Here is a 124,314-nt window from a genome sequence, read left to right on the forward strand (position 1 = left end):
CTCAGAAAAAGCCACTTTAATTGCATTTTGGCTTTTTTTTTTTTCCTATGGGGGCAAGAGAATGGAGAAGTTGAGGAAAAGTAGGGGAGAGGAGGAGAATAAGAAGGGGCAAAGGATCTCAGGCACCCCATGTCTTCCTTGCTCCCAGGAATTGCCCTGTAATGGGTACAAGAGAAGTAGGGCCACTGGTGAGTAAGGGAAAGGCCCAGCAGGAATATGTGCCCCTTGCAAGGGGTGGTCAATGCCATGAAGCAGCAAAGCACCCTCAGACGACACCCAGGCACTCACCTCTCACAGTTACATAGCCAGAGCTGGGGCAAAGCTCTGTGTCCTGGCCACCTAGGGACAGGCTCACCTCACCTGGAAACTCTAATAATCTACTCCTGCCAAGCTGAGTGACTGGAATCAATAGAGTCCCATGCATGCAGTTTTACTATTGTAAAATTTGAAGAGTAGAGACTACTTTGTCAATATAGGGCACTAAATAAAATTGGAATTTTTGTTCTCTTTGCCAAGAAATATTTTATATTTTACTTCAGCATTTACTATCATTCAAACCCGATTCTGATAGTAAGAAGCTATGTAAATAACAAGATGATTGTAAAACTACAAATTAATTATAGGGCCAATGTTAACTAAACACATTACTAAGTTTGTGTGTGTGTGCATGTGCATGTGTGTGACAGAGAAAGAAGAAAAGAGAGAAAGAGAGAAAGAATCTTCTTTTGAAGTCAAAGTGACCTTTTATATTCTGTATGTTACCATTCCTTTTTCCAAAATCACTTCTCTGCCAGTTATTTGTACCCAATAAGAAAAAAAATTGTCAAATTAAAATACAGAATCTTCTGAATATAATATTATTTAAAATAAGTGTATCACTAGTCTGACTTAAAGCTATTAGATTTTCTTCCTAGTCATTTAAAATCAAAGACAAAACACTGGCAACATAAAAAAAATACACATTTTTGTTTACAAATTGAAAAAACCCTAACAATTTAAGGCTGTGTCAAAGCACCAATAAACCTTCTGAAGTCATATCATAGAAAAATCTCCACACAGTCTTCCTTTGAAAGTGAAAAGGAAGAAAAAGTATTCTCATAATCAAAAATACATCAATTGCATTATATCCATATACAACAAGTTCCCTTACAGTCTTAGGCTTCCCAATATGGATTCATAAAACATTATCTTAAATCAATCCAAAACAAGTCAATGAGAAGTGAATAAGCATCTGATCATTGCAGAGTCTGGCCCCTGTTTTTATGAGGAGGTTAGGTATATTGTGACATGGTTTATGCAAAGGGAATGATGGGAGTTGCCTATTAAAATGGGATAGAGGGCAGCCCCCGTGGCACAGCGGTTTAGCGCCGCCTGCAGCCCGGGGTTTGATCCTGGGGACCCTGCATCGAGTCCCACATCAGGCTCCCTGCATGGAGCCTGCTTCTCCCTCTGCCTGTGCCTCTGCCTCTCTCTCTCTCTCTCTCTGTGTGTGTCTCTATGAATAAATAAATAAAATCATTTAAAAAATAAATAAATAAAATAAAATGGGATAGAGACTAGGGAAACTTCTATTAAATGTTTCCTAATTTGACAATGTCTACACAAGCAAAATTACAGTATTGGGCAAAGCAAGTCCCATTATGTCTGTATCTTGGACATTGGCATAAATACATAGCAACTTAGCAACTCAGTTAAAATAAAAGTAATGTCGGGTTCAGTCTGTACAGGGACTTGGTATCAGCATGACTTAAATCATAAAATGCTTCAGACAATGCCCAGAGCCAAAAAGTTGGGTTGAAGAAGCTTTTCTTGTACCATCAGCCTTTAAGACTTCTAATTCAGAAAGAAGCAAATAGTTCCACTCATTTGCACTTCCCTGCCTCGAAAAGATCCAAATCCCTAAGTGTGAGGAGAAAAACCGTCCATGACTACTTTAGTCTTGGGTACAGCCACCCTCTCCGTGAAGGCTGCTGAGCTACCAACACAGCAGAGCCTGTTAAAACCTGCAGAGTTGTGCTAGAAACAGCTGGACCAGGACTCCCACAATAATTGTCTGGATGGTGGGTACATAGTTAATTATTAGATTTTTCTTCACCCTTTTGGAATTCATAAACTCTACCTCAAGGTCAGGCATGGTTTTTCTGTGCTTTTAACAGGTCACTTATTCCTTTTCTTTTTTCTTTTTTTTTTTTTTCCAGAAGGAAAGAGGGAGAATAGCTATGTAGTTCAAGGAAAAAACCAACAGCCTGGTTTGAAGATCTGGTAAATGGCAAAAAAACGCTTGTTTTTCTTAAATATTTCATTCTTTTTTTAAAAGCTGCATGTCTGAGATTATTATAATATGCCAGGTATTCTACTAAACCTTAAATATGTTATTTTCTTTAATGTTTACAATAACCATATGAAAAAACATTTCATTACCATTCTCATTTGACATACTCGAAGTCAGAAAATTTCAAAACTTTTGCAGGGGTCATGTAACTATTGAGACACTGAGCTGAGATTTGAATTCAGGTCTGTCTTAACACCAGATGTCTTTATCTAAATTATTGTGTAATTTTGCACCTGAATGGTATTTTTGAGGTGGATTGACTCAGATAAAATCGAGATTTGCACTTCCTTCCCTACTATCATGTTCAGTCAAAGGATGATTTTTAAAACACTCTATCACCTTACATCTGTCAGAATGGTGATTATCAAAAAGACAAAAATAATAGGCATTGGCAAGGATGGGGAGAAAAGGGAACTTTTGTGCACTATTAGTAGGAATGTAAATTCAGGCAGTCACTATGGAAAATGGTATGGAGCATCTTCAAAAAATTAAAAGTAGAACTACCATACAAATCTGGCAATTCCACTTCTAGGTATTTATCTGAAGAAAATAAAAACACTAATTCAAAAAGACATATGCACTTCTATGTTTATTGCGGCATTATTTATAACAGCCAAGATATGGAAGCAATTTAACTGTCCATCAACAGATGAATGAATAAAGAAGATGTGGTGTGTATGTCTGTCTGTGTGTGTGTGAATATTATTCAGTCATAAAAAAGGATGAGATCTTGCCATTTGCAACAACATGGAGAGAACTAAAGGGTAAGCTAAGTAAAATAACTCAGAGAAAGACAAATGCCATATGATTTCACTTATAGGTAGAATTTTTAAAAACCAAACAAATACACAAACGAACAGAAACAGATTCATAAATATAGATAATAAACTGGTGCTTTGTAGTTGCCAGCATGGATAGGGAATGGGGGATGAAGGCGATTAAGAGGTACGATCTTTCAGTTATAAAATAAGTAACACAGGAATGTAATATACAGCATATGGAATATAGTCAATAATACTACACCTACCCTGTATGGTTAACTAGACTTAGTATGGGTAACCAGACTTATTGTGGTAACCATTTCCTAACATAAAAATATCATATCACTACATTGTACTCCTGAAACTAAAAATAAATAAATATTTCTAAATAAATAAATAAGTCAATAACAATACTATACTAGGTATTTATTGCCTTTTCATTTTCTTTGCTTTTGCCAACAGTCTCACAAAATTAGAAGTTATATTTCAAAAGACAAAACCAAAACCTCAAATGACTATTTCTATCCCCATTCTATTTCACCTCAAGGGAATCCTGCACAATTAAGAAAGAAAGTGTCGGGATCCCTGGGTGGCGCAGCGGTTTAGCGCCTGCCTTTGGCCCAGGGCGCGATCCTGGAGACCCGGGATCGAATCCCACATCAGGCTCCTGGTGCATGGAGCCTGCATGGAGCCTGATTCTCCTTCTGCCTATGTTTCTGCCTCTCTCTCTCTCTGTGTGACTATCATAAATAAATAAAAAATTAAAAAAAAAAAAAAAGAAAGAAAGTGTCAACCCCCATTTTCACCCAAAGCACTTCTAAACCACTAGAGCTTTGTAGTGACATATTGATATTATGATGCCTTTCTGCTTATGCTGATGTGGTACTAACATTTTTAAGTATAAAATTCACACGATTAATGTAGAAACACCGTAGAATAAGTAAATTCAATCCTTTAGGCACTGTACGTGTTCAACTGTCTACATCTTTGTAAATGAGGCCTTATGTCTTCTCTTCCCCACTCCTCCAAAAAACTGTACCAATATCCTTACCGTCCTGCTTCCACCATACAAACATACAAATGCACACACAACTATCTCATTCTTAGAGGGAGACATAATGAATAGGGTATTTGAATAAGCAGCTAATTAAATGCACTTAGCCTACATTGCTATCAGCTTTCTATTCAACTTAATGTATATTCCTTTACATATGTAATCAGGAAGTACACCTCAGGCTCAAAACACCTCAGTCCAAATAACCAAAGCAGCTCCTGGTTAATAAAGAAACAATATGCAAAGTATATCTATATTCTTATGAATTTATGTATACATAGAAGTTCTCAGATATTCTTTCGTGGATTTCTGATTCAGTCATCATTCCCTCCACAAAAAATTAAAATATGCATGAATAGTTTCTTATACCAGATTATGCCATTTACTTAGAATCTAAACACTTACATTAATAAATCTTTTATGTAATTTTTTAAAAAATATTCCTAAGAAAATGAAACAAAGCAGCATATATAAAAGGATAAAAAAGTTCTCTTTTTAAGAGGAAATCTTTGGGGATCCCTGGGTGGCTCAGCGGTTTGGTGCCTGCCTTCGGCCCAGGGTGTGATCCCACATCGGGCTTCCTACATGGAGCCTGCTTCTCCCTCTGCCTGTGTCTCCACCTCTCTCTCTCTCTCTCTCTCTCTGTCTCTCATGAATAAATAAAATCTTTTTTAAAATAAATAAATAAATAAAAGGGAATCTTTAAAAAGTTCAAATATCACTATTAGAATGGCTGTTGCAGCCATCTGAATGTTTTCACAAGGCAAAAGTAAATCCCTATTTGTTTTACAGATTTATTTCACATTGATTACCAGATCACTATCAGTCTGGAAACAATTATTGTTTTATCAACTTTCAATAAATATGAAATTATCCTTGAGGAATAAATGCATAATAAAAATCAAATTGGAGTTGCCTTATTTCCAAAATGCAAACTTGTTAACCTGTAACCCATTTATATCAGCACAATCTGAAGGGGAGCACTAGGTCATGAATGGATGTGGCTGAGAGAAGGAGAAAAAGGATATGACATTTCTCAACTAAGCCCAAGGTATTATAAAAATACATAATGCTGTGTGAGTTCTTTGCTAGTAAACCAGTGACCAGTACAATCGAAATATATACACCAGCATCGGTATTAGAGGCCAGGCAAAACAGACATGGAGAAAATACCTTCTTAGGTAAACAACACTTCGCAGATTTATATTTATGTATTTTCATTGGAGTTGATAATAAGCTAAGGTACATTGCAAACATTCAGAGTGCCCATAAAACCTTTTAACATGGCATGCTATGTGCCGAGGAAGTAATAATGATGTGAAAATCAAACTAAGGAAAAGATACTGATTTTTTTTAAAGATTGATTGATTAATTTTAGGGGTGAGGGATAGGGCAGAGGAAGAAGGAGAGAATCCCAGGTAGACTCCATGCTGAGCATGGAGCTCTACATGGGGCTCCATCTCACAACTCTGAGATCAAGACCTGAGCCAAAACCAAGAGTCGGATGTTAACCGACTGAGTCACACAGGCGCCCCAGGAAAAAGTATTGATTTTGAAAAAAAGCTTAAAAGTTCATAAACTTACAGGGTGCTTGGGTGGCTCAGTTGGTTGAATGTCTGCGTTTGGCTCAGGTCTTGATCCCAGAGTACTGGGAGTTGGGCCCCCTCCTTGGTGGGGAGTCTGCTTCTCCCCCTCTCTCTGCCCTCCCCTCTACTCACTGTCTCTCTCTCTCTCTCATGAACTCTTACTCTCCCTCTCTCTCTCAAATAAATAAAGTCTTTTCTAGAAAGTTCATAATTTTTTTATGTTATACCAGTGTAGCACTAATATAACTAAAAAATTGAAATTATCAATGTAGATATGCTGTAGTATAACAAAATCATCCCTTGCAGTTTCAAAGTGATCCAATACTTCTCTTAGCAACACAGCATTTTAAAAGTGCCAAGATTTATTGCTTTGGGACAAATATAACAGACTATAAATCAAGCTACCATAACAACTATAAAAACTTCTCTCAAATTTCTCCACCTCTAGGCTCACCTCTGCACAAGGAAGATCTGGAAAGCTTTCTATTCAACAGACTATGTTTTGAAACATTTATCACACTTTGTGATAAGGTGGCTTAACCATCACAGTACAGTGCCTGGCTACTCGATTTGTCTTAACGTATAGTTATGAGAACAAAGGAAACTTCGATTCACTGGGTTGGGATGAAATGTATCCATATCATAGCAATATCAGGATCTTTTAATTGTGTCTCCATAAGAAAAGATTAAAATGCCTTAGTTACATGAGATTAAATGCTCATTCAGTAATTGCAGTGGACAGTATGCTTCCAGAGTGGGTGAATTAAATTAAAAGAAAGACAACTCTGGAAAATGTACTAGTGGTAGAATTAGAGAATGTTTCATCAGATTCCGGTGTCTCCACAGTAATGAATCTGCCAAAAGATAATAATATTTTAGTGAAAGGTGTGATTGGATAAGTCACATTATTTATTAACTGTTACCCTAAAATATCACTTTTGTCTTATTATTAAGAATGGTTAGAGGGCAGCAGGGATGCCTGACACAAGGCATTAAGAATGGATTGTGTCTATCACGGACGCCGGAGCAGTGGGAGCTTGCTGGTGGCATTCGCTAACACCTGATAGCTGGGCACTCAAAGCAGAACGAATGTTCTCAGTCAGGTCCCTGAGATAAGCCAGTCATTCACCTAGTCCTTTCCAATGGCTCTGAATAAGAGCTGATCTTTAATTTCTAAACTTGCTTTTCAGAAAATTTCAAACAGATCCACATATTTGAAAAGACCCCTGGTGACCAGGAAGGTTAAGATTATAAAAAGCCATCTCTGAAGGTTGTTGGCATTCTCTTGGGAAGCAAACCCTTCCTATTCAGCTTAGTTAATTAAACAACTTGGATTCCCAAAGAGCATGTGCAGTGAAGACTATGATGGTGAAAACAGAAGAGCAAAAGAGCCAAAGAGCAAAAGACTATGCAGTAGGCTGTTTGGAGCAAAACCGGTCTGGAAGCTGAGAAACAACAGGCTATTGGCAGCTCAGGCTTCTGAGGGCCTCGAATTAATGCCCTGAACATGGATATTAATATAAAGTATAAACCATGCTGGCAAATAAACGGGCATTTAGATGGTCATCCAAAAAAAGGATGAGGAGAAGCAGAAGAAAGAGAAGCAAAAAGAGGAAGAGGAAGGAGAAAGAAAAGCGTGGCAGAGAGTAGAAAAGAAAACTGACCACCCCAGAATTCCCTTTCTTGAAACATTGGGTAGGTAATCCTCCATCCAGGGGGACTTCTGTCTCCAAGTCTCAGCAAGGATGATGCTGGTCGGGGTAGAGATAGGTCCTTATGCATGCGAAAATGATCCAAAGTCTCAGGACATTTTGGTTTGTAATCTTTATGAATCATGAAATCTCAGAAGTGAAGGAGCTAGTAAGGGTCACCAGGCTTAACTGCAGGTACTTGCAAATAAGGACGGCTTCTCGAGGTGCACTGCTCAGAAGCAGAGCCAGAGCTACCTTCCCCTGCCTGTGTGTACGATGGGCACAGACCACCCACACTAGAAAACCCCTGGTACTGCCATGCACCGCACAACTCCCAGAAATCTGGTCTGCTTTTATCTTCACTCAAGGTTTCCTCACTTTTCATCCAAAGACCTTGCAATGCAGCTCCAGCCCTTTTGGATGAATCAACTATATTTAATAGTATCTCATCATTTGGGTTTTATTTTCATTCCTACAGTCTATAATTTACAAGATTGTCCCATAGTTCTGGTCACTAGAACCCTGCATGTAGAAAACGCCAAATTCTCTTGTGTAGAACTTTAATTTAATCAGTGTGTTTATAGGATGTCCAGTATTTGGACATGTCCAAATGTCCAATGGACATTTCGCAATGTTCAACATAGTGAAAATTTTAGTAGACTAACTGGTTATGTCACATAAAACAAATCAAAATATAGTTACCCCTCCTCCCTAATACGTACACAATGACTTGGCTTTTTGTTGAGTTGCTTGATTGAGTTGTTTTGGAACACATCCTGAGTCAATATCAGGGATTCCTAATATTTTCTACATCAAAGACCTCATTTGTTACATTAGCCATGTAATGAAATATATCTGACTCAACACATTACCCATATATCATATCTTTTCTTAGAATTAGTCTACCAGACTGCCTTTACTAAGAAAGAATTTTTCCTCCAAATTTGGTTTTTTAAAAGAGCAGCAATTTCAAGTGCTACAAAACAGTTAAAAGCAATTGGAACAAAAACAGCTATAATCAGCTACATAATTTGGAGGGCCCAGTACCAAATGAAACTGTTGGGACCCTGATTCCAAATCAGGAAACCAGCTTCTCTTTTCTTCCACCATGTCGCTGTTGAGCTGTCATGGTATTTTGTTTTGTTTTGTTTTTGATTGTTAATTAATGTTGTGATGCCTCCAGTATGATTATACTCACCAGGTGAGTGTGGGCAGCTGTGTGTGAAGCTGGTGCATGTAGCCTGGAGTAGCTGGAAGGCAAACTGTCACCTCCTGGCAAGGCAGGTGGCAAGTTGCAGGAACATGTCTCATATTTCCACCAGATTTCTCTTACAAAACACAGACTCGAAGATAACATTTTAAGAAATTCAAGGCAGTGATCACAGAGCATTAAACCCCTTCTCAAGTCAAACCAGCCTTGACTATTAACCTTACTCATTTATTCACATGATTGCCATTGCAGTTAGTTTGATAGGCCTCCTTTTGGATAAATGGATACTACTAAACAGACTTGAAATATTGAAAGTAGTTAGTAGGAAATTCTATTTTACATTTCTTTGTTATTCTAGAGCAATACTGTTCAACATGGTAGCCACTAGCCAAATGAGGCTATTTTGAGTCCTTGAAATGTGGCTAATCTGAATTGAGATGTTCTATAAATATAGAATACACACAGATTGTAAAAAAAAAATGCAAAATATCTCTTAAATCAGTTTTTAAATATTGATCAAATATTGAAATGACTTTGAGATATGGGTTAAATGAAATATATTATTAAAATTAATTCCTTCTGTTTCTACATTTTAAGTGGTTGCTAGAAAATGTAAAATCATATATATATATATATATATATAGCTTATGTTGTATTTATTTATTTATTGCAGAGCAGACACACATCCTGGCATCATTGTCCCAAATTCACATCCCCAAGAATAGGACAATCTGTCCTCTTCTTTGTCACTCTCTTATCTTCCTGTGATTGTCTAAGATTTTGCTCTTTGTTCCTGAAGGACTAAGTGAACGTGTTTTGGAAATAGTAGAAAGAAAATTAGACAGAAATCAGGGACTCTAAAATATGGTTCTTACGACTGTACTGAGATGAAGAGATGAACTTGGCTCCTCTTCTGTTAAAAAAAAAGAAGAGGAAGAAGAAAGAAGAAAGAAAGAAAGAAAGAAAGAAAGAAAGAAAGAAAGAAAGAAAGAAAGAAAGAAAGAAAGAAAGAAAAAGAAAGAAAGATGGAATCGAACCAGATCATTCCCTGGGTCCCTTTCCATTCTAACTCCTCAGTGTATTATCCACAGGTGGCAAAAGGCACTTCTGTAATTGGGAAAGTTATATACAATTTTTACTAGAAGAATCTCCCCTATACGTCACTCCCCAAGAATGACTCAGAGTTTTAAAAACTATGAGCTAATATCACCTCTTCAATGGCTACTAATTAGAAAGGAGGAAGTGTGTATGTACATTGGAGAGATGGAGCAATCTGGACAAGAAGTCAAGCCTGGTGGGCATGGTCAATCCTGAGGCAGCCTGATGTCATGAGGTCATGAGCTTCCTGCATCCATACTGATGTGGTGCCGTAAGTGCTTCCCAAAAGCACATGTATGGTGGTCTCTAATAATGAGGAAAGAGTTAGATGGATCCAAAATGTGGGATGATCTACATGAGATTTTAAAGCTTCCCATGTATTGAAGAACACAGGGTGTGGGGTGGGAATATGTTCTGGATGAGGAAGAGTAAAAAAGAAAATCTAACTGTCAAATGTTAATGGGCGAGTTTGGAGTAGATTCTGAATCAAAAAACAATGCAAATAAAAGTTATAGACATTTGAAGACAATTAAGATATTTGAGGAGAGACTGCATGTTAGATCATGTTTTTATGTGAATATTTTCTTGGGTGTGGTCATGGTGAAGAGGTTGCATAGGGAGGGGAATTCTGATATACTGGGATGATGTTTGCAAGCCACTTTTGGAAAATTTGGCAAAAGGAAGAAAAGAGAGAGTGGTGGAGAGAGCAAGTGAAACAAGATGGTAAGACTTGGAGAATCTAGCTGAGGGGCATAAAGGTGTTCATTGTAATTACCCTTCTGACTCTTCTCTGGGTCTAAATAATTTCAAAAAAAATTATACTTCAATAAATAGTTACTTCAAGAAAGTAAATTGAACTGAAACTAGCATAGAATTAATATGTACTATGTTAACCTTAGGAAAACATTTCATAATTATGAAATTATTATTTTAAAAACCAGACCTTCCTTAATTATACTTGCATTTGCTCTTCTCGGTTTTTACTTCGGTCTTGAACAAGCTCTCTGTGGCTTGGTCTATGCTGACAACTTCATTTGTGAACCCAATAGTGATTGCTTCTGCATCAGGAAAAAAACACTTTGTTTTATTAAGCCTAAAGTGGTTGGGACGCCTGGGTGGCTCAGCAGTTGAGCACCTGCCCCTGGCTCAGGGCGTGATCTGTGGTCTCAGGATCGAGTCCCACATCAGGCTCTCTGCCTGGAGTCTGTTTCTCCCTCTGCCTATGTCTCTGCCTTTCTCTCTCTGTGTCTTTCATGAATAAAAAATCTTAAAAAAAAAAAAAAGACTAAAGTGGTTGTTTCTTAAACTCATATTTATTTTAAATAGAAAACATTCTTCTTAGTCACATTTGCCAAATGTCTGTCTTCAGAAATTTGTCAAATATATCCTCTAGTGGTCAATTTGCCATGGGCATTTATTTTTTATTTTTGGCTTTCAATTTATTAACACAAGCCCCTTGTTCCTGGCCTTTTGTGTTCAACTTACACTATTTCTCCATCAAAAGAAGGCCTCTCTACTCCCTCCTGCAACACCTTCTTATCCTGTGAGTCCAGTTCAAATGATATATTCTCCATGAATTTCCTTATTTTCCAAATGGGTTGGTTTTTGTCTCCTTTTTTTCCACACACTATTAAGCTGGGTGCTGTCTTTTCTTAGTAGTCATCACATCTGCTTTGCTCTTCATATTTTCTCACTTACATAAAGTCAGATACCAAAATTTATCCATCTTCCTAAGCACACATAAAATTCTATATATAGTAGTTGCCATTAACTATTTGTACCAAAATGTATAAGATGTTTATAGTATTATTAACTCTTCCTCAAAAAGAATTTTTTTAAGCTTTTGCAAAAATAAAAAATCAAAGCTCCCCAACACCCATAAGAAAGGAAGCTTCTGGGGAACCTGGGTGGCTCAGTAAGTTAATCATCTGACTTCAGCTCAAGTCATGATCCTAGGGTCCTGGGATTAAGCCCCACATCAGCCTTCCTGCTCAGTGGGGAATCTGCTTCTCCTTTTCCCTCTGTCCCTCCCTGCCTTGTGCTCTCTCTTTCTCTCAAATAAAAACTAAGAAAGAAAGAAAGAAAGAAAGAAAGAAAGAAAGAAAGAAAGAAAGAAAGAAAGAAAGAAGAAGAAAGAAAGAAAGAAGAAAGAAAGAAAGAAAGAAAGAAAGAAAGAAAGAAAAGAAAGAAAGAAAGAAAGAAAGAAAGAAAGAAAGAAAGAAAGAAAGAAAGAAAAAAGGAGGCTTCTGCTATATAGAAACAAACAATAAATGATTATTATCTATTTTAAAAATCCCATGAATTCACCAAACCTATGGTTCCAAGAAATTCCATCAGCACACTAGTTTATCAAATTGAGACGTCTTAAACTCAGTTCCCCATTTGTTGGGGCATCTGAGCTGGTCCTCATCAAAGCCTAAAAACTAACTGCCCTGTAAGAGTGCCCTCACACTTGGGACTCTATCATGAACATGGACTGAGGGTTTCTTCCTCTCTTCGGGCAGCTATAAAACAGGAGTCTCCAACACCTCATGCACACTGAATTCTTTGATATCGGACACCAAGATAGGGTTAGACTCACAAGGGGTGTGCTGAGGAGAAAAGACATGAGGTAAAAATGCAGAGGGAGCAGGAGGCTGGGATCACTGGCAGACCACATGTAAGTATGACCATGCAGTAGGGCAAAGTCAGGAAGACAGGGAGGGAGGGCTTAGACTGCAGTATGGCACAAGGAAGCGTCAGCTTGACCAGTGGGAATCCTTGAGCCAAAGTCAGTCTTCAGAGGAGGCCTGCATCTGGTAAGGAGTATTTTTGCCATGTGTGGTCACCGGCGGGAGTCATGGCTGGTGTGATTTGGCCGCTGAGCGTGTGCCCCTGGTGCTCCACTTGAGCTGGCCTACCTCAGGGAACAACCTTTTCCAAAGCCCTATGTTGTGGCATTCTTCTCCTGAGCCTCCATGAGTACTAGCATCAGGTCTGTGAGCTGAACAGCACCAAACCCTTGAGATTCTGAAAAATGGAAAACTCCCTTGGAGCTTGGTTGAACCCTCCTAAAGTTTATTACTGCTTTATGATTTTTTTAATGTTTGTATGTAGAACAGAAACTATCCTCTAAAGGGCTCAGAATAATATAAATTCCAAATTAGGAAGGCATAGGTCTCTGCTGCTCGTTCTAGCTCTCTCTATATCTCTGTATTAGAATCCAGAGAAACAGAACCAACGGTGTGCATATGTGTCCATCTGTCTGTCTGTCTCTCTCTCTCTCTCTCTTCCTCTCTGTCTGTCTCTCTCTCCATATATGTGTTTATATGTATATCTATCTGTATACATATATATTTATGTATGTATGTCTTTCCATATATATGTATGTGTGTGTGTGTGTGTGTGTGTGTATTTTTTTTCAGGAATTAGCTCACAGAATTGTGGACATTCAAGTCCAAAATCTGCAAGGTAGGTTATCAGGCTAAAACCCAGAGATACTTATAGTCCCAGTCCAAAGGCTGTCATCCGTCAGAATTCTTTCTTGCAAAAAGGAGGTCAGTCTTTGTCCTACTCAGACCCTCCCACATTATGGAGAGTGATCTGCTTTACTCAAAGTCTACCAATTTTTTTAAAGATTTCTTTATTTATTTTAGAAAGAGAGAGAGCAAGGGTTGGGGGGCTGGGCTGGAGGGAAAGGAAGAGAGAGAATCTTCAAGTAGACTTTCCACTGAGCAGAGGAGCCTGATGCTTGGCTCGATCTCACGACCCTGAGATCATGACCTGAGCCAAAATCAAGAGTTGGACCCTCAACCAACTAAGTCACCCAGGTGCCCCCCAAAGCCCACCAATTTAAATGTTAATATCATTTTTTTAAAAAAAAATACCATTTTCACAGAAACAACTAGAATATTTGACCAAATATTTGAGCATGGTGGCTTAGCCAAGTTGACACATAAAATCAGCCCTCACAGGGCACCTGGGTGGCTCAGGGGTTGAGTGTCTGCCTTCAGCTAAGGGCGTGATCCCGGGGTCCTTGGACCCCACATCCGGTTCCCCATAGGGAGCCTGCTTCTCCTTCTGCCTATGTCTCTGTCTCTCTCTCTCTGTGTATTTCTCATGAATAAATAAAATCTTTAAAAAAAATTAGCCCTCACAACCTCTAAATGTACTTATCACTTGAGACCCAGTTACTGAATACCTGGGCAAAGGGCAACAACATCATTTTCAGAGAAAAGATAAAAGAGATTAAATAAATCTACAAATAAAAATGTTCTTCAAAGCCCCTGGGCCTGAAGAAAAGAAAGAAGTTATGGGATCCGTTAGGAAGAATGATTTCTTCACATAATAAAATCATTTTAACATTTAAACTTTTCTCACATTGGGCCAGGTGGATGACTATATGAGAAAAACAAAAGTTTCATAAACAAAATATTAGATTGAGCCCATGTATAATTGTGTAATATTGTGTAATGGTTAACTTTATGTGTCAACTGAATTACACAATAGCATCCAACTGTTTGGTCAAACACCAGTCTAGAAGATCCTGCAAAGGTGTTTTTTAGATGTGATTAAAACTTCAATCAGTAGACTTTGAGTAGAATAGATCACCCTAAATAATGTGAGGTACCCTTCTTATGCAATCAGTTGAAGGCATTAAGGAAAAAGACTGAGGCCCCCTGAGGAATCAGGAATCTGCTTCCAGACCTCAAACTCCACACTGCAGCATTGACTCCTCTGGGATTTGTAGTCCATCGCCTGCCCTGCACATTTCAGACTTACCAGTTCTCACAATTGCCTGATTTGGGGGTTCTGTTTCTCTAAAGGACCCCAAAGCAGTGAGGGAGAGGCTTTTGACACAAATACATCCAGTATCTAAAATGCTGCTCTTCCAAAATAGTGTGCTGATCTTTCAATAATCCTTCTATGTATTTTTTTAATGTATACATTAATGCTGATTTAATTTTGTGTTTACCTAAGACATTAAACTCACAATTGGCCAGTACAAAAGTCTGGAAGGAAGAAGATGTAAGAATGCCATAGATTAGTTTACTGTCTGGCACACAGTAGGCACTTAGTGACAAAAGTTCACCAATTAATCATATATTCTGTGGCATCTCAAGGAGAATGTTTTGTTGCCTCTACAATAGAACCCTGTATATGAAGAGGTTTCTATGCTCTTCAATGCCTCCAACAGGATGTGAGCTCTGTTTAAACACAAAATGGTAGATGGACAATATTCCTCAGCTGATAACCAAAAAAAAAGGAGACATGTGAGTGGCTTTTACCAACCTCCAGCCACGCATGTCTCATACCCGGCAAGTCTTAAAGATTTTCAGAAAGCAAATTTTACTAACTTTCTTGGTAACTAATTCTGGAATACGTAATGAAGAAACCTACCTGCATACTAGAAATGATGTTCGTTTGATGGCACAGAATATTAAAGTGAGTTTCTAACTCGGCTAACAATATGGTAAAATCAAATATATGCACATGCAAAATTATTAAAGATTTGTTTACATGGGACTCTGATATTTGCCGTGAAAATTCCTACAATTAAAATTTGACTTAAAAAAAATAGGAGTTTTTTTCCCCCCTTTCAAAATCAGTTTCAAGAAACCCCTGATAGAATCAGCTAATTAATTCTTGGCCTCTTTAACTAACACCACAGTTGAAGTCACGTGCTATAAATCAGTTTCAGTTGAGATATTAAAATCAGATTATAACAGAAAAGCCTTGTAAATATTTGCCTCCAAATGAGTTTAAGAATAAATATATATTCAGTAATTCATCCATATTTAGCAGATATTAATAAGACAAAGCGTAGCTTTAAATTCACTTATCATTTAATACAAAGGAGGAAATAGGAAAAGGCCTGATTAGCTTGTTTATTCTTGGGCTTGGTAATACCTTATTAAAATTTGAAGTTCAAAATTGATATAATCAGTCAAATGTCAGCAGAAATATTTATTCTGTAAATGAAGCTTTAGTTAATAGAACTTTAATTTGAAGTATTTTACATTTTCTTCTCCACCATAAAGAAAAAGGAAAGCGGGGGTGGGGGAAGTCTTGATAGGAATGTGAAATGAACATGGAGGATTGAATTTTCCTTCCAGATCTGTGCTGACACTAGAGGTCAGCAACCTTCCAGAAATCATATATCAAATCTTCATTTACTCACTATAATTTACAATTTTGTGTGTGTGACAGAAGAACCACAAAATTTTAGGTTAGGAAGTGGTCTTATGATTGACCTAATTTGCTGTTTTTTCAGAGGTAATGGGAGTGAGGTCTGGTGGGGCCCAGAGACTTGGCTGGTCTCAAGTTACACCGAGGTAGGACTAGAACTCAGGACTCAAGACACTTTGAGTCAATCAATAATGCTTAGGGTTGGGGCTGCTGGCAGCCATCCATACCCTGTGTTCTATAATCGTGGCTCATTTTGTGCATTGATAATGTTGCAAGTCACAGAGGAAAGTGAGGATTAGTTGTAGGTTTAGAAGAACCACGATTCTTGGAGAAAAGACCAGGATGATAACCCAATAAGTGTACAGACAGCTTAGGATGCCAATTTCAAGGCTCAACTAGGTCTTTCTTGATTTAAGCTCCATATGGGTCTGGGGCTTGGACACTTGCTTCATTTCTTGCCAAATTTCAATGAATATTCTCACAGAGAAAGCTGCTCCACTTTCTAATTAATCCAGCTCTTTAATGGGTTCATAGCACTCAGAACTACCTCTTGAGATGCCCTTGGCATTGGGACCATCATGGCCTCAGGCCAAATAACTATGACCCTCCCTTCCCTTCCTTGTGGTGCAACCCATCAGAAATTAACCTGATGGGAGGAAGTGTGGAGGAGTGGCTAAATGCTGGACTTTGGGAAAGCACAGAGCCTTTTGGAATCCCCACCCTGGCAGTAGCTATGTAACTTTCGGCAAATTTCTTAGCTTCGCTAAATCTTAATTTTCTCATCTTGAAAATAGGAATTATGTTAGTACTGGCCTCACAGGTTTTTATATGCATTAAGTTCAATATGCATAAGGGCTTGTTTGTAAGTGAGGGATATTTGACCTATCTTATTAAAATAAAAGTAAATGGGACAATGATGGGGAGGAAATCTCTAAACATAGCTGCCAAGTCCAGGGTCTGCCCCTCTCACTAAAGTGGGCCAGTCTCACCATGTCCCCCTACTGAGCCTAGGAGAGGAAAGTGTCTGCTTCAACATCCCCGGGTCAAGTCGTGATGACTCCTTAAATCTGCCCTTCTTACTATGGGCTCCTTCTCCCAGACAGCAATGAAGGGAAGGGGTGAAAGTCCCAAATGTACATGTCTGTGGTTGGTACGTGCTTAAAAGTTCAATAAATGTCACCTATTCTTATTGTTGCTGTCATTACTACTGTAAGTCACATTCACCTTTACCTTGCTTATTCCCAACAACATTTGAGCTTTTTACTGACAAAGGATTGAAGGTTCACAGAAGTTAAGAAATCTGCCCCCATGATTTGGACTGAGCATTCATCCTTATACCATTCTCAATTTTCCCATTATCACCAGGTCTCATGTCCTGGTTTATCAATACATGGGACACATCAGGAATGGCTCAAAAGGCTCCCCTGTGCTGAGGAGGCAGGTGAACCCAGAGAAATTGAATTAGCTATGACATTGAGATTGGTGCTGAGTCAGCATAAAACCAAAATAATTGGTTGATAATTTGTTTTAGTATGGAAAGAAACATTTTTTTTTTCAAATGACTAGGTTGTCTATAAGACATTGAATAATCAATTTGGATCTTCTTGATAAATCCACATGATTCTGGACTTTCAGGACCACATCAGTCATGACTTTAGTATAACGATTTCGAAGAAAAATTAACCTCCAAATCTATTCCAATTCAGGTTCCTAAATATTTACTTACTCTAGAATAGGAAATGTTGGACCTCTGCCATAGGATGCTTTCAAAGCTTCCCCTCCATCAGGTTCGGCAGACATATTACATTAGTGAGACAAAGACCTCCTGATTTTGCTTAACTGGGAGAGGTTCAAACAGCCGTTCTGTTTGTTTTGCTTTATTTTCTCCCCCTCTGGACAACTGTATCTTTTGAAAACACAGAAGAAAAACTTAAGTTATGACTACTCAAAAGTCAATTAGAAAATCAGTTTAAGTGGATATCTAAAACAATCTAAATGCTATAGTATCAAAATTAAATATTCAGTAATGATAATTTTTAAAATGAAAAATAATTAATCACTGTCATAAGTAAATAAATACAAGTGAGGAAAACTAAGTACAAATTACTTTTGAATTTGAAAGGTGGATGAACTACATACTGGAAAACTCAAGTAATGAACTGCCACCCAAAATGATCCATTCACAATTCACACATTTCAGCATAGAAACTGACTTTCTAGGGGGCTCAGTCAGTTGGGTGTCTGCTGTTGGCTTAGGTCATGATCTCAGGGTCCTGGGATGGAGTCCCACATCAGGCCCCTCTCCCTCTGCCTCTTCCCCCTGTTTGTGTTCTCTCTCTCTCTCCCTTTCCCTCTTAAATAAATAAATAAAATCTTCAAAAGAAGAAGAAGAAGAAACTACTGTCTCTCTCTCTCTCTCTCTTTTTTTTTTTTAAGATCTATTTATTTGAGAGAGAGTGAGCAGTGGAAGAGGCAAAGGGAATGTAAGAGGGGATCCCTGGGTGGCTCAGTGATTTAGCATCGCTTTCAGCCTGGGGCATGATCCTGGAGTTCCAGATCAAGTCCCACATCCGGCTCCCTGCATGGAGCCTGCTTCTCCCTCTGCCTATGTCTCTGCTTCTGTGTGTGTGTGTGTGTGTGTGTCTCTCAAAAATAAATAAATAGATTTTTTTTTTTAAAAAAAGGGGGGTTGGAATGTAAGAGGAAGAATCCTCAAGCAGATTTCCCACTAAGTGCAGAGCTAGATGGGGGTCTCTATCCCAGTACCCTGAGATCATGACCTGAGCCAAAATCAAGAGTCGGATGCTTGACCAACTAAGCCACCCAAGCATGGCTGTCTCTTAAATATCTTTCCATTTTTTCCTGAGACACATACCAGACTACAAGAAGATAAGCTTGTTCAAATGAGATTGTTAGTCTTACCATGCATTCCTTCTTCTCAACCAAAAATGTACAAATTGACTTCCATTTTGCTAAATTAATATAATTTATCAAAGGTAACAAGCTTTTAAGTTTAAAGAAAAATTATGTTTCAATAAAAACAATGTATTTGTAGTATTATTAATGAGAAAAACAAGAATTATCATGAAGTAAATCTATGATATCTTACAAATAAAGATAACCAACTCTTAGATCCCATAATCCTACACATTATATTAACATTAGTACCAGGTATTATTCAACCTCTCTAGATCTATATCTTCACAAGTATGACAGTTATTAATACCCACCAGTTTTAATTTCCTTCATTTTGATTCAACAAACATTTTAAGAGTGCCTACACCACAAACAATATCCATTACCTAATTCCATTAAGTTGATGACAAAGAGAAGTTGGGGAGATTTTTGTTTTTAATATCTGTACTACTTTTTTGAAAATGTGCACATGCAAGTTCTTGGTAAGACATTACTATCACAGTGAGGATAATGGGATAAAACCCATTTCATATCACTTTGAAGACTGGTATTTGACCTATTAATAAGATTACAACCTCAGTTTTCAATACAGCTGTCTCTGATATTCACAAAACTTACCAAATTATTATGCTGAGTGATCCAACATGAAGCAAGTGAGATCACACAATGTCACAGTTGGGTAAAGTGGATTGAAGTAGAGCATTATGGTGATCTCAATGTGTGTCAGTGAGGAAGGTTCTCAGGGGATGGAACAGAGTCTAAGTGACACCTGTTGCTTGATGTCTCCTATATCACTAAATCCAACCAGTCATTTAAGATCTCACATTTGATATTTCTTGTATTACTCTTGCCCCAATCCACTTTCCTTCTCTAAATTCCAGTAACACTTTTTTTTTTCTTACCACTTGTCTTTAAATGTAATACAACATGGAGCTATATTTTCATTTGGTTCCAGGGTAGAAAGGTGAGACATTTGCCCTGTCCTGCCCTTGAACCGAGACTTACACCATCATTCTGCCTAGTTCTCTGCCTTTGAAGTTGGGCTAAAATTACACTACAGACTTTTAAAGATCTCCAGCTTGCAGAGGGCAGATCATAGAACTTCTCAACCTCTAAAACTGCATGAGTCAATTCCTCATAATAAATCTATCTATCTATTATCTATCTTCCCTAACTACCTCTCCCTAGCCATATATCTCCTATTGGTTCTGTTTCTCTAGGAAATCCTGACTAATCGACTGGTCATCTTTTTTTTCCAACCTAATAAAGATGTTAGGTAGATGTATTAGTTTGCTCAGGCTGCCATAACAAAATACCACAGGCTGGGTGGCTTAGCTAACAGATAATCATTTTCTCACTGTTCTAGAAGCTAACAGTTTATAATCAAAGAGCCAGCAAATTCAATGTGGTGAGGGCCCTCTTTCTGGCCTGCAGATGGCCCTCTTCTCATTGTGTCCTCACGTGGCCTTTCCTCTGTGTGCATGTAGAGGGAGAGAGCTCTGGTCTCTCTCTCTCTCTCTCTCTTTTTTTCCCCCTAAAGATTTTATTTATTTATTCATGAGAGACACAGAGAGAGAGGCAAAGACACAGGCAGAGGGAGAAGCAGGCTTCCTGCGGGGAGCCTGATGTGGGACCCAATCCCAGGACCCTGCGATCACAACCTGAGCTGAAGGCAGATGCTCAACCACTGAGCCACCCAGGCACCCCTCTCTTCTTTTTCTTATAAGGACACCAATCCTATTGGATTAAGGCCACCCTATTATGACCCCATTAAATCTTAATTACCTTTCTAAAGGCTTCACATACCATCACATTAGAGTTAGAGCTTCAACATATGAATTTGGAGACAGCGGAGACACAATCGAGTCCCTAACGATACATGCCTGTTTAGTATAAATACTACTTTTCCCAACCTCTTTTGAAACTAGGTTACTAAATTCTCATCAATGAGATGGAAGTGTCATAAGAAAACGTCTGAGAACCAACTTAAGAAACAGCCCTTTGTTCCTGCTTCTTCATCCCTTCCTCCATTTGGAGCATACAACAAAGACTATGGGAACAAGGGTCACACCCTGGGAATGACTGGAAAGAGCATGTGTCCCTGAGGGTGTTGGGGAGAGGAGTTGCTACCTTCTGCCTAGTGTATCCCCTGACTTTGGTGAGTGTGAGAAATAAATTTCATTGAAGTCATTACTCTTTGAGATTTTTCTGCTACTTGCAGCCAAATGTAATCCTAATTAATATACTATATTTACATAGCTAGAGTGAAGTAGAGATGTCAGATAACCATCAAATGCCTAGAATTTATACTTTAAAGGGGGAAAAACTTTAGTTTATTTAACATAGGGGTTTCCAAACTGTGGGTGCATTTGCTAAAACCAACATCACATTAACTATGAATTTTAACTCTCTTAAGAGCTCACATGTCTCCAGCTTGCCTCAGGCTCAAGCCCCCCATCATTAACACCAGGCTTGCTTTACACATTTCATTACCTGCCCAGCTTCTTACATATTTGAAATTGCAATGACTGATTTATTCTAATCCAAATCCTTTATTTTACATATGAAGAAGCAGAGACCAAGAAAAGCAAAGTAACCAGAGATTATAGAAAAAGAAATATTAGCATTCCAGGCTGCTGACTCCAGCCCAGGCATCTTTCCATTGTTTGGGCACAAATAATCAAACCTGTTTGAATCACCCTGGGAAGAAATGCCCATTGGGGGACCATTCTCTCTGCAACCCAGCGGCTTCTCCAATGGAGCTAATCCCTTCCCACCATAAATTCCAGCAGGCGGGTCAGGGACAGAACACTTGTCCCCACAGTAGGAGTCCAGGATAGATGAAGGTATCTCTACACCCAGCTACCTGCACCTTCCCTCCACATGCAGGCACTACTGAGAGGCTTCATGTCTATTTTTTTTGGCAGTTCTTTCAGCACTCAGTTTTTATCACACAGATTGAGGGGCCAGTGTATTACAGTCTCAACTCTCTGTCATCTCATATCACATTAATGTGATATCATTTTTGTCTATTAGAGTGCCATACCAAAAAAAAAGAGGTGTTAGAGCATGACAGCACCTGTCAGAGGGTTGCAAATTTTCATTTGAAATATTGGATTAAACCAGTTTCATGTGACATTAGTAGTGGCAACTTGTCCCTGTAGAGTAAGTTCATTTATTTGTACTATGTAAATGAAGGTGTCGCATGCAGACTATCATTAAAGAAAATGTCCCATTACAGTTATAGAATCAAACAATTGTAGCACTGAGCAGAGCTTACAGGCCATGATATAGCATTCCTCTGCTTGGGTGGCTTGCTAGCTCCTCATTTTTCGGTGTTGACTTCACCAGTCACCGTGTCCACCAACACTTGCTAAGCTTCTCCAGCCATATGGGTGAACATTGATAATACTTTGGTTACCTTCAAATAGGGCTTTAGAAATATTACAGTCTGCTCTGTCATCTAGCTGCATCTGTATTTATGTTTCTTGACTGTGGATTGAAAGAGTAGGGATGATCTTGCCTGCTTCCTCTTCATCATAGCATCCATGATCAAGCTTTCTTCTTACCAAAATCATAGTTTTTATTGACTGATGATCTAGCACAATCTTTTTTTTTTAACTGAGACAAGTCAATAAAAAAATTATTCAATGAGACAAATTATTTTGTCATATTCTTCAAAGCACATGCCCTTATTGTACAGAGTAACAGTCTCCCTCATGATTTATAAGGACATGATGCTGACCCTAAGTGAAAATTTTTAAATTAGGACTTCAAATCTAAAAGTAGGATGCAAAGTTATCAATCTAGAATTTGAAGACTTTAGTTTACCATCACATGATATTACCATTTGGTTGAATACATAATATTATTTTCTTATGAAAGTAATATGAGCACTCAGTGGAATTACAACCACCTTCTTTTTTTTTAAAGATTATTTATTTATTTATTCATGAGAGGGGGTGCAGAGACACAGGCAGAGGGAGAAGCAGACTCCATGCAGGGAGCCCGATGTGGGACTCGATCCCAGGTCTCCAGGATCAGGCCCTAGGCTGAAGGCGGCACTAAACCGCTGAGCCACCCAGGCTGCCCACAATCAGCTTATAATGTTGATAATTGTGCCAGCTTCTTTCCTCCTGGGTTCCATTTTCTCTAATATGGGATATGACAAGTGGAGTAGAAGGAACTTTGAGGTCAGCTCAATTCTCTGGGGTTCAATGAGCAAAAATGACAAATTTAATAAATTCAAATAAATGTCATGATAAAAAAAAGAGAAGTATAGCATTTCCTTAGAAGCCCCATTCTTTCCCCATTGAAGGAGGCCACTACCCCAACTTACATGGAAATCACATCTTTGTTTTTCTTTGTACTTATACCATATGAGCATGCATATTCCTAAATATTATGGTTCAGTTTCACCTACTTTGGAACTTCTTTTGCTCAGCATTATGTTTGTGAGGTTCATCCATGTTTTGTTTTCAGCTGCAAGTTTGTTCATTTTCAGGGATGTGTATTATGCCACTATGTAAGTACAGTTTATCCATTTTATTGATGGTGGCAATGTAGGTTATTTTACTGTTTGAGATAATGCTCAGTATTCATAATACTGTTAAAAAGAATCTTGTATATACATACATAAGAATAGCAATTATAAAATAAACAGTAAAGTTCCACAAAAAAGAAGTTGATTTTTATTGCAATTGCCTGACAGACAAAATCAGTTTGGAAATAGTGACATATTTATGAAATTGGGCCTTGCAATCCACAAGCTTGGTATAGCCCTTCATTCATTTAGGTCTTCTTTTATTGCTCTTCATAAGATTTTATAGTTTTTGGTGTAGAGGCCTTGGGCATCTTTCATCAGTTGTATTTTTAGGTATAATCATCATTCCAAATGGTATCTTTTTCATTTTAATTTTCTGATGATCTCTTGTTGACAAATAAAACTTCAATTTATTTATGAATATTTTGTATATTACATAAATACACTGTATATTTATATATTTGTTTGGGTTTTTTAAAGATTTTATTATTTAAGAGAAATAGAGTACGTGAGCACAAGTGACAGGTGGAGAACAGAGGGACCAGCAGACTCCCCTCTGAGTGCAGAGCCTGACACAGAGCTCAGTCCCTGATCTGGAGATCATGACTTAGGCCAAAATCAGATGCTTAACTGACTGAGCCACCCAGGTGCTCCTATTTGTATGTTTTATAGACTGAATGCTTGTGCTCCCCTCAAATTCATGTGCTGAAGCCCTAACCTCCAATGTGTTGGTATTCGGAGGTGAAAACTTTGGGAAGTAATTAGATTTAGATGAAGTCATGAGGATGGGACCTTCATGATGAGGTTAGTGACCTTATAAGAAAAGAACTAAAAGGACTAGATTTCTCTTTCTCCTCTTCCCTCCTTTCCACCCTCCTCTCTCCTTGTCTCATTCACTCTGTCTCTTTCTGTCTCCCCATCTCTGTCTCTCTCTGTCTCTGTTTCTATGTTTCTGTCTCTCTGTGATCTCTCTGCCTCTCTCTGTCTGTCTCTGTCTCTGTCTCTCTCTCTCTCTCTCTCTTGTTCTGTCTCTCTGAGCCCACACACCAAAGAAAGAAAGGCCATGTGAGCACACAGGCAGAAGGCACTGTATACAAGTCAGGAAGAGAGCTTTTGCCAAGAACCAAGTCTGCTGGCACTTTGATCTTGAACATCCCAGCCTCCAGAACTGTGAGAAATAAATGTCTGTTGTTTAATACTACCCTGTGGTATTTTGTTATAGCAGCCTTGGATTGACTCGGATACACTGGTCAGCCTTCTTGGTGAACTTATTAAGTCTAATTTATCTATGGATTCTTCTAAAATCCCTATATATGTAATCATACTTATATCATTTTGGCTTTTAAAAATGATTCCTTTTCCAATTATTAGGCTTATTTATTTTTCTTACCCAACTCCATTATTTGAGTACATCAAGTAAAAACTGAATGGAAATAGTGACAGCAAAACTCTTGTCATTTTCTGATCTCAAAGAGAAAGCTTTCACATTTCATCCTAAATATGGTGTTTGCTATAGGCTTTTTATAGATCCTTTTCAAGTTAAGAAAGTTTTATTCTATTGCCAGTTTGCTGAGTTTTCCTAAAATTATAAATGCATGTCAAATTTTATTTCAAAATGTCTGCATGTCTGCAGATGATCATCTGATTTTTCTCCTTTATGCTGTTAATATGGTGAATTACATTGATTGATTTCAAATGGTAAATCAACTTCACATTCCTGTAATATACCCAATTTGTCATAATGGATTATCTCTTTTATAATTTGCAGGATTAGATTTGATATTATTCTGTTTAGAAGTTTTACATCTCTGAGTAAGAAAGACCTGCAATTTTCCCTTCTCATGGTGTCCTTGCCAAGTTTGATATCAAGGTTACATTGGCATCTTGAAATTAATCCTGGAGTATTCTCTCTTTTTTCCTCTATTCTCTTTAAGAATCTGTGAAATAGGGATCCCTGGGTGGCGCAGCGGTTTAGCGCCTGTCTTTGGCCCAGGGCGCGATCCTGGAGACCCGGGATCGAATCCCACATCGGGCTCCCAGTGCATGGAGCCTGCTTCTCCCTCTGCCTATGTCTCTGCCTCTCTCTCTCTCTCTCTCTCTCTCTCTCTGTGACTATCATAAATAAATTAAAAAAATTAAAAAAAAAGAATCTGTGAAATATTGGTAATATTTATTTCTCAAATGCTTGGTAAAATGCACTTTTTTTAAGTGGGCCCCATGTTGGGTTCCATGCTAAGCAAGTGCTTAGCACGGAACATGGGACTTGAACTCATAACCCTGTGATCAAGACCTGAACTGATGAAGAGTCTGATGCTTAACCAACTGAGCCACCCAGGTGCTTCAGTAAAATGCACTCTTAAGCCATTTGGATCCAAAGTTTTAGTTATGGGAAGGTTTATAATTACTCTTCAAATTCTTTAAAAGTGAATTATATTTCTGCTTTATTTGTTTTGGCAACCTGTACTTGCCCACAAATTTAACCATTTCATAAAAACTTTCAAATGTATTGAGATAAATTTGTTTATGATATTCTGCTCTGATATTTTTAATAATGAAAGGATTTTTACTGGAGCATCCTTTGATGTTCCTGTATTTGCTAATTGTGATTTCCCACTTTGTTTATAGATCTGCTTCACTGGTGTCTTTAAAGTTCTAAACCCTTTTCAATTAGCTACCTATTATTATATATTACTACTTCAATTATTTATGAATTATCCTATTTTTGTTTTCTTCTTTATATTTTCAGCTTATTTCTTTCTCCCACTTTGAGTATTTTTTTTATTTTTTGTTTTTAAGATTTATTTATTTATTTAGTTAAGATAGAGAGTGAATTGGAAAGAGAGAATGAGCACAAGCAGGGTGGGGAGGGGCACAAGGAGAAAGAGAAGCAGACTCCCTTCCAAGTGGGGAGCCTGATGAGAGGCTCAATCCCAGGACCCTGGGATCATGACCTGAGCTGAAGGCAGACACTCAACCGACTGAGCCACCCAGGTGCCTCTCCTGCTTTGAGTTCCATTTGTTATTCTTTTTCAAATGTTTGGCTTCAAAGTTTAGTTCATGTATTTTTCAACTTTCTTCTTCTCTCACATAGGCTCTTACTGCTATAAAGCTCTAAGTGTGGCTTTACAGTATCCCACAAGTGTGATATATATAGTAAGTCTGTTACTCATTACCTAATTTTAATTGTTATTCCTTTGCTTTGATACATAGATTATTTTGGCTTTTTACTTCCAACTTATAAGAACTTTGTGAGGCATTGTGTTGTTGCTTTCTAGCTTAATGGTTGTGTGGTCAAAAATATAGGCTTCATGAATTTCAATCCCTTGAAATCTCTGCCCCTTGCTGTGGAAGACTGCATTGTTGCTTAGAACATGTACCGCCCCTTCCTCTGATGCTTCTCTCTGCAGTAGACTTACACATCTGCTACAACTGATGTCAGTGTAAAGCCATATAACCTGCTCTGTCCAACCATGTGTAAGTGGAAGTGGTGTAAGATACTTCTCAGATCTCTTTCCCCTCTGCCAAAAAATAGACAGAGACAGCTGTGCCAGCATGAGTCATATAACGGAGACATGGAGAAGAGCTAGAGGCATTCTCAATCATGTTTTGGGCCATTTATGACTATAGCATAATCTAGAGTGGTAGGCCAGGCAAGGATAGCTTCCCATGGCCTCTACCTCCTGGAATCCATGCCCTTCTGTAAAATTCACCCTGATAATTTAAGGACTTCTTTTCTTTAAACAGAATACAGCAAAGATGATGGGACAGCACTTCTGAGATTAAGTTACAAAAAGACAGTGGCTTCCACAATGGCTACCTTCTCCTAACCTCTGGTTCTCTCTCTCTCTTTCTTTGTCTCTCTCCTTTTTACTCTCCATCATTAGCAGCTGCCATGTCATGATGACACCCAGGCAGTCTATGCAGAGATCTGCATGGAAAGGAGATGCCAGCAACTCCATAAGTGAGTCTGGAAGCAGATCTGAGGTAGGCACACAAGTGAGCTAGGAAATGGATTATCTAGCCCCAGCTGAGACTTGAGATGATTGCAACTCCAGGAAACATCTTGACTACAGCTTCATGAGATTCTCTGAGCCAGAGCCATGCTGCCTAGCTATCCCTGGATCCCTGACCTACAGAAAATATGAAATAATAAATGTTGATTTGAGACACTAAGTTTTGGGGTAATTTGTTATGTAGCAATTGCTAAATAATACATATTTTGGTATCTGGAAATGGGATACTGCCATAAAAAAATACCTTAAGATATGGGAGTAGCTTTGGAACCAGACAGTTGGTAGATGCTGGAAGGATTTTTAGGAACATGTTAGAGAAGCATAAATTTCCTTGAACAGACTGTTGGTAGCACCCTAGATTTCGAGGACACCATGAGTGAGGACTTACAAGGAAATATGACAACATATTTTTAGAAACTGGAGGAAGGGAGATCCTAGTTATATAGTGATAGAAAGGTTTGCAACATTATCACCTGCAGTAACATGGAAAGTAGAACATATGTCAAATGAACTGAGGAGATTTCCAAGCAAGTTGTTGAAGGTACCAAATGGCTTCTTTTTGCTGCTTAAATGCAAAAGGAGAGAGATAAATTATGGGAAGGACTGTTAATCACAAAAGTGCCAAGATTTGAAAATTCTCAGACCTTCAAGATGACAAGTGATGCTAAAGCTAAGAAATGGCTTGTGAGTAAAGTTCAAATCCAGGGCACTGTCAGCAAAATATGGTCTAGGGATGAAGCAGAGTGTGTATCATAAAATTTTCTGGTGAGACCTCAGAAAGATCAAAGTTGATGCCTCAGCATACTATTTGGCCACACAAAAAGCCCTTCAAAAAGATTGAAAGGTTATCTCATAGATCCTCTCAACTGAACTTCTAAAAAGCTTGATCTTATCTGAAAGGGATTTGGAGTTGTGGCCTTTGTTTAATGGAGCAAATCACAAAAAGGCCCACAAAGTTGTTGAGAGATGTATGTTAGAAGAATTGTGATTGGCTTGTACTGTCATGTAGAGTCAGAGATAATAGAGAATAAAATGATATCACTCCCCATCCTTCAAATTCTATTGGCAGGAAGCAGGCTGAGAAACTACTCAGATGCAAACAAGTGCTACAGTTCATGAAAAAGGAGAATGATTTCAAGGATGGAATCAAGAGCCATGAAGAATTTTTTTCCAGGTTTGAGACCTAATCAAGAAGCTTCCAAAATATATACCAACTAGATTTCAAAACTGCTATGGACCAACGACTTCTTCACGGCCCCAATTTTCCCCACTTTTGAACAAGAATATCTGTAGCAATTATCCATTATCCTCTGCCTCTCCCACTACTGCATGTTGACTCTGTGGGAGGACACATGAATTTTATGCTTGGCTTCACAGATTTGCAAATAAAAAGAGCTCAACTTGAGGAGTTGTATTTAAAGAATTATTCTTAGGACTCCTGGGTGGCTCCATGGTTGTTGGCTCAGGTCATGATCCTAGGGTCTGGAGATCAAGTCCCGCATCGAGTTCCCCATAGGGAGTCTGCTTCTCCCTCTGCCTATGTCTCTGCCTCTCTCTGTGTCTCTCATGAATAAATACAATTATTTGAATCAGGTCTAGATATGACCATACCAGATATGGACCTGATTCAAATAATAGCATTCTGAATTTTAACCGAGGTTATAACAGGGTGAGAATTTTGTGGGCTTGAGAAGGTGGAGATGTATTTCATAGGTTAGAGGGCTAAGAATAATTGGGAGCCAGAGGGAAGATGTTCCTGTAAGGTCTCCTCTTGCTGGTAAGCATGCCCTTGGATAATCCTTCCCCTAGAGTGTGGACTGGATTTAGTGACTTGCTTCTATTGCATAGAATGTGACAGAGCTGATGAGATATCACTTCTGAAAGTACATTTCAGAAAAGATGGTGGCTTCCATCTCAAGCATGCTCTCTCATTCTCTTCATGGCTTGCTATGAGGACATGGGCTGCCATGCAGGATGTGTCCTATAGAGAGGCCCAATGGCAAAGTACTTATATTTGACCAAAAGCCAGAGAAAACCTGTGGTTCACCAATAGCTACATGAGTGACTTTGGAAGTGGATCCTTCCGTAGTAAAGTCTTGATATGACTGCAGTTCTGCCAATACCTTGATGGCAGCCTTGTAAGAGACTTTGAGCCAGAGGCCCCCAGCTAAGCTATTCCTTGATTCTTGACCCACAGAAACCCTACAGTAATGAATATTTGTTATTTATTTTAAAACTTAAGTTTTAGTGTGATTTCTTATAGGACAGTAGATAACTAATACACCTCATTCTAAATCAAGCTGAGTGATAATATTGTTTTATGATCAAGAGTATAGTAATTTTCATTAATGTTACATGCATGTTTAAAGCACAGACACACACACACACACACACACACACACATTTCAGTTATTGAATGGCTTTTGAACTAGTAAAAAAACCTCTCAGTCATCTCTTTAAATTTTGCTTCTGACCCATTTCCTCCTCCTTTTCCTATGGGATTCCAATTCCAACATTTACTAAAACTTCATAGTGTAAACTCTGTCTCTTACCCTCTAATTTTTCTAAATTTTTGTGTTTCTGTGGTTGAATCTGTGTGATTTCCTGTCAGATATCCCCCGGTTCATTCTTTCTCTCTTTAGCTGTGTCTAATCCCTTCATAAAACTATCCTTCAAGTTTTAAATTTCATTTATTTTTTTCTTTAAATTCCATGATTTCTATGGTCACTGACAACTCCAATATCCTGATCCCTGGGTAGTCTGTTTTTTTCTTTGTTTTCATGTTCAGGCTGTCTTATATCTCCAAGTGTCAATCAGATAAGTTAATCAAATTTTTACCATTTTCTGGGTATTGTAGCTGCAAAATTACACATAGAAAGAAGTCTAAGCTTTCATAGTTGTTTAATGTTTGTTTTTTCCAGATACTTGGGATTCAATCCAGTTTCAGTGGTTGGGATGCTGTCCTCATAAAGATATTTCTCCTCAGTTGTAACAATAGATTGTCCAAATCCACAGTGGAGGAGGTTCACTAGAGCGCTCCCTCTTCTAGCAGGTCCTGGATATCAATCTGTTGTCTTAGTCCCAAGAGGTTGTCAAAAGCAATGCTCCAGTCTCTCTTGATTTCAGCCTCCTCATTATTAATCTTTATTTGTCCTTTGGAATAAGGATGTCTAAAAGCCAATGTCAACCTTTAGACTTCTGTCCTTCCTTTAACCTTTAATCACAATGTAAATGATTACATCATTACCAAAACTAACAAGAAGCTCATTTGAATCACAGAGGCAAGGGGAAAGGAACTAACATTTGTGAGCAACTACTAGATGCCCCGTGTTTACTATATGACATCTCATTTATTCATTACTTTTAAAAGTGATCTGAAAGGTAATTATGTATCCTTATTTTTACATATGAAAAGCTGGGATTCATAGTGATTAATGACTGGCCTAGGATTTCAGTCAGCCAATGGCAGAAACATAATTTGCATTCGAAGTTTGTTTGACTTCAAAAATTTAGTTTCTACTATGCTGTGATATTGTGCATTATAAGAAATATATATTTGGTCTGGGGAGCCTGGGTGGCTTGGTCTATTAAATGTCTGCCTTTGGCTTGGGTCATGGTCCCAGAGTCCTAGGATCCAGCCTCGCATCAAACTCCCTATTCAGCAGGGAGTCTGCTTGTCCCACTCCCTCTGCTCTACCCCCCACCCACCTTGTGCTCTCTCTCTTAAATAAATAAACAAAATCTTTATTTAAAAAAAAAATCTACATTTGGTCTTTCAGATGACCAAAATATATATCATATATATTTGGTTTTTGTCCATGGTTCCTGGCTCACAGCATCCAAAACCCTTAGAATTTCCTGGGAGGTAAGAGTCCTAGGAGCATCTTTTGTTATAATAATTGGTCTCTTGTCTTCAGTTCCTGAAATTGTTTCAGAGTCATAAAGATGAAATGAGTGCCTTTTCCCCAATAACTGGGTTTATGCTAATAAAGTACTTTGGTAAGCATAGGAAGGATGGGGGCTGGTCATCAGGGGAACCAACCATGAGCAGGACTTTCAGTCCCATCCCTTGATTTCTGGGGAGGAGAGAGGGGCTGGAGGTTAATCGACCACCAGCAGCAAATGATTTAATCAATCATACTCATGTAATGAAATCTCCATAAAAACCTCAAAGGAGGGGTTTGAAGAGCTTCTGGCTTAGGGAGTCAGAAAACCTCCACTTGTCACCATTGCTGGGCCTCATACTTCCATGAGGACAAAAGCTCCTTTGTTTGGGGCCTCACCCTGTGCATCTCTTCATCTAGCTGTTGACTAGCATCCTTTAATATTCTTTGTAATGAACCAGTAATCTCGTGAGTAAACCTGTTTGCTGGGTTCTGTGAGCTGCTCTAGCAAATTAATCAAACCCAAGAAAGGGGTCTGATTTATAACCAGCTGGTCAGAGTACAGGGGTAGCAACCTGGACTTGACATTGGCATCTGAAGTGGAGGGTGGTCTTGTGAGACTGAACCCTTAGCCTGTGGAATCTGATGCTATCTCCAGGAAGATAGGGTTAGATTTAAGGTGAGCCGTAGGACACCCAGCTGATGTCCAGAGAATTGCTTGTTGGTGTGGAAACAACCACCTCCACATACATGTTGGAATTGGGTGCAGAACCTGTATATGTTCTTTATGCTGACCTCTCATTAGGCTTCCGTTAGTGTTAGAAAGGAGAAATATTCTTATTATTTCAGATGCAAAGAATGCAATAAGCAACAATCCATTCTGTGGGACATACACTACTTAACGTTTCAAGTTTAAAAATAATCATTTCTTTCATAGCTTAACATTATATACTGTTCCAGTAATACAGAGCCTCCAACAGACATTTCCATTTCTTCTGACATGTGATATTCATAACAATAAAGAGAAAGACAAAGCTATAATTGTGGAATATGGTCAAGAATAATCTATACCTGTGCTACTCAAAGACTGCTCTGTAGACAGCCTGGGCTGTCACCCTCTGCTTGAGCAGAGGGTTTACATTTTTCTGGGAGTTGCTGAGCTCCTGCACCGAGTCACAGGTGGCACAGCATGTGCTAGCCTGGCACAGTAGGACAGGAGTCCGTGAACCACTGGAAAGTTCTTAAAAGTATCTTTCACAGGGAAATAACTGGAAAAGCACTGATCATTTACTAGTGTCGGTATATGTGCTGTTCCAGGCTGGCGCCCCTGCTTTCCTCTCTCACTGGAGTCACCCTAGCAGTGCTGAATCCTGGACTGGTCACTCCTGCCACAAGCCTAGAGACCTAGGAGCTTGTGCGTGGTGCCACCGGCCACGCCTGCCCTTGGCCAGGATTGGATCCATGGAGGCTGGCCTCTCCAGCGGCTACCTGGATAAGAAGCTGATTTGACCAGAAGTAGGGGGAACATCCCCTGGAGTAGCAGGAATAAATTGCAGATGAGAGACTAGAGAGAGCTGGTAGAGAAATTTCTTTGCCTTCCAGTGAGCTGAGCTTGTTACATAGTGACAGCCAACTCATCAGCAAACAGCACACATCCTGCCGACTGTTTGCCCTCTTTTCCTTCTTCCTATTTCTTTTTTCCCCCTCACACCAGCTTCCCAGGGACTGCATAGCCCAATAAAGCATTAGCGTGTAAGTTTTTGTCTTAGGCTCTGTTTCTGCAGAAACAGAAACAGACCAGCGTCATCTGTGAAACTGCTAGAAATGCCAATTCTTGGGTCCCGCTCCAGAACTAATAAGTCAGAAGCTTTCGGGACGGGGCCCAGCGATCTGTTTTCGCAAGTCTCAGAGATGATTCTCTTGCATGGGAGTTGAAGAACCACTGCTTCAAACTGGCAGTTAGAACTGGAAAAAGTTTCTTCCTGTTTCAAAGTATAACAGTATGCTAGAAGCTTACCTCAAGGCCAGACCATTTCTTAGGTGATAGTCATGATGCTAATTTGACAATATCATACGGGCATATAATCTAGTAACTAAAATGTAACATTTGTCATATCACCAGCTCAATGGAAAAAAGAAACGCTGCATATCAAGTTGGTCACGACTTCTGTTTTTGTTTTGGTTTTGTTTTAATCGCCACTTTGTTTGGTCTCTTCATAACACAGACCAGCACAAAGAAAACTCAGCCCTGTGGTCCACGCTCCAGCCTCTTTAGAACAAGACCTCCCTTCTGTTGTGCAATTTATTTATTGTCCCTCCCATCGCCGTCATTCCTTCTTGCTCTCCCTTCTGAGATAGCTATCTGCAATAAGAACAACTTCGTTTTAAACAAAGCATATTAAAACTAATTTTTAGACTTTTTCAACATTCCCGGAGATCCATAGAGCTCCCTGGGCTATTGACAACATGGAGAAACCCTGCTCTGGGAACAGGTTAGAATCACCTGGGGGGGGAAAAAAAGAATCACCTGGGGAGCTTACAAACCTCCTTGTGCATTGATCCCAGATCAAAGAAACTGATTTAGTTGGTCTAAGGGTGGGACCTAGGTATTGTCCATTTCAAAAGCCTGGAGGGGGGATTCTAATTTGTGGCCAGGGGTGAGGGGCAGGGAAGTTTTGAGGCCAGTTCTTCTAACTTACAGTGTGCTTGTTTTTTGCTTCTTGACCTCACAAGCCCTGAGGCAAACACACGATTTTGTGTTTCTTTCTGCCTTTCAGAGGCAATTTATAAGGACAGCCCCCACTGCCAATACCGCATAATCATCATGAGGAGTTCTAGTAAAATCACATTCTAGAAGTTGACATCAGGGGACAAATCAGAGTCCATTTAAAATTACTCTCTAATTGCACCTTCATCAGATAGAGAGTTTTGTTTAAAAAAAAAAAAAAAAAAACTTGTGGAATTATTAACTGCCCTGTTCTGCCTTGCTGTAGGAGGAAACCTGTTTTCAATAACCTCGGCCCAAAGCCCGAGGCCTAGTGCTCTCCAAGGTAGATAGGTGGCAGTGTGGGAAGGGTCTCCACGCTCACCCAGAACCGGATGCATCCAGAGCCATAAAGCTCCTGGGTTCAGTCCCAGAGGGCTGGGGGCTAGGTCCTGGGAAGGTTTTGCAGACACAGGCACCCCTGAGCCAACACCCCAGATTCCACACCATAGCCTTCAGCCTTCTCCTGCGCAGTTGGTTTGTGCTGAAATGTTTGTGTTTGATTCTCACCTTCTATTCCCTTAGTGAAAATCCCATTATCTCTAACATCTGTGTGTCAAGAAAAGACATGAATTTCGTGTAACAACAGAAGGATACCATACTTGTTTTTCCAGGTAGCCTTAGGCAAAACCATTTCATCTCACTTTCTTCGTTTATAATATAAAGACTTAAACTTGGTGCAGAAAGAGGGTAGATGCATTCGGGTGGGAAACTTTTGAAAGAAGGAATAAATCCCTATAGCACAGAAGGAAGTTTATAATGATATATTTAAAACAAAACAAAACAAGCAGCCTGGGCAAAAAAAAAAAAAAAAAGTACAAATTTGCCACTAAAATATTATTTGCAATTTATCATTTCTAGATAAATCCATAAAGTGAAAGAAAACTGGGAAGGTGACATACACTGCTTGTGTAAACCTTGAAATTGATTTCAGAGGCATCAGCGCTCACTACAAAAGAACTTCACAGTTTAATTAGGATGGCTCAAATCCAGCATCTATATTTAGGATAAGCTGGAAATTACAGTGTAGAAATGAGAATCATCCAGCAACAGTCTAAATGGGGGGCGGCGGGGGGGAATTTATGGAAAAAACACCAGCTTTTCTCAGTTAACTATAAATTTCTTAACTTTTGGTTTTTGTTGGACACAAATTGAATAATCTGTAAGGATTTTACCTGTTCGGCTGAGGAAAAAATTTTTACTCAAATTCTCTAAATATGAACTTTTAAATCTGCACCTGCAATCCATATTACCCAAATTCTCTTTAATACCTGTATGATCTGCTTAAGTACTGATAAATTTGGCATTTAACGTATAACATATCAAAGGCATCTCATTAAAATTCTGAATGTATATAAACATATTTCATACCATTAATATTTTGGCTTCTTTTTTAAAGTGGTTGGCAGAGTTCTCATGGCACTATATCATTAATTCCTTAAATATTCCTGTTTTCTTCTCATCATTGGTATATCAGCAAATAAATTAGTTCAAACTCAAAATGTGACAGAAAGAACCATATGATTGATTTTTTTTATTTTTTTATTTTTTTTACTTCAGGAAATGTTTTAACCAATTTAGTACAAATTATATTGGCTTAGCATCCAATAATTTATTAGAAGAGTACATGATTATTTATGACCATAATTATGGTTTTTGGATGTCTAACAGGATGTTTTTCTTCTTCTTCCTTCTCTTCTTTACAGTGACCTGGGCCTGGGTTTAAATATGCTTGTCAGTAATTTCACTAAAAGCAGTTTAAATGCTCTAAATAATATATTCAAAATTGTTAAGAAAATAAATCACTTTAGTGAGCTGACCTCATCAACAAGGATGCTCTAATGCACAATGACTATACAGCCAAAAAGATGCAGAAAGAAATTAGAATCACAGGAATCGAGTCTGAAATTCTTTCAAATTAAAGTTACTTGCCTTGGCTGAAGGTTTAATATGAAATTACAAGGAAGGAAATACTCCAGGTAAAATAGCTCTTACTCAATTGTAACTAACAAATAGATTGCAGATATCTGGGTTAGAGCTTGAGTGTGCACTAGTCACATAGTAGTGAATTACCTTCTCCTCATTTATTAATTTTGCAATAGTTCAAACACTGGCCTACTCTCCTTCCAATGTCAGGCGTTTTATTCAATGTGATCACTCAAATTTAAAAATGGCCTGAACTTCACCAAAATGTAATTCTGAAGACCTAATGAAGTTGAGTTTGCTTGTTTGTATGTTAATGTGAATTGACTGCAACTACTTGACAGGTACACCAATCAACTCATTTAATCCTCATAATGCCACTTAGGGATAGTTGTTCACATTCTCCAGATGAATAAACTGAGGTTAAATATGACTCAGCAATTTTGTGCCAAAACCTTCATGTTGAACTCACATCCAAGTCAACATTATTATTTACTGTCCTGTGCCTGTCACTGTTCTAGGAGTCTGATGAATCAATTCTGGAAAGATATAGCCAATTGATCTAAGAGTTACTTGCTATTAAGATGAAAAAATGGGCACTTCTTATTGCCCTGAAACCGTCTTAGTAATCGAAGGTGAAACCACCAAAGCTGATTGTTCTCATTTGTAGGAAAAGCAAAGCAGAAAGGGGAGCTGGGTAAGGGGTCATGGCTGAAATAAACATCTTGGGCTGCCATGATTTTCTATCCAATTAGTTGAAACATCCTGAATGTTTCATTGCTTATTTTAACTCAAACTGAGAACCTTCAGTCTCAAAAAAAAAAAAAAAAAAAAAAAAAAAAAAAAAAAAAAAAAAACACCTTTCTTAAATAGACTTGAACTAACTTCAGAGGAGAGATGGTGATTTCTATGACACGGCGGGCAAACCAGACTGGTCAGGTCTTACCGGCCATCCTGACTACAGGCAAGGAGCAGACCCCAGGGACAGGGGCTGAGGACAAGATGAGCAGCCAGCTGGCTTGAAGCTATTCATTTTCATGTGCAGGTGCTGCTGTGGCTGGCTGGCATCAGGAAAATGCAAAGAACTCAGGTAGAGGAGGGGCAAGGTCAGTTAAAACGCGGAGACTCACTGGAGAAGGCAATGTTACGCCTAACACTGCCACCAGGTGGTCTTTCCTGGGAGAGGTTTATTACAATAAAAACAAAAACCTCCTCTGAGGTTTTCTTGCTAATGATCAGCATCTAATCAGGTCTCAGATCTAACATCAGTTTTCATGTCAAATGGCACTGGGGGATTCAATCAGCCAAATCCAGAATGCATGAGTCTTTAGGACAAATAACCCATTTTCTTCAACAAATTAATGGGAAGGAAAAAAGAATGAAAGGGAGGTACTGGGAAGGCAGGAGGAGAGGGGAAATACTGCAAAAGATACTTAGGAGATATGTCAATAAAATGCACCCTGTGTGCATTTCATTTGGAGCTTGATTCAAACAAATCAACTGTAATTTTTTTTGAGCCCAGGGAAGATAAGTGGACAAAGCCTGGATACCAGATGATATTAAGGAATTATTGTTAACTTTGCTGATAAAAATATTGAGGTTTATTTTTCAAAGAGAGGTGCATTAGCCAATAGATAGATAGCATCCACTGGTGATATAATATAGTATCAGGGATTGTTTTAAAATATTTCCAAAAAAAAAGTGAGTGAGGCTGGGAAAAGATGAAAGGAGACTGGAGGAATGTTGATTATCTGTGGAATCCAGAGGTTTACCATACTGTTGTCTACACTTGTGTGTTTGAAATTATCTTTGATAAAAAGGTTTTTTCCCAAAATATGTTAATTTACAGAGAAAATTATTGATCATTCTAAATTCAATATAACGCCATATAAAAATGTATGCTGTTTTTCTTAATACATCCTGTGGCAAATATTCTTGAGCTTATCACCATTCTCTTCACACACAGATAAACATATTTCCTGTGTTAGTTTCTACTCCATGTCATATGTGTTGTTGTAAATACTACACATCAAATCCTACAAAAGAAAGTTAGTTTTTGAATCAACAACTTAATTAAGCAAAGTGTCTGCAATTCCACTTTAAAATTCGAACAATATTGGGAATCCATTTTGTCTTCTCTGGCTAAAGGCTTTTCTCAGTGAAACACTTGCAACTCCATAAGGTCTATATTCCCCCTCTTTATTCATTTCTATGACATGAAAAGAGAGAAAACAAGCGAAGGGCTGTCTTTTTTTAAAATTCTCATTCCTTAAAAAAAAAAAAAAATCTCATTCCTTGAACACATCTGCATATACTTCTGGAGGACTTGGGGAAAAGCAACCATCTTTGATAACAATATAAGAGGATCTGAACTCTGAAAGTGAAATTAACATTTTGTAATTCAAATTTTATTTTATATTCAACTTGTTACACCCTTACAATAAAACCCTCATTTACATGTCAGCAAATGAAACAAAACCAAAGCCTTCTCATAAGTTTGGGTACTAGTTCTGGTTTGAATTTCATAAGAACAAGAGCTACAACCATAGAGCAGTCACTGATTTACAAAAGGTTGTAAACAAATAGAGGTAATAAAGAGATTTTTTTACACCGAATGTTAAAAATTCTACTAAAAACATACCTGCAAAAAAATATTCTCTCCGAAAAACATTTCTTTGTTTTTGCTGCTTTATTTCGGTTGGTGGTGGGCAGGGGTGGATCATAAGTAAACACAGGGAATGTGATCAGGGCAATAGTAAGCCTCCTCCTTAAGAAAGCTTTTACTGTTTCTAAACCAAAAAGACCACTTCAGGTAATTAAATGTGATAAAAAAAAATCACTGTGTATATTTCAGTTTTCCCCAAATTGCCATTATCCTCAACCCAAGAGAGGGACTGTTCCTGCATCACAGCAGTCAGGAAGTCTCCATCTCTGATCCCATACTTATGCAGAAGAATTTGCCAGCCCCTCTCTCTGGTCTCTTGCTGAACTGGGACTATCCTCACCCAGAAGACAGGGGCTCCACACCACAGCCTGGGTGCAAATCCCAAGTTGATCATCTACTAACTCGGTGAGCAGAGAAATTTCTGATCATCTACTAACTCGGTGAGCAGAGAAATTTCTTTTGTCTTCCATTTCCTGCTGCTCTAAAATGGATGTAAATCATACCACTGTTGTGAGGATCCAGGCAACTCTATACTATTTAAGTGCTCAGGGAAAACAAGAGCACAGAGCGCTCAGACTATCCACCCACCCAGGCTGGCCCGCCCAGGTGCACACGCAAGAAGGTGACGTCCCCCTCAATATCTGAAAATTCTTGAATTTTCAATATGTATTGATGGATGAGAACAGTTGATTGAAAATGAAACACCCTGCATGGTAGACTGTAAGTTTCAACAGGGAAGGAAACTGTCTGCCCAGTTTCACTGCCACACTAGCGTGCTTGGCACATAGTAGGTCCTGAATAAGTATGCACAATAGGAATGTGCAGTCTCTGGAGAACATATCCAGTTTTATAGAAGCCTACTGGAAGGATATCCAGTGATCCTGTGGGAAAGGTGCTGGGAGGGAGGTGGGTGTTAGGAGAGGTTCCCGGGAAGAAGTGCCTTCTTTTAAATTAGCAGCCAGTTATAGATACTCATAGAGATGCAGAAAGATAAGGACAATACTGACCAAAATGTATTGATTGCTAACGATGCATCTGGTCATCTTGTGCTGCTTTTTTTTCTAATCCTTAAAGAAATCCCAAAGAATTAGGAATTACAATTATTCCCAGTTTACAGATGAGACCACTGAAATACAGAGGAGTTAAATGGAGGTGCAAGGTCATGCTCTAGTGAGCAGTGGAGCCATTCTGGACAAACTTGGGCAAATCGGTGACAGCTCACCTTTACCATGATGCCTCACTGCCCAACCTAGCATCTCCACCTCCATCTAGAGACATAAATTACAAGACACTCATGGAGGAAAAGTTCACATCTCCAGAACTATAACATAAGCACTTACTTTGGGGGGTATTTCTTTTGGCTTGTAGAACAAGGCTACATATTAATAGGTCCTCGATAAAGAATTGTTAAATGACCAAATAGAAGACTCTTACCTAACATGCTGCTAAACTGGTTCCTGAAGTATCACTGCCAGATTTATATAACTACTAGCAAAGAGTTATTTGGTAGGCATACGTATAGGAGTACTCTTAAGAATTCTTATGATTCTTTCAAGAACACTTATAAAACTAGGAGCTGTGCAACTTTGGGCAGGTTACTTAACTTCTCTGTGCCTCAGTTTCTGTCACTGAGAAATGGGATCAATAAGACTACCTGCCTTGTGCGGTTTTGTGAAGGTTAAGTGAGAAAATCCAGTGAACACGTACGATCATCACTCACTTCTGTACGCTCGTGCACTGCTACACTAGAGCTCCCAAGGACTGGGACACTGCCTGCAAGGGGAGCAGAGGAAGAGCGTTAGAACACAACCCTCTAGCTCTCCAAGAAAGGTCAGTCTTTGAAGGTCAGCTTTCAAGGCCACACTTCCTCTGCCCTCAGGACACAGGGAACCTAACCACTTATGGCTGCTTTCCTCCTCAGGGAAGAGGGGCTGCTGCATTCCCTCCAGTGACCACACCAGTTGTAGCTGAGAAAAACTGGAGAGATCTATGAACAAGAGAAAGAAGGACACTCACAGCAGCAGCAGGCAGGATGTACCTGCTAGCCTGGAAAGTGACCAGAGGAGTGGGGACCCCCCTCACCCATTGGCCTCTGCGCAGCCTCCTTTCCCCCCACTCCCTTGCCAATGGTCAACTTTTTGTCCTGCAAGACCAAGACTGAGATGTCAGTCAGCAGAAGGCAAGGCCGACTCACACAGGAGACAGCCACAGGGAAGAAAAGATGTTTGGCCCCAGGCACCGGCCTGGCTCCAGCTTGGAGTGACTGTCCCATCTCCCAGTCAGGAGGGTCTGGTAAGCAAATCAGGCCTCCCGCCTGGATGCAATTAGCTATCGACAGGCTCCTGGAATCTGTATGCAAATGTACCCATAATGCCACCTTAGTTATTTTCCAAAGCCATAATTTTGTTTTTAAAAAAACCTCATGCAGGGATAGAAATATCTGAAACAAGGTGGCCTCTGCTGACCACCAGGTCACCACAGAGGTTCCTGGTCACAAACCACTATCCATTAATCACCCTGACAGGGGCAATTACAAAGCGGACGTTCTACAAAGGGAATGTCGCGTTTCCCTGCTACAAGTGAACTGATGAGGGAATGGATAATTGGAAGCATTTTTGGAAAAACAAATACTATAATCCCCTGTTCCCTTTAATTATAAATATAAGCAGGTATGTATTTCCTCCATTCCGTCAATAAATACTTGTAAGACGTGGTATAGTAGGGAGGAAACATTTAAACAATAAGCACTTAGGGATAAGAGTAGTAGAGAAACATTTCAGCATAAGCATTTAAGAGAAAAACATTAAAAAACAAATTCAAGACTTGTGTTCTGCTTCCAAGTGGCTTGCAGCTAATGGGGAAGATGCATTACTTGCAAGCAAAAAGATAAATGGCAATCCCAACCCATATGTGATAAATGTTCAGTGAAGGGTTTATACCAGCAGTGGTCTAAGAGCGGAGGAATGGGATGTCCCTGAAGACCAAAGGAGTTTCAGGAAGGGGCTGGAGCATCAGGGCTTTGCGAGACTTGGGTGACAGAGAGGAGAGGAAATTCCATGTAGAAAGGAGTGAAATTTATTAGGAGAGTCGCCTGGTTTTAGAGGAGAAATTTCTCAGGGAATTGTGAGACATAGCATGAATTAGGTAGGTTGGAACTCTATGGCGAACAGACTGAACCTCCAACGGTGTATCAGATTACGCTCTGCCATTTGCTAACAAGAGAGATTGATTCTGAGTGACTTGAATAAAAGGAAAAACAGACTCTTTCTTGGGGGACGTCGGGATTTCTTACGATGGGGTGGACATGCACAGTCAAGGCTCAGGATGGACAGAACCGGGCGCTGTCTGGCCACCTCAACGTGGAGACTTATTATTACCCTTCTTGGGACTCAGTTTCCATACATCTGACCTCAATGACATTTCAGATTTCATATTCCTTGGAAATAGGATCTGTCTGCACACATTGGATCAGAAGCCCACACTCTTGTGCCAACAGCTGTAACCAAGGGACAGTGCCTGTGGCCCTTCTATATATCAGGATAGTCTCTGAAGAAGGGAACCTGGTCCTGCTCCAGGCATTCACTGAGAGGAGCTGATGGTAAGTGAATGTGTACTAGGTACCGGGCACTTTGCTAGGTAAGGATGTCACCTGACTATGAAACTAAGTCCATTCTCTTTGACATGGGAACTCACGAAGATGTGCAACAGCGAAGAAAAAAAATTAAAATACGGTTTTAAGAAGAGCATTCTAGCAGTGAAGTGCACTTTGGATTTAAAGATAGAACCGACTCGAGGACCAAGATGTGCACAACAGTAAGCTGTCCCGAGTGCATGTCAAAGCCATGTCATCCTGAACCCTACACTCTGCACCTCTGATAGCAAGAACTGAGGATGGGGCTCTGGAAACAGTGTTTGGGGGAAGCTCATGAGTGTACTCAGGAGCCACTGAGGGAGTAATCCTGCCAACAAGCATTGTGAAAGCTGCAGGTGGAGAAGATGGGGCAGCAACCAGAAATGGCAGTGCCAGGTCAGGAATCTATCAGGATCTGGAAGATGGCAACCAAGGAGAAGTTGAGGTGAACCCAGCAATTCAAACCTGCATTCAAAAAAGGAGGAAAGGACAGTACCATCAAACAGAATTTAAAAAGCAGGAAGGGACGTTAGACCATATAGATAATGATTCTGTATTCATGTCCCAGCAGGACATCTGAGCAGAGACAGTCAAGAGGCAATGGGGCCCAAATGGGATAAGTTGGTTATCTTCCTGGAGGTTATAACTCATACATGGGTAATAATGTATGAACAGAATCTATTCAAAATGAAATTAAAATATTAAGATAATAATGAAATCTAAACAGCATTTCAATGATGCATCTGGATTCAGATTTAACTAACCGTACTAGGTGCTTTCATGAATGTTATTTTATTTAACCTTCACAATTACCCTGTCATGGAACTGAGCCTCAGAGCTCTAAATTATGTAAATTCTTTGAGGTAACATACCCATGGGGATGAAGAAGTGAGAATCTGGACCCAGATTTTGGGATCCCTGAGTTCTTTACGTGGCATCAAATTACCTCTCTCCCCAGTTAACAAACAAACCAGCAAAATTACCCATCCAGACAACCAGCAAATAGGACAAAAGTTGATGTTACTGGCACTGTGAACTGTAGATATCTATGTTTTTGATATCCATACGGGTAAATGCCCTGCTTCTTAAAACCTGAAAATCCACATGAACTACAAAGCTCAGAGACAAAAGTCAGGGCATTGGCGGGCCCTGCAGTCAGCGGAGGGAGTGTTTTTAATCCCTCCGTCATTGCTATGTGGCCTATGAGCGATTTCGGTTCAAAGTATTTTTTATTTTGAAGTCTTCTTTCTTTTAATGGAAGGATAACGGACATACAATCTGTTAGTTTCAGGTGTACAGCATGGTGATTCGACCAATACCTGGCGAAATGCTGACCACCATAAGCATGGTTAGCATCTGTCAGTTCAAGGTCTTTTATTTGGGGCTCAGCTCCCTAAAACACAGTTCCTTTCCTTTTTCTTATTTTAATAATTCCACAGTGACACCTGCTGGGGAGAAAGAACTGCTCAGCCCCGGGTCCCCCCAGAGAGACAGCTCGGTGGGGCCGAGGAGGGCCCTGTGCTTGCTGTACAACCAGCTGCTGGTTCTCCCTGTCCATCTGTCCTTTTCTGCAGAACTGGTTGTGTCCGGCCCTATGAGTGGAGGTCTTCTAGGATTAATAACCAGATTCTGGGGCAGCCTGGGTGGCCCAGTGGTTGAGCGTCTGCCTTCGACCCAGGGGGTGATCCTGGAGTCCCAGGATCGAGCCCCACATTGGGCTCCCTGCATGGGGCCTGTTTCTCCCTCTGCCTGTGTCTCTGCCTCTCTATGTGTCTCATGAATAAATAAATAAATCTTCAAAAAAAAATCATAAAAACCCACCCGGGTTCAGGTTGCCCTTAGGCTGAGCGGGAGCTCTCACCAGGCCCCCAACACCCAGGCTGCCGAGGGGCTGGCAAGTGGGGGGACATCCTTCGTTCCACTCTGGCTCCTTTTCCTGCCTCTGCTTGCAGCCCCGAGCTCCCCGCAGCACCGGGCCCTCGACACCACTGTCTGGCTCTCATGGCTCTCCATGATACTGTTACTTAATAACAAAGCAAAATTGAAAGAAAAAAAAAAAAGTCCCCTGGCATAACTGAGGAGACGCCTTCCCCAGAAAGTGCCAAAATGTTTTAGAAATAGAGGCAGACAACAGAATCGTCGCGTATTTCACTAGGCAGGATAGTAATTTATGTAATGTATTTTTAACTGTGAGAAGTGATGGGGGAAACCACTTAAATATAATGTGAATTGAAGATTTGTCAGTTATGTAGTTCATGCGGTGGCAGATCTGGAAAATGTTATAAAAATTGAAGGATTACCAACAGAGAATGCCTAAAATCGGAGCTCATATTTGAGTGTTGACTCCCCCTATCGCTGGGAATTTTCTGCTTTCTGGGAATATTTTGCTTTCTGTGAAAGGAATTGCAGTTATATGCTGTCTGTCAAATGTTCTTTTTTTAAATCGCCTTTCTCCATTCTTGTTTTATCTCTCTGCTCTCTGCCTCAGCCTCTCTGGGATGCTGAGATGGCCCAGTGCCCTGTTATCTCCGAGCCCGAATGTCACTGACCTGACCCGACCCATTTGCTTTGGGTCCTGCCCTGTTTTAGGTGGGTGGGCCCTTGGGAACACAATGGGGTATTTGCCCCAATCTGGATCCTCTGCACGGAAGGGTTCATTGAAATAGTCTTTCATTTCTCCTAGAAAACAGGTGCTCTATGTGTTGAGGCCACAACAATCAGCAAAACACAACATCTTAAGCTGCGGCGAGCTCACACTTAGGCACACCCCTCCTTCCAGAGCTATCCAAAGATACAACTCTATCTCAGGACACCTCCGCCCCTTGAGATGTGTTCAAAAAAGCCCTTTGGAAAGTTCTTGGCCTTTCCACGTAGACTTCTTTATAGATGAAATGAGCCCTCTAGTGGCGATTTTTCAAGTTACAGCCTCTCTTTTTCGGACTTGGAGGATGCTGAATCAGAACGTTTCTCCTTTCTTCTTAAGATGCACCCAGGGCCAGTTTCCATACATTATGAACTGATGTGCATCTTGCTCCTTGTTACTGCTATTCCCTCAGCACAATTCTACATTTCCTTTTCCCAGTGTGCACATCCCTGAGCATCTTTCCTTTGTCTATTACAGTCTGGGCCTCTCGCAGTCACTGGCCGGCTGCCAGAGGATTGGTGTCACTAGAGCTCACTGCACTGTGGCCACGAGGACCCTCGGTCCCCACCTGCTCCTGTCCTAGAACTGCTGGCCTTCTGACTTCAGAAGCTGCGTGCTGACAACGACAGCACCGCACTGGCAACCTGTCCTGGGGACTAATGAACAAAAACGTGCTCAGACATGGGCCTCCTCGCAGAGGATGTGAGTCACAGCTTGGCCACGAACTGTAGCTACATTACATTCGAGTTGCATGATGTTTCGATGTTTCAACAAGCCATATAGGCCTCCATGTCAGTCACATCTAACACCCACATTGCTGCCTGTATGGTGCTCCAAACAAGCTGAAAAGACACATTTTGACTGTTTAGGACAGGGTGCTAGCAAGTAGTGAAGACCTTCACGATGGTACGATGTGAAGTTGCTAAATGCAAAGAAATCAGAAATCAGCGCTAACTCAGATGTGCGCTGCAGTGGTTGTAAATTGCTCTGTCTCCTTCTAGTCTAAGTGTTTAAATCAACAGAGGAAAGCCACACAGCCTTTTAAACAGCTTTGATGTTCTCTTGAAATCCTAGTCAGTCAGAAAATGGTCCATATTTAGCACCGGCTGTTTATGCCCTATGAAACAAATACAGCTACAAGAGCAAAAAGAATATCCCAGTGACCCAAGTATTCATGATCAAGTGAGAAAAAGAGCAAAGCAAAGAGATGCACATTGATTGAGAACCTGTTTACCAGAAACATAAAAACATGAGCACAATTACTACTGGTCACCCGATGCTATTTGGGGTATTACTAACAGTGAATGCCTGTACTAGCTTCAAGAAAACAGTGGGTGCTTACCAGCTCTTGATTTTTCTCCTCCCTCCCTTGCTCATATCCACAATATCTCAAATTCATCTTCTGGCCTCCCTTCCCCTGCCAATGGTTGGTTGCGGTCTCAGGGCCCTTCCACCCGAACAGCTGCGAGACCTTCGTGGGTTGGGATCTCAGGTTGCTCAGGTGCGATCATCCATTCTCCACAAAGCCCTGGAACCAGTTTTAAAATGTGCATCTGTCTCATCCCTGCTGACTTCCCGGTGACCTCTACCACAGTTTCCAAAGTGTTTTCAGGATTTTGATTTCTTGAGATGTTGCTACTGGTCAAATGACTGACAAATGAGGAGGGGTTATCTCCTTGGGGAGTGGCAAATGTGCACTGTGTGTTACCAAGCTCGGCAGAGGGGACAGATGGGGACAGTACACAGGAGTTTCCACCCCGGAGTCCTCTGGAAAGCCTTCCCTTAATACATCTGCACATCCTGTACGTGTTAGACATACTTACCACATGGCATAACACTCGTGTAGTTATGCGCCTGTATGCCTCGTTCCAATAGGAGCCTTGAGAGAAAGAATCATGTCCAATTGTATTTGTCGTCCACTGCACCAGGCAGTGGAACTAAAAACAAAAACAAAAACCCCTTTCTTGAATCAAGCAAGTTAAACCCTAAGTTCACACGATAGCTGTCAAAAGTGATAACTGAGCTTCACTGTTTTCTGTTTTGACACTTAAAACTTTTAAAATCCAAATCAAACTGGGAAAATGTAAACACAATGCCACCTATGGAGGCAGAATTGGATAATTAGGTTTATTAAGTAAAAGAGACTAAAACTTGGTGAATTTGTAAAAGGTCACTTGAAAATATTAACCAGTATGTCTTATTAATACTAATTTCACAGTGAAATGTAGCCCACAGGCCCATGAAATTCTACCAAGAATTTCTTCCTACTAAAATATAAGGAGCTGGGACCATGTGTCTTGTTTATTTTCTCTTAATTTTATTTCTGATAAGATGGAGGTTTAGGTCAAGATAGAGGACTGTCTTTTACCTGCTACAGATTTGGTACGAAAGTGAGAGAAGACGCTCACACTGGGGACAGGGTCAGCTTGGCAGGTGAGTGACAGAAACAGTCACACATGGCCCCACACTGGGACGCGTGCTTGGATTAGTGCTCTGCTCTTGAAATTCGTAATAATTTTTCAACAAGGAGCTCCTAAGTTCACTTCTCACTGGGCCTGTAGACTGTGTAGCCCATCCAGAGTGGGGAGCGGTCAGAAGCCACTTGTTGCCTCCTTCACCTGGCAACCTCACTGGAAGTTCCCTGCCCAGAGAGGTAAAAATCAGCCTACATCCTTGGGTCTCTAGAAAGTACAAGAAAACAGCTAGAACCAAATCCACAGGAGGTACCCTCAGCCCATCAGCCTCTCTTCTGCTACGGAGTCAAGTGTGCAGCTAGCCCGGCTGCTCTGTCACAGCTCATCATGGGTCTTTTGCTCTGGCCTCCACTACTGCCTTAGAAAAAACATCCCACAGTGGGTACTGGTGGTCCATCAAGGTGGCATTGCAATGGCTCCAGAGCCCAACAAAGCCATCTCACAGTATGACTACAGGAAAAAAATTCTGCAGGGCCTGCACTGGCCGTCAATGGTTAAGAGTCCTCTCACATTTTCAAGAGTGGAATCTCCATCCTATTAACAGCAGCAAATCATTCGATATCTGTGGGAGTTAGCCAACACTTTACTATCTGCATTTTTCTGTTCTCTAATTCAAGTTAAGAACAAATCATTTCTCCTATTTGTCTTAATGAGCAACTTTATAATTCTTGACATTTTTGGAATTACAACCCTCTAATTTGGAGAGGAAAAAAAATCCACACACTTCACCTTCTTATGTCGAACATTTGTTTTTGAAACTGAATTGGGTTGGAACTAATGTTCTAAGAATTCTCTATTTCGTATGAAAAAATTAGAAACTCCACAGGGTATCATAGAACCGGGAATGGAAACTACCTACGAAGACAATTAACAGTGGAGGGAGGTACCGCAATAACCCAGAGCTCTCATCTGCGGCTGGCATTCATGCACGGGGTAGGTGACATATTTCAACTAGATAGCAAGGCGATGCTGGGTTTATGCGTTGCACTCAAGAGAGGTCCTCCATCTTTAATGTGAGCATGAAATTAAGTACATTTATAATAAGCACTGGATCTGAGAAGCTTGGAATAGCCATCATCCATCAGGATTCCTCAGTATGAAGCCAAGGACCGCACATCTTATATCAGAGGCCGATCCTGACATGATTGACAACTGAGTTGTGTGGTACAGAGGACAAGGCTGATAGGGAAGGGGTGTCTTCCTGTGTCTTACTCTAAATAGCCATAACTTCTAGAGAGTCCTTTTGCAGATCTCGAACCAACCTCCTCCTCCGTAAAAGGAGGAGGTGAACACGCAGACCAGCTCCATATAGGAGCACGGCTTCACATTGTGAAGGAGTGCCTCTGAACACTTGGCTTTGTCCTTGCTACTTATGGGACCTTAGGCAAGTTAGGTAACTTCTCTAAACTTTCCTTTACTTCTGTGTAAAACAGAAAGACAAAATCACAGCACTTTTCTCATCAGGTTTTTGTAAAGATTAAATGAGATCATTGTTTATAGTGCTTCGCCCTGTGTTTGGCGCATATTAAGCACAATAGCTTTTAGCATAAAGAGATACCACGACATACATATTAGAATGGCCAACACCCAGAAAACTGACAACACCAAATGGTGGAGGGGATTAGAGCAACAGGAACTCTCATTCATCGCTGGTGGTACAGCTATGCAGAAAACAGTACAGCCCCTGTGGAAGACAGTTTGGGCGATTTGGAAAAGTTTCTTACAAAACTGAACATACCTTTACCATATGATCCAGCAATCGTGCTCCTTGATATTTACCCAAAGGAGCTGAAAACTTACATCCACCTGAAAACCTGCACCCAGATGTTTATAGCAGCTTTATTCACGATTGCCAAAACTCGGATGCAACAAAGATGTCCTTCAGTAAGCGAATAGATAAAACAAACAAACAAATGGTGGTATGTCCACGCAATTAGAGTAATATTCAGTGCTAAAAAGAAATGAGCTATCAAGTCATGAGAAGGCGTAAAGGAACCTTAAGTGCATGTGGTTAACGGAAAACAGCCAATCTGAAAAGGCTACATGTTGTGTGATTCCCACGATATGACATTTTGCTTTATTTTTTTTAAGATTTATTTATTTATCTTAGTGAGAGAGTGTGCACACATGCATATGCACGAGGGACGGGGGTAGGTAGAGGCCAGGGGAGAGAATCCTCAAGCATCTTCCCCACTGAGCAGGGAGCCCAACACGGGGCTCGATTCCAGGACCCCAAAGACCAGGACATGAGCCGAAATCAAGAGTCAGAGGACACTTAACCAACTGAGCCACCCAGGCACCCCTTACAATATGACCTTCTGGGAAAGGCAAAACTGCAGAGGCAGAAAGAGATCAGTAGTTGCCAAGGATAAAGAAGGAAGGAGAACTGAATGGGCAAAGCCCAGAGGAATTTCAGGACAGTGAACTACCTTGTATGATATTGTAATGGTGGATACATGTCATATGTTTGCCCAAATCCACTGAATGTACGATAGTAAAAGTGAACCCCAATGTAAACCGCAGACTCTGGGTGATGATGACGGGTCAGTGGAGGTTCATCAGTACAGTTGCCACAAATGTACCATTCTGGTGGGGGGTGCTGATACGGGGAGGCTATCTGCATGTGCGCCTGTGTGTGGTGGGTGAGAAAACAAGGGGTGTGTGGGGCATCTTTGTATCTCCAGCTTAATACTGCTGTGAACTTAAACTGCTCTAAAAAAAATAAAATCCATTAAAACAATTTTTAGCTGTGGCTATTTTTATCAATGATCCTTTCTAACTTCAGATTCTGACGGTGTATGTAACCAACACGTATTTGTTGAATAAAGTTAATCTTCACCCAGCATTTGTGTTATCCTGGCCTCTGGTGGTGAATTTGCAGAGATGTCATAATCCTCGCTACTGCATTTAGCATTTCCATAGCATTTTTCCCGGATTTTGGTTTTCCCTGAGCTATTACAATTATTGAGCCTTTCCCATCCCCCACCCTACACACTTGCTTTGTGTGCAGCTGATTACTATTATTATCCTGAGTTTCCAAAGAAGGAAACAGGCACAATGGGTCCTTATCTAGGAGGTGTTATTTGGGCATAAATAACACCTCGGTGAAACAGGTGAGGCACAATTTGCATCTTGGCATTAAATTAGAAATAGACCCCAGGAATATTTTATTCCTGAAATAACAGCCACCAAGTGGAAAAGCCAGAGTGATTAACCAATGTTCCTTGGCTTTTATAATAAGTTGATAATACATTCAGAGTTCAAGGCACCTGCTCATAGATTGGACTGCTCTGGACCCACCAGGGCCGAGCCTCTTTCGCTGGGTGAACTGAGTGTCAAGGCAGCTCAGTGGACTAAGCATGGGAGAACCTGGATCCTCTAACTCTGCACTGCTGTAGCCGTATAAAGCAAGTCCTTGAGCTTTCATCGGTTTTCTGGTTTGTTTTGTTTTTTTAATTTGTGGAGTACTCTGATTTTTCTACCTCCCAGGGCTAAGGAGAAAAAAAAGATATGCGTGGCATATGCTGATAAAAAAGACAACTCCTAAGATGGTGCCTGGATGAGTGCTCCTTTCTTTAGGTGACTATTATTCATGAAGTTCATCAATGGACAATCCTTCAGCCTTAGAGCTAGGGCCTAGGCAAAGTGGGGTCAGGGGTTGAATCACAGATGGCTACAAATAGCCACAGTATTACCAGAAATGCATTTTTTTAAAGATCTTATTTATTTATTCATGAGAGACACAGAGAGAGGGTCAGAGACACAGGCAGAGGGAGAAGCAGGCTCCCCAGAAGGAGCCCAATGCAGGACTCGATCCAAGGACCCCAAGATCATGCCCAGAGCTGAAGGCAGGTGCTCAAACACTAAGCCATCCAGGTGTCCCAGAGATACATTGAGATCTATATACACCATGATGATCACAAATCACAGGGTAAGAAAATTAAGAATGTAAGCCCCATCAAGGATTTGAAGCTTCGAATTCTTGCTCAGTACACATACATACTGTTCAGATTTCATGTCTACTAAATTGTTAACATAGGGCTGGCTAAGTTCCTTTGCCATCTCAGGCCTTATTCACAAAAATGGAGAAGTTATATGTCAATGACTTAGCAAACCCCATTTTGATTAAGGTTACCCTTACCGATGATGGGATAGATTAATATCCTGTGCCTCATGATGCTCTGAGAAAGGTACATTGTCTCTGGGTATTCCTTCCCCAAATCCATAGCTCCAATCTGTCGAAACATCGGACCAAACCAAATTGAGAGACATCTGACAAGGTGCTTGACTGGTACTCTTCCAAAGTGCCAAGGTCATGAAAGACAAGGAAAAACTAAGGAAAGGTCACAGACTGGAGGAGGTTAAGGAGACAGAGCAGTCAAATGCAAAGAGGGGTCCTGGATCAGATCCTGGAACAGGAAAAGACTACCAGAGGGAAGACAGAGGGAAGACCAGCGAGATCCAGAAAAGGTGTGTAGTTTTAGTTAGTGGTATCAAGGTTGCCAAGGTGGATTTCTTAAAAGTTATACTGTGGTTTTATGAGATGTTAGCATTGGAGGAAGCAGGTGAAGATGTGTGGGGGAGTTCTCTATCTTCCCAACTGCAGCTACATTGTAAGTTTAAATTTATTTCAAATGAAAAAGTTTTTTTTTTTTTTTTTTTAATGTGTGGTGCTTGATTTTCCAGTCCCCATGCACACTTCCAGGGAGATGCCAGAGCCAGGACTGGATGTAGTGAGAGAGAGAAACGAGAGTTAAGCTGTTTAAATTGATGCAAGGGGTCAAAATTAACATGGCTGTTATTTCTACAAAGAGTAGGTCCATAATTGATTTATACTAGACTGTGAATGAATAGCAGAATTAGTTTGATGAGCTCCTACCAGCAACTCTCGTATCCCTAATCCACCACTCCTCCTCCAACCTTCTACCTGCCTGCGAAAGAGGAGCTCCTCTGTGAAATCATCCCATGTTTCAATTTTTGTGTCAACCACTCCAAAGGCACCAGCCCTTTTTTTCTTCATTGTTCTCGTGAAGTATGCCGTTAGGGGCTTAGAATAATAAAGACCGCTGTCATAATTAAGCTCTGGGATGTATTTCAAAGACTCACAGACATTAGAAACGAGAAGGACCCAGCAGGTCATCCAAGCCTATCTTCCTGCCAGTGCAGGATGGCTGTGTGCAATTTGGCAGATCTGTTATCAGGCTATAAAAATTCTAAACTATTCAAAAAATCACCACATCGTATAAATTATGATAAAAAGTTTACCTTATTCCTGGGTGATTCTTGAGGGTGGGAGGGGGGGAAAGTAAGTCATGAATAGCTCCCTAAAAACAATTGCTGTTCTATTTAGAAAATACTTTCCAAGGTGAAAACGTGGTTATTTTCTGTTCAATGTGACAGCCTATGCTTATTGTTATGCAAGAGTAGCCTCTCTGCATCTGATAATTCAGAATTTAGCACTGACCCCAGCTGTCCCTCAAATGATATTATAAATGTGGTTTGCAATAGTTCCAACTTCTTCTGGCTTATATTTAAGTGCTGTACTTGAACACAGTTGTATATGATTCTGTCTGTGGCTCCGACCTCCTCGTCCCAATGTCTACATTCCTTGAGAATGAATTCTAGAAAGAAACCCTCTAAAGACTCTCTGCAACCTCATCAAGTTAGGGGAGACCTTTCCCAATCAGAATCGTGAATCGACTGTGATGTACATTCTGAATTATAAACCAGTAGAAAAAAGGCAACAAAGCCTACAATAATAATGAAAGAAGGAAGTATTTTCAATGTACGAAACTTGGAAGATTGAGGAGAATCACTGAAATGGAAGTGTTAATTCATGGCCCAGAAATACATCCTTGAAATATGTTTTGATTATGTACAAAGTGGAAACTTGGCAGAATAAAAGTTGTAGGCAGATACAGTCCAGTGAAAAATGCGACCACTGTATCCATCAAGACCAGATGTTTGTCTGTCATTCTTCCATATTGGGCATTGGGAAATCAGGGCTTGCCAACATGATATATGTCAATATTTTCCATTTTACTTGAGTTTCCTCTGTTTGGTATATACAATTTGCCTTTGTATAATGCATAGGAAAATATAGGTCTGTGTCTTTTGAAATAAAAGGACCATTGTGTCAAAACCTATGCCTAGTGTCCTTTACAAGCGCCATATATTTGTTGGGCACATCTTATCTCTGAGTCATGGCAGAAATTCACGGTTAGAAGCATATCCAAAGAACCAGAAGTTCAACATTTGAAACCCTTCTTCACTCTTCTAACGTGACTGCATGTAAAATGTATGCGGATAGGATCCTGTTTATAAGTGGTTTGTGTTCCCAAAAATTTGTTTGTTGATTGGTTAAAACTTAGAATGCACTTTCTAGTATTGTAAACTGTAGCTTACTTTCCACGGCAGCTCAAAAAAGATCTTGAACTCATTATTAGAGCTGCTATCCTGGGCTTGACCACCTCTCTGTACAGAATGCTTAAAACTTAAGTACTGAAAGTCCCACTAGTTCACACACCACTGGGGCTTAATGCCAGAAATATTAGTGCTTTTGAATCCTGAGTTCCTAGGCTATAGGGTATGATTGGTCATTTGTATGAAATGGTTGTCAAAAAATTGATTGTTCTTTAAGCCTGAGGATTGTGACGGGGGGTGGGGGAGGTGGGGGCTGCCTGAGTGGCTCAGTGGTTGAGCATTTGCCTTTGGCTCAGGTCGTGATCCTGGGGTCCTGGGATAGAATCCCGCATCGGGCTCTCTGCAGGGAGCCTGCTTCTCCCTCTGCCTCTCTCTCTCTGTGTCTCTCATAAATAAATACATCTTTAAAAAAAAAAGTCTGAGGATTGTGATGTTGAAAATAACAGGTAGTGGATTAGACACAAGAAATTAGCAATAGCCATAAGACATCTACATCACTAACACAAGAGGCATATTAGAAATCAGATATTCCGGGCAGCCCGGGTGGCTCCATGATTTAGCGTCACCTTCAGCCCAGGGTGTGATCCTGGAGTCCTGGGATCAAGTCCCAGTCAGGCTCCCTGCGTGGAGCCTGCTTCTCCCTCTGCCTGTGTCTCTGCCTCTGTGTGTGTGTGTGTCTCCCATGAATAAATAAATAAAATCTTTTAAAAAAATATTCTGTGAGACATAAATGCTTAGATGGGATTGTATGAATAGCAAACCCTCAGCTACCATGGCTTTCTTGATTCCCTCAATGGTAGACAAGCAATATGAACATACTTCCTGTTTCTCTTCAACTATTACTCTTACAAGTAAAGTGGACATTGGCCTACTGGATGAGAAAACTGCCTCTAGGTTTTCCTTCCCTGTTTTGGTTGGCTTGCTGGGTTACCAGAATAGGGATACTCTCAGTCTGGCTTAAACGGAGGAGGGGAATGTTCAAGTAAAATACGTGGTGCAAGGAGGGAAAGTTTTACAAAAAAGGCCAAGGACGGGACACATAATGAGCTAGGCTGCCTAGAACCTGGATCCTGGCTCGGAGGGCCACAGTAGTAAAAGCCTCTGGATCTCACGGAAACCATTTGGTATTAATGGAACTCTTCTATGCTCTCCAAGTGGATGTCTTTCTGAGCTGCTGGCAAAAATCTTCATGCGCTTTCTGATGGTCTCTGTCCCCCTAAGTCTTCTGACTAATCACTGTCTCTACTGTCCGCATTAACAACTGTTCATGTATCCTCCAGGCTTCTGCCTTTACTTCTTCCAAACACCTTTTGATATGTCCCAGCAAAAATTACTGGGAAAGCAGCAGTTGGGGGATTAGAGAAAAAGAAAGAAGGAGGTGAGGAAAAGAAGAATCCAATGGACCAGCTTTTGCCCTGGACTATAGGTTAAACATCATGGGCAACTGGATCTGCTATGGACTGGCTGTCCTTGGACCAGACAACCCCACTTTGACACAATTAGCTTTACTGGTCCTGTGGCATAAACTAGGGAGCTGCTTCCTAGAAAGTATAACAGGAGCCAGCTCTGTGACATTATTAGCACCTTTTTAAAATGAAGTATATTTCAGCAAAGTGCTCTAAGTAAATAAGAAATTCTTCATTCAGTAATATTCAGTATAGGTGAAAGAGCTAGCACTACCTGGTGAGAAACTTCAGCTACCCCATAACCTCAGCCCTGCACTTAAACTTCTCCTGCTGGGAACTGAAGTAATAACCTGCTAATTAGTATATATGAAAAGAAAAAGAATCCAGTGTAATTGTTAACTTTTGCTCTGTCCTCTTTAAAGGAATGACTTTTATTTTTCTAAATGACCATAAATGGGCCACAGAATATTGTTTAATATAAATATTTACATGCTGCTTCAATTTCTCCTAAGTGATCAGTAAAAGTGACCTTGCTCTGGGCCAAAATTTCAAGCAGCTTGATCCATTCATTCACCCAATATTCAGCCATTGTTTATCGTTTGTTGTATATTGAGTCCTGTGGACACTGGGCCAGGGAGGAGTTAGCAACACTCCTTACCTTGGGGATCACTCCTAGAATTAACTACTATGACCAACAGGTCACCTTGAGCCAGAATCAGGAGGGATGTCAAAATCATGACCAGTATTCCTGATGGCTTTTTTTTTTTTCAAAGATAATATGTGACAACCTAAGAAATGAGCCGGCTGCCTTGTTTTTCAAGCTCTCTGAATGACTATTTATATTTCACAGGTAGAAAAAAGAAGTGATGCCTCTTCTAAGATTATGGTAGGTATTAGCCATGAGTGAAAGCAGCGTCCTCATCCTCAATTTCCCATGAACAATAGCAATTCTATTGGTTTGCTCCACCAGGAATAACTCCATTCCATGTGACCTGAGACAAATGTGACCCTCTTTGATCATTCCTAGGTTAGGCATTTGATTTCTCTAGTTAATAGCTGCGCAGAGCCTTATCTCTTAACCAAGTCACATTCCCAAACATTTTTATTTCTCTAATCCTAAAACCACAAGTCACTGTTATCCAGAGTATGTACTAGTCAAATCTTTTTGGAAGTTGCTTGTTTGTCTTTCTTGGATATTATGCGAAATATAAATGTTGTATGATAATGAAGGTGAGGCTTGAATCTACTCTTCTAATACTGAACACTCAGCCGCACTTCCAAATCTTATCTGAGGCTGCTTAGGCAGGGGCAAAATGGTTTCTTTTCAAGAAACAATCTTCCAAGATCAATGCACAAAGTATTCGGTTCGAAGAGAAGAGAAGAGAGAAAAGCAAAGAAAAAAGCAGCTCAGACTGGAGGGCCTTGAAGCTGGGGAATTTTTTGAAGTTGTTCACAAATGCAGTATCTACCCTTGACAGGTCATTTCATTCCATTTAGCACTTTTTACTCTCCACGTTTAGAAGCTCTTAGGCAAATGTAGAAGGGAGGAAATCTCACTTCGCTGATAATACAGTATATCAGACTGACAACCTAACTGCATTTCCCCTGTGGTGCAAGCAAGACATCGTTCCAAAAAAGAAGTAACGCAAAAGAAAGAAAAAAGGATCCTAGAGATCACGCCTTCACATTTAGTTTCAGAGAAGAAGACCTGAAGTTGATTTCTGTTTAGATCAGTTGTGTACCAGTTGGAACATGGGTGCCTAGCACTGCCGTGCAGTAATATGATCTGTGCTTTAAATAGCTGCCAAATAGCCATGTGGTGGCTGGCAGCATGCTACGTGTTGCAATGAGAGCGATCTGTTTCAAAGTGAAGCCACATAACAAGGGGACAAGTAAAGCTGATGTGCAGGAGAGCCGTTTTTCATTATCTTGCTCTGTTTTCCTTTTATAGTTATTTAAATGTATTCTCCATTTTAAAAGCACACTAATTCAATTTGGACTTTTTTCTTTGGGGGGGGGGTTGTTGGCCAACCACATATGGAAACCCACCCAAGTGATTTCTGAGCTAACTTCTCTTCTTTGGTGGTCTGTTTTCTCTAAAGGGAACATAGTATTACAATTGTCACCCCTTCTTCCAAGTTTTTCTGGCTCTCATCACACTCTTGGGAAATCTTATATAAGCAGAAGGAGTGAGATGGAAGATGTTCATAATATGAATATATAGGAATAAGGGCAGGGGGGCAAGAGGGTCCTGGAAAAAATTGTATCCACTGATATTTGAAAAGTAAAAAAAAATCCTGGATCAGAAATTACAGAAGCATGGTAACTCAAAACTATAATTACAACCATAGAAAGACTAGATAAATTTATTAAGCACCTACTCTGTGAGAGGTACTGTTTTAAACACCTTCCACACTTTACTGTCCTTACTTTGTGGGTAGGGAGACTGAGGCACAGAGAAAAGTCTATAATTAATCAAGATCATACCACTAATAGAGGAACTCGGATTCCAACCTTGGCCATCTTTCTCTGTCTCTTCAGAGCCCTCCTGCTTACCTGGAAGGTAATTCCTGCCACTGTAATTGGAGTTGAGTGGGAACTCTGTTAAAAGCCAGCTGCAGACTGGACATTGCACTGGGGGCTTTGCCCAATGATCTTGCTTGCTCAGTAATTTGCCTGAGGGTATACAGATAGGTTTTAGACTCAGAATTCCATTGTCTTTCTCCTGTACATAGCTGGGTGTCCTCTCCAACACAGCAAGTGATAACTTTCAAGAATAAAACCAGGAAGCCATTTCTGCAAGGCAATATCTGCTTTCCACATAGCAGACTTCTATTTTGCCCCGAGAGTGGCAAGAGCCATCAAAGTAGCCTCAGACTCCTACTGCTTCATACCAGATTCTATCTAGGCCACTGAGGTCATCGAGCATGTCACAGGGACCCTGACATACTGTAACCATCCCATTTAATGCTCGAAGTCCAAAGATTACATCAAAGTGAGTGGTCAGTGGAGGATTTTAAAGTAGCTCACTTTGTGCAATTTGGTTTTTCATTCATGCAACAAATCCAACACATATCCATTCACAGAAATCTTTGTTTTTATTCAAATACGTTCAAAATCACTTTCCAACCACTATTAAGGAGAAGCCAATTGGTATTAGAGAAAGAGCATGGAGGTTCAAACACCTAAAAACACATCTCTCACCCTTCCTAGCTGTGTCATGTTGAGCAAGTTCCATACCCTTTCTGTTTAGCTCCGTCAACTGCCCCAGTATAATGATATCACAGACAATATACAAAAAACCACTGGCAAACAGGACGTGCTCAAAAAGCAGAGTAATCATCATTGTTAATCTTGTCTTGATTTTCATTCAGTGGAAATTTAGAGAGCACTCTTTATTTTCCTAATATGAATTTTGATTGTCCACAATTATTTAACTCCTTATAACCTAGGTGGATGGTCGCTACTATTCCTCCATTTTAAACTATGTCCACATGGACAACAGCAAAGTGACTCCAAAAACACACACTGGGTTAGCATGTTTTTGAGCTGCACTGGCTTGGCTGTAATTGAAAGAGTGTAATAAAGACACAAACATGTTCAAGCTATAGCTCTAAGTAAAAAACTAAGTTTACAAAACTTTAATCCGTGTGACCCTCTTCTGGCTACCCATTACAACTATATACACCACTTGACTCTAGTGGTGGAATTATAGGCGAAATTTATGTCTTTCTTCCTGCTTATTTATGCTTTCTGAATTGTCTAATGAATATGTATTACTTTTGTAAAAGAAAACAGCTTGGAGAATTAAAAGATTTCTTTAACGACTTTTTTTTTCTCTTGTCCTATTGTGTCTGTGAATAGGCAGTAAACAGACCTTGGAAATTGCATTTTTCTGAAAGCTTGATAGGTAGTGAAACTGTAGGCTTTGGGGTTCACCATTTTATGATTAAGACAACAACAAATCATATTAATTTGGAAAATCTTTCTATCTATAAAAAATAATGTGGACAGATGAAAGTATTGGAAATCATGAACTGTACTGGTAAAAAACTGTTGATCAATCAAAAACAATATTGATTAGTATAAGATATAGCCCCGATTCCTGGAGGATTGAGATGCTTTACTGCTTGTGCTTGTGATCAGTCAGGCCAATTACAAAAGAGTAGAGACTCTTCTTTACTTCCTTTAAAAATAAATGGGTGGCGGGCACTGAGGGGGGCACTTGACGGGATGAGCACTGGGTGTTATTCTGTATGTTGGCAAATTGAACACCAATAAAAAATAAATCTATTATTAAAAAAATAGAATAAAAATAAAAATAAACTCCCCTAATTTTATGACTGATGAATTAAGAAACACAAGAATTTCTTAGAATCCAAACAGAGTCAATTTTTAGAATCTGCATTCTGATCATTTTATAAACCTTTCTTCATATTTTATACCTTTCCTTTTACCTTAAGGTATTTCCCCAGATCAGAAATGGACTACCTAAAACAACTAATGCAGAATTCAGATCCAGGTTCTAGTGCAATATCCAGTACATGTTTTATTATTCTTAAAACAGGAGGCCAAAGATTCCCATCCTGCTAGTGGAGGCTTTCTAACAGTCACCAGGATTCTTCTAGACTGAAATAAAACTAATGCCATCAGATATAAATAAGAAATCTCCTTCTCAAATACTTATCTAGAGACGCAAGTCAGGGAGCATCTAACTTTACCAGCGTGATGGAATCTTATGGATAAGCAGCAACATCCTGACATACTGATTCTGCTGTCATTTTCTATTCCCGTTCAAAATATTAACAGATCTTTCAACTGTGTTGACTCCCTGGGGTCTTATTGATATGCTTGGTTGATAAGCAATGAAGAGTATTACATTTGACCTATACAAGGTGATTTGCTCAATTTTCCATAACCCTGACACCTAATGTTGGAACTCGTACATGATAAATGTATAACAGGATTTGTGTTGTGTTTGTGGGTTTTGTTTTGTTTTGTTTTGCCAAGTATAATATAGTGAGTGCTTTCCTCATCCTGAGTGTCTTCAAATACATGACCTTCTTTAAAGGGAGACAGGTACGCTGTCCCTCCACACATACATCAGCCTACCCCATGACCCAACTCTTGTCATGGTCCTTTCCCACATCACCCTCTCCTCTGGACAGAATGACTTTCAAAATAGGCAAATTCACTCTTATTTTACCAGGTCTTAAGAATGCTTCCTCCAGACCTCACACCACCTTCTCCCCAAGTCCATGACCCTTTACTCTCCTTGAAGACAGTCTTCTAGAAGCTGCCCAGCATGTGTTCTCCACATTCACACCTCTCATCAACTCCTCACATAGATCAGATCCAGCTTCTTTCCTCATCACTACCCCAAGATATCTGTCATCATTGTCACCAACAAACACCAAGCTTCCACAGCCAGAGGGCCCCTTTCTTTCCCCTCGCTTAGCCATCTTCTCAGCAGTGTTGGTAAAGTTCAAAACTCAGTCCTTTCTCAAAACATTCTCCCCACTGGCCTTCCTCCATACCACATTTCCTATCCATCCTTCTTTGTCTCTTTCTGGCTTTTCCTCAGGCTTCACCTTCTTTTCACCCTATAAATGTTGGGTTCTCCAATGCAAAGAGTTCCTCTTCTCTCTAGCCATCCTCCTTCGTGGCTTCATCTTTCCCATGACTTTAAATGTGGTGACTCTCAAATGTGAGTCTCCAGCTTAGATCGCTCCTCTGAGCTCCTGACTAGTGTTTCAACTTGAAGATTTCACAGACTTCTCAAACATTACATCATCAAAGTGAACTATGGATTCCATTCCTTTCTCTCTCACACCTGTTTCCCTCTGCCTTTCCTGTTCCAGATTTCTCCATCTACCCATTTACTTAAGCTAGAAATCTAAGAGTGATTTCTGACTTGTCCCACTCTTCATCCCATATCTGATCCACCAGCAAGTTCTTTCCATTTTCTGCTTCAAAACATATTATAACAGCCTCAAGGGCTCTTAATGATTAGGCCTTTCTTCTCCAGCCTCATCATAGAACTCTCCCATTTATTGTCTAACCACACAAGCCACCTTGCTATCCTTAGAACACATCAAACTCTCCCATACTCAGACCTCTGCCACTAGTCCCCCTCCCTGAAAACTTCTCAGGCCATCATTCATTCAGATGTCCCCTTTCTACCTTTTATGCATCAGAATACTTGGTGTTCTCTCCAATTCAGAATTCTCTCCTTACAAAGAACCTCCCTGACTGTAATCATGGTTTATGTCATCATGTCTTGTTCATTTTTCCTTAGAGGGTTTATCACAATTTATAAATCATAGTGTGTTTTTTATTCATTTGCTTGTTGTCTATATTATGTCTTGAATCCTAGCTTGAAAAATGAAAATACCATGTCTGTCTTGTTTAGTAATATATACCCAATATGCAGCACCATTTGTGACACGTAGTATGCACACAATTAACTGTTTACTGAGTAAACTGGTAAATATTTTAGATGAATATACTCAGCCAAAGTAAGGTGGCATAACTTGCCAAACTGTAAGTTTAAAATCCAGGATTGGATTGCAGGTCTTCAGACGTAGATTTAAAACCTTTCCCACTACACCAGAGGATCCTCCCTACCAGCAACCCAGATAAAGAGTTCATGAGGCATCCAGCTGGCTTAACCTTTGAAGGGGGATTCAAAAAAAGGTATCAAGTAAGGCATCTGCTTTAGAAAGGAATTATTTCATTTGGCAAAAATTTTACAATTAAATAAATATTCATTAACAGCCAGATATTAGTTGTTAGAAGATGTTCAAAAACAGGGTCATTGCCATTAGGCATGCATAGGGTCAGACACAACCAATCTACATGCATCATCACATTTGCCCTGGATCCAAGGAAGAGAGGCTAAGATGCTATTTATTGAGTTTCCCTTGTATGCCTCAGTCACCAAAGGGATAAGTTTGCAATAATAGCATAAAGATAAAATATGCCGTCCCCTTCAGTAAGCCTAAAGAGTTCAGGTATATCCGAGACAGACAGATATTTGCAAGATGCACATATGATATAAATACAGGCATTTATTATATACAAACGTGTATATATTATATATACAAAATATTTTTAAAACATACATGTATTACATTTATGTGTGTATTCAGACATGTCTATTAACAGATATATATGTAGTGTTACCCAAATCCACATATACACATGCATAAATACCACACACGTATGTAAATATAAACATACATAGGTTTGTGGGTATATGTTTACAACACACACATACATACACAGAGGTTAATCAAACTTCTGTTTGACATTTCTCCAGGCATTTACATGTACCCATAAAATTCTTGAGAAAAAAAAAAAGGCCTTTTATTTTGGGGGAATGAAGACAATATATCAATACTGCATATAGTGTCTATATATGCCACACCAAAATATGAAGCAACAAGCATTATTCTATATATAGCATTCTTTTTAAAGCTGTATTGTTCAAATACCTATTTGTTTGGATAGTTTACAATGACAATACAATCTATAAGCATTGATAAAATTTTTCAACAGTGGCAGTTTCTGTTTAGAATAAATGGAAAAAGAAATGCTAAAAAAAAAAACCAAAATCAATTACCACATAAAGGGGGAACTATTTACATTTTTAGTGAATTATGTCACAATAACTCCTGGACTCCCAGAAGAATGGGAATATTAAAATTTTTGCTATATGTATACTTATTTTATCCCAGTGAGCCTTCTCTCCCCTAAATTATCTAGATAATCTCAGGATCAGTACGGGATGCCAATTACTCCAACTACACTTATTTCATAAAGCCAGCTTAAACTAGCCCTGTCATTTGTGTAAACCAAAAAAATCATTACTTGAAGAATTCAAAATCATTCTAATTTATTTGCTTATAGATGTCTTACAAATAAAACAGAATGGTTAGACACACCGTATGATTCTCTATATCCAAAGGTGTATCATTTTATAAAGTTCAACCAGCCAATTGCCCCTTCAACTGTTCACAGTCAGAGTCACAGTAGTGGGAAAAAATGACCCTTCAGAAGCCAGAGTGGGGCTCTTAATACTCCTCCACTGTCATTTCAGATGTGTTTTTTCTTATATTTCCCACCCCTCAAGACCAATCTAGGCTGATCTTCATGTTCCTGAAGACAGAGGTCCTAGCACTTGCCTTGGTTAGCTAGCTCAGAAACTCTAAGTTCTCGCTGGATGTTTGCTCTGCCTTTCCTCTTACCCTGCTAACAAAGTTAAATGTTCTTATGCTTGCTTTATGCTCATTATAATATATACGATGTTTAATATTTCCCCACTCTCCTTGGATTTAACATCTAGTATACTGTCTTCCTAAGTTTTTGCTGGAATTTCTGTAACCTACCCTCAGTCATCACAGAGGAAATGTCTCTATGTATTTAATGCTTTCAAACAATCAACAAAAATGTAGTTTCTATTTCATCTCTATTGTATGAGCCCCCTCATTCCTCATGGCATCCCACCAAAATCAAATTGGGGACTCATCCTCTTAATATATTTTTTTTCTATGTAGCTCCAGCACTGTGGGTCTTTCCCTACAATGCTACCCTCCTGACGATGTATGTACAGCTTATTTTTACTAGCACCCCATATCTGTCTAATCCTATGATATTCTAAGCCTCTTTGTAAATCTGTTTTCTTTCATGAAACTATAAGTCAACTTATGTGTTCACCGAATTGACCATCAAAATTGAATTGACCATCATCAATTGAGTAAAAACCTTAAAATAGTACTTGGGGACATAAGCTCTATTTCTATCCCCCCAAAAAAACTCATTTTTAAATTTTTGTTTATCTCAATTATATTGATTTCTATCATTCACTTTATCTCTTTCTATTCAAATTTATAATTCTGGGTAGACACACACACACATACACAAGTATGTGTTGATGAAAGATACACAGGTATATAGACAAGAACCAAATACTGACACCTCATCCACCATACATCTTTATACATGGACTTAATATTTAAATTGAATAAGTACATTTCATATATTAGTCATAAAAGTGACTAAATGGCCAGTAATAGCATACCTGGTAGTTTTTTTTTTTTTTTATAAGTCTTACTCGCAACCTCCAAATTGAACAGCATCATTCAGCCTTTCTGTATGGTTTGTCCAGCTGGTTCCACTGCATATGCTACCTGCTGCCCAACCAAACTGAACTCCTTGAACAAATACAATATGAAAAAATCATAGCTTTCTCCAAAGTCCAAGGGCATAACTAACTGTTCTTTTATTTTGCTCTTCCCAGAATGTCACCAAAAAGACATCTTATTTGTTACATTGAAACTTGATGCAAAATCAACACTCTTAATAAAATTTTAACATGATATTTGGAAGCTTCTGAAAATTAGTCAATACACTGAATAGAGACAAACATACTATCCTAAATCAGACATAAGGCTGTTACAAGAATATATGGCATATTTCTGCTATTTTAAAGTATATTACTTATTGACACAGCACAAACAACTCACCTTCCTTCCTTCCACGGATTGCTGGTAAGTAGATTGGGAAATGCATCTGAATTAATGTGATTGATATGCATTACAACTATGAAATACTTCCAAAGTATGTATCTGTGTAAAAGTGTCATACACATCAGATATTCAGCCAATTGCCTTATGATAAATATATGGTAGCCGCATAAGTGTATTAGAAAATGAGGATAACCATCTGAAATTTATAAATATTCAAACCTTTACTGAAAGCAGCTTGTATGTGAAATTTAAATGACATATAATACACCAGAAAAAAGGCTCCATTCCAAAATTCTACAAAAAAGAATTGTATTTACAGATGACATGAACTAATCAAATACATCTAGCATCGTCTGGAAAACTTAATGGCATGCCATAACTTAATATCACAGTAAATATGCATAACAGAACCCATAATTATTTTTCTAATAATCAAGCCAAAAGCAAAGAAGTAAATGGAGCAATATAAAAATGAAAACAGAAAAAGACAAAGGCAAGTAGCATAAAAAAACATTTATGATATAACTCAGATGGCTTGAGAAACCAGTTAAACCCCTGAAGCTATGTTTTTTTGTCTTGTATTTTTGTGGGTTTTTTGTTTGTTTGTTTTTATCACATGCTAGTCCTATCTGTCCCTAAATACTAAAATGCCCTCATGATTCTGCAGATACATCAGACTGTAGGCTATTCCTCCAAAAATCCCTCCCACTGAAACAAGTTTATGGAAAGTACAGATGTGTCCATAAGACAGGCAATCTCTCCATCAGGAGAACTGCTGAATGGAAAGCAATCGCCCCTCTATCCCACAGCATCTTCTAGGTGGTCACTCTTAATTTGCCTCTGAGTCCTGCCCTAGGTATTCACAACAGCTGCAGAGTAAAACGCTGTGTCCAGAACAAAGCTCGCATACCATGCGGGTTCTCTGTTCCCTCACCAACACCAAACTGCTCCTTGGTGGAGGTTTCCAAAATGCAAATGCAAAGTGGACTTCTCAGATGGATTTGATTTCAATCAAAATTAGTGCCAAACAAACATCTTTGATATGCAAAATGTCTGCATGTCTACACCAGCAAATAAAAAAGAATTATCCACCAAGCAGCACAAAGTTTTCTTCCAAGATGTTAAAGGAAATAGCAGATCTGTAAATGTTAAAATAGCCTGTTGTAAAGATGAAGAAACTGAGAGACAATAATTAAGGGAATCAAATGATCAGAAGAACTACAACCCATAAAGTCTTGGGAAAAGTTAATATTTCATAGTCTTTAATAAAGCAAGGCTATTATCATTTCATATGGAAATATTTTGAAAGTTTATAGCTAGTGCATATTAAAAGCACATTTCATCAATAAATTTTCACATGCTGAACATATTAGCATATAATTTTAAATAAGAATTTCAAAATATCAAACAGAACTAAGTACTAAGCTAAGGTGCTTTTTTTTTTTTTTTACATATTTTCAACCATATTACATATTACAATTAATCCACTGAGCTCCTAAAAGTCCAATCTGCTTTATGTGTAATTTGGTGTACAGATTTGCCACTTTTTTTATTTTTATTTTTTTAGATTTGCCACTTTTAAACATAGTTTAAGGTTTCTGTAAGCATGCACAATTCAGTGAATATAATTAGATAACCAAACTCCTGTTGGTAAGAAAGTGGAATAAGTACACATTCTCAGTCTGGTTGTGGCCCATTGTAACTGATGTGTTTGCCTGGCTCTCGCCACAAGCACACTGCTATCTATTTTTAAGTCATAAATAATTGGCTTACAGGAGTCAGTGAATATGTATGTGGATATGCATGTGTGTGGAGAAAAGATGGAATAAGTTCTCTGACAACATTTGTTTTCCGTTCTTAATTATTCTCCAAAGATTTTTTCGAAGTGAATGCCAAGAAGGAGACTTTAAATCAAAGCTTCCCTGGCCCAGGTAGTGGTGTTATGTCATTATCAGACCTTTGTGACCTGCATGACCCCTAACCGGTGCAATGAAAGGGAGACCCATGCTACCTGCTTCTTTGAGAATTAGGTTAGTGATAGCACCTACGTAGGATGGAAACCTGTGGTTATCTGGAAAGATTCTAGGACTTTCCTATTGGAGGAAATTACAAGTAAAATGTAAAAGCAAAATTGAAATACCAACTAAAAAGCTCACAACTAATTCTATGCTGGAATCACCAAAACAAAATGAAAAAAAAAAAAAAGTTCTGTCTTAAAACCTCTCAAGAAAATGCTTGTGGCAATAGTTTGATTAGTGATGTATTTGAATATGCCGACCAATAACCAGGAATAGTAATCCAGCAAGCAAAGAAAAAAATATCCCCGCCGGGGCCAGAAAAAATGACCAGCCATACAGAACAGAAGGGGTGAACTCCAAGCAGTCTCTCATTTTCATGTTTTTGTAGCCTTCCATGTCAGCCACTGCCTGGACCCAGATGACATACAGCATCACCACCAAGGAAAACAGGATGCCTGAGAAGGACAAAACAAAAGACCTTTAGTCTTTCTGAAGATGTTTTCCCAAGAATGCTAACCAATCATTTGCCTGATGATATGTCTCTAAAAATACCATTCTAGCCAAATCACCTACTTTGTGTCATACCCTTTATTATGTGCTTTATATGCACACTGTTATCTTTAATTTTCATAGCATTGAGACAGGTTATGGCAACAAGAACAATGGCAACAGCTGACATGCATTTATTGAGTAGTTACTGTATGCCAGGCTCTGTATTAGGTGTTTGTGAACATAAGAGTCAAAGATCCTGCCTGGAATTTCTTCTAACACTTTCCATCTGTACTATATGCCTGATTTGGGGTGAACACTATAATACATTATAGTATTATACTATGTATATAACTATAAATATAATAAATATATACTAAATATATATAACTATATATTTAATATATATTTCAATATATACAATGAATTGGCAAATATATTTAATATATATTTCAATATATACAATGAATTGGCAAAATAGATACTATTGGCCCTCAGTTATAAGTATGTGCAAACATAGCTACTAATTTTCAGATTTTCAGCTCAGGTCTTTCCGACTATTATTATATTATTATAACACAGCCAACTTGTGCTGTGGATAATTTTGTCAATGAAAGAGAAGCTAAGGTAAGTACCAGACAAGAACAGAGATGAAAGCACTGAACTAATGTAAAAAAATAGACATGATTCCTTCAAATTGAAATATAGATGCTAAAGACTGACCTATAGCATAAAGGCAACATTGTCTGGAAAGAATGAGGAAAACAATTAATGAAAAAATTCTGTGGAATGTAAAACCACAGGTTTAAGAGCAAGAGTCTTGGTAGACAAGAGAAAGAAACGAAAGGAGAACGGACGGATGTAGGGAGGGAGCACTTATGACAGAAGAGCTTTACAAATACTAAAATTTGAGAATATTGCTAAGCATATACTTTTCCATGTGGCTGTTACTGAAATAACAGAAGGGAGCAGCACCATGATGCTGAGCTACAACCCCAGGAAAGTCAGCTAAGCTGATTCATTGGTGAGTGAGTGACAGGTCTTGCACGCATTCAAACCACGCACCCTGAGGGATTCAAATTTATACCTGAGCAAAATATACTTGAGGTCATTTTCTAGTTGCCCAAAAGTTCAATCCAAACATGTCAAGGACCTATTATAGTCTTTGAATTAATGAATGGAACCATCATGCATAAAATCTCCATATTCTAATTGCGAGTCAGTCTGAAAGGTAAACATAACCCTGTGACTAGAAGCAGAGATGGAGGCACATTGGCAGGACAGAGTATCTTTTAAGAGCCCAGCCATTAATCACCCTTCTCTAGTTAATTGTGCTCCAACAGTATTTGGGATGTCCTCTCTCTCTTAGGCCATCAATTGCATAAAGAATCCTGAGAAGTACACACAAAAGAAGAAGGGCTCATAAATATGCCGAGGTGAGTCTTAAACTTTCTCATAATCGTGATACGAACTATAGAGCAATGAAGAATCAACAGAGATGCTCCACTAATAAGAAACATTCTTCACACTGTGGTCTGTAATGTAAATGCAAATACTGGAGCACAGAAGAGTGCAATTTAACCACTGAACAACAGCTATGTCAGAGAGAAATAGTAAAGTCATAGCCGGCGAGCAAACTACTTGCAAAGCCGTACCTCAGATGTTGACAACAATATGGCAATGCCATGTGTTGTCGAGCAACTCTGTGCATTTCAATACATTTTTCTGCAAATATATAGACACTGTTCCCTCCTAATGTAAAGGTTTGGCTTAGTTATTTGCATACTATTTGCCTAATGCAAACACACTGCAAACCTTTGTTATTATCTGTTGCTATGTTTCTTATCTCTCTAGTATCATGTGAATCTCTCATGCTTTCAGATATTTTTATAAAAAATGAAAGTTGCTTTTGTGAAAAACCAGTAGCCTTATGCATATTTTCTTTCAAAAGTTGCAAAACCTATTACTGAATTGAGTATTTTAAAAAATGTATTGCAAGTAATCATGTGGATGATTCTTAATAAGGAAGAATTAACTTATATTTTAAAATTGCTGTTATTTGAAGAGCATTTACATCCTGAAAACAATGAAAATAGGCATTTCTATCACTACAATCTTTAATTGTTCACTAACTGAAGACACAGTCAATTTAATTTATATCATATCAGTTTATAATTATATCTTCCCATGGGCTAAAAAAGTGTTTCCCTACCTATTAAATTGCCAGTATTTCATACCAGTGTATATATGTGCATGTGCGCACTCACATGCAGAGAGAGAGAGATAGGCAGAAAGAAAATGAATTAACGGGCATTGGAAAATATTTATACCAAAGGCCAAATGTTTAGCTGATGTGGCAGCAAGACTCTATGTTGGGGGCTTTACATAAGGCATTTGGCCAACAGAAGAGTCAGAAGACTGTTACATAGAGGTAGACTAATGAAACAAATAAATATATTGATTGAAATTAATTGGAGTCATGCTATTCACTGCCTAAAAAGGGAGTTACAAATTTGAAAAGGAGGAAAACTAAAATAAAGCCAATGATGTTTGTTTGGAATTAAATCTATCAGTGTGAATTCATGGTGATAGATGGATAGATAAATATAGAAGTGTGTGTGTGTGTGTGTGTGTAAGATACACTCGTATATATACAACTGCATATATGTCCTGGCTCCGTGTCCTGAGAGAATCTGAGAGCAATAACACCCCAGTTGCATGGAGCACATTAAGTGTCCGGATCATGGCTTCTAAATACCAGGAACCAGGTATCTCAAAGAAATAGGTGAATCCAGGCTGGAGTGGAAAGTACAAGGTAAATCTGGAATGGCAGATGTGCTCTAGGAATGGCGGGAGTGTTTCAGAAGCTAGCTTGAGGGGCTTCCCTTAGCCAGTTCTGAGGCGATCAGACTATCAAACAAATAATGATAATGACACATGATACCTTACTAAATAAAAGAAAAATCCATGAGCCCACCGTGATATAAATAAATGAATGAATAAATTAGACAGGGAGAAGGGAAATCTTTTCCTTAGAGAATGCTAACTTATAAATGTAGAAGGAATATTTCAATTAGAAATCACTACTTGGCAATCATTTAGGTAATAATTCAGGCAAGAAACAAAAATGGATGCTAAAACTAGTAAACAAAATTCAGATGAGAAATAAATACTACACAGGTTCAAAGTCTCTTCCCACAAGACACTTAACAATTGTAAAGGGAAAAACAGTAATTTCATACTGTAATTTTATAGTAAACAGTAAAATTATTGCAAACAGTAATTATATATTGAAATATCACCAAAATATCCCCAAAAATGATCAAAGTGAACATCACCAATGGCATGACATATTGATGTCACTAACCACCTTGTAAGATACAATGAGAATAATACAGCATCACTGCAATGATACAGCCAAAAATGAAGAGCATAAATCCAACCAGAAGGAAATATCAGGCACACCAATTCAGGAACATTCTAGAAAATCACAGGCCTGTACTCTTGAAGAGTCAAGGTCATGAAGGTCTAAGTAGGACTTATTCTAGGTCTGATGGAAATTCAGATGACATAACTACTAAATGCAAAGCATGTCTCAGGACTGGAGCCTTTTGCTGTAAAAGACATTGAGATAGTGAAAGATGAATGGAATCTCTGGGTGGAAAGAGTTTCAACTTCTATGTAAATCTGAAAATATTTCAAAACAAAATGAATGAATAAAAAAAGCATGGGGGAAATCTGTGTTTACGTGTATAGAAAGTGCATGCTGGGAGGATGGGAGGAGAGTATGTGTGTTCATACATCCAGAAAGACACATCTTTTGGTGGGCTATTATGACAATTAATGAACAATAATATTGCTGATTTGGCCCACCTACCAAGTGGAGAGTCCCATTTGGAGAAACACTAATGGAAAATACTATGGAAAAAACTTAATTATTATCCCCTGATATCTTAAAGAATTCTCATTCATGAAAATGTCAAATAATATCTGTCCTGAGTAACAAGTGAGTTACATTTCAAACCCATTTGCCATTATGATTTTAGCAGGAAGAGAAAATATTGCTAATATTTAGGTAATAATTTATTTTTAATTAAGTTATATTTAAATTTGGTCATATTTTGAAAGCATAATTTATTTCCAATTAAAATTTTAAAATACCTAATTTTTGAAGACCAAAAAAAATTAATAAAACATCTCACTGGAGGCATAATCAAAGTAAGGTACCAAATCCCAAGAAGATTTGTGATAATAAAACCATAGACCAATAATTAAGTCACAAGAATAATGTGTTGGTTCTCTTATTAATTAGCAGTATGGGAAAGAACCATTCGAATGTATGATTTTATATGGATCATCTTACATAGTTGAAAACTTTTCCCTCTAAATATCTGATTTCGATTTGGAAAGCATTTTCTCTGAAACAAAGTTCACATAGTCACTAAGGGCCATTAGGAACACAATTGCTAATGATAAACAATAAGGAAATCTTCACAATGTGGAAAAAAAATACAAAAGAATTTACCCAACATCAAGTCACAGACTGAAAAATAAAACTGGATTTCCTCATTATTTCATGGAAACAAATATGGAAAAATAAGGCATAGCATAAAGATTTTGTATACTATATTATAAAAACCAGATTTAAAAACACATTCCTAGGGAAAAGTTAGCCACAGAAATGGAAACTCTTCAAAAACACAGGCAAATGTCAAACCCCTATATTCTTGCTTAGAAATATATCCACCTGTATCAAAAAAACAAAAGCCTGGGCAGCCCCAGTAGCCCAGCAGTTTAGCGCCGCCTTCAGCCCAGGGCGTGATCCTGGGGACCTGGGGTGGAGTCCCACGTTGGGCTCCCTACATGGAGCCTGCTTCTCCCTCTGCCTGTGTCTCTGCCTCTCTCTCTCTCTCTCTCTCTCTCTCTTATGAATAAATAAATACAATCTTTAAAAAAACAACAACAACAAAAAGCCTTTTGGAATAACTGAAAAATAATAAACTTGATCCTTAACTGCTTAGGTATAAATGAACTGCCTTTGAAATGTGTTTTAACAACGTGAATCACAGGCAGCTATTGGATTACTTAGGGAAGAATCATACATTTAAGATGATTCCATTAGCCTCTTTTAGTCATGCTTGCACACGAATTCAGTGGCAACTCATTTTAGCTTTCAATGGGCACAGGAATGGCCAAAGAATTCTGTAGTCAAGAAAATGCATTATGAAGGAAGTTAAAGTGAACAGTGAACAATACATTAGAATCAGAAAAAAAAAAATTGCCTTTTCTCCCACTGTAGGCAGCATGTACTCTAGAGACAGGGCAATATCCAGCAAGCACATCTAGAAAAACAGAACTAGAAAGCAAGCTTCATAAAATTTTAGGGATGATAGCATCAGTTTACTCCTTGTGTCTATTTTCAGAGGATGATATGAGGTCTGCAGTCCCAAGGTCAAACCAGCCTGTGGCATAATTCAAAGGGATACCCTGATAACAGGTACAACAGATTAGGATGAAGACAAAGATATCCTATAGCAGGGAAAACATTCCAAGGAGGTGGAAGGAGACGAAGTAACGAAGTTACTTTTCCAGGGGGAGATCCCAGAAAGGCAGAGAGAGGATTCGTGCTAACTGTAGAAATGAAGAAAAATCTGGAGCATGGGTAAGAATGCAAAGGATAGTAGCACTAATGGAATGGTAAACCTGGGTCTGACATGCCCAGAAGGAAGATCAAAAAGGAAGTTTGATAAGCTATGTATTTACTATCATTTTCTAAAAGGAAACATAGCAATTCACCAAGAAACATATAACAAGTGCCTTCTCGGATCTGCATAGGAGCACTGGGCAGCGTAACTGACCACGTCCCCACAAGGGGCCTTTGCAGAAGACCCACAAGTACTCTTCATATAAACATTTCTGAAATCAGTCCACACTAATATTTGAAGGTACTATATTAAGCCTCAATAGTTTGCAGGTTGTTCTAATAGGTAAAAAGCCCTCCAAGTTCATTGTTTCTCTTTCTTTTTTAACTGAGGTGTAATTTACATAGCGCAAAATGTAGGAGTTTTAAGTATATGGTTTGATGAGAATGTATGGTTTGAGAAATGTAACCATCAGTGTAGCCACAATCCATTGAAAATAGAACATAGTCCTCACTATCATCCTAGAGAGGTTCTGCATGCCTCCTCACACCTCTTCCCCAAAGCATCTATCAGTACAGCAGAGTTTTGCCCTTAGAACCTCATAGAAATGAAATCACGACAGTGTGCAGTTTTTTATCTCTTTCTGTTCATACTCAACATGATGACAGAAAACTACCCATGTCGTGCGTGTGTTAGTAGTTCCTTCCTTTTTACTGCTGCATGCTATTCCCGTTGTATGAATAGACCACAGTTTGTTCATCAATTTATCCTTTGACAATCATTTGGGTTCCTTCTCGGTTTTGGCTACAATGAATTAAGCCACGATGAGTGTTTTGGTTCATGATGCTCAAACTCAAACCTAGAATCTTGAAATGATGGATACATTTCCTCAGACAAATGATTTTCAAAAAAGAAATAGGCAACAACATCTTTTTATGAACCATGATTTTACGTCAAACTGATAAAGTGACGCTGGTCTTACAGGTGCTATGGCAGTGACCTGAAGCGCACCCACTCAGGCTTTCCCCCACACCCCTCAGCCCTCCTAAGAAAACAGTCTTCCCTTCTCTTCCTCATGTATCCGTTTTGTCAACAAAACTTTTGACAGCTGTTCAATAGTGCTCACTGTGCAATTAAACTCTCCAAGTGCTTGGAGCATGGGGATGTTTTGTGACTCTTTGTCTTCTCAGTTCCTTGATTCTTATTTTTAACTGTCATTATGTATTATTTGAAATATACAAAATATGACATATGAATGAATGTTATGAAGTTTCATTATAAAATTAACCCCTGTGAACTGGTCTGCAAGGTAGGAACCAGATGGCAATCCTGCATGTTTGTCTTCTGAGACTTCTTTGGAAAGACAGTCGCCCCTCAGGTATCTAGGGAGTGTCTCTAGCCTTTAATTTAAAGGATATAAAAGTACAACCAAGGAGAAAGAGCTAGACCCTTCCTGAGAATGAGCAAGGGTTTAACCTCTTGGGATGGAATAATAGTGCTCCTTCATGATATGGATGACATTAGGAGTCCATAAGCAGTATGTGTTTGGGGCCCAAATTCATAAAAGACTTTGAATAATGCCTGCAAATTACAATTATATATAGGGTCATGATATTTATGTATACGTTTTAAAAATAGAGAGTATTAACTTATAAAATGTAAACACTGAATGCCGCAATATTTTCAAACCGTTTTGTCATGTATTAACTTTTCATATACTAAGAAGCTTAAAAATTGCAGTGTTTGAGACCTTTTTCAACTTTTAATAAACCAATGTGTCAGGTTAAAGGAGGAAACATGATATGAGTGTAGGCTATTCTCATAGATCCATTCCAGAATCTAAAATGCATACTTATTTTTCAAACATTACATGATGGGGAAGGAAAATTTGCCAATTCTACATTTTCTGAAGACTTGTTAGACTTGTCATTACATCGCAACATACTTTCAAAGTAATTATGTATCTGTTAGTTCACTCCCTAAGTTAGTTTTTCTGGGAAATACATTAGAATGTCTTAAAAATAATTGAAATTTGTACCTTTTAATAGTCCTTCTTTACATTAAAAGTTATACCTTTCTCTTATATTTAAATTATGCTAATTTTTATATGTCATATTTCAGAAATTTTAAAGCTGCTCATGCATAATGGTCAACCATAAACAATTTCCACTTTTCATTTTCTTAAACTCAATTTCCACTGATGTTTTTCTAATTTTCTGCGACAGTCTGAACACCTTATATAACTATAATTTCATATCTGTATATTTTCATTATATCTATTTGATTTCCAAATATTCATTGCTACTCAAACTTTACCACACACATTACTGTACAAATATATTAATTGACTCTTCCCTTTCATTTTCTGGCCTAATGTTTTTATTTAGTCAACCACTCCTATATAATGTCTATTGGAATTCTCAAGTATTTATTACTTTCTTAGATTGGCATAATCATTGTAGGCATTAAACACCCTGTCTATCCAATACTCTGTACTCTCTTGAGAAACAGTTATTGATAGAGAATGATCCTGAGGGTTTATCCATCTGCACAGTCATTAGGGATTGCATCTGGAAAGTGGATTTTCATTTAACTCCAAGGAAGTGTTTACTCACAATAGATGAGTTTCAAAAAGCAGGAGGTGGTTGAAGGGCATAGGCCTGGACTCTAACTGCCCTGGTTTAAATCTTACCTCAAAGGTGTACAGGCTGGAAAGCTTTATACTTGACAAGCTGAGTAACCTTGAGCAAGTTCTATACTTCTCTGTGTCTCAGTATCTTTTTTGGTAAAATACAGATCATGCAGGTGCCTACTGCAGACAGTAGTCATGAGATTAATGGAGGTAACACGCACTGGGCGAGGTGCCTGGAACAGGGCAAGCGCATAATAAGCATTGGCTAGTTTTGTTATTATCATTATTTTTATTGAGCTTTGGCATTAGCTCCTGATAATGGCTAGTAAATATTATTCTCTGAAATCTTTTAAAGCGTCAGAGCTTCTCATATGACTGGGCTATTTCAGGACTAGTCAAGAGGCAAGGGGATAAACCACCACAGTGCCTTCCAGTCTGAGATGTCATGAGAAGTGAGGGAGATTATCTGCCCATGTCTTACTAGAATCTTCCACCAGGTGGCACCAGTCACCCCATAGGCCCCTCACGACATTTTAGGAAGGTTAACAGGTGAATCCAGACTTGTGCTCACTTATACATATTAAGGACATTTTCTGTTTTAAGTGTCCAGTAAGCAAGCTTTCTGCCCATCCCCAACAACCTTATAGTTACAGGAAGTAAAAATCCTTCTAGGACAGACTTGCTGTCTTACTAATGTATTTCTCTTTTCTACAAGTAAGTATAAAGGGTGGGAGAAAAGGCCTCAGGAAAATTCATAAAATTTTCAGTAAAAAAAGCAATATGCCTTACTCATTAACCACTAGCTATTTCTGAGCAAAGTGATTATTTGGGAGAAGGGTATGGAATAAAACGGAATATTTGCAAAGAAATTAAATCCCTTGCAGAACTAAGTTAATAGTAGATGTTAATGATGCACATACTTTAAAAAAGCAGAATGAAGCAGATGGAAATTCATTCTGCCTTTCCACCATACCAAAAACTAACCCCAAACTAGATATGCCATTTATAAACCAGAACGAATCTTGTCGTACTACACATCTGAAAACTTCCTTTCAGTGTGGAGATTAATTATATCCTATAATAAAATATCATGTGAGTAAAGGCATTCTTTTGTAGGCCTACAGCTCTGGTTCTCAGAAGAACCACACAAATACATTTTTAAAGTGGAATGGGGACCATTCATTCATGTTTGCTGTTCAAGGTTTTCCAAAAAGTCCCACTAAAGCTGTTACTGAGCTGACCTCTCATACCCTAGATTCATCTGGGCAAGGGCTGGACCATCCTCTCAAATGTCTCCCATAAGGACACATATGCACAACCAGCCCAGGTCAAAGTAAAGACTTAGGAGCACAGGTCTCTCTACGTAACCACTCTGTGTCTCTTCTTCACATTCCTCATCCCTTCTCCAGCCTTCATTTGACTGAGGTATTGGAAACTCATAAAACTGGGTCTCACTCATGCCCTCTGAATTCTTCCTCTGGGAACCTGCCTCTTCACTGTAGCATCATACATCCTATCATACTGGTGCCCCCGTTCAACACTGAGTGGGGTCAAGTCTGATTCTAACAGCCCATTACACACATTCCAACTGATAAGCAATGTGAGGAAAAATAAACTTTCAAAGAAGTATCTGAGAAAGAAAAGTTATATGCCTTAAAGTATTTTTGTAAGTGAAAATTCTTCAGAGCTCTTTCCTCTTTAATATTGACCAACACTGATTTATTCTAGCACTTGACATTTCTATGAAGTGACATATTGAGGTCATTAAAATTCCACATCAAAATTTGAAAGGAGGCCTTCCCACATTATTATATTATCAATATCCAAAACAATGCTTTTCCTGAACAAATTCCCAAATATGGCAACCAAAGGCACAAAGCCAGGGCATGAAACAAGTAATTTTAGAAACATAAGAGTGACTGGTTCTTCCAGAAGTACTCAGGAAGCACATCTAGTGTACAAAGCTTTTGGACTGAGCAAAAGAGAAGTAAATCCAAGCTGCTGTTTTGTGTTTCATAAAAATCGGAGACAGGAATTCTAGTACAACAAGCACATTTGGCTCACGTATCAGTAACTTCCAGTTATAATGAGTCACGCCTTTGTTTCTGTCACGTACCTCCAACAGAACAGACCTATGAATGAAATGTTAAGTCCTGGACTTTGGTGAAATATTCTGTTCCCCATTGGGAGGTTATGTTGTGATTTTCTCCCGAAAGCCTACTTTTGGTGCACTAAGAAAGACACAGAAGCTTTAGAAAAGCCATTCTGGCAAGCACTTCACTGGCCTTCCAGGCCTGTTCTGCTAATAGTGAGGCCCCTTTGCTTGTCCGTGTAAGCGGCTGTTTATAGCCTGGATCTCTCACTATATAGACATGGAGACAGCAGGTGCAAGTAGGGAGATGCGTGTGCCTGTAAGTTTAGAATGCCTGCCTCTAGGCTGTCAGCAATTCTTCCCTAATCCCTTCCTGCTCACGGTCTTCTGTTTCCTCTGCATATTCTTCTCTTGCTCTACTTTATCTGGAGGAAGATGTGAGGAGCAAGGTATGACACTGAATTCTTCCTGGAAGCCACGTGTTCAGTTTCAACAACAAAAAAGAAAAAAAAAAAAAAAAAGAACATCTAAAATATGTCCCTTGACTGCTGTGTCTTTTTTTTTTTTCTAGGATTAAGGTGAAAAGTATCTTGTAGTTTTCATCACCACATCTATTTTATCTCATTAGAAATAAATGTGGTTTACTGATGAGCTACTACAAATTCCATTGATATTTTGAAAGAAAAGGAAAACAAACCACAAATCCAATTTAATTCTGATTCAATAGTTTTTATTATATTTTGTAGTCAGATTTTTATATTCCTGTCATTACCGCTCACCTTTTCTATTCTACTTTTTTTTATTCTATTTTTTTTTATTCTACTTTTTTTAAGAGGGTTCACATCACTATAGTTTCAGAAAGCACTGTCCTCCAGATCCAAAGGGAGCAGGGAGGGGTCATGGAAGGATGTGCTTCAGACGGTTTGTCCCACATGGCAGAAATTTTTAAAAATTCACCCCAAATCACTCAGCTTGTATCCCTGGTGACCAGTAATGGCTTGAGCAACAGCCTTCTGGGCAAGGAGTATACTCTGTGGTCACAGAGTGGGGCAGGAGTCAAACCACTGCTTTGCCGCCAAAGAACTAATTGTTCCAAAGGGCTAATTACACAGCAGAGGTACCCTTTGCTTCCATTAATGCATCCTGAGTCTAGAATAAAGGCTGCTATCTTCCTCTGGCTTACAAGATGTCCGTGTAGTCTCACCAACTTGAGGGTCTCACAAGGGACTTAGCTGAGATTCAGAAGCCTTTCAGGCACCTCAACCCAGGAGGGACTCTGTCTAGCACTACATTCAGCAGAAAAATGTAATCTCACTTTGTCACTCAGGAAAAGGCTATTTCAATTACAAAAGAAAAATATTTGTACCCTAATATGCTGGGAAATACTGATTTAAAGTTTTTACGGCTTATTACCTAGTAATGTCAGTATCCCGGAACTTCCAGATCACATCATTATTCTTTCCTGTACACTTAGAAGTCTTACTCATGCACAGCAATTCCTGTATTGATGTTGCTTTGCCCAGGCACTAGGAAAATTCAGCTATGTTTAATTTCCTCCATATAACTTAAATGTTTTATAGTGGTATGCTCACCCATTCTAACTTCTCCTGCATCTTTCTTATCACCTCCAATATCAAAGAACTAGGAGAAGACTAGTGTCAGCCCCTTGGAATGGAAAGTTCTCTGGGAGTCCACATTAAAACAAATTTCAGAATTTGCTTAGGTTTTATAGAGTGTGCGATGAGATTCACTGAAATAGGTTGGGTGTTATAACATCCTGATGATTACCATGCACTTGTTCCAGAACTGAACCTCCTCGGGGAATACATGGCTTAGCCTGCTTGAAGAGGAATCTGCCCAACTGCAAGGAGTGGCAACATATGTCCTCCAAACTTTGCTCTAAGCCTGTTGACAGAGCAAGAGGAATACTATGGACCCCCGCCCCTTACTCATACCGACAACTGTGACATCAGCATGACTCAGTCATGCATGGAATGCCCAAAAACAGTCTTCTTACTAATGCCAAAGAGACTTCATACATGCACACACCCAGCATTGGCCATTTGGAATTTGGCTATTCCCCATCCTAAAGCCATCTGTCCAAATAAAGAGAGAGTGTGCAATCTTGTTTGTGGCATTGATAAAGCTGCCACGGCAACCCCAGGCCCAAGCTGCACCTGTTCCTAACTGCCCAGCACAGCACAGAGCATTGGCACAGGGCAGCATGGGAGCTCAGTTAGGCAGGGAATGACAAGGCAAGCCATAAAAAACAAAGAGATTCTAGAGTACCAGACACATAAAACGAGATTCCTTCATTTTGAAAATATAAAATCTAAACAAAGAAAGCATTCTAAGTTCAGTTCAGTTTAACTCATTGACTATGTGCATAGTTGCATACTAAATGTGATACACAAAAATTTGGCTGGCCAAAAAACCTAGTGTTTACTATATATTTTCCAAGTGTTCATATAGCATATAAGTTTCCAACTTTGATTCTGAAAGGATAAGTTGCTTATTAATATTACCTGAGAATCTTAATAATAAACAATGAAAAGATTTTTAAATTCTTCTATCAATAAGTACTGAAACTTAAGAATGATTTATTGGCCCCATAACCACCTTATAGAGCTGTTTCACTGTAAAAACTGCCATTAGACTGTAAAATTCAGTTATTCCTGAGAATATCACCTTTTCTGCCCAAGCTAATTTTGTCTCATCCTACAGAATTTCTTTCTCTGTTCTTTGGAAACAAATGGCCCTACACAAACAAAGAAATCTGCCATGAAGGAAATTAAAAGTCAAGTTTAAAAGGAAGTGTCCTCATAATTGTCCAGTTTGGTTGTTTTCAGAATGGGTCCCAGAATACCATGGACACCTCTCAGTTCCCAGGGGCCTTTTACATGAAGACCTGAGCAAGGAGAACCCCAGCCCCATACCCACACAGAGCAAAGATTCTCCAAAAAAAAAAAAAAAAAAAAGAAGAACCTCACTGGTCACAGGCATGTGAGTACAAACTATCTTCCTACAGAGTTCCCAGCCAAATGTAATTCTTTGGATATACTACCTTCTTGCACAATTTAAAAATGACCAACATTTTTTTTTTCAAAAGCACTAAACACACACAGGGATACACAATTCTTTGATCAGACTAAGCCAAAAATCAGAGTGTTTCTGAGTTTAAAACAACTGTGCTGTCCATAATGTATACTAAACTCACACTATTACAGTTGACCTTTGAACACTGTAGGGTTAGGAGCACTGACTTTATGAAGTTGAAAATCTGCCTACAAATATCTTAACTCCCCAAAAACTTAACCATAGTTGAAAATTTGCCTATAACTTTTTTTTGCCTATAACTTTTTTTAAGATTTTATTTATTTATTCATGAGAGAGACAGAAAGAGAGAGAGAGATGCAGAGACATAGGCAGAGAGAGAAGCAGGCTCCATGCAGGGAGCCCCATGTGGGACTCAATCCCGGGTCTCCAGGATCATGCCCTGGGCTGAAGGTGGCGCTAAACTGCTGAGCCACCCGGGCTGCCCTGCCTATAACTTTTGATATCACAAAGACTTAACGGTAGTTAAAAATTTCCCTGTAACTTTTGACTCCCCTGAGACTAAGAGCCTACTGTTGACCAAAGAAGTCTCATTGATAACAGTCAATTAACAGTATATATTGTATTATATACTATATTCTTACAATAAATTAAGCTAAGAAAAGAAAAGAGAATGTTATTAATAAAAATATAAGAAAGAAAAAATAGATTCACAAGATTGTACTGTTTTTATTTTAAAAATTGTGTTTAAGTAGACGCACACAGTTCAAACCCATATTCCAGGGTCAACTGTATATATTTCCTTTGTTGGGAAAGATTTATAAAGAAAGGTAAGGAATGAGAAGAAACAAATATTTACACACTCTAGCAGACAGCTCTTGTTTCTGGGAAAACCATGGAAAACCATGTACCTTCACAAGACCTTTGAACAAAGTAAAGGTAGAATGTGGTTTGCAGGAGGAAAAACTATTTGGCTCAGAAATGTTCAGTTTTATGGCATATAAGGGGTTTGGTCTTATGGAATTATTAATTAAAGAAGACGATTATAAATATCGTGAGATTGAAGTGAAAGAAGCCTGATACAAAAGGCCACACATTGTATGAATCCATTGATATGAAATTTCCAGAATAAACCCAAAAAGATAGAAAGTAGATGAGTGTTGGGAGCCTGGGTGGCTCAGCGGTTGAGTGTCTGCCTTTGACTCAGGGTGTGATCCCAGAGTCCCGGGATTGAGTCCTGGGATTGAGTCCTGCATCGGGCTTCTGGCCTGGAGGCTGCTTCTCCTCTGCCTGTGTCTCTCATAAATAAATACATAAAATCTTTTTTTTTTTTTTAAAAAGAAGAAAGTAGATGAGTGTTGACTCAAGCCCAAGGGGAGGAAAGGAGAGGAGACAATGAGGTCTCTTTGTGAGGTAATAAAAAATATTCTGGAATCAGAGAGTGGTAATATTTGCACAACTCTGGAAATGTACTAAAAATACACTGCATTATATACGTTAAAATGATAAATTTTGTAGGTAAACCCAGGCCCTTGAATACAAGGTCCTTGGAAAACTAGTGAGGAAAGAAGTGAATAAAAGACAAAAGAATGACAGAATGGGTTAAACAGGACTCTTATTCCCAGGGTGGGTTTGGGTTGGGTGGTTTTTTTTTTTTTTTTTCCTTTTTGAACTCTTTGGACAGAGGATTCATATCTGATTATTCTTTTTTATTCCCTCTACAGAATTAAGCACAGTATTATGGACTAGATATGCTTCAAGGAACTGTTAATTGGCCATCAATTAAATGATGACGGACAACATCAGGAGCTGTCTTTGCAATGATTTAAAGAGAACAATGCTATCTATTCTATTTCTTTCCTGTCGCTACCATTTCATACAGAAACACTTTGTCCTTCTGATTTGATGCTATAAAATAGCATAGTCATGTACAATGTGGTCTTAGTCATAGTGAAGTTCGTCTCATTTTCTAAAACTGTTACCTTTACAAATCATCTGTGCTTATATGTTTTCAGATTAATGTTCTAGCTTTTAGAACATTCCCAATTAAATGAAAGACACTTAACATTCACAAGATACACCTAGTCGATTATTTTTCTATTTTTACTAAGATCACTGTAGCAGGCATTAAAAAGACTAGTTGGAAAGCTGACTAAAACAAATGCAGGTTTTGCCAAGGACAGAATGTGTTTTGATAACGCACATGAACCACAATTTAAAAAAGTGAATGATGACATTGTAGAAAGAGATGTTTTTCTTTTTTTACCTGTGATAAATAAATCATGCCAGTTTGTAATTATCATCATGGGGCTATCTTTTTAAGAATGCACAGAAAAGTTCACACACATCCTGATGTTACAGAAAGACGTGTTATGAACCCATTTTACGGATAGAAAAGAAACAGGTTAAGAGAGATTAAGGAACAGAACTTTCCCTTCCTGTGCTGTCTTCCTACAACGTGGATACAGTGAGCAAATGCTGTGGAGCACACAGGAAATGCTAAGTCCCTGGAGGAGGGTCTGCATACAGTGGGCACTCAAACAATACTGCATATGAATATTATTGTATTACTCCTAGTAGAGGCCTGAAATCTGAAACTAGAAAAGGAAAATATGAGGATATGGAGAAAAACATGGCTGGAAATCACACTTTTTGCCCTGCACATACCTGCAGCGATGTACCCGCCTCCACCGGCCTTATAGAGAACGTGACTTGTGAAGGGGGCTGCACAGATGATCAGAAAGCTCGCAGTCACCACGGCGACGACGCCCAGAAGCATCAGGACTGCCCAGAAACCACGGTAAACTGGAAACCCCAGGGGGAAAAGGAGAAAAGAAAAACGCATTTAGATTGTGAACCCCACTTAGACTGTACCAGTCAGTTTCTTTCCACTTTATTGTTCTGATTTTAGCCATAGCAAGTTAGAATCCCAAGCCATGGGTCCCGGATTATGATCCAAAGGAAATCTTATTAGATAACTCTATACTTAGTGATGTCAACCTTCAATTCACTCATCCTTGTTATTTGTACCCCACACACTCTCAGGACACTCTGGGAGCTCATTTTCTGAATATATTTTCCATTTTAGAAGTGGAGATGTTCTAACATTCTGGAAAGAGTTACCCTGAGTCTGTACCTAGTTGAGTCACAGGTAGGTGTTTCATACCAAACGTACAACGACATGAAAAGGCATTCACATTTACCAACACTGCTTCTTACAACCACTATCACCCCCTAGAGGCTAATAATCACCCCAATTCCCTAATAAAAAAGTATACTTCTGTTTAGGCTGTGACTTTATTGGAAAATAGTCTTCGGGTAATAAAAATAGCAAACAAAACAAAAAATAAAAGTTTGTACAGACTGAGATTTTAAATCAGATATATTTAAGGCATACTACTTTCCACCAATATTTTTCTTAGAAAGACTCAAAATGAGAAGCGAGAAGTTAGAGTGGTCTCTTATGCATGGACCAACAAGGCTGAATTAATGGATGCAGCTGGTGATAAACGGATTGTGGGTTTGGTGATACACAGTAATCAAATAAAGAGGAATTCTAATGATCATTTTTGAATGGGATAATTACTGATCTATTAAACAAATTCATCATTTCCCAAGGGCTACAACACTAAAATAGGTTCCTTTTGGTGTAAATGAGGGAAAGCTCCATAAAATACGTTAGTCAAATTACATTTTTTAATGAAAACATAGGCTTTATATAAGAAAGCAAAAAATTATTTTTCTCCACAAGCCCACCTGGCAAAGAAAGAAATGTGCCCATCAGCTGGAATCTTAAAGCAAAGACTATGGCAAGATGGAAATTTGTAGGGAGGAAGCACTGCATTTAAATGGGAAAAGAAGGCTGGAAATGTTGTGTGGACACATCTGAAAGACAGGAGTAAAAGGCCGGCTTGTACCCCGCATGCCCATGCTGTTCACTAAACAGTGGCTTCCAGGTTTGCAGTGCTAGGAATATTCTATGGCTGCCTTCAGGCTCTGCAGGGTGCCAAGCAGTGAAGGAGTACTGATCATATTTGAGCGTGGGAAGAGTGGCAGACAGTGAGCCAAACACGTGCCATCCGGGTCCTATCAGAATTTGCTAGAGAATTGGCAAGCTTCACATTTTACATTTTCATTCACATATACAGAAATGATTTCCTTCACATTGGTGAGCCACACATTTTACACTTGTATTCCCTTCATTTACCTAAATGTCTATTATGTGGTAGGTTCTGTGGCAAGTGCTAGGGGTGAAAACGTGATTAAGAGCCAGTCCACGGAATAAGGAATAGGAGCCCATTCTGTCGCTCCCCTGACCACAACTGAAATGTGGACACATATGGCAAACAACCACCTGAGGAGTATGAAAAGTAAACAACAGCAAGTGTATTCAGGAGAGAAGTCAAACCTTAAGGAAAGATAAAATTGGCTACAAAGAGTTTTCAGAGTATTTCCTTTTTTTCTCCTTCTGGATTTGGCCTGAAGGCAAGCCAAATTGGGAACTTTATAAAAGGTGCAAACAGCAAAACAAAAACAAAAAACCTGGAGTTAAGATTATTATTCTGGCTAGATCAACAGGAAAGAGGGTCGGGTCCCTATAAGCCAGAGTATGGGGAAAGTCCTTGTGTTGAATTTTCTCTTTTTATCTTCCCAGGCAGGTCTCAAGGCCTCAAAAGTAAATCTACACTGCTACCCCGGGCATGGGGGGTGGGGAATGGACACTTAAGATCCCAAATGATGATTCAATGTTTTGGCTATAAGAAGCAGAAAAATGGGGTGTTTGGGTGGTTCAGTGGGTTGAGTGACTGACTCCTGGCTTTGGCTCAGGTCATAATCTTGGGTTGTGGGATTGAGCCCCACATCGGCTCCCCCTGCATCAGGCTCTGCACTCAGCGAGGAGTCTGCTTGAAGATTCTCTCTCTCTGCCCCTTCTTCCCACTCATGTGTTCTCTCTCTCTCTTTCTCTCTCTCAAAAAAAAAAAAAAAATCTTAAAAAAAAAAGAAGCAGAAAAAGGGATACCCTCCCCTCTCCCAGTTTGCAAAGGGAGAAGGAACCACTGCTATGGGTTTCCTCTTTTCTTTCACTGCATTGCATGAAACTGGGCCATGGCCCAGGAGGCCAACTCTGTTCACTCATCTTCCCATCCATAAAAACTGGAAAAGTGGGCCCTAGAAGCCTGAGGAGTGGAAGAAACCCCACAGATGAGAGAGAGAGCCAGAGAAGAGAATCTCTAATCTGTATTTGATCCTACACAAGTGATGAGTTCATGCTCCAAGTTGTACATACCCAGAAAATGCCCAAAGAAGTACAATGATGGTTTTGAGAACTAAATTACAGTATAAAAATCACCCAAGTACCAGAATAAGCCCTGAGTGATATACAAGCCCCAGGCAGACCCAAACAGCATAGCAAATGCATTGAAAAGTGAACTGATCTTGACATGACTATCACAAAAGAAAAGGACAGATCACACAGGTGGATTACCTGTTCAAACAACAAATCAATATTCTCCAGAGAATTTTCACAGTATGCCAAGTCTAACGATATAATATTCAAAATGTCTAGGTTAGAATCCAAAATTATTTGATATACTAACAACCATGAAAATCTGACTAATATCAAAGGAATGAGCAATCAGCAGACGCCAACCCAAAGATGGTTCAAATGTGTGAATTATTACACAGACTTTAAAGCAGCTACTAGAACCATTTTCTATGAACTAAGGTGAACATTCTTGAAATGAATAAATGACAGAAATTCTTAGAAATAGAGTCTATTAAAAAAGAACTAAACTGAAGTGAAAAATATAATATCTGAAACTTAAAATCCATGAAATGAGCACAATAGCAGAATGGAGATGAGAAAGACAAGTGAACTTGAGGTGAGAACGGTAGAAATTATATAATCTGAAAAACAGAAAGAAATGAAATTGAAATAAAAAATGGCAAGACTCTCAGAGACTTGAGAGACAATGTCAAAAGATGTCACATTTGTGTCACTGAAGCCCCTAAGGCAGAGACAGACCATATTGGTACAGAGCGAACATACATAGAAATAATGTCTGGAAAATTCCAAGATTTGCTGAAAGATAAATTTATAGATACAGGAACTCAACAAACTCCAAAGAACATAAACCGAAAAAAATCAGCCCAGACACATATTAATAAAATTACTGAAAACTATAAATAAAGAAAAAGTTTTGAAAGTAGTCACTGGCGGTTGGGGTGGGGTGATATATTAAATCCAGGGAAACAACAATCCCGAGGACCACATTTTCTCATCAGATATGATGGAGGCCATTTTTAAGATGACAAAAGAAAAGAACTATCAACCTCAAATTCTCCTTCTAGTGAAAATATCTTTGAGGGATGAAGATGAAAAAAAGCCATTTCTCAAGGAGGAAGACAGAATTTATCAAAGCAAACCTGTTCCATAAAGACATAGGAAAAGGAATTTCTTTAGGTTGAAAGAAATGACACCAGGGTACCCTTGAAACTTCAGGAATAAAGGAAGAGAAACAGTAAAAGTGAATATCTGCATAAATATAGCCTACTATTTTTTCTCATCTTAATTTCTTTAAAATATTCCTGCCTCTTGAAATACAAAAATATATTGTCAGCACAGTACGATAAAGACATGAAGGTTAGAATCAGATACTCTAGAATCAGAGTAACTTCTTTACCATTTACATGTGGTATAACCTTGGACCAGTTACTTAAGCTTCCTGAACCTCTCTCTCTTTTGTAAAATACAGATGTTTGTATACCTCCTTTAGAGTTATTAGAAGAGTTATTAATAATGTATGTGAAGTGTGTGACATACAACAAGAAATCAAAGAATGACATTTATTTTGTGGTTGCTTTCATTTACATTATTATTTAAATCACATGAACACTACACAGCATGTGGTACTGTGTTCAGTAATAGGAAAGTGAATTACTTCCCTCAGAGAGCCTTAAACACTGCTTTTATATACCATCGATGTCTGGAAATCCCTTTAGATTCCTGCACACAGTGCAATAGAGAAGTTGTGTTTGACATACTGTCTCCCGTGGGAAGTTTCCTTGTCTGCTAACCTCTAAGAAGGCAGTGGCCATAACATGTGACTCTACTCCTAAATACTCAAAATACAAACAAATAGGGTCAGATACCTAACGCAAAGACAGCTCCAGTAGGGTGACCTCTGGCCCATGTCTTATGACCTACGTTTTGTAAAGATGAGTTGGGCCCATCATTGTGATCCCTGGAAACCTGGACAACTGGAAACATGAGGCGATTAGTAGCAGGGCTGAAGTTGAAAAATCCAGAAGAGCCATATGCAGGCAGGAGAGCAGGCATTACAATTCGGGCCACAGAGAGGACAGAAACAGCAGGACACGCCTCTCCACAGAGAAAAGCTGAGGGACTCAAAGGAAAGAAAGCACCTGGTGAGGGAGAGAAAAGGAGCAAAACAGAAATGTGGATGGATGCTCCTCAGAGCTGCTGTCGCTCCTGACAGCTACCAGTTCCCGTCCTGTCATTTGCTCTAACAGAATAGCCTGACTTTTGATTCTGAGTCCCCTGTGAAAGGCAGGAGCGACAGATCTGTATTTAAGGGAAGGCGGAAATTGTTCCCTGAAGAGGTGTGACCATACGGAAATCGCTTCCAAGAGAGTGATTCCTTATTGCAGTTACTGTGTGATTTATTTTTCTGCTTGTCCCTCAGCATTCAAAAGTGTGTTAACTTCAAGTTTATCTCAAAATTTTTTGGAACTTCCTGTTCCTCAGCTAATTATATTACCTACTTCGAATATGTGAGACACTTTGATTCCAGAATTAAAATGTTCACTCCTAATTAGGAATCATCTTATGGAATTGGGTAGAGTTCTTTCACCGTCTGACATAAGACTGAGGCAATCAGAGAATCTTCCACATAAAGTGAATTAAGTATATGTGTTTTAAGAGTCAACATGATACTGGGCCCTCCCACTAATTGTGTGACTCTGACAGACCTTAGTTTTCTAAGATGGAAAACAATATCTGTCACATAAGCTTATAGAAAGAATTGAGAATATATAAGAAAAGTAGCTGCATGCAGTTGAGTACTCACATGCATTTGCTATTACTCTTATAAATTACTACTCACTCTGTAATAAAATGTTCTTGTGAACAATGTAGTTCACACACAAAAGATATCTACTAACCTCATGGATCTAGGATGGGGACAAGCTTTCAGTTCTAATATATCTACACCTTTGAAATTTTGTCAGAGAGGATGTTTTTGTTTGGTTAGTGGTTTGTATTAAGACCCCTAGATTGTGAATTTATCTCAGAGAACACTTCATTTGTTTCCTTATTCCTTATATGAGCCCATTAAAACTGCGAAATTTTGCCTTTGAAATCTTTGGACCATGCCAAGTGACATCATCTCCAAAAATCCATTTGTACCATTAATTACAAGTCAGTGCTTAACTTACACAATATTGGATTTCCATTAATTCCTATTAGAACACGAGGCAAGATTTACAATGTAAATAGATTCACATGTAATCTATATTATCACAATTTGGATTAATTAAAGAAAAGCGTCATCTGAATCTGTGAAAGGCCAGAATTAATGACTACTTTTAAAGCAATGAAGTTCTGTTGATTCTAAATAAATTGGTGAATTGACCTGACAAAGTGCTCCTTGCTCGAGTGTTGTAATGAGGATGAGTAGTAATTAGTCTAACAACAGATGTTATAGAAATGGTTCTTCTAGAGTTTATTTTCCTAAATAGATTAAGCTTTTACCCAGGGTATCCTGAAACGGCCTATCAGTATATTCCATGCAAGTATGTCACTTCATATTTTTATAATTTTATAATATTTTCACTAGTATACAGTTATTTTCTTTTTCAGTTTTCATTAGTTTTAGTCCTGAAGTTTTCATTTCAGGACTATCCTGTCGCTTTTTAATGGCAAAAAAAGACATATCAAGTCATTAGAGATTGTCGAGTTTGTTAAATAAGAGTGTATACAGAATGAAAAATGTTCACAATGCATTTTACTCATAAAAATTACTAACATAAAGAGTATTAACCACTTTGAAAATCCAAATTTCGGACTGAAACATACATCAAAAAGAGCTTATATCTTGGATATACCTAAAAAGTCAAATTCCAAAGAGACATAATTAGGAAGTGTTGGGAGACATCTATTAAGCATCCTTCAAGAAGGAAACATAAAAATCACCCCAAACTGTAGGACAATGAAGGCCATGAAATAAAGCAGACTATGAATTGCATACATCAATATGTGTGCCTAGGTGTGAGTGTGAGTGTGTGTGTGCATGTCCACATGCACACCTGTGCATGTATGCAGATTACCACCGACCGCAGACAGGAAGCTAATGGCAGAATTGGCATCTGCTCTGAATTCCATCCGCAAGGTTGGAAAACTAAAACTGTAAGGTATTTATTTTTCCACTGAGAATGTAATAAACATGCACTAAAACTCATTAATTTTGATGATGGGTAGAAGCAGCCTGAAGTTTTAACCCTGGGTTATTTTATAAGAAGTCCCATTCCCAGCCATTCACATCCATCCAGCAACTCAAGGCAGTGTCTCCCAAGAGACTGCAAAAAGAGACCCTGCCAGGCTTGCTTGGCGAATGGGTGCATGGTTAACAACCGTTAGTCACTTAATTTAACAAACATACTTTGATAGCTCTCTAGGCACCAAACACTGCCAGAGTAAGACATGATCCTTACCCTCACAAGTTCAGTCTAGTGAGGAGAAAACAAGTAAGTTTAACGATATGGTAGGTGCCCCAGCAAAGGTATGCACAGCAAATCACGGAGCTGGATGGGCTCCTGCCCTGAGAATCCACTATTTCAGGGTTGAATGGTAGTGAGTAAAGCCCTACAGTTCTGAATAGAGTTGGACTATTGGAAGGCAGGAGGAAGGTCAATCCAATTGGAGTAGGCAAGAGTTCCATGGATCGAGAAATAGAAACCAGCTCCCTGCAGCTGCCTCCCATGTGGATGAAGGGGCCAGAAAAGAAGAGAGAAGGGTAGTCATGGCCTCATGTGCCACCCTGAAAGAGTTGGTCCTTATCATACTGGTCCTGGGGAACCCCTGAAGGTCAGTTACCAGAAATCATAGCCACATTTGTACCGGAATACCACTCCCATCGCTGTCCAGAGAACCAACTGGCAGGAAAAAGAACAGAACGTGGGCGGCAAAACTAGTCAGGTAGTTATTATAGTAACACCCAAGTGGGGCCTAAAGCCAGGAAGTCAGGATAGAGACAAAATCAGCTTTAGTGATAAGCTGTTGTCACAGGAGGTGAGAAACCAGCAAGAATAAAGCCTGTCTTCATAGATTTTTCATTTGTATGCCAGAACAGTTTGTTCGGTTAAGATATTAACAAATCTCCTCTTGGTTTTGTGATATTATAATGTACACAACAAATCTTCCATACAGAGTACAGAGGGAAAAAGTCAACCCAAATGATCACAATTCCAAATTCGTAGTGTTTTGATAAATTATTTTATTGTGTATATAAAAATGTAAATATTGTATTTGCAGTTTAAAGATAAACTTAAGTGTTATTCATTTTTCAAAACTTGCTATCTTGCCTCAGACACCTCACAAAGCTAGTTCATAAAGCTAATCCTATGTTTCGACACATCCTCAAGCACACAGTGTGAAGTGCTATAAAATGTTTTATGAGAAGCCAAAACAAAACACGCCACCCCCCTCCACCATCCTCAGCAGCAAATGAGAACCTCCAGCATATGTTGCCGTAGCTTTAGGCAAGACGCTTCTGTTACACAGGCCAGCAAGCCTGTCCTGCATCTCCATACACTACTTGTCTTGGCAGCGTTGGGCAGGTCTAAAAATACAGTCATGCCTTCACCAAAGCAGAAGGACAGGCTGTACAGTGTGTCCGCGTCTGAGCTCCGCAACTGTGGACGTGCCAAGCCAAGTCACGTGCTCTGCATGGTCCATTGATTTTTTTCAGAACAAAAAGAACATTGAAAGGCCTGATGGAGTTTATTTACCTCCCTACTATAAACACAGGCAGTGAAGGAATAGCTGAGAGGAAGGAGTGTCTTGGGTAGGAGGGGCAGAGGCCTCACCTTCCCTGCTGGCTGTGACCTTGGCAAAGTCCCTGACGCAGGAGAAGCATGGGTTTCTTCACATGGCCTCAAGAGCTTTCCAGGCTTGAGAGTGCATCCATGGTCACTATCTCGTTCCTCCTCCTAACGATCTTGGGGGGTAGGGAGGGAGGTTTGCTGGGAGCTGCACTTTGCAGTATTAGAGGTAGAAGTGATGGTGGCTGTGATAACAGGGCTACTAGTACAGTGCAGCCTGATCACAGAAACAGCCGGCAGACTCAAGGCCACAGGAGTGAGGAACTCCAGGCACTCAGAGGTGAGGCAAAGGAGGATTAGAATGTGTCACCCCAAAATATGCCACCTGGGTAAGATTACTTTGACCTGGAATCAAATCCGTGAATGCAGAAAGAAAACTTTCCTTATCTGACCAAAAGCAGAAACTTTTGAGAAATGAGGACTGCCACAAGTCTACTTTTCTAGGGGAGTTTTATGGCCATAAAGGAGACAGCTAGTCAGCACCAAAGTGGATCGTTGAACAAATCTGCTAAAATACCCTTACTGCCCACTACTTCCCCCATATATTCCCCAGTCACTTTCCCGGTTTGCCACCCTGAGCCCAAACCCCTTTCTCCTCTGTCTTGTCACATCACCACATTCACTGTTCTTTGTTAAAAAGGCTTTGATGAATAAGCTCTCAGGCCTATCTGCTTCTTTGATTCTTCATTTTTCTATGAAGGCTTCCATATATGCATATATACTAATAAACTTTTTCTCATCTACATCTTTTTGCTTTGTTTTGTTTTATAGTCTAATTTGCAGGGCCACGCTCACTGAACCTAAGGGGATAGAATAAGGTTTTTTCCTTCCCTAGAGAGGTATCATGTACAACGACACTCAGATCCTAAAACAGAGGACCAGATTAACCTCCAGCTCCAAGGTCTTCCTCTGACCCTTGCTGCCTCAGAGGGCCTAGACTAGAAGCCTCCATCCCTGCCTAAGCATCAGAGTTGCCTGGAGGATTTTAATATCATACCTAAGCCAGGATTCCAACACCAATTAGGTGAGAATCTCTCAGGGTGCGCACATGCAATTGTATTTTTTAAAGCTCCCTAAGGAGAAAGAAATACGCAGCCAGGTGGAGGACCACTGGACTCTTGGGTCTCTCTGGAGCTGCCAACATGATTGCAAAGATGCTGTATGCCACAGAATGGCTCAGCCTTTCCAGGGTTTTTTTTTTTTCCTCTGTCATCACAACAATCCCTACTCTGTAGTTTACCATAGGGCTGGAGAGGTTAAGTTCCAAAAATTAAACAGCCAGTAAATGACAAGGTCAAGATTTGAACTCAGGGCTGTCCAAGCTCAGTCTCAGGCACCAATAGTTTCTGTCTTCATTGTTTTGTTTGTTTGTTTGTTTGTTTGTTTGTTTTTTCAAATAAACTGCCATTGCTGCACTGAAGCTTTCCAGGTTCAAATCCCTCCCAGTTTTGATGCTCTCACCTGATCCTCCAGAAATGCTGAAAGTTTACCTGTTTCCTGGGGGAAAATGCTATTATGCCTCTAGGCTTTTGCAATACTGTTTCCCCTCTCTAGAATGAATAAGGCATCCTACTTATCCCTTGAGATTCAGTCAAGCTCCTTCCTTTCTTGAAGGAACATAGTGGAGTTACTTCCTCATTTCCACCAAAAGGCAAGAGAGCCTAGAACCACTAGAAGTAGAGAGCGAGACTCAAGAGGTGAAACACCCCTACTAGTTGTGTGACTTTGAGCAGTTACTGAAGCCTCTCCATGCCTTAGTTTCCTTCCCCAATATGTAATAATAATAATAATAATAATAATAATAATACCTATATTATGGTGTTGTAAGAGGCCTGAAAGAGTTAACACAGGTAAACACTGAGCAGAGTGCCTGCCCTCCTTCTCAGTCAGTGTTCTTGACACCTGCCAGTCACCAGACTTAGTGGACTCTGGTCTATCTTGCTCACTTTATATACCCACCTCCAATTCTTGATTGTAAGCTCTTTTGGGGCAAAGTCTCAGTCTTGCTTATCATTCTTATCTTAGGGGAAGCTTCATGCCTGGAGTACTAGATGGTCAATAAAAATAGGAAAGAGTGAATAGTCAGTAATTTATCACTCAGTACCAACTGAAATCTCAAGTTACACAGCCAAGGCCTATATTTAATGGCCATGGGACAAAATGAAGCAAACTTATTCACTTATTCCAGGAAGGAATCCATGGTCTCAGCCTCATTACAATGGCTAGGGAGTCTTTATCACCTAAATCCCTACTTTAGGCACTTGGAAAAGAAGAGCTGAGAGATCAAGTAATGAGACATTAACAGTTGGGGACTAAGCAAGGGTACTGATGACTATGTGACTGCCCTTTCCCTGTTCCTGAGTACCCCGTGCACAGAAATGAATCAAGAACATCAGAGTCATGTCAGTTTTCCCACCTGACTCTAAAAATGCCAGAAGAGATACATTTCCTCATTCCCTGTGTCCCTTCAAAAAAAAAAAAATCTGATGTATACCAGATAAGCCTTGTTATCCTTTATATTCAGGTATGAAAAGAACATTTTTGGGACCACTTTACTCTTCTTTTGTACTTTTGGTAACATTCTTTTCTTGGAACATTATATTTGAACCTGCTTGCCCAAAGCTTTTGTACAGACGATAGAAAATAATTATCGCAAAGATTTGCTTACTTTAAGTATTCCACTGTAAATATTCTAGGACTCCTGAGTCTTCATGTTCATACCTTTCAGATGATTTGCCTCTATAAACCTCTAATATCCTAGAAACCACATTTATCCAGGGAATTGTATGATCTTTTATCATATTGCAAGTATATGGCTAAGAGCATTTCCTTAGAGATGTGACTCAAAAGTGGTTTTTACTAGTTCTGTATCAGGAAAGTTAGTTTAGGAATTCAATAGCGAGGAAATGATTTGATATGTTCCCTCTATTTTTATCATAAAATACCCAACAAAAGAAGTAACTAACAACTAAATTGAATTCCACTCTTTCATCTACCTACACTTAGACATTGATTGAAAAAAAATCTACCTTGTATCAGGCACTGTGCTAGGTAAGCACTTCCTGGTGATATGACATGAATGAAAGTACAATGTGTGTTATTAAGCAGTCTAATAGGAAAGAATTACACAATCAGATGGCTATTGGCTGTGCAAAGAGAGAAATCAATGGTATATTACACAAGGGAACTTGGCCCAACCTTGGCATCTGATGGAAGGCTTCCTGGAGGAGGCAATTCTTAGAAGGGAGGGTAGGAATGCAAGAAATGCAGGCAGAGAACAGAAAGCACAAAGAAAAACCAAAGAGGAAAGTAGGTGAAAGCTTAGTGTGAAGGCACAGAGAGAGAGAAGCTTTGGTGGCAGGGGAAGTGGCTAGAGAAAGAAAATAGAAGGCAGATCACAATGGTCCATGTAGGATACAGTCATTTTCCAGGGGAACATTTTCGGCCCATAGTATGTGAAACTTTCCCTACAAATGATATGAAAAATCACAGATTAACTTAAATCAAAATAAACTTTTGGTACACACGAAGTTTCTATCTGTCAATAATCCAACATTGGCATTAGGTTTGCAGTCTGGTTCATAGGGGAAGGGTTTTCCGTGAAAAAGACAAAAATAAAAACAGAAAAATACATATTCCCTTTTCTTTTTTATGGAAATTTGTTTTTTCCTGATTTTTTTTTCCTGAAGGAGTAAAATATACTATGATAAAGCCACCAAATAAATCTGATACTACTTCATGGAAACTAGCCTGCCTTGTGGGAAAAATGAAATGGAAAAACCTTATCAAGAAATTGGAATAAAAAGACATGAAGCAACAAAGTTTCTAGGAAGAAAATCAAGGTATTGAGATGAGAGTAATCACCAACTGCTGTGGTGAAAGATTTTACAGGCAAGTAGTGGCCTGCCCCTCCCAGCAAATGCCTTTAGAAAAATACGTGGCCAGCTCAGTAGAAGGACCTGCGTGCTTTGAAATAGCAACCACGCATGCAAGGAGTGCTACTACAGCCAGTGAAGATGAGAGTCGCATGGGGACAGACAAGATAGCTGGGACACAGCTGGCACCGCTGGCACAGCAACACCTCATTTTACTCCAGAACAAACGTTCCCACTTCGCTTGTTCATGAACAGACTGACAGTCGTATTTTCTCCACTTAGCAGGAAACATGACCTTTGGTGTTCAAAGTCGGCATTCACCAAGTTTAGTACATAAACCCCTCCTAGGCATCTTTCAGTGACTTGGCCTCCTCTGGGGGTCAATCTGAAGGAATGTGGCAGAAAGCCTACTGGCAGCCTTGAGTTCTCACCAACCTACCCACTATTTGCTGTGTGTCCCTTAGAAGCGAATCACTTAACTGGCCTCCCTAATTTTCTGTTTGATTCTTGATAAAAAGGTAGAAGTCTCAGAAGTCACTTCCAGCTCTTCTGGTTAGAGCCCCAGCAAGTAGATGGTCAGTATTTCCCTTTGATAATGAACTGCATAGATTGAACTTCCAAGTCTCCGCTGGAAAGGACCAGCCTGCAAAATTGCCCATTTTAAGCAGAAAATCATTGAAAAGATCAAACATAGCATCCCCATAGCTACTCCGTATATGGTCTAGTGGGGGATTTGGTTTTATTTATTTATTTGCAGTGATAGGATACATCTTTGGAAAACTTCCCTCTCTAGCTACCCAACATAGCAAACTGTTACAGCAAATACCCTCCATATTGCATAACAACAGCTGTTGCTCTGGAAACAGGTTAACACTTTGCTTTCCAGAAAATGCATTGCTTCCCTTAAAAATACTGAATTCAAAGCTCTGTGGATGTGAAAGATAGCCTTAGCCACTTACAGACCTGAAGGGATAAATTCGTGTATTAGGAGAAACACTCTCAAGATCCATCATATTTCAAAATAATTAAATTTAAAAGTCATTTTAATTTTACTTCTATACCCCCAAACTTGTTTGTAAAGAGTAACAAATAGTTTAAAGACAGGACGCTTGGGTGGCTCAGTAGTTGAGCATTTGACTTTGGCTCAGGTCGTGATCCAGAACTGGTCCCGCATCGGGCTCCCTGCGTGGAGCCTGCTTCTCCCTCTGCCTATGTCTCTGCCTTTCTGTGTTTCTCATGAATAAATAAAGAAAATCTTTAAAAAAAAATAGTTAAAAGAAACACTGACATTGACTCACTGTACCAAAACTAAAAAGTGAAATAACAGAACTTAACAGTTCTTCTCTAATCAACCAATGGATTTTGTTTTAAAGTAAATATTGCTTGCTAGATTAATGAAACATAATTTCCCCCACAGTGTTATCAAGAAGACTACTATGGAAATGTAGGCAGCTTACCACAGAGCATGATCTTGGGGTTGAGAAACCTAAACACTCTCAGTTTCCTTGGCTTTGAAATGGCAGCAATAAATCCTACCTCATAGTGCTGTCACCAGACCTAAGGGAACAATATATATAATGTCAAATAGGTGGGCCACCACAAAGATGGCACATAGGAGAGGTTCCTCATATGCTCTCCAGTCCATTGAGCTTGTAATAAGAAATGAAGTAAGCCATTTTGTTGTGATATCAGTAATGCTTAATAAATAAATTAAGATGTTGGGGCCCCTGGGTGGCTCAGTCAGTTAAGCATCTGACTCCTGACTTCAGCTCAGTTCATGATCTCAGGATAGTGAGATTGGGCTCTGCCCAGCATGAAGCCTGCTTAAGATTCTCTCTATCTGGGATCCCTGGGTGGCACAGCGGTTTGACGCCTGCCTTTGGCCCAGGGCGCGATCCTGGAGACCCGGGATCGAATCCCACATCGGGCTCCCGGTGCATGGAGCCTGCTTCTCCCTCTGCCTGTGTCTCTGCCTCTCTCTCTCTCTCTCTCTCTGTGACTATCATAAATAAATTTTTTAAAAAAATTTTTTAAAAAAAAGATTCTCTCTATCCTTCTCCCTCTATCCTTCCTACCTCTCTCTCACTCTCTAAAAAGGAAAAAAAAAAGATAAAGAAAATGTTTCTTTTTTATATATCTATTAATAAATTAGTAGGTTTAAATAAGCAGAAATAAGGACAGAAGCAAAATGCTTTGAAGTAATTGTGATGGTGTCTCTGAAAATCTCAAGGCTCCAATTACTGATAAATTCACTGGTTCTAATTCCTTATGCCAGCATGGGAATTTATCAAGAAATATTTGTGTTTATCATTCATATCCTATGATTTACAGATGGAAGAAAGAAAAAAGAGAGTTCAAAATAATGTAATCTGTTAAAAGGAAAATAAGAGTAGTGAGTCTTAGAAGGAGGAAACACAGCTTGGGAAGCAGAAGGTAAGACTGCTGGGGACAGACTGTTGAACCTAAAAGTCAGACCACACTCCACTCCTTACTCTGCCTCTTAGCACATTTGACCAAACTTGCCACTCTTTCTTCTGAGAAGAACTCAACCATAAAACATCCTTGAGCTCAGTCCTTGGACTGACCTCCTCACTCCCCAAATGGTCTCATCTTATTCCATAGCTTTAAATGTATCTCCACACAATGACTCCCAAAGGGCAAGGCCTGTTCAGATTTCCACCTTTAACACTAGACCCTGTGATCCAAGAACCGACATAATGTCTGCACTGGGCAGCTTAACCTGACATGTCCAGAGACTACCAAAGCTTCCTCTTAAAAACCAGGTCTACCTCAGCCTTCTGCATCTCTGATAATAGTGGCAGCATCCCTCCAGTTGGTAAAGACAAAAAAAGGGTCACTGTGGATGCTGCTCTTTCCCTTACACTCCACACTCAATCCATTGGCAAATCTGGTCAGTTGTTCCTTCAGTATATAATCAGAAATGGTGAACTTCTGCTTTTTTCAATCCAATTAAAATCCCTGGAGGGAACCCTGGTTGGTGCAGTGGTTTGGCGCCTGCCTTTGGCCCAGGGCGCGATCCTGGAGACCCGGGATCGAGTCCCACATCGGGCTCCCAGGGCATGGAGCCTGCTTCTCCCTCTGCCTATGTCTCTGCCTCTCTCTCTCTGTGTGTGACTATTATAAATAAATAAAAATTAAAAAAAATAAAATAAAATCCCTGGAGAGTATCTATGAAGCAAACAAGATTCAGAATGATAAGCAGAAGAGGAAGACCAGCTAGGGAGCTTAGAGTCCAAGTAATGGCACAGTGAGGGGAGTTTCCAGAGTTTTCTTTTGCCTCATTCATCTTACACTTGACACTAGACAAGTAGATAAATAAAAAAATGGCAACAAACACAGGTCAGTCTAGACAAAGCGCCAGGAAAGGGGCAGTCCACCATGACAGAAAATGTTTAGACAAACACCACAGAAGATTTCAACAAAGTCTGAGTTAAGAGTTTAGATTCCCCTTCATCAGAATACATGGACTACTCCAGCATCCATGCTAGGTGGTGTCAGGGAAGAAAGGGAGTGGAGACTTTCATCATTACAGATGGTAATATTCAGCCCCCATCCTGTGGTGTCCATGGAGATGGAAAAGCCAGTAACCTGGAAATGACAACAATCACAGAAAGGAAGAGCCCCCCAAAACAACAATTTATCTAAAAGACAAGCTGAGGGGCTGCCGAATAAGGCAGGAAATTTTTAGGAAATAAGCAAACTATACTAGTAAACACTACAGAGTAAGACTTTGGCTCTCAACTCTACTCTCATCAACAAGACCAAGAAGGAAGCCTAGACTTTAACACTTGACAGGCGATAACAAGGTTCCCCAAACTCTCCCCTTACATACATACATACACACACACATACACACACACACACACATACACGCAAGGATGAAGGATGTATTTATTGGAAAAGGCTAAATAGGGATTCAGAACTTTCATCTTTACAGGTATAATGAGGTGACCAATCACAGTGACAGGAGAGATGATGGGTAGAGCCTGGACTTAACACCCCTATAAGGTGAAAATGATACATTCCTTCCACCTACGGTGCTATCAGAGGAAGCCTAATGGAAAGTCAGGTCTTAAACTACCACCCAATAGTAATGACACCACTCCTGCATATTCCCCATGTCAGTGGAAGCCATGGAAGAAACTGTAATGATTCAATCCTACAACTTCTGGCCAGGATGGTATCAATGGAAACATAGTGGAAAGCCACAACTCTCACTGCTATCCAGCAGTACCGCTGCCTCTCCTATGTTATCGCACACTAAGTGGGAAACCTGGAATTCCACTCCCACCTGATTTTTATTGAGGCAGTACCCACCCCTTCTCCTGCAGAAGCAGTGTCAAAAAGCCACCAAAACAGAAGATCCGGAGTTTCATAATACCCCCAAATTCCAGGTTTTAACTGAAAAAAAAAAAAAAAAAGGCTACTCATACAGAGAACCAGGAAAATCTCAACTTCAATTAAGATCACTCAGTAGACATAGCATTTGCACTACTAGGTATTTATCCAAAGAATACAAATACAGTGATTCAAAGGGGCACCTGTACCCCAATGTTTATAGCTGCAATGTCCACAAGAGCCAAAATATGGAAAGAGCCCAAAAGTACATTGGCAGATGAATGGATAAGGAAATGTAATATATACATGGGAATATTACACTGCCATCAAAAAAATCAAAATCTTACCATTTGCAATGATGTGGATGGAACTAGAAGATATTATGCAAAGCAAAATAAGCCATTTAGAGAGACGCAATTATCATACTATTCCAGTCATATATGGAATTTAAGAAACAGAATAGATGAACATAGGGGAAGGGAAAAATATAAGATGAAATCAGAGAGGAAGACAAACATAAGAGACTCTTAACTATAAGAAACAAGTTGAAGGGTGCTGAAGGGGAGGAGGTGGGGGGATGGGGTGACTGGGTGATGGATACTAAGGAAGGTACATGAAGTAATAACACTGGGTGTGATATCAGTGATGAAATACTAAACTCTACCTCTGAAACTACTCATACATTGTATGTCAATTAATTGATTTAAAAGAAAATTTTTTAAAGATCACTCAGTAGATGCCAACAAAAAGTATTAGCTAACAAAGATTTTTAATGAGCCATGATAAAAAATGTCCCAAAGAAAAATACAGATATGATTGAAAAAACCTTGCCAAAGAAATAGAAGATATAAAGAAGAGTCCAAAGAAAATTTTAAGAATAAAAAAATGTAATAGCTAAAAATAAAAACACAGTGGATGGTCTGGAAAGTAAAATGAAGTAGAAAAATGAAACATACTCAAAAATATTAAAGATAAATCAAAATGGAATAAAATTCTAAGAAAATTCAAGTGACCCATAGTAAGGCATAAAGAGAAGACAATGAAACAACAACAACAAAAAATCAGAACAAAGAGAAAATAAACATTTAAATGGCATGCCTAACATAAAAATATCAAACTACTTGAGGTAGAAACTGATAGAACTGAAAAGAGAAAAGAAAGAATCCACTATTACAACTGAAGACTTCAACTCATCTCTATAAGAAATGGACAGATCCAGCAGGCAGAAAATCAGTAAGGTCATATTTTGGCTCAGCAACAGAATCAATTAACTAGATATAACAGACATATGCCTACAGACTACTTCACCAATCAACAGTTTTCTCAAACTCATGTGGAACACTCACTAAGATAGACTACATCCATTGGATCTACCATTAATTCAAGACCAGAAAGCACTCTTTAACAAATTTAAAATAGAGATCAAATAATGTCTGCTCTCAAACCACAACAGAGTTAAATTAGAAATTGATAATAGAAAGATAACTGGAAAATCCCAAAATATATTTGAAACATACTTCTAACGCAAGGGCCAAAGAACAAATCTCAGGAGAAATTTAAAATATTTTCAACTAAATGAAAATGAAAATGCAACTTACCAAAATATGTGGGATTTAGAAGAAGCAGTGCCTGAAGGGTAATTTATACTACCAACTGCATATATTAGAAAAGAAGAAATACCTAATACCAATTACCTAAGTTTAAACCTTAAAAAACTAGAAAAAGTTGAACAAATTAAATCCAAAGTAAGCAGAAACAAAGAAATCATATTAGAATAAAAAATCAATGAATTTGAAAACAGAAAATTAATAGAGAAAATGAGTGAAACCAAAAGATTGTCTTTGAAATGATCAACAAAATCAATAAGTGTCTAGCCAAGCTATCTAAGAAAGATAAAAGAGGACACAAATTACTACTATCAGACATGAAAGAGGGAACATCACTACATTTTTGCATGGACTTTAAAAGGGCAATAAAAGATAGTTAGATTTATCATGGTGATCACTTCATAATGTTGAATCACTAAGCCACACACCTGAAATTAATATAACATTCTATATCAAATACACTGCAATAAAAAATTAATAAGCAGCCAAACAATGGGAGAATAAAGGAATACTATGAAGTATTCTATGCCTACAAATTTGATAATGTTAATGAAAGGGACTAATTCCTTGAAAGATACAATCTGCCAAAACTCAACAAATAAAGGCCAATATCTATTAAGAAATGGAATTAACAATTAATAATCTTCCTAAACAGAAAGCACCAGGCCCAGATGGGTTCACTGGTGAGTTCTACCAAACAAATATTTAAGGAAAAATTCTATCAATTCTCTACAATATCTCAGAGATAGAAACAGAGGTAACACTTCCCAAATCACTCGAGAAGGCCAACATTATCCTGACACCAAAATCAGACATTACAAGAAAACTAAAGACTAATACCTCTCATAAACACAGATGCAAAAATCTTCAACAAAATATTAGCTAATTGAATCCAACAATTTATATAAAGAATTATGTACCATGATTAAGTGGGATTTATCCTACATATGCAAGGCTGATTCAACATTTTAAAAAATTAATATAATCCATCACATCAGTAAGCTAAAAAAGAAAAAAAATCACATGATCATATCAATAGATGCAGAAAAAGCATCTGACAAAATCCAATACCCATTCATGATTTTAAAAAAAAAAAAAAAGAAAAGAAACCCTCAGGAAACTAGGAATAGAGGGGAAATTCCTCAAACTGATAATGCATATGTACAAAAATCCTACAGCTAGTATTATACTTAATAGTGAGAAACTTGAAGCTATTCCACTAATACTCAAGGATGTCTCCTCTTACCACTCCTTTCCAACATCACACTGAAATCCTTGCTAATGCAATGAGTACTGAGATGAGAAAATAAAATAAAAGGTATATAGATTGGAAAGGAAGAAATAAAACTGTCTTTGTTCATTGATGACATGATCATCTATATAGAAAATTTAAAAGAATCTTTAAAAAAATCCTCAGGTACTAATAATAGCAAGGCTGCAGTAAGACTGATACACAAAAGTCAATTGATTTCTTATATACCAGCAGTGAACACATAAAATTTGAAATTAAAACCAAAATACCATTTATATTAACAGCCCTAAAGTTAAATAGTTAGGTATAAATTGAACAAAATATGTACAATATATATATGAGGAAAACCAGAAAATGCTGTTGAACAAAATCAACGGAATAAATAAATGGAGAGATATTCCATGTTAATTGGTGGGAAGACTCAGTATAGACAAGATGTCACTTCTTCCCAAATTGATCTATAGATTCTATGCAATCCCAATCAAAATCCCAGCAAATTATTCTGTGGATATCAACAAACTGATATTAAAGTCCATACAGAAAAAAAAAAAAAAAGTTTATACAGAGAGGCAAAAGACCCAGAATAGCCAGTGCAATATAGAAGTAGAACAAGGTTTGAGGACTCACACTATTTGGCTTCAAGATTCACTCTGAAGCTATAGTAACAAAGACAGTAAGAAAATAATTGACATATATAGATCAATGGAACATAACACACAGCCCAGAAATATATTCATATAAATAGAATCAACTGATCTTTGACAAAGGAGCAAAGAGTATAAATTGAAGCAAGGAAATGCTCCTGGAACAACTGGACATCTGCATGAAATAAATTGAATATAGATACAGAACTTACACCCTTCATGAAAATTAACTCAAAATAGATCATAGACCTAAAAGTGAAACTATAATAGCTAAGTAAAGTTAAACTTTAGAAGTCCTAGAAGATAATATAAAAGAAAACCTAGATGTCCTTGGGTATGATAATACTTTTTGGACATAATACAAGGGCAGAATCTATGAAAAAAAAAGTAATTGATAAACTTGACTTCATTTAATTAAAAATTCTTCCAAAAGAAAACATCAAGAGAATGAGAAGACAAGCTACAGAGTAGGAAAAAATATTTACAAAAGACACGTCCAATAAAGGACTGTGATTCAAAATGTACAAAGAACTCTTAAAAATAAGAAGACAAAAAAATTAAAAAGTATACAAGGATCTTAACAGAAACAAAGAAGATATAAAGATAGCAAATAAGCTTATAAAAAGGTGCAACACATTATATGAGATCAGGGAAAAGCAGATTAAAGTAACAAGATACCACTAGACACCTATTAAAATGGTCAGAATCCGGAGCATCGGAAACATTAAATTCTAGAGGAATAGAGCAGTAAGAAATCTCAACACTATTGAAAATGCAAAATGGTTCAGTCACTGTGCAGGGGAGTTTAGTGGTATTTTATAAAATGAAAGAACTCTTTGCCATTCTATCCAGTAATCAAGCTCCTTGGTAATCACTCAAAGGATTTGAAAAGTTGTGTCTGCATAAAAACCCGCATGCTGATGATTATAGCAGCTTTATTCATAATGTCCCAAACTTGGACTCAATCAAGTTGTTCTTCAACAGGAGAATGGATAAATAAACTGTGGTATAACTAGCCAACTGAGTATTATTCAGAAATGAACTACCAGTCCATGAAAAGATACAAAAAAATTTGAATGCATGTTACTAAGTGAAAGAAACCAATCGAAAAGGCAACATGCTGTATGATTTCCACAAAATGACATTCTAGAAAAGGTAAAACTATAAAGGCAGTAAAAAGAGCAGTGGCTGCCAGATGTTGGAGTGGAGCAGAGGTGTGAGTAGGCAGGGTGCAGAAAATTTTTAGAGCAGTAAAGTTATATGATAATGTAGTCACGGATACAATATGCATCATTATATATTTGTCTAAACCCATAAAATGTACAATATCAAGAGTAAGCGCTAAGATAAGTTTTGGACTTTTGGTAATTACAAGGTGTCAGTGTAGGTTCATCAGTTGTAACAAACATACCACTCTGGTGGAGGATAATGATAATGGGGGAGGCCTGCTTGTGTTGGGGCAGTAGACATATGAAAAATCTCTGTACCTTTTCTTAATTTTGCTGTGAACCTAAAATTGCTCTTAAAAATTTGTCTTTAGAAAAGAGATGCCTTAGCAGACTTGATAAAAAAATTTTCCCAACTATACGCTGTCTATAATTCATTTCAAATATAATAATAAAGAAATATTGAAAATGAAAAAATGAAAAAAAATACACCACATAAATATCAATTCAAAGAATGGAGGAGTGGCTTTATTAATATCAGATAATATAGATTTTAGAATAAAGAAAATTATTGGCAACATTAAATTATGATAAGAGGGTGATTCTACCAAAAAGACATATCAATACTAAATGTGTATGCATCTAACAAAAAAGCAGCAAAATATGTGAAGCAAAAACTGATAGAAATGAAAAGAGAAGCAGATAAATCCACAATTATAGCTGGATATCCCCTCTCACCAATTACTAGAACAGCTAGGTAGGAAATCAGCCAGAATCAACAAGGTCATCGACCGGTAGGCTCCAACTGACATTCACAGCACATTCCATTCAATAACAGTACATTTTTTCGAATGCCATGGAACGTACAGAAAAATAGACCATATTCTGGGTCACAAATAAAATCTTATTAAATTTAAAAGAATTTAAATTGTACAGATTATGGTACTTAATTACAAGGGAATCAAACTAAATATTAATAACAGAAAGATTGAAAGAAAATCTTCAAACTCTTGGAAACTAAACACACTTCTAAATAATCTGAGTCAAACAATAAGTCTCAGGGAAATTAAGCAACACACTGAGTTGAATGAAAATAAAAATAAAACTTATGAAGTGTGGAAAAGCAGAGGCACCTGGGTGGTGAAGTCTATTAAGCATCAAACTCTTGGTTTCCTCTCAGGTCGTGATCTCAGGGTCATGAAATCAAGCCGCATGTCAGGCTCCATGATCAGCACGAGATTCTGCTTAAGTTTCTCTCTCCCCATCCTTTGTCCCTCCTCCCACCCTCTCTCTAAAATGAATAGATAAATCTTTTTTTTTTTTTAAGTGTGGGAAGCAGCTAAAGCTGTGCTGAGAGTGAAATCTATACCTTTAAAAGCTTATATTAGAAAAGAGGATAAAAGATCAATAATCTAATCTTTCATCTCAAGAGAATATAAAAAGAACAAGACAAATCTAAAGCAATCAGAAAGAAGGAAATAAGAAAGTATAAATTAATGAAATTTAATATGGAAAATCAATAGAAAAAAAACAATGAAAAAAAAAGTAGGATCAGGAATGCCTGGTCGGCTCAGCAGTTGAACATCTGCCTTGGCATGATCCCTGCAAGGAGCCTGCTTCTTTCTCCCTCTGCCTATGCCTCTGCGTCTCTCTCTGTGTCTCTCATAAATAATTAAATAAGTAAATCTTTTACAAAATGTAGGATATTTAAAAAACTCAACAAAATTAACAATCTTCTAACAATATTGATGAAATAAAAATAAGACACAAATTACCAATATCCAGAATGAAACATGGGATATCACAACAGATACTGCATACATAAAAAATGATATGGGAATATTTTGAATGACTCTATACATATAAATTTTATAACTTAGATGAAATGAACCAATTCCTAGAAAAATACAAACTATCACAAATCATATAATGTTAAATATATAATAGGAATAGCCCTATAACTATTGAAGAAATTGAATTTATAATTTTAAATTCCATGAAAGTTAAATCTCCCAACCTAGATGATTTCAATGTTAAATTCTATCAAACATATACATTTAAAGAGAATTAACACCAACTCTCCACAATCTCTTCCTGAATAAGGCAGAAAAGAAGACACTTCCCAATTTACTTTATGAAATCATTATTACACTAATACTAAACCTAGGTAAGCAGTAAAAAAAGAAAAAAAAAGGAAAGGAAAACTACAGACCAATGTCCTTCCTAAATACTGATGCAAAAATCCTTAATAAAATATTAACATAGAATTCACCAATGTATAAAAAGAATTATTTATTATGAACATATAGGATTTATTTCAATGATAAGAGTCTAGTTCAGTATTTGAAAATCAATAAATGTAATACACAATACTAATATGCTAAAGAAGAATAGTATTGTGATCATACCAATTGATGCATAAAAAACCATTTAACAAAATTCAACAACCATTTATGACAAAAACTCTCGGGATATAAGGAGTAGAGGGAAACATTCTCAAGTTAATAAAGAACATCTGCAGAAAGGTCTATAGCAACATCATATTTAAGGGAAAAAATACTGAATGGTTTTTCCTGAAGGCTAGAGATGGTGACAAGAATGCCTGCTCTCACTGCTACTATTCACCATGATACTGGAAGTTACAGCCCATGCAATGAGGCAAGAAAAGGAAATAAAAGGCATATAAATAAGCAAGAAAAAAATAAAATGGTCCCTATATGCCAATGACATAACTGTCATATGTAGAAAATCCCAAATAATCTATAAAACAAAACCAAACAAAACCTCCTAAAACTACTAAGTAAATTCAGCAAGGTCTGAGAATATAATATAAACATTTAAAAAATCAATTATATTTCTATTATCAATAAACACAGGGAGACCATAATTAAAAATATAATAGTTATGATTGCTAAAAAATTGAAATATTTAGGTGTAAATCTAATAATGCACAGTCAGGATTTGTAAGTTGAAGACTACAAATTGCTAATGAAAGAAATTAAAGGTCTAAATAAATGGAAAGGTATATTGCATTCAGAGATTGGGAGTCTCAACATAAACAAATTAATTCTTCCCAAATTGATATAGGCAATTCCATCATCCAAGAAAGATTTTTTATAGATATAGACAATATGTCCTAGATTTATGGGACACCTCGGTGGCTAAGCAGTTGAGCATCTGCCTTCGGCTCAGGGCATGATCCCAGGATCTGGGATCAAGTCCCACATTGGGCTCCCTGGGAGCAGCCTGCTTCTCCCTCTGCCTATGTTTCTGCCTCTCTCTCTCTGCATCTCTCATGAATAAATAAATAAAACCTTTTTTAAAAAAATACTGTCCTAAATTTTATATTGAAATGCAAAGGATCTAGAATAGCTAAAATAATTTTGAAAAAGAACCTAGTAGGAGGAATCATTCACTCCAACTTCAAGATACAGCTAAAGTAATCAGGATAGTATGGCACTGGCAGAGGGATAGACACATAGGTCAATAAAACAGAATACATAATCCAGAAAAAAATCCAACAGAAATATAAACAATTATATTAAGATGCATACAAAAGCAATTCAATGGAGGAAAGATAGTCTTTATAACAAATGGTGTTAGAGCAATGGGATACATTTGAAAAATTATAAATCATACACCTTATACAAAAGTAACTCAAACTGAATCATAGATTTAAATGTAAAACATAAAACTGTAAAATTTTTGGAAGAAAAGTAGAGAAAATCCTCAGAACTTGGGGCTTGGGAAATAGTTCCCAGATATGACACCAAAAGTATGATCTATAAAAGAAAAACTCCATAAGTTGAACTTCATCAAAATTCGCAACTTTTACTCTGTGAAAGATCTTATTAAGGTGATGAAAAGACAAGCTACAGACTGGAAAGAAATGTTTGGAAACCACGTATTCCATAAAATACTCATATCTAAAACATATAAAGAACTCTCAAAATTCACAGTAATAATCATTTTGTTTAGAAAATACGTTGATAACTATTGTGCTCACTTTGGCAGCACATATATTAGAAAATATGTTGATAATTATTATAAATGTTTAGAAACTGATACAATGAAATACTTTTAAAACATTTTTTAAAAAGGGAAAACTCATATTTTAAAGGTACATAGCAGTCTGGACATGAGTGGTGTTGTGTTGTGTTGTGTTGTGTTGTGTTGTGTTGTGTTACTGCTATTGTCCACCTGGTAGATTTCCTAACTGGTTGTTAAATAATTTTAAAAGGACCATGCCAGCCTCAGACAAATCGTTCCTTCCTAATGTCTTTGTGTCAGCCATCTGTAATCCAGCAAACCTCCTAACTGGTCCACCTGATTCCACATCGGGCTTTCTACAGTCTGTTAACGATGCAAGACCTAGAGAAATTCTTTTACAACAAAAATCAGGTCAAAACCGTCCTTTAGACCCCTTCACCTCTTGTTCACAACATGAGTCAAGGTCCTTACAATGGCCCAACCTCCTGCTGTGCCCTCCACCTCCCTGGCCATTTCCCCTACTCTCTGCTCACTCCATCTCTTCCTTGCCGTGCTGCCTCTTCTGTGTTCTTTGTTCACATCAGGCATATTCTAGCCTCTGGGTCTTTACATCTCATGTTCTCTCTACCTGGAACACTCTTTTGGTTATCAAATGGCTCACTCCCTCACTTTCTACAAGTCTCCACTCAATATCATTTTCTCAGAGCCAAGCTTCCCTCTGACCATATTACAGAGTTCTTATCGCCCTCATTTCTGCCAGCCCCTCATCTCCAGCCTCTTTCCATGTTTTATGCTTTTTCAGAGTAGTTGTCATCTTCCAATATGCTAATTGGCTTATTTTATCTTGCCTTGTGTGTCTCCCTTCTCCAGAATGTCAGCCCTACAAGGACAGAAATTTCTATCTGTTTTGTGTGCTGCTATTCTCCAGAACCTAGAACAGTGTCTGGCACATAGTATGTGCTCAATAAGTATTTGTTGAATGAAATTTAATAAAAGTTACTAGATAAACACTGGCAAAGCTTGGCTACTACAGATGGTAACATTAACTGACTTGTACTAGGATAATGGTGATCATGATAATGATAATGAACACCGCTTTGAAGTCCTTATCCTTTGCCAGAAACTCTACCAAGTAATTGATGTGACTGCACACAGACACACACACACACACACACATGCACACACACACCTCAGAGAACAGGAAGCATTTCACTAGGGAAAAGTTACGATGAACTCATGTGCCCTCATGAGGACTTATTTTCAGTGTTCTAAATTGGTATGTTGCCATAGCTGACATTTATTGAATACCAACTACATGGCAACTACTCTGCTAAGCATTTGGATTATTATCTCTCCTCATTTGAACAACTGTGGGATTTAAATACTATACTAATCTCCCCTTTACCAACAAGTACAGTGAGTTTTGTGGAGATAAAGAGGCAGAGCCAGGAAATGGTGGCTCTAGGTAGTGAACACAGACATACTGGCTGAAAGTCCAGCTTGTAACTCCCATAGACACCTTACCACAAGCCAGCCCCTGTGCTAAATACTCTCTGTACAGCATCCATCTAGTCCTCAGAAGAGGGATTGAGGAACCAGGACAGCTTAGCTGAATGACAGAACCCTACTCAAGCAGGGATGGCCACCTCAAAACAGACATCACTTCTGTGATCACCTTTTTTAATATCGAGATTGCCTCCACAGACACTCTATTTCCTTTTATTTCCCTCCAAGTACTTGACTGACTTATTTTGTTTATCATCTGTCTCCCTACTATAATGAAAGCTTCACTGGGGCAAGAATTTAGGGCTGACACTAAAGCACCCAGAATAGTACCCAGGATTTAATATTTTCTCCATTGGACTGAGTAAATATTTTTCCTAAGAAAAGATCCACAACTCAGAGCAGAAGCAGTAATATTTAAAGATGAGAGAGACCAAGTTCAGTACCTTGTTCCTTTTTTGTGTCTGCATATTCTGCATGGAAGAAGGAAACTAATGTGCTTTTCATGTGCTTTTGAAACCAGACTTGGAGCTGGGCACAGAATGTACACAGTATGAATATAATTCTGAAGAAGAGCTTGGGTCCTCAGAAGTGTTGGCAATGAATATCTAGAATGTTCTCATCAAAGGTGGTTTTTTGCCCACCTTATACCCCAGAATATTTGGCTATATTGAGACACTTTTTGATTGGCACAACTGAAGGGTGCTACTGGCATCTAGTGGGTAGAGGCTAGGGGTACTGCTAAACATCCTACAATGTATGGGACAGTTCCACAACAAAGAATTGTCTGGCCCAAAATGTCAATCAATACTGCCAAGGCTGAGATAGCCTGGCACCAAGAGGTTCTCTGTGGTTGGATGAGATTTCTACTTCTGAGTGTAGCTGACATTTTAATAGGTATAACAGAAGCCTCTGTAGAGGCTGGAGCCTGTCCTCCATGACGGGAAGACAAGCCACACTACGTAAATAACCACAGTCTTGTTTACAGAAGGTAATCTCCCCCATTAGTGCAGGGATGTTACATAAGCTGCCAATCAATCCTTAGATATACATGAATAAATTGTAGGGAACACAAAATAACACCCTCTGAAAAAGTGATTTTTAATTACAGCTTTGATGTTGGGCCCTGGAACTGGAAAGCCAACTGTATCCTCATGAGCTGCAGTTTTGGAAGGCTGAGCAAGCTGCCCTATGAGTCCCCTCCAATCTGAATGCAGTAGAGCCTTCACTGGGTCACAGATAAAAAGTCAGCCAGAAATCGGGAACTGAAGCCACCCTGTAATATCATGCTGTACCTGTGGCCATCACTGTGTAATCCCAAATGTTTGAATGAATAGTAGGATGTTAAGGTATTTTTAAATATCTAGGTACTTGACATTTATGACCAAAAAATAAAAAAGGAACTGTATATTCCATTATGTTTTGCAGTGTATGTTTTCTATATAACTAAAGCAGAACAGAAGGCAGTTTGGTAAATTTAAGACAATGTCCAGATTCACCATATTTTCAACATGAGAAAATTGGTAAATAAGACCCAGCTACACCAGCATTATTGATCGGGAAGCAGGAGGACACCCCAACAAAATTAGATACCTAGCACATGTTGATACACCTTCTTAGTTATTTAAGTATTTACATTAACTTTAGACTCGAATCTTAATTCATCTCTGTGTTGCTTAAAATTGTCAAATATAGGGGATCCCTGGGTGGCGCAGTGGTTTAGCGCTTGCCTTTGGCCCAGGGGGCAATCCTAGAGACCTGGGATCAAGTCCCACGTCGGGCTCCCGGTGCATGGAGCCTGCTTCTCCCTCTGCCTATGTCTCTGCCTCTCTCTCTCTCTCTCTCTCTCTCTCTCTCTCTCCTATTTCTCCCTCTGCCTATGTCTCTGCCTCTCTCTCTCTCTCTCTCTGTGACTATCATAAATAAATAAATAAAATTTTTAAAAAAATTGTCAAATATAATGGTATTTATATTTTATTTTGCCTTGTATAGTAAAGCAAGATGTTGTGTGTATGTGTGTAGTGTGTATGATTGTTTTTATAAGGACTCTGTACTCTCTGTAAATGTTGTGCTCTTTTGGTACTACTCCAAGTCCAAGTGCTGGCTAATCACAAAGGTCTCAACTTCCTCACTTCCCATTCCCTATACATCCCAAATGAGGGTTCACACCCCCATTATCCTGTTGCTCTGCCTCCTTTATGAGTATCTCTGCTTTCTGACTTCTCCTCTTGGGAGAGTATATGGAGGAGCAAGCCTGAAGTAGGGCTATCATCAGGGGACAGAAGATAGGGGAAAATGGCATGGTTCCCTGGGGGAGAAAGGACATTGCCAGGAAAAGAGGGCAGGGCCCTCAGGTCCAATCTAAGGGAACAGACAGTGAGCGGGAGTGGGATACAGAGCAGTGGGCCTACAGGTCTCAGGCCAAACCAGCAGGACACATAGGTTAAGGTTTAGAAAGAGATGCCTCTGTAGCTGAGGCTTCGGTGGGGACAGCTGTCCATGGCCACCAGAACTCTTGCATTATCCTGTCTCACCCAATTCCTTTGTGCCCCTCTCACTCTCATTCACTCTGCATTTGTCACAGCGGGCTGTGACCTCCTTCCCAGGACTCTCCCTGCCACCAGCCCCTGTGACAGTGTTGACAGTCTGCTCATCAACTTGCTTTCCAAGGCTTCTTTTTCATTCACCTTTATGGACTGTCTCCGCTTCTTTCTTTCTCTAAGTATAATTGATATTTTACCACCTCATTTTCTATGATTTTTTTCTTAAAGATTATATCTGATATCAAAAAAACACTTCTATAATTCCTCATCAGTATCCGCTGCTCTAACTAATGTCTTTCGGGGAAATCAGTTTTGTACATCAAGTTACACGCTGAATTATTTCAAAATGATGTTTTACCATAAACTCAACTTTGGGAACCCTGGGTGGCGCAGCGGGTTTAGCGCCTGCCTTTGGCCCAGGGCGCGATCCTGGAGACCCGGGATCGAATCCCACGTCGGGCTCCCGGTGCATGGAGCCTGCTTCTTCCTCTACCTATGTCTCTGCCTCTCTCTTTCTCTCTCTGTGACTATCATAAATAATAAAAAAAAAAATAAAAAAAATAAAAAAATAAAAAAAAATAAAAATACCATAAACTCAACTTTAAAATGTTGAAATTCAAACCAAATTCCATCCTCCACTTCCAAATATGACCCTTCCTCCTATTGTTCGTATTTCTGTCCTCCTTATCAAATTTTCCTAGCTGAAATCATTCATAGTTCAGTACCAGTTGGCAAGTAATGTGGTACGATGGCATGCTACAACAACAAAGAAAACCTATTCCTACCTTCTGATTCACACTTCCGTAAATATAACCCAAAGAAGTAATACAAATTATGAAAAATGTTACATGTATAAAATTATTATGTTTTATTATTCGTTTTTTTCATGAAATTATTTTTAACGTAGAGGTAGCAACTAACATTTAAAATTTAAGAAACCATTAGGTTAAAATGTGGAGAAATGGTTGCTAGCTTAGAAAAGATGTATGTTTATATTTATAATAATCAAAACTATGTACAATATGCATATAAAAGGAATGACAAGAAATATCCTAAAATAGTATTTATCATTAAGACAGAGATGACCATCCTACCTTTTATTACACATTGTTTAAATTGAATTATGCCTTTTCAAAAGGGAATTTCTTCATCATCTTAGATTCCTCCAGCTTTCTTTTGTTTGACTACCAAGTTTTACACATTAACTCTTTAAATATCATCTATATCCATTATTCCCTTTTCATCCTTGCTGCCCCACCCTTGTCTGAGCCTTTTTTTTTAAAGATTTTTTATTTATTTATTCATGAGAGACACAGAAAGAGAGAGAGAGAGAGAGGCAGAGACACAGGCAGAGGGAGAAGTGGGCTCCATGCAGGGAGCCTGATGTGGGACTCGATCCCAGGTCTCCAGGATCATGCCCTGGGCTGAAGGCGGTGCTAAACTGCTGAGCTACCCAGGCTGTCCTTGTCTGAGCCTTGATGACTGTTGATCCTTTATGGAATCAACACTGACTACAAGCCCTTCTCCCTTTCCTCCTCTACGATCCTGACTAAAGAGCCAGGCAACTCCAAGTTGCCAACTCCAGCTTACAGAGGCCACATGACACTGTCCTGGTGATAAGCACTTTGGTGGAAATCTACTGGAGAATTCTAGGGGTACTCTGCTCTTCTGAAGATGAAAGAGCATGGTGGCAACTGCTCTCAACATCTGCCAAGGATGGTGGGAGGAAAGCCTGAAAGTGCCTGGGTCCCTGACAGCATCATTGTGGCAGCTGCTTTTGACCTTGTTGTGGAACAAAACTGCCCTCATTTCTTACTAGTTAGTTTTCTGTCACTTACATCCTAACACATGGCTTTCCTACATGACTCTTTCCTGTTCTAGTCGGCTATAGTCAACTTCATCCTACAATTTTGCATAAGGATGAAGGAAGAGAAGACCAGAAAAGAATACAAAATAAATAAATATTGACAATAAAAGCAAAGGGCAGCTGACATGTGAAAGCAGTGCTGAAGATCTAAAAGTTATAAAAAGTATGAAAAACAATTTAAGGGTAATCTAAGTCCACTTAATAAAGGTTTGAGAAATTCCTACACACACCAACAGCTCCTTAGGACATCAGTATTAGTACCACAGTATAGGGTAGTAACAAAGACTCCCCCAGAGTATACATTTAGCATTCAGTCTACAGTGGGTACAACCAGTGAGCCAAACACACAAGACATCACTGTCATGGAACTTAGAGTTGAACTAGGAAGGAAATACATGAACAAAATAATTACACAAGGAAACAAAGTCTGTGCTATGGATATTCAAATTAAAGAATGACTCAGTCAGTAGAGTATGCAACTCTTGATCCCCATATAGTAGTGGGATAGGGGACTGGCAAGGAAGGCTTCTTTAGAACACTGAAGTGTGTATTAGCTTGGGGGATGAGCCTGCTTGTTAGAGAAATGAAGGGAGGAGGGGTAGGGAAGAGAGGAACAGCTTTTGGAGAAGAGGGATGCCCCCTACAGGCCCTAAAGCATGAGGGCAAACACTGATTCTGAGAAACTCAAGGAAGGTCATGGTGCGTGTACTTGTTCCAACTCACCAAGATCAGAAGAAATTATGTTCAATATATTCTTCTTACGAAGAAAGCCAAGAAGTTTTTGCATTAAGTAATTCCATAGAGACATGTAAGCATTTACTAAGTGCCATGCACTATACTAGGTTCTGGGAGTATACAAATAAGTAGGATACATTCTGTACTTTAGGGAGTTCCAACAAATAATGAAGGGAGTAAGGTAAATAACTGTAGTTACATATAATGAGCACTTTGATTGGGGGGGGGGGGCAAAGGCTTTTGGGACACTGACAAAAATGACTAATTCACTCGGGCTGAATTATCTAGAAAATTAGTCTATGTTCTGTACATCATTGCCAATTGATACCAAATAAATGCACCACGACTGGATTTAATCATAAACCAGAAAATCTAAATTCTGACAGATATTAAAAGGTAATGAAATTGTTTAAAGGATTTCAAAGTATATAATCCTACTTTAACAACCTCTTTAGGCTTGGGCAAATAACTAGATTCGAGCATAACCAAATTTTAGAATATGTTTTTGAGACAAAAATAAAGGAAACACTAAATTAGACCTGATTATACACACAGGTCAGGATCAGATAGAAAAGTAGAAAAAGCCAACATAATGTTAAAATTGGTCTTTTGTTGAGATCTTGTGAAGAGACTTATACTTAAAAAAATTTAATAGCTAAAACTAAAATGTGCCCTTTGACTCACTGTAGCTTTTAAGATTATCAATAAACAAAATCCAGAGACTTGGACCTTTGCATTTGTTCTGCCAATGATCAGCTGTGTCACAATAGTCAAATGGTTTCTCTGGCTCTCAGTCTCCATATTACGAAATAGAATAATTTCATCAGTAGCATCCAATAATTATAAAATAATCTTTCCAGAAAAAATAGACACCACTATATTATTTTCACTGATTTCAATACTGGCTAACTGCAACTGCAAGAACTCAGGAGAATACAAAGCCATTTTGCCAAGCTGGAATATATCAGATTTTACAAACAATACTTTGAATTTAGCCAAGATAAATTAGCAAATGTATAATGCCGGATAATTATAAGGCTACATGAAGCCAAAGAGTGGCTATGGAGTCTAGTAAAGCCCAGATGGCCTCACTAACTAGAAAACACGACTTTTAGTCAAGTAAAACTCTTCTAATGATATCCATGGCCCTTCTTTTGGAAAAGGGAACCATAAGAAAAAATCACCCAAATATAAATATATTATTTTTTTTTAATTTTTATTTATTTATGATAGTCACAGAGAGAGAGAGGCAGAGACACAAGCAGAGGGAGAAGCAGGCTCCATGCACCGGGAGCCCGACGCGGGACTCGATCCCGGGTCTCCAGGATCGCGCCCTGGGCCAAAGGCAGGTGCCAAACCGCTGCACCACCCAGGGATCCCAAAATCACCCAAATATAATATCAGATATCATTGTACACTATTATGAAGGTACGTGAAATATGTATATGCTATTTCTGCTGTAGGACATGTTTCTTCCCATCTCAGTGATTTTTGCTAAAGTGTTTGATAAAGTTGCTTAAAGTGAATAGGGAGTTACAATATGTGAGCCAAAGAGGAGTCTGATAATTTAAAACAAAAAAAATTGGAATATGGTTTTGTCATTAGATCCAAAAAATGACAGTAATTATATGCAGTGCTACATAATAATTCTAAGCATAATTGCAGTATAATTTTTGTGACATGCACTTACTATCCATCTCCATCATAATTATTATGTTTAGATCATGTCACCTTGTTTTTCAAGTTCTCTACTATTTCCTTGAGGTGCAGACTTTTCAAATATGTAGATTCATTTTAAATATATGGTGCCCACGATACCTATCTCGTCACAGGGCCTGAACATATAAGTATCAATAACAATACTAATACCTATGCAAATACCCAATGTTGTGGAAAGTCAACTCTGTACCATTTATCAGTCCATTTTACAAAAGTAAGAATGTCAGGGGATAGCTTTTTTTATAACTTTTGTAGATTTTTTTTTTTTTATGATAGTCACAGAGAGAGAGAGAGAGAGGCAGAGACACAGGCAGAGGGAGAAGCAGGCTCCATGCACCAGGAGCCTGATGTGGGATTCGATCCCGGGTCTCCAGGATCGCGCCCTGGGCCAAAGGCAGGCACCAAACCGCTGCGCCACCCAGGGATCCCTTTTATAACTTTTGTAATACAAAATGGTTTATCCTACTCTTTCGCACACCATCTCTTCTCTTATCAGTTAGAAGGTCCATGTAACACACTATGCAAAAGGCTGTGACAAATGGGAACTGTCTTGTGCAGTTTTTAATGAGGAAGAGTACCCACACCACACATTCTCAAGGCCAAAAGCCACAGCCATTTTGAGCAAAAGCAACTTTGATGGACAAGCATGGCTATATGTCAACTCGCCTCTTTTCCTATCCAGATCTCATGCACACTCCATGAAATGTCATGTTAATCATGTGATATAAGTAAATGTTTATATTCCATGCATTAATTTGGTTAGACCATTCATATGGCCTCATCTAATTAGTTGAAGGCGTTAAGAGTAAGGGCTAGATTTCCTAAAGAAGACATTATTCCAGAGTTTTCAGCCTTCAGATTCAAGACTATAATAGCAACTCTTAATCAGCCTGCTGGCTTCCCTTACAGATTTTACACTTGTCAGCCTCCACAAACACATAAGCCAATTCCTTAAAATCTCTCCATCAGTCCATCAAAAAATCAATCATTCTGTCTCCCCAAACTCCACCCCCACCTATATATCTCCTACTGATTCTCTGGAGAATACTAATATGAGATTATTTGGAACATTAAATATATTACTTATTCTCTTTAAAAAAACAAATATTTTTGTATCTGTTTATGACATTGGTAAATTCTGAACCAACTCTTAGTTTTAAGATTATGATAAACACCCTTTATTAAAACTTCATGAAACCAGCCGAGAATAAAGCTGACATATTGAGCCTATGTACTTTCTATAAAACTAGATTTAAGTATATATTATGTATTTACCATATGAACTAAGTTTGTGTACTTTCCATAGAACAAATAGTATGAAAATATCAAAGAAACTAGGTAATCATGACTCTCAGCTATGATATTTGACTATTCTTTTTCTATAAGTTATCACACATAACAAAGTTCAATTATTTTGTAGGAAAACAGGAGAATACTCAATTTGTATGTGCAACAGCTGCAAAAACAATGTTTTAAAAGTAGGGTGTGTATTACAATTATTTTTCATTGTAAGACTAGTTTTAGGTCAGTTAAACCCATAAGAAGCAGTTCTTCCTAATAAACATAATTATTTCCACATTGGAAAATACACATTGGAAAATACAGATAGATACCAGAGAAAATGTTGAAATGATACATGTTAATTTTTTTTTTCAGAAAAACAAGTCCCTCTCCAAGGGATTCTGTGGATAGAAGTACTTACTAACAGCAGAATCATACGAGGTTGAGTTATGCTCGCCTCTCATAAAGGGATATGGTGACAGGTAAGCATGTGCGCAGTTCTTGGATGGTGGCTGATTGGCTAGGAAAGAGACCAAACAATGGCAGTTGTTATTGAGAAAATGAATGAAGACTCATGCTTAACAGGAGAGAAATATGGGATCTGGGGCTCACAATCTAAATAAATTGCAGGTTAGATCAACAGATTCAGAGAACTGTTGAGTGAGGGGGAAAAAATCATATCAAGAAACTCAGAGGATCTGGAAAGCGGATTTATCCAAAACATCTGGCTCAGGACATAGTTCAATGCAGAGAATGCACCTGACATCACCTTAAGGTTAAAGGTCTTACCCTTCATTTATTTTCACAACCATATTCTCCAGTTCCTAACATGATGCCTAGTGCATGGTACGTATTCAAAAAGTAATTGTTTTAAAACTCTAATAAACTTAGATGTAGGGTGGTTCAGTCAATAAATTGTCTGCCTTTGGATCAGTTCATGATCCAGAATCAGCCCTGCATTGGGCTCCCTGATCCTCAAGGAGCCTGTTCTCCCTCTGTCTCTGCTTCTCTGTGTGTGTGTGTCTCTCATGAATAGATAAATAAAATCTTTTTTTAAAATTAGACTTAACCTTGATCAGTTCTGCTTAACATTAAAAGTATTCTATATTCCATTTTTAGGAAAAAATGGAAATAATAGGTAATACAAGTTAATAAAAGCATTTTTAGTATTTGGAAAAAAACAAGAAAAAAATTTTAAGATTCTATTTATTTGAGAGAGAGAGAGTGAGACAGCACAAGCAACGGGAGCTGCAGTCAGAGGGAAAGGGAGAAGCAGGCTCCCTGCTGAGCAGGGAGCATGAGGTGATTCTCAATCCCAAGACCCTGGGATCATGACCTGAGCCAGACAGACGCTGAACCAACTGAGCCACGTAGGAGACCCAAGAAAAACTTTTATGTTGTTTGAAAACTTCAAGATTTCACTGTGAGGAGTGACATTCTTCCTTTCTCTAAGTCCTTGGCAAAGTCTTCCTCTTGCACAGTCTGACTTACTCTAACAGAGTCTAAATACTTTTCATTGGCAGATTGCATGCTTATTCTCTTCCCCAAAATGACTATAAGATAGCCTGTCAACTATTTCCTGCAAAATTCCATTTCATCATTACTTGGTTCCTTTTATGTATGCCAGCTTGTTGTCAGCTTACTTAAATCTTCCAAGATCTCATATCTTATCATATATTCTTTTATTTTTATTATATATTCTTTTATTGTACAATCTTGACTACTGTGTAAATGCCATATTTTGATATATCACAGGAGTATATAAGGAGACTAATAATTTCAACCTATAATAACCTTTAGAGTAATAAGCAGTTTTTATTGTTGAATGCAATAAGATAGAATCTAGTTATTTTCGATGAATTGATTTTCAAAGATTAATATAATATAGGAAATACAGTGAAAAGAATGCATCGTATTTTTAAGAGGCTACTCTACTTCAAAAGAGAACTTTCAAATTGCTATGAGAGAATGCAAACATCAAAAGCCAGGCGTTTCTTGATATTGCCCACAAACATGCTTAAAGCCCAAACAGAGTGAGCTTTCATCCACTGCTGTCGGTAATTAAGTTTCATTATTAAAAAAAAAAAAAAAAAAAGATTTTTTTAACTTTAAAGCCATGGATATAAAACAACATATCTCTATTTCTAAATTTTTAAATTTGCGATTTCAAGTGTTGATACCCAAACCCTCCCCAAAAAACAAAAACAACCATTTACTTGCAATACAGCAATAATAGACACTTGAGAAAAACACCGTAGGTGATATATAGGGTTTTTTTTTAAATTAGGGTTAGTGTATTTTAAGTAAGAGCAAGGAAACAACAGATAATTCAGTTTTGCATTAATTATTCAGACTTCTACTTTAGGTTAGAAAATAAAATAATTATTCATATAGCCATTTCTACTTCCTGAAAAAGAATCACTTCATGAGTCTTTTGGAAGATGTCCTTTCAAGATTCTATAGTTAAGAATCCAATCCTATCTTGTAAGTGATCTGTACTAAATAAGAAGCTTTTCATTCTTATTTTAACGACAAGGGGGAAAATAAATATAAATTGCACTTACTGTACCAGAACTTCCAAATACTAGAATCATTCCCTTCCACAATCCCATTAAACCAACATCTCCAGAAGAATCCTTCATGGTGGAAAGTGACGTTCTCTATCTGCACAGGAACACAGATGAAGTAACTTGCTGTCAACCAAAGTACATAACCAGGAAAATATCAAAGCAACGTATTTTATCCCAAATAATAACTGTCAGTAGTTTTCTACCTATCTCTTCTGTAAAGAAATAGGCACTCCACTACTATTCTCTGATTTCAAGAGGATACATAAGGCTATCTTCACCCTACCAAGTACATCAATATTTGGAAGAAGAAACGCACATTCTGTTCACCTGAACACTTCCCCACTTCAGTTGCAAGAAGCCAATAATCCGATCCAAAAGCCACCAAAAAGAGTAAAACCCCCAAAGCACCAAAGAGAGCCCCAAAGAAGATGGCAATATTTAGTCTCATTTTCAAGTCACTGGTTTCCCTTTAAATAAAATAAGAAATTAAGAAATGTCAGACACCTAGCTTCTCAATTAAAAAAAAAAAAAAAGAAGAAGAAAGATGTTTTGAGTAAGCAGGATCTTCTTGAGAAGCCTCTCCTAGCTCATGTTGTGGTGGCTTCTCACTCACACTCAGCCAGTGGATTTGTGTTCCCTTTGCTCTCCCCTGGAGGCACTCCAGCCCAGCAGCTGAGAATGGCCAGCTATTTTAGGATACTGATTGAGGAGCTGTCTCTCTCCCATGGGGATCAAAAAATAGCTGACCTTCCCTTAACTATAGAGAGGAGTATCAGGAGCTGGCTAGAATGACCATTATTGCTGTTGGGTAATCCATAGAAGTGGAAAGAAGATGGAGTGGTATGAAGTCATTGGCAGTATTGGCTCAACATCTTAATTGTCTTAACGAGCTTCTCTTAGTCTAGAATGACCATTACAATCCCAAAGCCAAAGACACTTAAGACTCCCTTTGAAGATAAATAACAGCTATAAGAAACCACAGAGAGTTCTCTTAAATACAACTGAAGTTGTAATTAATTTCTTAATTCCTTTTGGATATTATTGGGATACAAAATAATCTGTGGGTCAAGTGGTCTAATGTAACATGTAACACAGAGTACAGTTCAGGTTTATAAACTACACTCAGATGTATACTTAAAAGATCAAGAATAAAGTAACAAACTATTTATACAAAAAAACTACTTTCATGCTACATATGCTATTGACATAAAAACAGAATTTTGTACAGCAGCTCCCAGATCTTGTAGAAGTTACTCCAAATAACCATCCTCAAAGTGGCCAGGTGAAAAAAAAGTCTCAAAATATATTGTTTTCTGGATTAAGATGAAAGAATCTGGTCTACTATTTCTTTTGCTCCTTTTGTTTTAAATATCTGACTCCCTCTTAATATGTCATACTTAATTTTCAAAAATTTTATTTAAATTCAGTTAGTTAACAAATAATATATTATTGGTTTCAGAGGTAGAGGTTAGTGATTATATAATATATAATACCCAGTGATCATTACCTCATGTGCCCTCCTTAATGCTCATCACCCAGTTATGCCCTCCCCCAACCCCTCTCCTCCAGCGACCCTCAGTTTATTTCCTATGATTAAGAGGTTTGTCTCCCTTTCTGATTTTGTCTTGTTTTATTTATTCCTCTCTTCATCTATGGTCCTGTTTGATCCTTATACAAACCACCTAATGAATTGACACTTCCTTCATGCCTTGTTTCTTTTTTTTATTTTTTCATGCCTTGTTTCTACAGTTGTTCTCTTTTCATGTCTGAATATGCCAGAGAGGATTTTTAAGTATTTGTGTAATATTTTAAAATGTGTACTATCTCTATGGCTACTGTTTTTTTAAATACATATTCTCAAAAATAACATGAGTTACTGCATCTTCTGAAAAGGCATCAGCTCTACCACCTTCCTTCACCACTTCTGCTTGGTATGGGACAGATCCTTAAATAGAAATTCAGTGAGGGCAAGAGATGACTCTTCAATAAGGATGTAGGGCCTTGGTCAGTTCCAGCTACATGAAGTCAGAGGTGCCTGAAAGTCACCAGAATTCTAAGTCACAGAATCAGTGGCTGTGAGGGTTAAATGGAGTTTGACAGTACACCTGAGATGATTCTTCATCTAATGTTCAAATCTCTTTTGTAAGACACCCCCATGGCATCAAGCCCTGCCATTTCTAGCCTGTCTAAAGCACATCAGTAATGTCCACACAACCCTGCCTTAATTTCTGGCAAAAGCTGCTTCCCTAAAGTTTCCAGGATTAATCCTACTCAGTGCTCTGAGATTGCACAGCACGAGTGTCCAATCCTGTCACATGACAATTTTCTGCTATCTTGAAGAAAATAGAGTCTAACCCCTTACTACCACCACCTTTCCAATTTGGAGGCTGTGATAAGCAGAGTAATCATCTCCCAAAGATATCCACACCCTAATGCTAACCATAATCACATAATCTGTGAATAGGCTATTTTCCATGGCAATATCCTGGGTTGTACACAGGTAGGTCCAATCTAATCACATGAACCCTTAAAAGAAAAGTAGAGAATCTCTTCTAACAGAGAGGTCAGAGAAAGAAACGTGACAAGAAAAAGGATCAGAGAGTTGCTGTCTTGAAGGGACCACAAGCAAAGTAATGTGGGTGGCTTCTAGTTCCTGGAAGAGAAAAAAAACAGATTCTCCCTGAAAGCCTCCTTGAGAAAGAAACATAGCTTTACCAACACCTTGTTTTGGGGGATTTCTGACCTCTGGAACTACAGGACAGTAAATTTGTATTTTTTTAAGCCAGCCACTAACTTTTTATTAATTTGTTACAGCAACAATGGGAAGCTAATACAGATGCTATTCTCTAATCAATGCAATATGCAATCAAATTAAGTTTTTTTGGGGTGGGGCTGGAGTAGGAAATACATCTAGAAAAAGTGCTTATTGGGAACTTAGGAGGATCTAGGCATTTTGCCAGATATTAAGGTTACAGTACACAGGCCCTGACCTAGAGGAGTTCATATCCTACTGGGAAAAAATGATTCTTTAAAATGAAGTACACAGGAACGCCTGGATGGTTCAGTGGTTGAGCATCTGCCTTCAGCTCAGGGAGTGATTCTGGAGTTCCAAGATCAAGACCCACATCAGGCTCCCTGAATGGAACCTGCCTCTCCCTCTTCCTGTGTCTCTCACAAATAAATAAAATCTTAAAAAAAAAAAAAGAATGAAGTACCTAGAGGTTGTAATAATGAGCTTCTGGCCAACCTAGACACATTCTCCTGCTCCCCACCCATCCTTCTAGCAACATTGGTATGGTTGTGTAGTTGTGTTTGTAGGCATATCAAAAAGGTTTGTAGTAAAGATCTATGCATTAATACTAAATCTTTAACACATACATTCACAAACACACACACACACACACACACACATGCAAGCAATTAGATTTTCAAAATAAAC

At 38.6% G+C, this 124,314-nt stretch overlaps 1 protein-coding gene across 1 annotated transcript; it reads right to left on the bottom strand.

Moving 5' to 3' along the window:
* Positions 1-62,236: 62,236 nt before the first annotated feature.
* On the bottom strand, positions 62,237-121,518 carry TMEM182 (transmembrane protein 182). Its single transcript, XM_038550901.1, has 5 exons — positions 121,192-121,518; positions 120,870-120,969; positions 118,727-118,825; positions 83,311-83,448; positions 62,237-67,189 (listed from the first exon to the last, which is right to left on the bottom strand). Exons 1-5 carry the CDS (start codon positions 121,321-121,323, stop codon positions 66,969-66,971), a joined length of 690 nt encoding a protein of 229 aa, XP_038406829.1. The 5' UTR covers positions 121,324-121,518; the 3' UTR covers positions 62,237-66,968.
* Positions 121,519-124,314: the final 2,796 nt, after the last annotated feature.

This window comes from Canis lupus, chromosome 10 (assembly GCF_011100685.1).
Source record: "Canis lupus familiaris isolate Mischka breed German Shepherd chromosome 10, alternate assembly UU_Cfam_GSD_1.0, whole genome shotgun sequence".
Lineage (NCBI taxonomy): Eukaryota > Metazoa > Chordata > Mammalia > Carnivora > Canidae > Canis > Canis lupus.

Coding starts and splice junctions, on each gene's coding strand:
- TMEM182 (XM_038550901.1), bottom strand. CDS start 121,323: ATGAGACTAAATATTGCCATCTTCTTTGGGGCTCTCTTTGGTGCTTTG. Junction 120,970..121,191: donor AGTGTTCAGGTGAACAGAAT/GTGCGTTTCTTC, acceptor GTTCCTGTGCAG/ATAGAGAACGTCACTTTCCA. Junction 118,826..120,869: donor TATTTGGAAGTTCTGGTACA/GTAAGTGCAATT, acceptor TCTCTTTCCTAG/CCAATCAGCCACCATCCAAG.